General features: G+C 42.7%; 4 protein-coding genes across 7 annotated transcripts in view; 3 read left to right on the forward strand and 1 right to left on the reverse strand.

Moving 5' to 3' along the window:
• Nucleotides 1-2276: 2276 nt before the first annotated feature.
• On the reverse strand, nucleotides 2277-3292 carry MGC154312 (uncharacterized protein). Its single transcript, NM_001096830.1, is given in 1 exon segment — nucleotides 2277-3292. A coding segment is annotated over 1 exon segment (921 nt). The 5' UTR covers nucleotides 3260-3292; the 3' UTR covers nucleotides 2277-2338.
• A 1309-nt stretch (nucleotides 3293-4601) lies between these two features.
• Nucleotides 4602-28969, forward strand: fbrs.L (fibrosin L homeolog). Of its 2 annotated transcripts, none has more exons than XM_018236704.2 (19): nucleotides 4602-5382; nucleotides 5843-6013; nucleotides 11870-11944; nucleotides 13574-13609; nucleotides 13885-13914; nucleotides 14289-14337; nucleotides 14537-14783; nucleotides 14895-15115; nucleotides 15418-15599; nucleotides 16575-16619; nucleotides 17008-17103; nucleotides 17180-17245; nucleotides 18147-18170; nucleotides 18770-18841; nucleotides 19830-19950; nucleotides 22825-22893; nucleotides 26175-26258; nucleotides 27795-27978; nucleotides 28070-28969. In XM_018236704.2, exons 1-19 carry the CDS (start codon nucleotides 5125-5127, stop codon nucleotides 28704-28706), a joined length of 2667 nt encoding a protein of 888 aa, XP_018092193.1. In that variant the 5' UTR covers nucleotides 4602-5124; the 3' UTR covers nucleotides 28707-28969. The 2 variants fall into 2 exon arrangements, with proteins under 2 accessions (XP_018092193.1, XP_018092194.1); XM_018236705.2 differs by having other exon boundaries at nucleotides 15421-15599.
• Nucleotides 28970-53321: 24352 nt separating this feature from the next.
• srcap.L (Snf2-related CREBBP activator protein L homeolog) lies at nucleotides 53322-113918 on the forward strand. Of its 3 annotated transcripts, none has more exons than XM_018236707.2 (33): nucleotides 53322-53579; nucleotides 65090-65283; nucleotides 68441-68638; nucleotides 70196-70381; nucleotides 74749-74889; nucleotides 84876-85101; nucleotides 85885-86084; nucleotides 86970-87042; nucleotides 87489-87578; nucleotides 89097-89201; nucleotides 89348-89532; nucleotides 90743-90920; nucleotides 90994-91130; nucleotides 91297-91466; nucleotides 91576-91768; nucleotides 92975-93111; nucleotides 93342-93528; nucleotides 93756-93925; nucleotides 97591-97790; nucleotides 97893-98042; nucleotides 98162-98326; nucleotides 99799-100050; nucleotides 101404-101574; nucleotides 101659-104447; nucleotides 105176-105447; nucleotides 108643-108845; nucleotides 109078-109247; nucleotides 109558-109754; nucleotides 110546-110660; nucleotides 110783-110911; nucleotides 111052-111213; nucleotides 111297-111380; nucleotides 111520-113918. In XM_018236707.2, exons 2-33 carry the CDS (start codon nucleotides 65251-65253, stop codon nucleotides 113440-113442), a joined length of 9591 nt encoding a protein of 3196 aa, XP_018092196.1. In that variant the 5' UTR covers nucleotides 53322-53579; nucleotides 65090-65250; the 3' UTR covers nucleotides 113443-113918. The 3 variants fall into 3 exon arrangements, with proteins under 3 accessions (XP_018092196.1, XP_041433346.1, XP_018092197.1); XM_041577412.1 differs by having other exon boundaries at nucleotides 100003-100050; XM_018236708.2 differs by lacking the exon at nucleotides 99799-100050.
• Nucleotides 113919-140458: 26540 nt separating this feature from the next.
• Nucleotides 140459-144179, forward strand: part of phkg2.L (phosphorylase kinase, gamma 2 (testis) L homeolog) — a gene marked incomplete at its 5' end in the record, with an annotated part of 9880 nt that continues 6159 nt past the window's right edge. The window contains 1 exon segment of the mRNA NM_001095482.1: nucleotides 140459-140636. Within this exon segment, the coding sequence (NP_001088951.1) occupies nucleotides 140542-140636 (95 nt within the window).

Consider the following 144179-nt stretch of genomic DNA (forward strand, 5'->3'; position numbering starts at 1 on the left):
GCAAAATTTTCTGTATAACGGGTTTCCGGATAAAGGATCCCATTCCTGTACTTACAATAATAAGCTGGTGGACTGGTGAAGTAATTGGTGGCAGTGGACCTGCAAATACCAGTTCCATTGAAATGTCATCCCCTGTGCACCCCTGGGTGGCTAGTGTGTGACTGAGCCCAGTTCTGGGGTTGGTGCTCAGCTCTGTGACAGCGCTAGGTAAGTGCCAATCAGCTGTACCATACAGGGGTGCATAATCCCATGATCCTCAGGTGCTAGAATGGAGAGGAGTGGCTGTGCTAGGGGTGTTATGGAACTGTCTATATTATATTATGGCAGACTGTATCAATCAGTGGCCTGAATGTCACCGGCAATAACAGTGTAACAAAGTTATCAGAACAAACCTAATATCCAAGGAATGACCCAAGGCTGTGAATATAATCATCTTACTGTCTGAGCTGGTTAATATGAGCTGGATAATATTAACAATTCCTCAACCGGAATGTAACAATATGACCAGGGCAGACCCAACGGCCGACTCAGTGGGAGTCTCGACTGTAGAACAACTTCAACTCACATGCCCAGAATCGGATCATCTAGATAAAGGTTTTGGGGAATTAGGAGGCACCAAAACACTTGGTTGGATCACTCATCTTGCTAAGGGTTTTTGGTGAATAAAAGGACCTAAAACCAGTGGAAACTTGAGTTGAGTGGGCCATACATTGGCAATCTGTTAATTTTTAAAGGGATTCTGTCATGATTTTTATTTCTAAATTACACCGTAAATAATTCACTCTACAATATAAAATTTAATTCCTGAACCAGCAAGTGTATTTTTTAGTTGTAATATTGGTGTGTAGGTGCATCTCAGGTCATTTTGCCTGGTCATGTGCTTTCAGAAAGAGCCAGCACTTTAGGATGGAACTGCTTTCTGGCAGGCTGCTGTTTCTCCTACTCAATGTAACTGAATGTGTCTCAGTGGGACCTGGATTTTACTATTGAGTGCTGTTCTTAGATCTACCGGGCAGCTGTTATCTTGTGTTAGGGAGCTGTTATCTGATTACCTTCCCATTGTTCTGTTGTTAGGCTGCCGGGGGGTAGGGAGGGGGTGACATCACTCCAACTTGCAGTACAGCAGTAAAGAGTGATTGAATTTTATCACAGCACTGAGGGCAGCTTGGAAACTGACAATATGTCTAGCCCCATGTCAGATTTCAAAATTAAATATAAGTTCTTTTGAGAAAAGGATTTCAGTGCAGAATTCTGCTGGAGCAGCACTATTAACTGATGTGTTTTAGAAAAAAAACATTTTTTTCCCATGACAGGATCCCTTTAAGGTACCCAAATGTGGTCATCAAATTGGTGGGTCAGGAGAAACTGATCTCAAAAGTCAAGTCCTTGGGTCAAAGATCAGACCATGTAGACCTCTAACTGACACTATAGACGTCTGCCCATATCCAGGTGAGATGTGGGTGACAGAGGGGATCATCCCAGGCCCATAGATGTACCAGCAAAGGATGGTTAAATCAGCAGCCAATGACTGCCTGTGTATGGGCACCTTTACCTAGAGTAGGGGTATTGTGGCCTGATATTTAAAGGAGACATATAGGATAAATGAAAAAATCCTAATTGTGTAGGTAAAAATATATGTGTTGCTTTTACATGGTGCTAAAAATTATTATTACATTTAAAAATAGCCCCTTTATTAGAGCTCACTATAGATGTTCTCTGGTCCCTGTCTGTGTTTCAAATGAGGGGTGGGTGTGTCCTAAGGGTCCCTGCCAGAAGCACAGTAAGAGGGGGACAGCCAATCACAGCCCTGCAGTCACACAAGCACAGACAGGCTTCAGTTCCCTATCAGGTCCTGCTAGCTGCTGATTGGTTCCTGTCCTACAGTGCAGTGAGCTGAGTGCTGCTGGCTCCCCTGCACAGCCTGGGAATCCAGGGAGCGGGAAGTGGAAGAGAATGGAGGGATTATTAGGGTTTTTGCAGAAATATTCAATAAATCAGCCTGAAACACTACATTTTTAAGCACAATTCTTCTATATCTAAATGAGTAAAATGCACTGGTACATTCTTATTTTTTACACAAAATGTCTCCTTTAATACATTTTTTACAACAGAACGGTGGATGTATAGAGGCAAGAGTCGAGGTTCGATGATTCGGGATACTGGCAGGGTTTGGGTACTGAGTTTAGAAGATCACTGGGTACCTCATGCAGAGGGAAGGCACAAAAGGCAAAGTGCCCTCGTTATTCCTCAGTTAGGGCCACTGATAACAACAATAATTATGAATGCTCCTCTTTTTATTGACATTTTATTCGTTAACAAACACTTGTCTATTTCATGTCTATTCTTTGCTTTGCAAGGGCAGAATATGGGCAATCCAGTAATGGAAGAGAGAACAGATGGCGGATCTCTGATCAGCCGGCAGAGAGGAATTCTCTTTGAAGTTGGCCAAAGCTTCTTCTGACCCGTCGGTGTCCTGCAGAAGCAAGAGAGTCTTGATATGATGTAAGAGCGTTACATCTGAAGAAGGAAAGTCGCCAGTCTCCATGATGTCTAAAGTTTCCAGGATGACATGAATGGACGCAGAGGAATTTGTGCTTCTATCAGTGATATATATTTCTTGAGTCGCCTGGAGGAATTCCAGAAGCTCCTTGGCCTTCTCTCTTTGGTCTTCTTCTGAAGCTGTCCCACCGGGGGATTTTACTGTATCATCTCCTTTTGAATCGCTGATATTCGGGGGATCTGTATCACGACTGTCGGTTGTATCGGCCTTCTTGCGTTCTTTCTGGCGCTTTCTCTGCAGCTTTCTTTTCTTGCTTTTACTGATAGTGCTCTGGTCAGAGGCAGGTGTCTCGGCCTGGGTGGAATTCATCTCAGTTTCAGGATTTAATGAATTCGTAACTTTTCTGTTTTTCTTCCTTCTGCGCCGTTTACGTGCCGCGTGTCCCTCTCCCGTATCTTCATCGTCTCCGCTATGGTCTGAGGGCGCTGAACATTCGCACTCATGCCGAGAGCTTGGCACGTAGCCTTGTGGAGGTGGAAGTACAGTGTAAATCTTAGGAGCCGCTTCCTTTCCTTCGTCTGGTGGGAACACAACCTGAATTTGTTCAGTGTCTTCCTGACTGGACGTTGTCTCGGCCTTTTCCTCACAAGGCAGATTTGCACGGAGCAGCCTGGAAGTGGAATCCTCACAATCGGCCTCCTCAGGGTATAACCGTTTCAAGACATTGGATACAAAGACTTTTGTCCTGTTTGAGGACATTCCCACTCAGCAGCTCCCTCACAGCCCACAGACTCCTTACACAATGACTTCCTTTAAATCTGCCTCCCCCAGTCACGTGTTGCTTCAAGCTGAGGGGCCTCTGTCTTTTTCTCAGTCTTCTCCACTAAGTCATTATATAAAAAACTAAACTCGAGCTGGGCCTGAGGATACTGGGAGATGTAGTCCGGCCTCAATTTAAAGGAGAAAAACGCAATGAACAATAACAATTACATGCGCCCCGGGCTACAGGAGGGGGTTGGGTTTAAGATGGGAGGGACGTGAGTAGGCGCATTGGGTTGCTGACGTAAACATATGGCCGCGCCCCCTGCACAGTCACATGACGCTAACCCACTCACTGACTATGGAGAGGGAACTGCCCTTTACGTTCGACGCAGCACGTAGTTAGCCTGTCGTCATCGCGCTGCTCGGGCGTACGGAGGGCGGGGTCTGAGGAGAAAGGGAAAGACCGGAGACCGGGAACGAACCGGGAGAGGGGGGGAAACAAAGGGGAAAGGAGAGCGAGAGAGACAAAGGGAAGGAGGAAGGCGAGGGAACAATAGATGAACAAGGTCGTGTGGGGGGAGGCCAAGGGTAAGAGGCTAATGAGGGAGGGAGGAAGTGAAGGGGCCAGTGAGAGCCGAGAGAATATGGAGTGAGGGGCGAGGAGAGGGGGAGAAGGAAGGACACTGAGGAGCAGCGGCGGTTGGGGATGAGACACGGGGACTCACTGAGACAAGAACAAGAGGAGCCGCACACGGACCTATAGAGAACGGACAGGAGCAGCCGAACAGACGGGCACCCGACACACAGGACACAGCGAATCTCAACTGACGCTTCTACCGACACAAGGAGGGGCCACTGAGAGGCAGGGAGAGCCCCATAGATACGGGCAAACTGAGAGATCTCACACACACGAGCCTGAAAGGGAGGCCCTCGGGGCAGAGACAGACCAGAGGCCCGGGGCAGAGACAGACCAGAGGCCCAGGACAGAGACAGACCAGAGGCCCGGGGCAGAGACAGACCAGAGGCCCGGGGCAGAGACAGACCAGAGGTCCGGGGCAGAGACAGACCAGAGGTCCGGGGCAGAGACAGACCAGAGGCCCGGGGCAGAGACAGACCAGAGGCCCGGGGCAGAGACAGACCAGAGGCCCGGGGCAGAGACAGACCAGAGGTCCGGGGCAGAGACAGACCAGAGGCCCGGGGCAGAGACAGACCAGAGGTCCGGGGCAGAGACAGACCAGAGGCCCGGGGCAGAGCCAGTGCAGAGGCCCAGGACAGACATCTAGGGTGAAAAACATAGGCAAGAAAGCAAAGGACACTAAAAGAAAACTGAAAAGAGAGAATCTACAAGGAAGAGCAGAGAGTGGTGTGTGGCGAGAGGGAAAAGCCTCCCCAAACACACACACAGACATCCCAACTTTTGATTCCCACCACATAGATATTTCTTCTTTCTCCCACTTATTAGAGGTTGATTAATCCACTCAGTCCCACAGGGGGGCTCCTGCAGTTGCAGTCACAGACATCTCAGGGTTGCTTAATCTATCTGTGTGACTCTGCGCCCCCACATAGGGACACCCTTGCCTTTTTGGTGCTTATGCAAAGACTTGCTGTGTTTAGCATTCACCCCTAGTAATCATCAATTAATAGCTTCCTCAGGCATCTCTGGGTTCCTGGCCTTACTCTCAGGCATCCTCATAGCCAAGCTTTCTACAGTATTCATTTCCAAGTTTTATATAACTGACATTCTATACATTCGTTTTTACAGATAGAAGTTATTAGTAGAGCTTAGCCAGTCAGGTTGTAGTACAGGGGTTGTTGCTGGTTCGATATGCTGTACCCTGGTGGATAAACCTAAAAAGAGCCACATGGAGGCTCAGACCTATATATCTGGAGCTAGGCCTGGGCATCGGGTCCCAAGAAGGCGCTCCAAAGCTCAGCGAGACAGACAACGAGGATCTTCCCCTGCTAATTCTTCTTCTTCAACAAGCCCTGCCCCTGAGCTCTGGCCCCGCCCCCAGCGCAAGAGGAGGAAGAGAAGGGGCGCCGACAATGTAAATTTAAAAGAAGACGATTTGATTGATGGATTTTGTATCAGCAGCTATGGGAGCCTGGAGGCTATGCAGGTGAGCAGGAGATTTGGGTAGCAGGGCGTTTGGGAGTAGTAATGTAAAGGGAAAACACAACACTGTTTATCTAGTGTTGAAATCAGATGTCCTACACATAAAGGTGTGTTGGACGAATGAGTGATGTGTAATCACTGTAAAGTGTTGCTACGTATCTCAGCGCTACCTAAGTAAAGAATAATTACTGGGTGTTCCTTATATCAATCAGGGTGTAGGTCATGCAAGAAAGATGCAGGTCTAGGTAATTTAAGGGCCTGATTTAAAACCTGTATGGAAAATGAATGTTTGTTAGGGCAGCGACACACAAAATATTCTTCATGAGATGACTGGACCTGTACTAATAATTACAGCTGTAGAAAGGTACTGCAGCCATGGAAGTCTGGAGCTAGAACTGAAATAGAGATAATTAGGGCGTGCTGACAAAGAACCCTGTTTTCACTTATCATTGTGCGCATTTCAGAGGGATTTCTCCGCCAACTCTGCACGCCACGAGGAGTCGTACAGAAAACGACCTCCAGGGAAGAGAAAAAGAAGCGACGAGGCTAGCTCGGACGATCCAGGTGCCAGTGACCCCGAGAACAGAGTTTTGGCAAACAAGGGTCAAAGAGACTGCAAAGGCCATAAAGATCAGGTGTGTGGGGGGACTGAATTAACTGACATTCTGTATATTCGCTATGGTTGGCTACGGTTGGAATGCAAGCAAAGGAGCAATTAATGTTTTTAGCCCCATTACATAATTAGATGCTCAAGCTGGAGTTTTAGCCAGAAATTGTTATACACCCTATTTACTTCAACATAGAGTCTGCTACCAAATAGGGACACACCGAACCCGGCTTCACATGCTTCCACCCAATCTGAACCCTTCTTCTGCATCGAAACACGCTGGCTAGCAGATGGAAATGCCTGATGTGCACAAGAAGCATGCATGCCAGTTTTTCCAGTTATACAGAGTTCCGATTCGGTTCAGCCAGGCAATTTGAATCGGCCAGATCCAAATCCTGATATAAAAAAAAACCAAAAACTTGTATTCGGTGCATCCATATTATCAAAGTAATGGTGTATATTAAAATTGAACACTCTAGGGCTATGTTACTACAAATCCACTATTTGGGATTCGGTCGATCCCCCAAATCCCTCATGAAAGATTCAGACGAATCCTAATTTAATTTAATTCCTAAATTTAATTAGGAACGGGAAGGTAAAACGTGTAAAAAAAAATTTACTTCCTTGTTTTGTGACAAAAAGTTGCGTGATTTCCCTTCCTGCCACTAATTTGCATATGCAAAGTCGGATTCGGTTCAGACAGACACAAAGATTCGGGCGAATCCAAATCCTGCTGAAAAAGGTCAAATCCCAATCTGAATCCCAGCCGAATCCCCAACCAAATCCTGGCCCAATCCCCAACCAAATCCTGGCCCAATCCCCAACCAAATCCTGGCCCAATCCCCAACCAAATCCTGGCCCAATCCCCAACCAAACCCTGGCAGAATTCTGAGCCGAATCATTGAACCAAATCCTGACCGAATTCTGAGCCGAATCCTGAACCAAATCCTGGATTGGGTGCATCCCTAGTTACTACCAGAAGCTAAATTGCCCCTTGCAACCAATCATATTTATTCTTTTATTTGCTTTCAGTAGATGTTTGTTCAGTGTAGGCAACTGCATGGGTGCAATTCACACACACTTCATTACCCGAGTCCTTTCATGAATATCAATATATGTTGATTTGTATCTGTGCAATTGGCCAGTCCCAGAACAAGTTATGTTTGTTTCATACATCAGCAATGGTACATACAGCAACACTATGTAACTTCTCAGGGCCAGTCTCCATTGCTTTCACCATTTCATTTGGCTTCTGTCTTTCTCTGCACATCAGAGAAGTGACTGCAACATGTATGGACAGCCTTGTGCTAAAAGGGGTTGTTTACCTTCCAATCACTTTTTTTCAGTTCAATTGTTTTCAGGGAAAAATACTTTTTTTTTTTTTTGTTACTTTCCATTTTTTTCAAAATCCAAGCTAAATGTCCCTGTCTCTGGTGTTTGAGTCTGGCAGCTCAGTTATTCAGGTGCAGATTCTGAACTGTTACAAATTTACAACATTTAGTTGATACATTTCTCAGCAGCATCTCTGGAGTATCAGCAACTATTGTATCAATTCTAACAGCTGCCTGTAATGAAACCCAGAGATTCTGCTCAGCAGGGACAAAGATAAGAAATGTATCAACTAAATGTATCAATTTAGAACAATTTACAGGGTCGGCTACTTCCCCCCCCCCCAAGCTGCTTTAGAAGGTGAGATTTTTTTTACTTCAGTGGTAGGAAAACAGTTACACAGAAAATATAAAGTATTTGGAAAAAGTCTTTATTTCCGGTGAACAATCTGAAACCAACTGAATTGGAAAAAGTATTGGATTGGAAGGTGAACAACCCTTTTTAATGCCATTGGGGTTAGATGGTTATGGGATTCCATGGAATGGGAAAAATAGGCACCAGGAATTATGGGGAGTGGGTTATAACAGAATTACAGTTTGTCTGCTCTATGTGCACTGGGTGAAGTATGTGAATTGAAGGAATGGCAGGACCATTATTTGGAGCTTTATTTTCACAAGCTCCGAGCCCTCCTAGGAGTCTGTTGCTGCAGAACTGTGTTAGGACAGGGGAATACTTATGTTGGCAATGATTATGGGCTTGCTCTCTACGGGTTATGGAAAGGCCAAGGGAGTTTGCTGTTGTGTTAACACAACCATGCTCTTGTGATTATTACACAATAGGAGGGACAAGGGAAGAGATATGGAGCTTGTGACCAGCCAGAGATTGTTGCAGTCTTGTTGGGAGGCAAGTTGAGTTGTTAACACCCTAAGGCCAGGGCCAGATGGTGGTGGATCTGTGCCTGTGTTTTTCCCCACTGTACTTCCGCTCCTGGTCTGCCTGCAGATGTGGTGGATTTTGGCAACAAAATGAGGCCGCGTGCATTTTGCGCCACCAGCGGAGACTCCGCAATGTAATATATCGTCTGGTCCTATCCTTAAGACTATGGCCACACTAGGCTGATTGTAGGCCTATAGTAGTGATGTGCGACCCTAACCCACTCCATCCCCTCTATTTATAGCCCTGCTGTGGCATCTTGAAAAGGGAGGGGCAGGCACGAGTTTATAAATTCTGGGCTGGAAGCGTGTTCTCTGGGTTTTGGGCCAGCTACACATCACTAGCCTATGGGTAAACATAGGCCAAGCATCTGCCACTACACTTGAATTTGCATTCTGTGTTTGAACCTTGAACCACTGTGGTGATCCGGGTGCAGAAACACTAAGTGGATTATAGCCCTGAAATGCTCCCGGTGCCTGCACCCAGACCAACGCAGAGGCTCCAGGTGCAGACACAGAACACCACTGATTCCCTGCCTGCATTTTTCCATTGGCCGAGAATTAGGGATACACCGAATCCAGTATTCGGTTTTGGATTCTGCCTTTTTCAGCAGGACTCGGATTTGGTTGAATCCTTCTGCCTGGCCGAACTTAATCCGAATCCTAATTTGCATATCAAAATTAGGGGCGGGGGGGAAATCGCTTGACTTTTTGTCACAAAACAATGAAGTAAAAAAAATGTTTTCCCTCCCGCCCCTAATTTGGATATGCAAATTTGGTTCGGAATTCGGCCAAATCTTTCGCAAAGGATTCAGGGGTTCGGCCGAATCCAAAATAGTGGATACGGTGCATCCCTACTGAGAATCAGCCCAGCATGTCAATAGCCTAATTGATGCGAGGGGGGGGGGAAGAAAGAGAATTAATTGGACTAATTGCTTTGCTGATATATCATTAGATATTTTGTGTGTTGTGTATATAGTGGATGCACCAAATCCACTCTTTGGTTTTTGCATGAATCCCCAAATCCTTTGTGAAAGATCCCAAACTGAATCCTAATATGCATATTGAAATTAAGGGTGGGACGAAAAGTCACATGATCTCCCTTCCTGTACCTAATTTACATATGCAAATTAGGATTCAGGTCGACCAGGCAAAAGTCTGCTTAAAAAGGCCGAATCCTGGAATAGTTTCCGCTGACAACCCTGGAAATCATTGGCACTATTGTTTAATAAATGTGATTATATGAGGCTGTATCGGGTCTCTGGCTTATCCAGAATTCCAAGTGACTTGCTTTCCTGTCATCTTTACTAGAGAGGCAGGACTTTTTGTTAAATAATAGCCCTTTTTGACTTCTGTTGTGCAGCCATTTTGGACCAGTGTTTGAAATGTCTTCTAATGGGAGCCTGGCCCTTGTGGGCTCAACATCAGCGCTGCTTATCTTGGAAACCACTGTGAAACCGTATTTTTAAAAATTGGTGCATTTCTGAGCTGTTAAGATCCAGTTACATGTAAATATGGAATTTGATGTTTGCTAGCAGCAATAGAAAAGATGCCTGTGCCATTACCCTTAGCATTATTACTATGTGGTTTCTTTATGTGTCTCCGCACAATAGTCCCCTGAATGCTGAATGACTGGATTTGCTCTGAGTACCGTTCATAGAAGCTTTGGGCCTGAGGGCGTTTATTAGTTTTGCTCAAGGGACTGGAGGAAAAGCAAACATTAAGCTTTCAGTTAGACCTGCCTGACTGACCCTCAGTCGTTCTCTCAAGCGTATGCCCATTATCCACATAGCGTCCCCAATGTTTGCCAAAGAACTCGCCCGCTTTTAGCCTTCAACCACCTTATTAATGGCCCGTACAATTTTTCCGCTGCAGGAGATGGAGCACTAAACTGGAGGCAGAGAGCCTTGGCTGTTGTCAAACTGTCATGTCAGATGTGCTGACAGATAAAGAAAGAGTAAACGTTGAGTGGGAGAAATGAACGTTGTGAGTAGAGTAATTTGCCCGTATATATTGGAGCAAAGCAGTGGTAGAAAATTAAACTTTTACGACATTTTTCAATGCCACCATTAGTGTCTAATTCTATTTACATTCTTTAATTGTTCATGGATATATCTTGACTTCCTGTATTGCTTTAAAGGAGCAGGAAAGGCTAAAATTAAGTCAGAAAGGTCTATATAAATACACTAGTAAACCCTCAAAGTAATGCTGCTCTGAGTCCTCTGTCAAAAGAAACACAGCATTTCTTTCCTTCTATTGTGTACTCATGGGCTTCTGTATCAGACTTCCTGTTTTCAGCTTAAACCTCCAGGGCTAGGGCTTGAGCATGCTCAGTTTGCTCCTCTCCCCATCCTCCCCTCCCTGCTGTAATCTTAGCCCAGAGCTATGAGTGAGCAGGGAGAGACTCAGGCAGGAAGTGATGTCACACCAAGCTAATATGGCAGCTGCTATCCTAAACAAACAGAACTTCTAGAGCTGTTTACTCAGGAATGGTAAAGCATTCTGCAGTATTAATATAGTCTTATAGCTTGCACTATTGTGGCTAATCTATTGGCAATAAACTGCTACGGTAGCTTTTCTTCTCCTTTAAATAAAATCAGAATCAAGGTGAACAGGCTGTGCAGCACCGAGGAATACTAGAAAGTATGTGACTTGCTGAGATCTGGTCAGAGCAGAGGGAGCCAGGTGGGAAGGGAAAATGTCTTATTGGTTCTATGGGGGCATCAGATGGCTGTTTTTACGAAGGAGACCCAGACTGGTGAAGCTTGTATTACTTGCAACAGAAATGTAAGGCTAATGTCATACTGAGCGGATCCATCTGGACTCTTTATTTTTCCACTGGCAGAGCCAAAAGCTGCACCATGAGTTGCAGGGACAGTTGCCATAAAAGGGGTGCTTCACCTTTGCATTAACTTTTGCTATGCTATAGAATGGCCTATTCTTATCAACTTTTCAATTGGTCACTTGTAGAGTTTTTGAATATTTGCCTTCTTCCGACTCTTTCCAGCTTTCAAATGGGGGTCATTGACCCCATCTAAAAATACAGATGCTCTGGAAGGCTGCAAATGTATTGTTATTGTTACTTTTTATTATTTATCTTTCTATTCAGTCCCTCTCCAATTTAATTAGTCTTCATTTTTTTACAGTTTTTGAATTATTTGCCTTTTTCTTCGGACTCTTTCCAGCTTTCAAATGGGGGTCACTGACCCCATCTAAAAATATAGATTCTCTAAAAGGTTACAAATGTATTGTTATTGCAACTTTTTATTATTTATCTTTCTATTCAGGCCTCTCTTACTCATATTCCAGTCTCTTATTGGAATCAATGGGTGCTATGGTTATTTGGACCCTAGCAACCATACTGCCAACATTGCAAACTGGAGAGCTGCTGAATAAAGAGCTAAATAGCTTAAAAACCACAAATAATAAAAAATGAAAGCAAATGGTCTCAGAATATCCCTACATCATACTAAAAGTTCATTTAAAGGTGAACAACCCCTTTAGTAGTGAATTCTTTGCAAGATGTGCCATTAGCGTGCAGCCAAGTGATGCAGGGGAAAGACACCCATTCATGTCTAATGAAGAGCAATATATGAATAAAAGGCACATGTTTGTGTTTACAGAAGAGAAACTGGCCAGCACATGATGCTCAGGAAGGATGTGGGCCGCATATAGGACCCCCAGGGGTCATAAGCCAGGTGAGTCCAGATCTTTTATGCCTTTCTTTTTAGAATACTTAATTCGGAGATAATCACAACATGCCAATGTGCTCAGGTAGCTGATTTGCCTCTGAAAAATGTAGTGCCTTCCTCTCCTCTTCCTCTACATCCATAAATAACACAGGGTTGTACTGTATCATGGGTTCAGGGGACAAGTCATCGACAAATCGCCTCTTCTTTGGGCGACTAATCTCCCTGAAAAGCTTTCCCTCCAGGTCCAATCAAAATCACCAGCCGGATGGCACTCTGTTTTTTTTTTTTTTTTTTTTTTTAAAGAAAAAACACATCTGTTAATAGTGCTACTCCAGCAGACTTCTGCACTGAAATCCATTTCTCAAAAGAGCAAACAGATTTTTTTATATCTAATTTTGAAATCTGACATGGGGCTAGACATTTTGTCAATTTCCCAGCTGCCCCAAGTCATGTGACTTGTGCTCTGATAAACTTCAGTCACTCTTTACTGCTGTACTGCAATTTGGAGTGATATCACCCCCTCCCTTTTTCTCCCCAGCAGCCTAACAACAGAACAATGGGAAGGTATTAGGCTCCCTAACACAAGATAACAGTTCCCTGGTAGATCTAAGAACAACACTCCAAAAAAAAAAAATCCAGGTCCACTGAGAGACATTCAGTTACATTGAGTAGGAGAAACAACAGCCTGCCAGAAAGCAGTTCCATCCTAAAGTGCTGGCTCTTTCTGAAAGCACATGACCAGGCAAAATGACCTGAGATGCACCTACACACCAATATTACAACTCAAAAATATACTTGCTGGTTCAGGAATTAAATTGTATATTGTAGAGTGAATTATTTGCCATGTAAACAGTTTAACTTAGAAATAAAAAGCATGCAAGTATCTCTTTAAAGGAACAGTAACACCAAAAAAAGTGTTTTAAAGTAATGAAAATATAATGTAGCGTTGCACTACACTGTTTGCTTCAGATACGCTACAATAGTTTATATAAACAAGCTTCTGTGTATCCATGGGGGCAGCCATTCAAAGCTGAAAAAGGAGAAAAGGCACAGGATTCGTCATATACAGCTTATATACAGCTTTTTTATATAAACTATAGTAGTACTTATCTGTTATCTACTGTGTATAGTGTGCTTGAATGGCTTCTCCATGGCTACACAGCAGCTTGTTTATATAAACTATAGTAGTACTTATCTGTTATCTACTGTGTATCCTGTGCTTGAATGGCTGCCCCCATGGCTACACAGCAGCTTGTTTATATAAACTATAGTAGTACTTATCTGTTATCTACTGTGTATCCTGTGCTTGAATGGCTGCCCCCATGGCTACACAGCAGCTTGTTTATATAAACTATAGTAGTGTTTCTGAAGCAAACCCACCAATTTTACTAGTACAGGGTGACACTACATTATATTGTCATTCATTTAGAATGCTTTCATTTTTTGCTGTTACTGTTCCGTTAAATGATGTGATTAGGAATTCATTGTCGGGGCTTCCTACATGGAAATGGGGCTTCACAGCTGAGAAATGCATGCATTGTAGTAATTTTTTCCCACGGTGGATATTTTGGAAAAATATGTCCTATATGTTGCCATTTTGGGACGAGCTAATATTTATTATTTTCATTTGTGCAGGACTGTCTCCACTGCTGTCTGGATACAGGATATATTGTGAGTGCATCTCCATGTTTCTCTTACATTAGACCTTTTGTGTGTGTGCTTTTTCCTACACACCCCTAAATGATCCCCTAAATGTCAAAAAAAACAGCCACATTCTCTACTTTTCTTGCCTTATTTGATAACTACTCTTCCTTCTAGCATTGCTTAATTCAATTTCTTCCCCCCCCCCATCGTCCTGCTCGCTCCATGTAATCCCTGCTATTAATTCTGCACCCAAAATCTCTCTATTATGCCCTGTGCTAACTCTAATTTTTGTATTTTTCCAGTGTGATGCAGAGAGTAGCTGTGATGAGCAAGTAAGTGGATTACATGTTCACAGTATACGTTTAGTTAGATTAAAAGGCTATCATAAATACCGTTTTTTTAAAGGAAAAGGAAAGCATAAAACACATGGCGTTGCCTATTTGTGAGGAATCCCCCAGTAAGTCTGATTGCTATGCAAGTACCCCCTGTGATATCTAGTTCATGTGCCGGACAGTACTTGTGTTAAATTTACTAAACTGCTTATGAGCCTGCCCGTGTGGATAATGGGGTCCTATAGATCCAGGGCATCAAATAATGTATTCACCCCAAATATCACTATTACTGGACCCCTTAAGTTGCAGTTAGGCAAACCATGGGGCAGGGTGTCTTGACCTCTTTAGTTTAGTCTTTATTGTTTGTTTTGCAGGCTCCCAGTGATGATCTTGCTCTGTCCTTTACTATATCTACAAGCACAGGTACCAAATTCTCTCTGTCCAGCTCCGTTGATCCCAGTTTTCTCTCTGCTCTATTTGCCTCACTACCATTTATCTGTTTCTATGAAGTGTCTCTCTTCTTCCTTCCATATAGTAACTTAGCATTGTTTCATTTATCTGTTTCTATGAATTGTCTCTCTTCTTCCTTCCATATAGTAACTTAGCAATGTTTTTATTTCAGCTTCTGTGTGTCTCCCTGGGGTGCGTCCCAAACTGTCTGTTCTCTCTGAAATTTCTGGACTGGGCAGAAGTTGTGAAAAGAGCCAAGAACCGGAGTGTGAGCCTTTGCTACCCCCGCAGTGCACAACTCCTGCACTCCCACGTATGCCCATTGTCCCACTTAAACGCCCACCCAGTGCTTCCCCCAAAGCACAACCTGCACCTGTGTTGCCTCCACCCACTGCTGGTTTGGATCCAGTCCTAAACAGGTAAAGCAATGGGAGATTTAGCAGCTGTTCATGTTGTATATAGCAAAATGACTTTGTCTCCTCTTTGCCTTCTCATGGTCTCACACAGCAATAACGTCCCTTTTCTTTCAGTTCCAGCAGGTGCAGCTTTCCCAAACCAATGGCAGTTCCCCAGATGTCTCCGCGCCCCCCAACACCATCCCGTTCTCTACCGGGCCATTCTATCCCACAGAGTTTCTCCTCTGCTTTGCGCCCCCAGAGTCATCATCATTTAAGTTTATTTGCCCCTCCTGCCCAAGCCCTTCCTCCCCCACCTCCACTTCTGCAGGTTACTGGGCACCCAGCCTTATCTGGTGAGTATTTGAACAGGGGTATTTGGGGAGCAAGGAGCAATAGAAATACGAAGTTAACCATAGACACAGGACTAAAGCTGGCACTCGTATGAGCCTAAATCAGTTTGGCAGTCAGAAGGGAATCTGTTTGGAATTAAAATAGACATCTTTTAATTGACATAAGTTAGAAAAGCAGGCGATAGAGTTGGCTGTACAACAGTTGGGCAATTGTGGAGGGTACTACCAATGGTATAGAATGCTTTCACTGGTCTGTAATAGGAAACATAATTTCCCAGTGTGGTTACTTATCTATTTTCTCCCAGCAGAACATGATGTGATTGGTCAGGAAATGGGTTCCCGGTTTGTGGCTGCGCCTGGAGGTGGAGCTGAGCTGAGTGCAGCAGTCAGACCCATGTACCAGTTCCACCAGCACAACCACCAACATACGCACCAGCACACACACCAGCACTTCACTCCCTTCCCCCCTGCTGTGGCATCATCTACTGTAAGTTCTATAATCATACTATTCACTGGTGTACTATCTGTTTGTTTCATATAGTGGGCTGATAGTCCATCACTCCACACTCTGGAGGAATTCTTATCCTGCCTGTTGACCATGAACACCTATTGGACTGTCACATCTGGCCCTGTGACCCTCAATTTTTTTTTAAAGATTTTATTTAACAGTTGTCAGAGTAACGGATTTCACACTTTACATTTATCCGTTTTCAGTCTTCGCATGAGTAGGGATAGCTTTACATTTATCACATGTTATGTGCACAGGAATGATCAAATACATTCATATTACCATGGATATAGGGTGCACCTCAAGCCAGCTCTCCCCTATATTTTATCAAATTTAGTTGGGGTGCTTCGTATGTAAGTTTTATGAGTGGCAACATACAATTTATTAAATTCAGCCAATAAGTGAGTGATGGAAGTTTTGGTTGAAGCCAATATAAAATAATGGCTTTTTTAGCGTAGAATAGGAGAGTACGGTAAAGTATCATGACATGAGCATAGGGAAGTAGATTGACCGCTCCTAGCAAGCACACTTCGGGAGAGATGACTTGGGGCAAAGCCAGGTTATCACTGAGACAACTTTCCTCCAACCATTTTCAACTCGTGGATAAGACCATTATTACATGTAAAAAGTCAGCTGGGCAGTATTGACACCTGGGGTAGAAGGAAGGTTTATTTGGAAAGATCCTATATAATCTGTTGGGTGTAAAGTAGTAATGGTTGGAGGATCTTAAAATTTATTAGCCTGTCCTTAGTCGAGATAAGAAAGCTTTATATTGTGTCTGTGGAGCCCCATTTTTAAAGTCATGGTTTATACTCGTGTACCTTACCTGCACACTCCCCTTCCTTCCTTACCTCAATAGTAATTCTGCCTCCCATCTTGCACTACCTGTATAAAGCCATGGTAATGCCATTCTTCATTTAACCATTTGGCCCATCTCTCTCCCTCTCATTCCAGTTTGACAAGTATCCGGGTAAAATTGAAAGTCTGTACAGGCAGAATGTGAGTATTCGTGTTTGTTACCACCAGTTCTACTTTTTCCTCGCACTTCTTTCCTTTTGTCTATTTACATCAATTTGCCACTTGTGTCTTTACCCTGACTTGCATCAGCTTGTCAATCTTTGCCTGTAGCCTCTCTCAGCTACTTAATGCCCTTATTATGATTCTCCAAGCAAAACTGAGAGCTAGGGCAGCAGCTGTGAATGCTACTGGAGAGTTTACAGTAACACAAAATATCAGGGCTGCCTAACCTATGGGATTTTGCTGCTGTTGCACTACTGACATACGTTGGTTGTATATCATCACACAGTAACTCACATACACTCTGTCTCATGGCTACTTAGTTTTGTTCCCATTAACCATAACTTGTTTTTTTTCTTTTTCCCTCCAGTTTTTTCCCCCCTTTTCACCGGTTATCACTGCGCTTCCCCCTGTTCTACCTCCAAGCGTCTCCTTTGGCTCCCTGCAGGGGGCATTTCAGCCCAAGGTGAGTGTGTTCTAAAAAGAATTGCAATTTCTTGGCCCGTGCTTCCTGGTTCTTATATTTTTTCCTTTCCTTGCAGAGCACAAGTTCTGAGCTGGCCTCACGATGCTCTGTGCCTCCTGCTGTGTCTCATAAAGCTCCTCAGGTAAGCTCTCTGGGTAAATGTAGAGTTTTACAGGTTATGTAACTGCAGTTATCCTGATTTGTGCTTTAAAGGATAACTAAACCCCCCGCGATGTTAAGTCCCCACTGGCCCCCCTCCCTGCCTCCCCCTACACAGTCTTGCCCCAGAATTCTGTCCCCTCTCGAAATAGTGACCACACATGCAGAGTGAGCGCAGAAGAGCTCACGGGCGTCATCTTCTTCTCTTTGGAAATCTTAGTGTCTTCTCCCTCTCCTTCGGCAATTTCCGTCTCTTTCCAACTGGGCATGCACAATTACGCCGCTCACTTCATGAAGATTACTGTAGAGAAGAAGATGGCGCCCGTGAGCTCCTCTGCGCTCACTCTGCATGTGTGGTCACTATTTCAAGAGGGGGCAGAATTCTGGGGTAAGACTGTGTAGGGGGGAGGCAGGGAAGGGGGCCAGTGGGGACTTATCTATGATGACATCAGAAAATGTAAACCTTTATTCTGTTATAGAATGGCCAGTTCTAAGCAAATTTTCAATTGGTTATTATTTATCTTTTATAGTTATTTAATTCCGTGCCTTATTAGTCTGACTCTTTCCAGCATTTAAATGGCGATCACTGACCCCATCTAAAAAACAAATGCTCTGTAAGGCTACAGATTTATCGTTGCCGCTGCTTTTATATTACTCGTCTTTCTATACAGACCTTTCCTGTTCATATTCCAGTCTGTTCTTCAAATCAATGCATGGTTGCTAGGGTAATTTAAACACTAGCAACCAGATTGCTGAAATTGCAAACTGGAGAGCTTCTAAATAAAATGCTAAAGTGGTACATAGTTTATAAAATGGATGGGAAAACTGTCAGATTTTTATCTAATTTATGTTTCTCTTCTTTTTTTTTTTTTTTTTTTTTTAAGCTTGCAGATCAATTTAGGCCGAGGGTAAGTGTCAATGCTTTACTGCAGTCTGCAAAAGTTAAATCTTTGTAGCACTGAATAGTAGACATTCTACCTCCTGTGACGTCTGTTGTGATGTGCAAACTGTCCAGAAACCCATGGGTTCGGGCTGGCTCCTGCACAAAATCTTCAGGTCGTGGGCAGGTTGGGGTTAAGCTCTTTTCCTGCTCTCCCTGCCCTAACACTGCCAGCTTCTGGTCGCTAAATTTATAGAGGGGTCTATAAATAGAATGGGAACTGTGGGGTCCACTAGTGTAGTTTATGTATTTTAAGAACACCTCTTGATAGATGTTGGAGCCGTTTGTCTCAGTATGAGTATGAGTCAGATCCAACAAACAGGTTAGTAAAGGGACCTGTCATCCTAAGATAATTTCAAATTATTTTTTATCATGTTAGTTGAACAAAATAAAACTTACATATCAACCCCGCTGACACCCCCCCCCATGTCCTTGCAAAAAAATATATATTTTGCACCGGCCCCAATCCAAAAAAGGTTGGGGACCCCTGGCCTAATGCATGACTGTTTTTTTGTTTTTTTTTTCTATTACATTCTTTTCATATGTTTTTATGGTGCTTTGTTACAGAGGTCGGGGCGCTGGTGTGCAATGCATGTGCGTCTGGCTTACATGATCCTGCGGCACCAGGAGAGGATCAAGGTAACTGTATTTCTTACAGTCTCTCTCACAAACCGTTTGCTTAAAGGAAAACTATACCCCTCAAACAATGTATTTCTCTATGAAAAGATATTGCATGAAAACAGCTCATTTATAAAACCCTGCTTTATTTAAATAAACCATTTAAAATAATAATATACTTTTTTTAGTAGTATGTGCCATTGGGTAATCATAAATAGAAAACTGCCATTTTAAAAAATAAGGGCCGCCCCCTGGGATCATATGATTCACGGTGCACACAAACAAACCAAACATGTTAGGTCACATGAGCCAATGAACAGACAAAGTTCTGTTTTGCTTCCACACTTCTTCCTGTTACAGTTAGAGCTGCAGTATTTCTGTTCGGGTGATCTCTGAGGCAGCACACAGACCATCATAAAAATGTTAGTTCAAGACGAGATGTAAAAGGTCAATATCTGTTGCTTAATTATTCATTTTGGGTGGGTATCGTTTTCCTTTAAGGAACACTCTTCAAATGCTCCCTGTGTGTCCTGGATGGATTGCTCAGCTTTATAAGCACTTTAATTGTGTTTTGGACTTGCATCCTACTTGAATGAATTAGCGGGTACGATTCCCATTCCCACTCTATGAGCCTGAGCAGTCCAATCCGATGGCACCGGCGGGTGGTCAGACTAAAGTAGGCTGTGTGAACCGACTTCTAAATATCCTGCTCCTGAGATTGCAGTTCAGTTTTCATGTGTGTCATGTCTGTAATGTCTTTTAATTCATCAACGTGACTCCCTATCTCCCAGTATTTTGGGATCTGTATTACTTCACCCGACAGGCCCTGTTTTGACTGGAAGGTAGAGCGTGACCAAACCACCTCCTCTCCCGGTAGACGTTTGTGTAAAACAGTAACTATTCCCAAATGATGGAAAACAGTTTAACTTTCCTCTCTTTACCTACTCTTTTCACATCACTCTATTTCTGTTGTGAAATGGTTCCTCTTATCCTCCTCTTTCTCTCACAGATGGCACATGGCACTCCCCACAAGCAATCATTCCGGAATGATCTCCTGCCCTGCCTCCCTGCAGGGTTCACTTCTCTGCCATCCTCACATGAACTGGCACGAGCCTCTTCCCTCTTCACCGGTAATGGGGTTACTTGTGCACCGTTAGATATGTGTGTATATATATATATATATATATATATATATATATATAAATTAGGGATGCACCGAATCCAGGATTCAGTTCGGGATTTGGCCAGGATTCAGCCTTTTTCAGCAGGATCCGGATTCGGCTGAATCCTTCTGACGGCCTATATGAATCTGAATCCTAATTTGCAAATTAGGGACGGGGATATATGCAAATTAGGGACGGGGAGGGAAATCGCATGACTTTTTGTCACAAGGAAGTAAAAAAATTTTCCGCTTCCCACCCCTAATTTGCATATTCAAAATAGGATTTGGTTCGGTATTCGGCCAAATCTTTTGCAAAGGATTTGGGGTACAAAGCAAAATGGTCTCAGGGGAGCACCCCGGTGATACACTCAATGTGTATACTCAACATGTATAGCTGCTCCGGATAGCATCAAATTGAAAATTCATCTGTGTAGCATGGAGTAAAGTGTATAAAATCCAATACTTTATTCATCCATTAAAAGTCAGTACAAGAATTCGCCAATAGTGTACAGAACCATTACGCTTGACGTGTTTCGTAGCCCTCCAGCCATTTTCTCTAACGGTTCTTGTTAAACAAGGATTTTAAATCCCTAAAGGTTCCCTCCCATAAAATCATTAACTCATATCATTAGGGCTAGAATACAAAAGCACCTAAGTAATGCATATCAAGAAAGCATAAACACTGTAACAGTTGATTAAACACAAATATAGTCACAATGTTGCAGGGATTCGAATCAATCAGCCCAAATCAGCCAATCTTTCGCAAAGGATTCAGGGGTTTGGCCAAATCCAAAATAGTGGATTCGGTGCATCCCTGATATAGATATTTGCTCTGTGTTCATATGTGTCTGCATGCAGCTCTTCATTAGATCTGTATTTTTAGGTTAAATGACAAGTCAACCCCAAAATAAAATGTTGCCTAATACAAGAAAACATTATTCTAAGCAACTTTGCAATATACATTCATTTACAAATTTTCTATGGTTTTTAAGTTATTTGTATATGCATTGCTATTAAAAGTAGTGTTCATCTGTTGCTTTCTATTCTCTGGCCTGATGTTTTAAGCTGGCCTTACACTATAAGATCCGCTCGTTAGGCGTTTGGATGCACCGAATCCAGGATTCAGTTCGGGACTCAACCTTTTTCAGCAGGATTCAGATTCGGCCGAATCCTGCTGCCAGGCCGAACCAAATCCTAATTTGCATATGCAAATTAGGGGCAGGGATCGAAATCGGGTGACTGTTTGTCACAAAACAAGGAAGTAAAAAGGTTTTCGCCTTCCCACCCCTAATTTGCATATGCAAATAAGGATTTGGTTCCGTATTCGGCTGAATCTTTTGCCAAGGATTCGGGGGTTCTGCCAAATCCAAAATAGTGGATTTGGTGCATCCCTATTTGGCAACATCGACAAACGTGCAGATCTTTCCCCGATGTGTCCACCAACGGCAGGCTATATTGCGTAATTAATCTGAATGTTCGGACCTAGAGCCAAATTATCAGATTACGAGGAGCAATGGGCACTGACGGGTCGATCGCCTGAAAAATTAAACCTTCCCTATTGATATCGTGGCCAGATATCAATTGGGAAGACCCATCTGAAGCCCCCATACACAGAATAGGAACAATATCAGCCGCTTTAATTTCCCTGTGTATGGCCACCTTAAGACACAATGTTACATTGATACAATGTAAGACAAAGCTGATTAACAGACCTGTTTTTGCTGCTGGGGAACCAAGACTTTTGCAACATGGTTTAAAAAGTAACAACCAGGCATTAAAGGGGTTGTTCACCTTCAAACAACTAGTTGTTTTTAGATCAAACACCAGAAATAAAGACATTTCCCAATTACTTTCTATTTTCTATGTGTGACGGTTTTTCTATTATTGAAGTGTAAAGTTTTATTTTTCACCTTCTAAAGCAGCTCTGGGGGGTCGCCGACCCTGTAAACTGTTCTAAATTGATACATTTAGTTGATACATTTCTTATCTTTGTCCCTGCTGAGCAGAATCCCTGAGTTCCATTACAGGCAGCTGTTAGACTTGATACAATAGTTGCTAATACTACAGAGATGCTGCTGAGAAATGGATCAACTAAATGTTGCAAAATTGTAATAGTTCAGAATCTGCACCTGAATTACTGAGCTGCCAGACTCAAACACCAGAGACACCAACATTCAACTTTACACTTGGATTTTGGAAAGACAGTAAAAAATAACTAATAGAAAGTAATTGAAAAAAGTCTCTATTTCTGGGGAACGATCTGAAAACAATTAACCTGAAAAAAGTGTTTGGAAGATGAAAGGCAATTGCCTTTACAAATAACGTCAAAAGCACTAAAAATGTTTTAATTAATATATAATGGAAAGTTGCTTAGAATTATGTTTTCTTTTATTAGTCAGATTTTTATTTTGGGGTTGACTTTAACTCCTTTGTATGTTATCCCTCTTCATATTCCCTTTGTATGACTTCCCATTTCCCTTCAGTATCTGATCATCTTTCCTCTGTGTACACCCCTTGTTTTGTGTCCATGTCATCCCCTTTAAAGGAGAACAAAACCCTAAGCTCAGTAAGTGACAGCACCACAGAGCATGTGCAGTGAATCAGCAGAAAAGAAGATGGGGAGCTACTGGGGCATCTTTGGAGACACAGATCTTTACTGCTAAAGGGCTGTGGTTGTCTTTGGGCTGGTACAGAAGCACAAAATACAATGTACAATATTTCTATCTATTTCTTTAGTTAGGCTTTAGTTCTCCTTTATTTCATTCATACTCCTTTGCTCATCTTTTCCAAAACCCCAGTTTTTTTGTTTGTCAATACACCCTGTCTAATGCTTCTTTCTTAGGCTCCCCTGGACATTTTCAGGTCTCTCCTCCAGCTGCAGCAACTTTTCTTCCCCCCTCTGGACCTGTGGGTGAGTTTAAAATTGCACAACCTTGGTCTGATACTCCCAACGTGTTTTTGTTTTTCTCAACCCAGCTTAAAGGGGTGGTTCGCCTTTAAAGGAGAAGGAAAGATACAGAGGCATTCTATTGCCAATAGATTAGCTGTAATAGTGCAAGCTATAAGACTATATTTATTCTGCAGAATGTTTTACCATACCACAGTAAGCAGCTCTAGAAGTTCTGTTTATTTAGGATAGCAGCTGCCATATTAGCTTGGTGTGTCATCACTTCCTGCCTGAGTCTCTTCCTTCTCACTGATAGCTCTGGGCTCAGATTACAGCAGGGAGGTAAGGGGAAAGGGAGGGGAGAGAGGAGCAAACTGAGCATGCTCAAGCCCAAGCCCTGGAGGTTTAAGCTGAAAACATGAAGTCTGATACAGAAGCTCATGAGTACACAATAGAAGGAAAGAAATGTTGTGTTTCTTTTGACAGAGGACTCAGAGCATCATTACTTTGAGGGTTTACTGGTGTATTTATATAGACCTTTCTGATAAAGCTTACTTAGTTTTAACCTTTCCTTCTCCTTTAATCCACCAAGAAGAGGTAAATTGTAACTGTCTGAGCGTTTCTAGAAGGGCTGTTTCTTTCACACCTGGATCACTATCGAGTGGATATTCGGTTTTTGGAATTTGGAAATGGGCCTGTACATGTGTCACACACTGCTCAATACTTTAGCAAGAGTAGTTTATAGTTTGACTGTATTATGTGGATGGCTTTGCCCTGATATGGTCACCTGATCTCCAAGATGGAGAATAAAGGGACCTATTTATTAAACCTAGATTTTTTTATGGTTTATTTAAAGGGAAAAAAAACTTGATTATTTAGAGATTTATTATACCCCCAAATCTGCTAAAAACCAGAATCCGAAAATACTCCGGCTAAAACCTGCTCTGGTTTTCGGTTTGATAATCTTATAAATTCTAGTTGTCGCTGCGTCAAAAAAAAAAAGTTGCACAGTTTCACATTGACGAGCAATTTTACATTTACATCTACATTTTTTCACACCAACTTATTCGAGAAGAATTATTGGTAAATTAAGGGGATTTGGGAGTTTTGTTGAATTACTTTTATTAGAGTGATATTATATTGAGTTTTAGTAAATACCCCCCTAAGTGTCTCTTGTCTCTGTTTGTCAAAGTTTCATTTTAGAGCCCATAATAATTATAATAAGGGATTAAGGGCAGGATGTAGGATTCAATTTTACATCAGAATAACCTGGGCCAATAGAAATTTCCCATGCAAAGCTGTCAAGGCAGCAACTTTTCAAGGCTCTTGCTGCTCCTCAACAAATACAGCCTCACAATGAATCTTCCTTTTGGACCCAGAAGCATCGTTATCTAGCCAAATGATCTATACGGAGAAAGAAAGCCAAATTGGCAATCCTCTGCCGTTTATATCCATCTCCAAAAATGTCTTTATAAACACTGGGAGCCCCCAAAAGCCAAAAAGAACCCCTCCTTCTTTTCCCTGGCTTGTGAATGACACGCGTGGGATTTTGATCTTTAGACTACAAGGAATGCTCCGTGTAAGGGGTTAGAGTCTGATTGGGATAATAGTATTCAGAACAGGAACTATGGATTGCTCATAATTCAGGTGTTTTTAATGGGTTTGTCGTCTAAATCTCAGTGACCATAAGAAGAACAAAGGCCTCCGTTGAGACTTTCAGAGCCGACAGAAGGTTGCCCATGGGCTTGTCCTACTCTTTGTACTTTTTGTTCAACCTAGAAGGCTGTTGTTCATTGGCAAATAATCATCTTGAAGAAGTTTGAAACTGCAGCCTCTCGTTGCAACTCTTTCTGGCTCATTCTTCTGATGATGAAGACAAAAAGGAACACCAAGAGCCCCAATAGTGTAATATGTTTTTACAAGGAGTAATGGTAGATTAAACAAATTAATACTCACAAACCAGGGTTACCGATAGGCAACCACTGTATAGGCAGGTGGGGAGATTATCCTGACCACACTCAGGAATAAAACGTCGCTCTCTGTAGAAGAAGAAAACGGGGATGATACCCCTCCACTCGGGGTGGACTCGATATAGTAGTAAGACAAAACAGAGGCGCCAAAAGGATAAAAATAGCTAAAAGCACTTAAAAACCCAATGGGTAATTCAGAGGAGGTAGTAGTGGACTTACCTCCTCCAAGCAGACACCAACGAAAGTGGTAATTTTCAGTAATAGTTTTTTCACAAAACAGTATTGCAACGCGTTTCGCAGGCATTTCCTGCTTCATCAGGCAATGTGGAACGGGAGCAAAAACAACAGTGTCTTTGTATAAACATGCCAGGCGCCTCTGCGTGTTTATACAAAGACACTGTTGTTTTTGCTCCCGTTCCACATTGCCTTTTGAAGCAGGAAATGCCTGCGAAACGCGTTGCAATACTGTTTTGTGAATAAACTATTACTGAAAATTACCACTTTCGTTGGTGTCTGCTTGGAGGAGGTAAGTCCACTACTACCTCCTCTGAATTACCCATTGGGTTTTTAAGTGTTTTTAGCTCATTTTATCCTTTTGGCGCCTCTGTTTTGTCTTACTACTATTCTTCTGATGGTGGTGCCGAATAGTGACTAATTGATAATGCTTCATTTCCACCATAAGTCTACAAGGTCGGTGTCTACAAGCTACAAGTGCTGGGACAGTGGCCCCTGGAAGTCAGGTTCTGCTGTGGGCCCTAGGAGGCCCAGTCTGAAAAGCCTATTCTTCAAAGGGCAAATAAACCGAAAAAAACTCATTGGGGCAGGCACTCAATGAAGGCAAACTTCCACCAGGCAATAAGTTCAAAAGTGAAAAGAATTTATTGTGTCCACAGCCTTACGCGTTTCATGTCAGAAGCCTATGATTAAGTGTTTATGACACGAAATGCGTTAGGTTGTGAACACAATAAATAATTTTCACTTTTGAACTTATTGCCTGGTGGAAGTTTGCCTTCATTGAGTGCCTGCTCTAAAGGTTTTTTGGTTTGTCCACTCCCCGGGCTGAGGGCTCAGGATGGTGCACCTGGGCCTCTTCCCTTACGTGGTGAGTAATTATTTTCTACTTGGAGACCCTAAACTTCAGATTCATTATTGAAAAGGCAAATAAACTCTTCTTCATTTTGGCCTTACTCAGCCAGCTATGTAGGTATGTACCTACTCGTTAGTCACTGGGGGTGCTTAGTTGCCCCAGTTCGAGGAGATGTTCTCTATACCCTATAATGTGACCCCACATCCTGACCTCTGGGCCTCATACATTGTGCTCTGTCTCTTTTTCAGATCCATTCATAAGGGCGACTGGGTTTTCTCCTCTGGCTGCTTTTAATAATGGTGCATTTGGAGGACTAGGGAACCCGTCTTACAGTAAGTAACCTTTATACAAGAGGTATTGGTAGGTCTGCAAGTCTGAGGGCTGCAGTTCTCTTGTATTTTTCTTGGCCATTGGCTCTGACAATATGCAGTGCAACCTCAAGTTTTACATACTTATTTTTCCCTCGTTTTACACAGTTTTTGTGGTCCCACCGATTATGTATATTATATAAGTAAAGGGATACTGTCATGGGACAATGTTTTTTTCCAAAGCGCATCAGTTAATAGTGCTGCTCCAGCAGAATTCTGCACTGAAATCCATTTCTCAAAAGAACAAACACATTTTTTTATATTTAATTTTGAAATCTGACATGGGGCTAGACATATTGTCAGTTTTCCAGTTGCCCCCAGTCATGTGACTTGTGCTCTGATAAACTTCAGTCTTTACTGCTGTACTGCAAAGGTGGCCATAGACGTGCAGATTTACTGTCATATTGGACAAACGATCGTTCTGTGCCATCTCCCGACCTGCCACTATTCATATCAAATAAAGTAGTAAAAGAACAGATCAGACAATGTTCTCCCCCTTAACAGCAATCGTGCAAAAGTTATGTCTGACAAAAGCTGGTGACAGTCTCCCACTGATATCGTCAGATCAGTAACACATGCAGAGATATTGTCGGGAGCCAACAGAAATTTTCTAACCTGTCTAATCAACTAAATGACCGATCGACATCTCACGAAAAATGTCGGGACACCCCACACATGGCATGAAATCGTACACATCGGAGATTTGTACGATCAAACCTTTGCGTCGATGGCCAGCATAAATTTGAGTAATATCACCCCCCCCCCCCAGCAGCCTAACCATAGAACAGTGGGAAGGTAACCAGATAACAGCTCCCTAACACAAGAGGACAGCTCCCTGGTAGATCTAAGAACAGCACTCAATAGTAAAATCCAGGTCCCACTGAGACACATTCAGTTACATTGAGTAGGAGAAACAACAGCCTGCCAGAAAGCAGTTCCATCCTAAAGTGCTGGCTCTTTCTGAAAGCACATGACCAGGCAAAATGACCTGAGATGCACCTACACACCAATATTACAACAATGCAATTTAGAAATATAACGACATCATAAAAATTATGACAGAATCCCTTTAATCTACCTGATTTGACATTTTCTTGTATTTTACACAATTTTTTACTGGTTCCCTTAAAAATGTATAATAGGTTGGGATGCACCGAATCCCCGAATCCTTCGTAAAAGATTTGGCTGAATCCTAATTTACATATGTTATTAGGAAAACATTTTTACTTCCTTATTATGTGGAAAAAAATGCGATTTCCCTCCCCTAATTTGTATATGCAAATTAGGATTCGTTTCGGCCAAATCCTGCTGAAAAAGGCCGAATCCTGGATTCGGTGCATCCCTAATAATAGGTTCTACTGTATGTGAATGGCCAGACTGAACAATATCTTTAGGCCCATAAACCACTTATTACTAATTAGACTTAATCCAAAGGCTTGTCACCACTTTAAATCTCACCTGGTTTCCCCAGTGTAATTTTCTCCCTCTCTTCTTTCTCAGATCCCACCATAATGTTTAACCGGAAGGATAGCCCTGCAGTTCATAGCTTTCCCAGCCCCCATGACCCATGGAATCGGCTCCACCGCACGCCTCCATCTTTCCCGACGGCTCCTCCTCAGATTTGTGCCAAGCCTGATTTGGACGCGCACCATGTTGTGCCACTGATGAAGAATGAGAAGGAACGGTAAGGACATCTGTATATTAGTGTGTGTGTAATAAGTGTACTTGTCTGGAAAACATTGGCATCTTTTTTTTTTTTTTGCCTTCCCACACAGGGATCTTTTCATGCGCCTGGCACCGCATATGTCCCCTCTGACCTCCAGTCAGCGCCTCCCTGGGGGAGAGGAGCGGGGGCCATCCCGCACAGTCTCGCCATACGTAGGGGTAAGACACGGAAGCAGTTCTGACATCAAACCTCGCCTTACGCCGGATCACTCCTCCAAGGTGAAGGTGAAGGAGGAACCCGAAGTGCTGGCGTTTGAAGTGAGGCGCTCTCCTGTGCCTGGCTTACATTTGCCTCATCCATCATCCCCCTTTGAGAGGCTTCGGGGCCCCTTCCTGGCTGAGCAGTTTCCCCACACCATGGAGCCCTGGAGAGATGTCTACCGCAGAGTGGATCCCCAGCCCCTCCGTCTTCCTTCAGTGTCCCCCCGCCTTTATGAAAGAGAGGAGCGGGCGCATATCTTGCGAGAGGACTTTGAACGTGCCCACATGTATGGCTTGCCCCCTCATGCCGCCATGCAGCCTTCAGCAGCGTCCATGCTGGGTGCTCTCTACCCTCACCCCGCCTCTGGGCTGCTCAGCAAGACTCCTCCCATTAATTTGATGAGTGCCCCTCCCCCTCTCATCTCCACCTCGCAACCGGGGTCTCCCCTCCACAGGGACCTGTACAAAGAGAGAGACTCAAGATAGAACTGTCATTTTCATCTACGAGGGGGTGTCTTGTAAATATTTATATATTACACCCTGATGCCCTCCCGACCTTGACCTAGCCCCCACCTTAACCCTGGGCTTTTGTACATTTTTATGGTTATAATGTGATTTTAAGCACTGTGCTATCCCCTCCCCAGTGTGTGTGGGCCAGTTGCAGAGCCGAGTGACCTTGCACTGCATTGTGCTGTCAAAGTGCAGATCGCTCTGTCTGTTACATCAATAAAACCTCTCCATTCCCCCGACTGCCTCCTGGGTGTCAACCTAATATACTGTGCCAGGGCCTCTATAGCCTTGTGGAGCTCCATTATAGTGGGCGGGTCCAAATTATGACTCATGAAGGGGTGGGTCTTGTTGAAAAGTGGGTGGAGTTTGGGCTTAACAGGGTGTGGTCAGTTAGAACTCTGGGTGACTGTGGGAATCATGGGGTATGACTACATTCCTAAAGACTTCCGTATATATGCGAACGTGAACATTCTTTCCAAGTTTTCCAACTCCTAATAAATGAAGGCGTTGGTACTGGATCTGTGGAATTCCAGATGCAGGTTGATTGTAACTCCCGGCACCTTCCTGCAGCAGGAATTTAGTTAAAGCAAAGGACAACAGCCCTTATAACTTTGAGTATGATGTAGAGCAGTGCTGTCGATCTGTTTATATCGTACTGAGGGCCGGGATTTTTGTAATCTACATGGTGGAGGGCAGATAATGGAAGACAGTGTTAGCCACTCCCTGTTTTTAGACCACACCCACTTTAAACCACACCCATGTTACCGCAAGACCATGTCCACATTAATAGCGCACCAAAAAAACAGATGTTTGGTGCTCACTGCAGGGATCAGGGCCGGAACTAGGGGTAGGCAGAGTAGGCGGCTGTCTAGGACGCCATCATTGAGGGGCGCACTTTTAATGGGTTTTTTTTTTTTTTCAAGCGTTTATTTAAGAATTTGTTTCGGTAATCATGGTCACTCTGGTGGTTGCAATCTCCCTCCTTCACCTTCTCCCTCTTGCCAGCAATTAATAGTAATAATGGGGGAGAGCTGGCAGCCTGCTTGGTGCCATTTGGTGGGGAGATGTACCTAAAGGTGGCCATACACGGGGCGATAAAAGCTGCCGACAGACCAAGTCGGCAGCTTATTGGCCCGTGTATGGGGCTTCCCCGATCGAGATCTGGCCGAAAGTCTGCCAGATATAGATCTGATGGGACAAAAAATCCTGTTGGATCGCGGCCGCATCTGTTCGTTGATGTGGTCCCGTGATCCGACCGCCCGTTCCTGTTCGTTAGGATCCGATCATTGGGCCCTAGGTCGCACGATTGGATCAGCCTGATATTGCCCACCTCAAGTTGGGCATATCGGAGAGAGATCCGCACGTTTGGCGACATCGCCAAACGAGCGGATCTCTCCGTGTATGGCCACCTTCACTTATATACAAGGTAGGAACATGTAGGCTTTACTTGTCCTTTAAAGATAAACCACCCCTTTAATAGCAGTAAAGGGGCAGTACACCCCCTTGTTCAACATGAGTATGGCAGTATGATGGATGACTACTTGCACAGCTACAGGGAGCCTGTATTATGGATGGCTGCTGAGCTTGCTGGTACAGGGGGCAGTAATATAAATGAAAAAGTGTTGTACATTTTCTTGCTTTCTTTATTTAAAAACCATCATGGTAAAGAGGGAAATGGTAATGCAGGACAGGGGGCACTGAGTGAAGCTCTTGCCTAGGGAGCCAAACTGCCTTGTGCCTGCCCTGGCAGGGATGTCACTCATATGTGAAAAAGGTTAAGTCATATTAAGACATACTTTAAATCCTTATGCCTCCTCCTCCCCTGTGTATAATACAGTACCCCAGCATATGATTAAACACCTTAGGGGCCCCTAATAATAATTTTCAAATGTTAACAAACCCCCAGAACAAATACCAGGCTTATGTTCCATTGGGATCATGTCAGGCAGAGTATGACACACACACAGTGACACAGACATCGCCAAACGAGCGGATCTCTCCGTGTATGGCCACCGTCACTTATATACAAGGTAGGAAAATGTCGGCTTTACTTGTCCTTTAAAGGCGAACCACCCCTTTAATAGCAGTAAAGGGGCAGTACACCCCCTTGTTCAACATGAGTGCAATAAATAGGGCATGTACTGAACATACATTTTGGCTATTGTTTTAATTACATTTTTTTTTCTGTTATTTCATGAGCCAAACAGAGCAACTGAAGCTCCTCCATGTTTGCTCCTTGCTGGGTAGTTTATTAGTTAAAAGTAGATGCATTATTTGATTTCTGTTAGTCGATATAAATGGCTGCTGCTTGTTTGCTATAATTTTGAATTCCCAGACTGAAGGAAGCAAGATTCAAATCATTTATACATTGTAATTAAAGTTCATTTTGCTTGACTGACGTGATAAAATAGGATTTTGAATCATTTTTTTGATTGACGGGTCTCCTTTAAAAGTTAAATACCCCCTTTAAAGAAAATGTAAATCATCAAAACAAACGGTAGAGTAAAATTACCAAGAGAGCTCTTCTAAGCTATTTTGCTGCTTGTATTATTATTATTATTTATTTTTGTCTAATTTTCAAGATTTCAGTAGAATGACAGGAATGTGCAAGTCTGAAACTGTCAGTGGAGTCTACACCCCCCTCTATAAAGGCTCAGCGAAAAAAAAGTGATTAGACGTTTCCTTTATTAGACAATTACAATGGAAAAATGAAAGGTGGCAGTACAGGTATGGGACCTGTTATCCACAATTATTTGGGACATTGCTTTTTCCAGATAAGAGATCTTTTCATAATTTTGTCCTCTATACATTATGCGGCGGATTTATCAAGGGTCAAAAATTTTAATTTTTTATGGTCAAAACTGTCAAATTCGATTCAAGTTTTTGTTTTTTAAATTTAATTTTCGAGATTTATCATACTCTGTCCCTTTAAGACTCAATTTTGACTATTCGCCACCTAAAACCAGCCGAATTGCTGTTTAAGTCAATGGGAGACGTCCAGGGATCAATTCGGAGTTGTTTGTAGCCTTCCTGACATTAGAATCGAGTTTCTAAAATTCAAATTGAATTCAATTCAATTGGTCGATTCCATTCATCCGAGTTTAAAAAAATTAGATTTTAATAATTCATTTTGATTCCAATTTGAGAGTTTGGGGGAAGTTTTTAAAAACTCGCATGAATTCGAAATTTTGACCTTCGATAAATGTGCCTCTAAGTCTAGTAAAAACATTATTTAAACTTTAAATAAACCCCATGGGATTGTTTTGCCTCCAATAAGGATTAATTATATCTTAGCTGGGATCTGGTACCACCTACTGTTATTAAAAAAAATTAAAAAAAATCATTTTAAACGTGAATTATTTAATTAAAATGCAGTCTATAGGTGATGGCCTTCCCATAATTCTAAGATTTCTGGATAACAGATCCCATTCCTGAATAGTCATTGGAAGAAGGTTAGTAAGGTTCTTCAAGAGTCCTTTGCTGGGTTTAATAGGGTTGTTCACCTTTAAATTACCTTCAAGCATGATGCAGAGAGTGATAGTCTCAGAATTTGCAATTGTTTTAATGTTTTTTTTATTTGTGGTTATTTAGCTTTTTATTCCGCAGCTCTCCAGTTTGCAATTTCAGCAATCCCGTTACTAGTGTCCAAATTCCCCTAGCAACCAGGCACTGATTTGAAAAATAAACTGGAATGTGAATAGGAGAGCCCTGAACAGAAAGATGAGTAATAAAAAGTAACAATATATTTGTAGCCTTACAGAGCATTTGTTTTTTATATGGGGTCAGTGACCCCCAACTGAAAGCTGGAGAGATTTAAAGAAGGCAAATAATTCAAAAACTATAAAGAAAAATTGAAGACCAGTTGAATTAACCATTCTATAACATACTAAAATTCAAAGGGGTCATGGGAAAACATGTTTTTTTCAAAACACATCAGTTAATAGTGCTACTCCAGCAGAATTCTGCACTGAAATCCATTTCTCAAAAGAGCAAACAGATTTTTTTATATTCAATTTTGAAATCTGACATGGGACTAGACATTTTGTCAGTTTCCCAGCTGCCCCAGTCATGTGACTTGTGCCTGCACTTTATTAGAGAAATGCTTTCTGGCAGGCTGCTGTTTTTCCTTCTCAATGTAACTGAATGTGTCTCAGTGGGACATGGGTTTTTACTATTGAGTGCTATTCTTATATCTACCAGGCAGCTGTTATCTTGTGTTAGGGAGCTGCTATCTGGTTACCTTCCCATTGTTCTTTTGTTTGGCTGCTGGGGGGAAAAGGGAGGGGTTGATATCACTCCAACTTGCAGTGTCTGCGTCCCGTGGCCTGGCGGTTGGGGACCCCTGAGTTAGTAGGGATTGAAGATTTGTCCTTGGTGTTTCTTTTGATTGAAAGGGGATACTTTCTTTTTCTCTCTTCCATACAAACTTGAATATGCTGACATAAGTCAGATCCCTTTTTCAATCAGTCCAAAATATCTGGTGTTCGATCAAATTTCTTTTCAATCCAATGAACACAGCCCCTGTTATTCTCCACGTGTGCTGTGGCTCCTACAGAATTCTGGAAGAGACATTCCTTCCCATTGGTGTTCCCAGCACTGCGCCACAGTCTTAGCCAAAAACATCAGCACTTTTCAACTTTGTCATTAAAAAAAATAAATAAATACACGGGTTATGTCAGAAAATTGTTGAAGCGCCAAGTTGATGGATTGGAAGGGTGTTGTATTAAAATGTCAACACTGGGCCTTAAAGGGGAACTATTGTGAAAATGAAAAATTAATAGAAGCTTCATCATACTGAAATAAGAAACTTTCTATATACAATCAATTAAATATTCTGCATTGTTTCTGAAATAATCAAGTTTATATTCACTATTCCTCTCTCAGCATCTGTTTCTCTTCATTCTCTCTTCATGCAGCAGTTGGGTGTCAGATATTCATTGACAGTTAGATCCAATATATCTTATAGGGGGGCTCATTTTCTAGCAGATGTATAAGAGCTCACTCAAATAACTGATTCCAGTACAGGCATGGGACCTGTTATCCAGAATAATAGATGCAGAATAACGGATTCTAGTGCAAAGAAAATCTAACAAAATAACTGCCTTTTGCACAAATCCTGCATGTAGAGAGACATGGGGGCAAATTCACTAAGATGCGTAGTTGCGCCAGCGTCCGTTCGCCGCACTTCGCCAGACAAATTTTCGCCAGCGCTATGCAAATTCACTAAAATCCGAAGTTGCGTTCAGGCGAAGCGTAAGGTTGCGACGTTGCACTAGCATTAATTCGCCAAGCAAAATGAAGTTACGCTAGCGATGGTTAATTTGCATACGGCGCCAAATTGAAGTTACAATGGAGGAATATGTAGCATCACTACACAAGCCTGGGAAACCTTCAAAACAGCAAATAAAATTTTATTTTGCCCTACACATGTGCCCACTGTATAGTTAAGGTGCCATGAGTTAGGAAATGTAGGGGGGAAGGAGGGGAGCCCCAAAAATTTTTTCGATCTTTTCCAGCCTATCACCCATAAAAAAAGAAAAAACGCCAACGTTTTTTGGGACTTAGAAACATTTTTAACTTTTTTTGAAGCAATCCCTATCTACTCTATTGCACTTCACCTGATCTGAGGTGGCGAAGGAAGTCTGGTGTAAAATGTAGCATTCAGAATAATTCGCGCGTCAGTGAATTTGCGTAGTTACGTCCGTTGCGCAAATTCGCCAGGCGTAAGGGTGCAAAGTAACACTAGCGAATTTACGCCAGCGTCCGTTAGTGAATCGGCGAATTAACGAAAATGCGCTACGCTAGCGAGTTAACGCTAGCGTTAGGCGCTTCGTCGTTTAGTGAATTTGCCCCATGGTGTCTGGTGATCTAGGCAAAAGGAGCCCCCCTAATATATTGTGTTTAAATATTTTATTTGATTTTCACATTAAACAAATAAAATCAATAGACAGCAAATATTATGCAGAAGAAGACAATACATGACAGTCGACTCAATGGTATGTTATTATTAAAAAGTATACCATACAAGATAATTAACAAGAACTCACAAACATTAACTAAGCCAGCGAATGCAAATATAATAAAAGAAAGAAAAAGTCCATTATTCATCTGGAATGTCGGATAGATCTTTTTTACAACTGAAGAAACCGCATTATTTGATCACCAGTGTTAGAGTTGCATATTTCAAAATAAGGAGACCAGATCAGTCTTTAGAATTACTTCCTTGAGATTTAATTAATAAGGCTTCTTGCCAGCAAAGCTCATTCATAGAAGAAATGGTGTCCCATAGTGAGGGGGGTTCCTTTTGTAGCCAAAAATTAAGTAAAAGCTTTCCTGGAAGCAGCTAGAAAATAAGTAGTCAGTAATTCACTTTTCATGAGAGATAAACTTTGACTTAGAAGTTGAAGAAAGCATATTATTATCTAGATGCAGCAAAGCAAAACCCCGGAGATAATTTAATTTTTATCTTCAATCTAGAATTCAAAAAAACTAGCGACTTCCCTCCAAAATAAATTAATCTTTGGACAGGACCATAAGTAATGGAAAAGTGATACATTTGGGGCAATATGATATAGGAGTATTAGAGATACTTTTAGAAAACATTTTCCCATAGCCTAAATGGATAAGCTTAAAGGACAAGGAAAGTCTAAAACAGAATAAGGCTAGAAATGCTGTATTTTGTATACTAAACATAAACATGAACTTACTGCACCACAAGCCTAATCAAACAAATGATTTATGCTTTCAAAGTTGGCCACTGGGGGCTGTCATCTTGTAACTTTGTTAAACATATTCGCCTGACCCTGCACATGCTCAGTGTGGTCTGGGCTGCTTAGGGATCGTCATAAACAAAGCTGCTTGAGTTCTGTATGGCTGGTAAGTAAAGCGGGGGCTCCCCCTGCTGTTCATAAGTATGATTGTTTCACTGCTCAGCAGTTAGGAACCGTCTGACAATTCCTATCCACAGCAGTAAATGAAGGGAGAATTTCACTGCATACAGTCAGGTTTCTTATAAAAACGGTAGACATTTTTTAATTAAAGTATATTGGAGATAGGTTTCTTTTTCATTAAAAAAAGTAAAAATTGGATTTTATTTTTTTGCCTTTCCTTGTCCTTTACAATGCTGTATTCTCCAACTCTCTGCTAGAATTAATTTATTATAATTATAGCTAGATTTCACCAAGTCTAAGGGAGATACTTGAGTTTGCAAAAATTCAAACCATTTGATGGAAGATTTTGATAACGGGTGTGAGTCTGTACCATCAATATTCCAAAATCTTTTAGATAGAGAGCCAATAGAAATCGAACAGGGGAGTTCCAAAAATCCTGCCAATTCATCTGCTAGTTTGTGGTCAGCTAAAACCAGATTTTTGTTATCATGTAGCAGGGAAAGGCCTCATTGATAAGCTAAATAATAATATCTATCAGCATCATGAAGCTTATACTCTTCCTTGAGCTTTGACCAAGACATTAGGGATTTCGTGAGTTGATCAAAAATGTCTTTAAAGGGATCCTGTCATCGGAAAACATGTTTTTTTCAAAAAGCATCCGTAAATAGTGCTACTCCAGCAGAATTCTGCACTGAAATCCATTTCTCAAAAGAGCAAACAGATTTTTTTATATTCAATTTTGAAATTTGACATGGGGCTAGACATTTTGTCAATTTCCCAGTTGCTCCTGATAATGTGACTTGTGTCTGCACTTTAGGAGAGAAATGCTTTCTGGCAGGCTGCTGTTTTTCCTTCTCAATGTAACTGAATGTGTCTCAGTGAGACATGGGTTTTTACTATTGAGTGTTGTTCTTAGATCTACCAGGCAGCTGTTATCTTGTGTTAGGGAGCTGCTATCTGGTTACCTTCCCATTGTTCTTTTGTTTGGCTGCTGGGGGGAAAAAGGGAGGGGGTGATATCACTCTAACTTGCAGTACAGCAGTAAAGAGTGATTGAAGTTTATCAGAGCACAAGTCACATGACTTGGGGCAGCTGGGAAATTGACAATATGTCTAGCCCCATGTCAGATTTCAATATTGAATATAAAAAAAAAATCTGTTTGCTCTTTTGAGAAATGGATTTCAATGCAGAATTCTGCTGGAGCAGCACTATTAACTGATTCATTTTGAAAAAAAAATTTTTCCCCATGACAGTATCCCTTTAAGCATATCAGGAAAAGACCAAGAGACAAAGTTTCTGGGAGCAGGTGAAGTGGAGACCAGCAATGAAATTGGTGCATGGTCTGAAATATTAATATTTCCTACGGTTGATTCAATAGTTCTATTTATCAGATTATTGGAAATTAGAAAATAATCTATTCTTATACCTACGTGATGAGCAGATGAGAAAAAGTGAAATCTTTTTCAGCAGGGTGAAAAAGTCTCCAAACATCATTGAGGTTAGTATCTCTGCAAAAATGATGTAGGAGAATAGACTTCTTACAAGGATTATTCAATTTCCAATCAGATCTGTCTAAAGAACTAAGAAAGGACTCATTCAAGTCCCCTGCCAGAATAATATTAGTAGCAGGAAGTAGGGAAATTAGTTTTTTAAGCCAATTGAAAAAATCAGTTTTAGAACTATTTGGAGCATACACGGAACATACACAACATCATTAATGAGTACTTCGGTGTAAATAAATCTGCCAAGCTCATCCTCAATTGACTTTGTTATAGTAACATTTAATTTGCGGTGGAATAAAATAGCTACTCCACATTTTTTATTAACAGCAGGAGAAAAGGCTAGTTCACCAACCCAATCTTTTTTCAACCAGATATTCTCTGAACCATTAAGATGGGTTTCTTGTGAAAATGCTACGTCACATTTGGTTTTCTTTAAAGGGATACTGTCATGGGAAAAAAAATTTTTTTCAAAATGAATCAGTTAATAGTGCTGCTCCAGCAGAATTCTGCACTGAAATCCATTTCTCAAAAGAGCAAACAGATTTTTTTATATTCAATTTTGAAATCTGACATGGGGCTAGACATTTTGTCAATTTCCCAGCTGCCCCTGGTCATGTGACTTGTACCTGCACTTCAGGAGAGAAATGCTTTCTGGTAGGCTGCTGTTTTTCCTTCTCAATGTAACTGAATGTGTCTCAGTGAGACATGGGTTTTTACTATTGAGTGTTGTTCTTACGAGGCAGCTGTTATCTTGTGTTAGGGAGCTGTTATCTGGTTACCTTCCCATTGTTCTTTTGGTTTGGCTGCTGGGGGGGGGAGGGGGTGATATCACTCCAACTTGCAGTACAGCAGTAAAGAGTGATTAAAGTTTATCAGAGCACAAGTCACATGACTTGGGGCAGCTGGGAAATTTACAAAATGTCTAGCCCCATGTCAGATTTGCTCTTTTGAGAAATGGATTTGAGTGCAGAATTCTGCTGGAGCAGCACTATTAACTGATTCATTTTGAAAAAAAAATTTTTTCCCATGACAGGATCCCTTTAAAGTTCTGAGTATACTCTTTCTCTTAGAAAAATGATTCAATCCATTAACATTCTAGGAAACAAAGGACAAAGAATTTGATCTAGGTGAGAACGCCAACCTGAAAGATGAGCTTGGGCAGATTTAAATAAAATAATACATATTTAGTTGCATCCACTGGTATAAACAAAACAGAGCAAACAGCATTGATCAGTAACAACATATAGAACTGAAAAACTGTGACCTATAAATCCTAATAACAGATTAGGTGTTATAAAGTAATAGGGCACTTCATTTTTTCCCTAAGGATGGAAAGCTAACAACTCTCTCTCTATGAGATGAGTTAAAGGAAAACCATACCCCCAAAATGAACACTTAAGCAACAGATAGTTCATATCATATTAAGTGGCATATTAAAGAATCTTACCAAACTGGAATATATATTTAAGTAAATATTGCCCTTTTACATCTCTTGCCTTGAGCCACCATTTCGTGATGGTCTGTGTGTTGTCTCATAGATCACCTGACCAGAAATACTGCAGCTCTAACTGTAACAGGAAGAAGTGTGGAAGCAAAAGACACAACTCTGTCTGTTAATTGGCTCATGTGACCTTACATGTATAGTTTGTTTGTGTGCACCGTGAATCCTACGATCCCTGGGGGCGGCCCTTATTTTTTAAAATGGGAATTTTCTATTTATGATTACCCAATGGCACATACTACTAGAAAAATAGGATTTTTTGCTACTCACCATTAAATCCTTTTCTCTGTAGTCGAAAGGGGGACACAGGGACCGATGGGGTTAAGCTCCATCCTCCAGGAGGCAGGACACTTGGTAATATTAATTAAGGGGCGTGCCATACCTGGCTTAACCCCGCACACTGTGCTGAAGCTTCAGTTTGTTCCAAAGAAAAAATTAACAACTATGACAGAATGAAAGCCAGGGATTATCCTGGACACGACCGTCTGGTCAAAGGCTCGTCCTAGGGCGGGAAGCCCTGTGTCCCCCTTTCGACTACAGAGAAAAGGATTTAACGGTGAGTAGCAAAAAATCCTATTTTCTCTGTCGTCTAAGGGGGACACAGGGACCGATGGGGACTTAACAAAGCAGTCCCAGGACAACAGCAGGGTGGGACGAGCCAGATTGAACATTAATGCAAAACAGACTGCAACACCCTGCGGCCTAGAGAGGCCTCAGCTGAAGAAGTGGTGTCAAGTCTGTAAAATTTAGTAAAGGTATGAACTGAGGACCAGGTGGCTGCTCTACAGATCTGATCCATTGAGGCAGAGTTGCGCCAGGCCGCTGATGCACCCATGGCTCTTGTGGAGTGAGCCGTGATAGTCTCTGGTGGCGTCTTGCCTTTGGAAAGATAAGCTTGCCTGATGGCTTCTTTTATCCACCTAGCAATGGTAGTCTTGGAAGCAGGAAAACCCTTACGAGGACCGGCAGGAAGCACAAAAAGAGTCTGTGATTTCCGAAAAGTCTTTGTCCTATCAAGGTACCACCGAAGAGCTCGGACTACATCTAATTTGTGAAGACGTCGTTCCTTGTCATTTTTGGGATCCGGACATAGTGATGGTACTATGATTTCCTGATTAATGTGAAAGGGAGATACAACTTTAGGTAAAAATGATGGAACTGTTCGTAACACTGCCTTGTCTCTGTGGAACACCAGAAAGGCCGGATCCGAGGACAGAGCGCTCAGTTCGGACACCCTTCTGGTTGAGGAAATAGCAACTAGGAACACTGTCTTGTAGGTGATCCAACTGTCGGAAACAGAATGCAGTGGTTCGAATGGGGAATCCAGCAATGCTTCCAGCACCAAGTTAAGGTCCCAACCTGCAACTGGCTGCTGAAATGGCGGAACTACATGCGCCACACCTTGTAAGAAGGTACGTATGGTGTCTTCTGTTGCTAGTCGATGTTGAAACAAAATAGATAATGCCGAAACTTGGACTTTCAGAGAACTGAGCTTTAGGCCTAATTGTAGACCTTGCTGAAGAAATGATAGAAGTCTGGGTAAATTGAGTTCCAGGGCCGAGACATCTAGCTCCTGACACCAATTATAGTAGGAACGCCAAACCCTGTGGTACGACTTAGAAGAAGTGGGTTTACGAGCTTTAAGCATAGTGGCAATAACTTCTTCTGCTATCCCCTGTCTTCGCCAGATGGATGCTTCAATAGCCATGCCGTCAAAGCGAATAGTCCGGGATTGGGATGCGACACTGGGCCCTGGTTGAGCAGATCTGGTCTGCATTGTAGACGAACTGGTTGGTCTATTCGACAAATCCTGCAGATCGGAGAACCATGTTCGCCGAGGCCAATAAGGAGCTATTACAATCACTGTCAGTGTTGACTGCCTGATCTTCTTGAGCACTCGAGGCAACATCGGAAGCGGGGGGAACACATATGCCAGGTCGAATGTCCAGGTTTGTGTCATGGCGTCCACCCCCGCCGCTAGTGGGTCTCGAGCCCGTGCAAAGAATGTGCGTACCTTCCGGTTGGATTTGGATGCCATCAGATCTATCTGTGGTTGGCCCCAGAGACCCACGAGTTCCGCGAACACTTCCGGATGAAGTTCCCATTCGCCCGGTCGAACTTGGTTTCGACTGAGAAAGTCTGCCTTTATGTTGGACACTCCCGGAATGTGGATGGCCGACAATCTTACTCGGTTGACCTCTGCCCACTCCAGTATGAGCTGAACTTCCTTCAGTGCTGCTTTGCTGCGAGTTCCTCCCTGACGATTTATGTATGCCACTGTGGTGACATTGTCGCTTTGGATGCGAACTGGTTTTTGGTACAGGAGACATGACCATTGATGCAGCGCTAGTTTTATGGCCCGTAACTCTAGTATGTTGATGGGGAGTTTGGACTCCTCGTGAGACCATTGACCTTGTGCTGATAGATTGTTCCAGGTTGCACCCCAACCTTTTAGACTGGCGTCTGTGGAGATGACGTTCCATTCCGGAGTCGCCCAAGATTGCCCCGTGATTAGGTTGTCCATCCTCAACCACCACTGAAGGTTCTCCCTTGTTGTCTGGGAGAGATTGACCACTCGAGACAGAGGTCCTCCCTTCCAAGATGATAGTATGTTTGCTTGTAAGGCACGAAGGTGAATCTGAGCAAAGGGTACTGCTTCGATCGTTGAGACCATGAGACCCAGAACCTGCATTGCCATGTGTACAGTAGGATTCTGGTGTAATAGCAATGACCGCACTTGCGTCATGATCTTGTGTTGTTTCTCCTGTGGAAGGCATACCAACTGTGAGATTGTGTTGAACTCCAAGCCCAGAAACACCATCTGATGGCTTGGTTGAAGGTTGGATTTTGACCAATTGATGGTCCAGCCGAAGCTCTGCAACAGTCGGATCGACTTGTTTAGATCCTCCTTGGCCTTCACTTCTGATCTGGCTTTGAGGAGAAGATCGTCCAGATACGGAGTCACAGATACTCCCTGAAGCCGTAATGTTGCTGCTGTGACCGCCATTAACTTGGTGAACACTCGTGGGGCCGAGGACAGGCCGAACGGCAGTGCCACAAACTGAAAGTGTAGATTTGCAAATGCGAATCGGAGATATTTCTGATGAGGGGGCCAGATGGGGACATGGATCATGGCGTCCTTGATATCTAATGACATCATCAGCTGTCCCTGTTCCATTCCCCGTATCACAGAACGGAGAGTCTCCATCTTGAAATGAATGGAACGGATAAACTTGTTTAGCAGTTTGAGATCCAGCACCGGCCTGAAGGATCCGTCCTTCTTTGGCACTATGAACAGATTGGAGTAGAACCCTGAGAATCTCTCCTGTCTTGGTACTGGTATAATTACTCCGGTGCGCTCGAGATTGGCAATGCAGTGCAAGAAGGCCTGAGCCTTTCTGGGATGAGTTGGAACTTTGGACATGAAAAATTTCGTGGAGGCGATCTTGTGAAATCGAGGTGATAGCCTTCTGAGACTATTTCGTTGACCCATGCATCTGTTGAATGATGGATCCACACCTCCCGGAATCGCAGTAACTTGCCCCCTATTTGCTCTAGCGATTCCGGAGGGAGTGCCCCGTCAGGCTGGGGTAGACTTATCTCCTGCTGGTTTGTGGAATGTTTTGTTGGACTTCCATGGGGTACGACCTCTATCACTGGTCTTCCCTCGAAAGTGCGAACGTTGTGGTGGACTGCTTTTACGTGAATAACGGCCGCTTTGCCCACGAAAAAACCGTCCACGTCTGGTTGTTCCTGTAAACTTGCTCTTCGCCTGAGGGAGAAAGGTGCTCTTTCCCCCCGTAGCCTGTGAGATTATTTTCTCAAGTTCCTCTCCGAATAGTCTATGTCCTTTAAATGGTAATGAGGTTAGTGACTTCTTGGAACTCAGGTCAGCAGACCAGTTTTTAAGCCACAATGTTCTGCGTGCCGCAACGGACAGTGCTGAAGTTCGAGCTGTGATTTGCGAAACATCTAGAGTAGTGTCACACAAATAAGCGGATGCTTCCGCAAGCGTCTGTGCTGAAGACAATAGATCAGTTCTGGGGACTCCCTCTTGGATGTCCTTGACCAATGATTCTGACCATGCTTGAATAGCTCGGGAAACCCAGGCTGATGCCAAACTGGGTCTGAGAGTTGAACCAGAGGACGAGTAAATAGCCCTTAAAAATCCTTCCATACGCTTATCAGATGGATCCTTAAAAGCCGCTGCGTCATTAACTGGTAGCGCGGTGGATTTTGACAGTCTGGATACTGGGGCATCCACGACTGGGGGAATCATCCACTTGTCTACTATTTCTTTGGAAAACGGGTAGGACTTTGAAAACTTTTTAGTGGCTTGAAACTTGCGTTCTGGATTGTTCCATTCATCCTGCAACATGTCCATCAACTGTTCATGCGATGGAAAACATAAAGTGGATTTGTGTTGTCTCTTGAACAGCTTTGCTGAATCGGACTGTTTAGGTGTTTGTGAAATGTTAAGTACTTCAAGTACCCCCTTAATGATTTTATCAACGTCATGTTGGGAATCACGGTCTCTCTCAGCCTCTATATTCTCCTCTTCCTCATCAGAGGATTCATCTGAATAAGGTATCTCGCCCTCTGACTGAGATGATCCTTGTTCTACTGACGACTCGTCAGGAGATGTGTTAGATGGATTGTCGGCTTTAGCGCCATGTGTGCGCTTGCGCTTGCTGCCTTGCTTGTGGCCCAACTTTGCTAGTGCTTTGCCTAAATTATCAGCTATGGCTGGGAGCCCCTGCAGGGATGCTAAAGACTGTGACAATTGTACCGCCCAGAGGGGGGCTGGTAAATCTTGAGCTCTGCTGGTGCCGGGTTCTTGTGGTGTACCCTGATCATTTGTACCTTCAGATAGATTTACTACTGAATCTGAATTATGCCCACCAGCGGCAGGGGCCCCTTGCTCAGCAGAACAAGACCTGCAAAGTGGCTCACTCTGGCCCCCAGCAATTTTTGATTGACATTTGTTACAGGCAAAATAAATGACCTGTGTTGTGCTGGGTGCTCTCCCCCCTGCCCTAGAGAATAAGCCCACTGGCCTACCTTCTGCCATTGTTATTCACCTGAAGCCAAGCAAGTGTGCGTGAGTTAAACCCTGTAGGTCACTTTAACGCTGCTTGTAGTGGTGAGAAGGCTCTCCCCTCCTTTGCTGCCAGTCGCTCTGTGTGCGCCGAGCAGTTACTTCTGCTCCCTCTGTGCGGCGCGTGTCTGCCCGCTCAGTGTAGTGCGCAAGATGGCCGCTGGAACGCAATGCGTTCCACCGCGAACGTCATTTGAAAATGGCGTCGCGCACTGAATGGCGCCAAAAACGAGACGCGCTGTACGGAATAGGCTATAGCCGCAATCTTCAACGGCAAGATATGCGCAGCAGAGCAGAGGCAGCCTCCCTCTGGGTCCCCTTTGAAATGATAGCAATGACTCGAGTCTGGACCCAAAGAGTATGGCGACTGGCTGGTAGAGGGAGGAGGGGAGGGGAGGGGGGGGGCAACCGGTGCCACAGTAGCATATGGATACTGGGGGAGACCGGACAGCTTACCTCAGTAGCAGTTAACACCGGCCAGACCTTCTGTCAACCAAGTTTGGCGCAGGCATTGTCTGGGTGGTTGATATAGCCGCATGGCTAGAAGAAATACCCCGGTGACTGTTCCATGGCGGGGGCTAACCCTTAGGAAGCAGGTATCCCTGTTCCTGGTGTCACCCCGGGTGTCAGCCGATGCTGACCGAAGAAATCTTCCCCCAGAGGGGAAGTCCATCCTCCTGGTAGCAGGACACTTGAAAAACTGAAGCTTCAGCACAGTGTGCGGGGTTAAGCCAGGTATGGCACGCCCCTTAATTAATATTACCAAGTGTCCTGCCTCCTGGAGGATGGAGCTTAACCCCATCGGTCCCTGTGTCCCCCTTAGACGACAGAGAAAGTATATTATTATGAAAATTGTTTATTTACATGAAGCAGGGTTTTACATATGAGCTGTTTTATGCAATATCTTTTTATAGAGACCTACATTGTTTGGGGGGGGTATAGTTTTCCTTTAAACAGAGAACATAACACCCACTACAGGGTCACATTGAAGGAAAAGTTAGTTCCCTTTAAGAGTCAAGTATTGGAGATCATGTCTTCTTCACTGGAGTGTGGAAGACCGCCTGTTCTAGGAGGGAGTGGAGATCTCGATCTAGACCTAGATTTGGTCTGCGCTTGAGTAGGTTTTAAGTCATTTGAAAATTTAGATTGTCGAGGAATATCATATCTCTTCCATCTTTGATCTTTTGGGGGAGAGCCGCTGTTCAAGTTAGATGTCGTTACCGGAGCCAAATTTCCGATATTCTTCTTTTCCAGATGTGAAGTAAAAGTATGTGCCTCTCCAGGATCACTAAAAACTCAAGCACCAGAAGGCAGACCTTTAGTTTAGCAGGATACATCAAGGAGAAATTGACATGTAGATTAGCCAATGATTGGCAAGTTTTGGAAAATTCCTTTCGTTTTTGAGACAGAAGCAACGAGTAGTCTTGAAATATCAAAATTTTATTTCCTTCAACATCAAGGGGCAGATTTATCAAGGGTCGAAGTGAATTCAAGGGAATTTTTGAATACCAAGACCATCCAATAGGATACTACGACTTCGAATTTACTTCCACTTCGATTCGAAGTAAAAATCGGTCGACTATTCGATAATCGAAGTACCATCTCTTTAAAAAAACTTCGACTTCAATACTTCGCCAACTTAAACCTGCCGAAGTGCTATGTTAGCCTATGGGGACCTTCCAGAGCAATTTTCAAAGTTTTTTATATTCGAAAGAAAATCGTACCATAAAATCGGTCGAATCGTACGTTTCGAAGTACGATTGGAGTATTCCGATCGTACGATCGTACTCCGATCGGACTTCGAATCGTACGATTTTCCTTCGAATATGAATGAATAAAATCCTCCGACTTCCAATTTGAATGTCGGCGGATTTTATTCGATGGTTGAATTTCAAAGTATTTTCTACTTCGAAATTCGACCCTTGATAAATGTGCCCCCAAGTGTATTCAATTTTTTGTAAGCTTGAAATAGTCTATTTTTATCTGAATAGTCCAGGTATTTGACAATTACAGCTCTTGGTCTCATGGGTTGGAGATCCTTGGGTGGACCAATCCTGTGAAGTCTCTCTATTTTGAAACTTTGACATTCCCGAGGAAGACCAAGTTTGAGGGGAATCGTTTTAGAAACCAGTGTATTTAGTGAGTCGTTTTGGAAAGATTCAGCTATGTTTATCTAAATCTAAGATTGTTTCTCCTAGATCTATTTTCCAAGTCATCCAATTTCAATTTAAGTTCTTCGTTTTGTTTCTCTAACGAGTCCAACCTGGATAAAGAATCAATCATATCGTCTTGGAGTTGAGAAACCACATCTTCGATCTCGCCAAATCGATTATCATGTGTAGATAGTTTCTCTGAGATGTTGGTCATTTTAATCTGTAGTTTATCAATGGCTTTGAAGACTCTATGACCGGATTAATGAGTCTGGCTACTTCAGCCGCAATAAGAGAGTAGTCATCCAAAAAGGATGATCCGAGAGAAGCAGGTTTTTGAGATAACGAGGTATTGTTAGTATCTGAATCATGTTACTTTCCGTATTTCTTGTTAGCTTTTTCATACGTTCTGCCATTTGCTTTAGAAGATATTGTAAATGAGGGAGAAAATGTTTCCATATACAAGAAGTATTGAACAGCAAACCCAAAACTTCTATATAAAGTGAGATAAATGTAAGTATATTTAATTTCTCTTTTTTACTGTTTTTTCATATATTTTTATTTTTTTCTTTTCTTTTTTTATTATTATTTTTTGTTCGTTTTTTTATTTTATTTTTTTCTCTCCTCCTTGCCTTCTCTAACTCGAAAGCGAATCTCCTTAAACAGATGCCACACAAACTTTAGAGTCTAAAGAGAGTCAGTGGATAGCCAAAATAAGAGTCAATCCTACATTGTAAATGGCAGGTAACTTGTAGAAGCAGAAAAAACGTAGGTTTCCTGTTGAATGTGATAAATAATTGCCACTAAGGTGATGATAATATATAATCAGCAGATTCAGCCGAACACTTTATGCCTCAGTGTCCCAGCAGCTAATCCAAAGCCGCCATTTTGTTGATTTTTCCAAATTGAATTGAAATTCACTAAAAAGAAGGGGCTCCACACCAACAAAAGCACCTTGCGTTTAATATACCCCTGGGTGAATGAACCATTAGCAATTTCGATATAGTGGCCAGGGATATTAAGGGGCACATTTACTAAGGGTCGAATATCGAGGGTTAATTAACCCTCAAATTCGACCCTTAAAGTAAAATCCTTCGACTTCGAATATCGAAGTCGAAGGATTTACTGCAAATACTTCGATCGATCGATCAAAGTAAAAATTGCTCAATCGAACGATTAAATCCTTCGAATCTTTTTTTTCCATCAGGAAAAAGCTTAGAAAGCTTATGGGGAAGGTCCCCTTAGGCTAACATTGTAGCTCGATAGGTTTAAAGTGGCGAAGTATGCAGTCGAAGTTTTTTTTAAAGAGACAGTACTTCGACTATCGAATTGTCGAACAGTCGAACGATTTTTAGTTTGAATCTAAGTCGTAGTCGAAGGTCGAAGTAGCCTATTCGATGGTAAAAGTACCCAAAAAAAAACCTTCAAAATTCAAAGTTTTTTTAATTCGAATCCTTCACTCGAGCTTAGTAAATGTGCCCCTAAGTGTCATGTTACTTTAAGAAAAGTCCCGGAGGTTCAGCAACTGGAATGGTGGGTGCTGAGGTGATTAGTTTAAGTGTTGCATAAGAGCCAATATGGATGTGGGCAAATGTACCACCAGTCTGGTCCGATAAGAACCCACTTCAGGACAGGCACTAGCACGTTCGAGCCCAATGTCGGACTGGGATACCAGGGGCCCACCAGAAAACCTTAGGCTGAGGTTAAATACTATACTCTATTCTTCCATTATTAAAACTCTTTCTTCCCATAAAAAAATGGGGAATGACCATGAAATAGGCCAAATGGTTAGAAGCAAGAGGCCCACTGACACCTGGGCCCACCGGGAGTTTTCCTGGTATCCAGGTGGGCCAGTCCGACACTGTTCGAGCCACAGCCAACAAAACTTTGCGCAAAGAGCAGAGCCACAAGAATAGGACGCACAGCTTTGGTTGCTGAAATGGTGGCCGCTGAGGTGCCACGACCAGAAGCCACGGCAAAGTACTAAGGAGTCTGGGCAACAGTAAACCAGCCTCTCTTCACCCACAGAGACTTGCAACCAGTCTCAAAGTCCGGTAAGGACAAACTTCAGGGGGGGGGACAGATGTTATATGCTGATTTGACACCCCAATACACAGGAGCCTTATCTCCGTGCCTCCATCCCTGCGGGCACCGAACCGGAAGTCTCCCTTAATATATTGGATGTAACGGTCAATGAATATCTGACACCCAACTGCTGCATGAAGACAGAATGAAGAGAAACAGATGCGGAGAGAGAGATAGTGACCATAAACTTGATTATTTCAGAAACAATGTAGAATATTTAATTGATTGTATTTAGAAAGTTATTAAATTTTTATTTTTACGATAGTTCCCCTTTAGATAACTTTTATTATGTTATAGAACGGCCAATTCTAAGCAGCTTTTCAGTTTGTTTTAATTACTTATTTTTTTTATAGTTTTATAGTTATTTGCCTTTTTCTTCTGACTCTTTGCAGCTTTCAAATGGGCATTGCCGACTCCCTACTAAAAAACGAATGCTCTGTAAGGCTACAAATATATTGTTATTGTTACTTTTTATTACTGATCCTTCTATTCAGGCCTCTCCTATTCATATTCCAGTTTCTTATTAATATCAATGCCTGGTTGCTAGGGGAATTTGGACCCTAGTTACCAGATTGCCTAAGATTCAAAGCTGCTGACTAAAAAGCTAAATAACTCAAAAACCTTCAATTATAAAAGATGAAAACAAATTACAAATGGCCTCAAAATATCACTCTCTACATCATATTAAAAGTTGTCTCAACACTTTTTTTCAGTTCAGTTGTTTTCAGATTGTTCCCCAGAAATACAGACTTTTTCCAATTACTTTCTATTTTTTTTTTTTATTTGTTACTGTTTTTCCAAAATCTGAAATCTAAATGGACAAAGATAAGAAATGGATCAACTAAATGTGTATATTTATAACAGTTTACAGGGTCGGCGACCCCCCCTTCCCAGAGATGCTTTAGAAGGTGAGAAATTACACTTTATACTTCAACATTACAAAAACTGTCACACATAGAAAATAGAAAGTAATTGGAAAAAGTCTTTAATTTTGGTGAAATGTCTGAAACCAACTGAACTGGAAAAAAAGTGTTGGAAGGTGAACAACCCATTTAAAGGAGACATTTTGTGTGAAAAACAGGAATGTGTCAGCGCATGATATTGTTTTATATATAGAAGGATCATGTATAGAAATAATTATTATTATAAATAGAGCATTATATATATAGGAGTGTGCTTAAAAAAATGTGTTTTCAGGCTGTTTTATTGAAAATGTATCCAAAAACCCTACTAGTCATGACCTTCTGTTCTACTTCCGCTGCCTCCTTTCCCAGGCTGTACAGGGGAGGTGGGGACTCTCAGTTCACTGCACTGTAGGAAAGGAACCAATCTGACCTGATAGGGAACTGAAGCCTGTTTTTGCTTGTGTGACTACAGGGCTGTGATTGGCTGTCCCCCTCCTACTGTGCTAGGAACTGTTAGGACATGGCCACCCCTCATTTGAAACATGGACAGCGACTGTAGCAGATCTATAGGGAGCTCAAATAAAGGGGCCTTGTTTAAAGGTTATACTTTTTAGCCCCAAGTAACACCAGCACTATGTATTATCAGGGCTGGATTTGTGGCAAGTCCACAAAGGCCCGAGCCTAAGGCAGCAAGACTATAGGGGCAGCATGCCACTCTACAGCGCGGGCCAAGCCAGATCCGGTCTAGTTGTAGGCAGAAGACATACCTGCCCAGTGCCCCCCAATTGTTGTGCCCTAGGCAGCTGCCTCTTCTGCCTAACCCTAGTTCCGGCCCTCCCACATTCAAAGCTGCGGCCCAAGACGGAAATCCAGGCCTGTGTATCAATTTCGGGTGAGGTCTGCCTGGTGCCCTAGGCAACCTGGGCAGTCACGGAACAGACGTGTGCGAATGACTTGTGCATGAAAAAAAGGAAGTGCACTCATGCGTTCAAATAGGATCCCCAGCTTTGCACCCTAGTAAGTTTGCCAACTTTTAAAAAAATACTTACCGGCCAGTGTGGGGGCGGTGACCTAAAAGGGGCGTGGCAGTGTTACAAGGGGTGTGGTTATGATGTAGAGTGAGCGGGGCACTGCACACAACGGCCCGAGGATTGGTTATGGAGCGAACCTTGAAGAAAAAAGATAAGTGTCAGGTAGATTGGGGGTGGGCCAAGGTCTAATCTTAAAGGAATTGTTCAGGGTAAAAATAAAAACTGAGTAAATAGATAGGCTGTGCCAAATGATTTTTTTTTTCTAATATAGTTAGTTAGACAAAAATGTAATGTATAAAGGCTGGAGTGACTGGATGTCTAACATAATAGCCAGAACACTACTTCCTGCTTTTCAGCTCTCTTGCTTTCCACTGATTGGTTACCAGGCAGTAACCAATCAGTGACTTGAGGGGTCAAATGGGTCATAACTGTTGCTTCTGAATATGAGCTAAATGCTGAGGATCAATTGCAAACTCACTGAACAGTTATGTCCCACGTGGCCCCTCTTAAAGTCGCTGACTAACTCCGAGTTAGAGAGCTGAAAAGCAGGAAGTAGTGTTCTGGCTATTATGTTACACATCCAGTCACTCCAGCCTTTATACATTACATTTTTGCCTAACTAACTATATTAGAATCATTTTGCACAGCCTATCTATTCACCCAGCATTTATTTTTACACTGAAATGTTCCTTTAAGGGTATTACAAATTTACCGTTAACTTTTAGTATGTTATAGAACTGCAAATGGTCTCAGAATATCACTCTCTACATCTTACTAGAAAACTTCAAAAGAGGCGGGCACAAGCCTGGACCCACGAAGCAGTAGAACCGGATGTCAGATTGTAAAAGGTTTAAAAAGAATTACATTTTATTCTCCATAATAAAGAACCAAGGCCTGACACGTTTTGTGTCTACCAAGGACACTTACATAGTTACATAGTTAAATTGGGTTGAAAAAGACAAAGTCCATCAATTTCAACCCCTCCAAATGAAAACCCAGCATCCATACACACACCCCTCCCTACTTTTAATTAAATTCTATATACCCATATCTATACCAACTATAGAGCTTAGTATCACAATAGCCTTTGATATTATGTCTGTCCAAAAAGTCATCCAAGCCATTCTTAAAGGGGTGGTTCACCTTCAAACAACTAGTTGGTTTCAAATAGATCACCAAAAATAACAACTTTTTCCAATGACTTTCTATTTTCTATGTGTGACCGTTTTCCTAATATTGAAGTGTAAAGTTTCATTTTTTACCTTCTGAAGCAGCTCTGGGAGGGGGGGGGGTCGCCGACCCTGTAAACTGTTCTAAATGGATACATTTAGTTGATACATTTCTTATCTTTGTCCCTGCTGAGCAGAATCTCTGGGTTTCATTACAGGCAGCTGTTAGACTTGATACAATTGTTGCTAATACTCCAGAGAATCTGCTGAGAAATGGATCAACTCAATGTTGCAAAACTGTAACAGTTTAGAGTTTGCGCCTGAATTACTGAACTGCCAGACTCAAACACCAGAGACAGGAACATTCAACTTTAAACTTAGATTTTGGGAAAAAAACATAAAAAATAAAGAATGAAAAGTAATTGAAAAAAGTCTTTATTTCTGGGGAACAATCTAAAAACAACGGAATTGAAAAAAGTGTTTGGAAGGTGAACAGCCCCTTTAAAGGCATTAACTGAATCAGCATCACAACATCACCCGGCAGTGCATTCCACAACCTCACTGTCCTGACTGTGAAGAACCCCCTACGTTGCTTCAAATGAAAGTTCTTTTCTTCTAGTCTAAAGGGGAGGCCTCTGGTACGGTGATCCACTTTATGGGTAAAAAGGTCCCCTGCCATTTGTCTATAATGTCCTCTAATGTACTTGTAAAGTGTAATCATGTCCCCTCGCAAGCGCCTTTTTTCCAGAGAAAACAACCCCAACCTTGACAGTCTCCCCTCATAATTTAAGTCTTCCCTCCCTCTAACCAATTTAGTTGCACTTAGTCTCTGCACTCTCTCCAGCTCATTTATATCCCTCTTAAGGACTGGAGTCCAAAACCGCCCCCATACTCCAGATGAGGCCTCACCAGGGACCTATAAAGAGGCAGAATTATGTTTTCATCCCTTGAGTTAATGCCCTTTTTTATACAAGACAGAACTTTATTTGCTTTAGTAGCCACAGAATGACACTGCCCAGAATTAGACAACTTGTTATCTACAAAGACCCCTAGATCCTTCTCATTTAAGGAAACTCCCAACACACTGCCATTTAGTGTATAACTTGCATTTATATTATTTTTGCCAAAGTGCATAACCTGCATTTATCAACATTGAACCTCATTTTCCAGTTTGCTGCCCAGTTTTCCAACTTAGACAAATCACTTTGCAAAGTGGCAGCATCCTGCATGGAACCTATAGTTCTGCACAATTTAGTATCATCAGTAAAAATAGAAACAGTACTTTCAATGGCCACCTCCAGGTCATTAATAAACAAGTTGAAAAGCAAGGGACCTAGTACAGAGCCCTGTGGTACTCCACTAACAACACTGGTCCAATTAGAAAATGTCCCATTTACCACCACTCTTTGTAGTCTATCTTTTAGCCAGTTCTCTATCCGGGTACAAATACTATGTTCCAGTAGGCTGAACATTGAACAATACACACAGGATATTTCAAAGAAAATAAAAGTTTACTACTCCTCAGTCTATTCAGACCCCTCTCCTATTTCAATTCCAGTCGAATCAATGCATGGTTGCTGGAGTAATTTGGGCCCTAGCAACCAGATTGCTGAAATTGCAAACTGGAGAGCTGCTGAATAAAAGAAAAATAATACAAAATGAAAACCAATTGCAAATGGTCTCAGAATATCACTCTCTACGTCATACTAAACGTTAACTCAAAGGCCGACCACGACCAGCCCCTGTTGAAGCCTTTAGTAACACCGTCACAGTGGGGCGAAAGCGCCATTCAGATTTGGGAGACCTGGAGCAACTGGCATAAAATGAGTGGCCCAAACTGTCATTGTAATCTGTCAGGCGACGCTCCTCGCTGTGGTACCAGTAACAATGACCAGTAACAATGACCAGTAACAATGACCAGTCTGGCTTCTCTTTCATTAGGGAACTAAATGGCAGGTAAAAAGCTTTTGCTGTGATTGGTGCAGATTTCACTCAGCTCTAATAAAGGCAAAGTAAAGCCACACGTAGGGCATTTTGGTATAAATTATTGATATCCAATAAACATAACAATATGGATGAAAAATAATCTTTAATCAAACTGTACTGAATGGATATTTTTAATAACATGTTTAATGTATTGTTATTATAATGTTTTCCACGTTATGCTGCGCCGGTCTGTTACTTCACTCAGTACAATGTATCCCGTCATTCATATCGCTACGTGTCTCCGCCCAATTTTGATGCGACGCAACCCCGCCCCCTTGCTCTGCGCGCTTTCTCCGCCCCCGTCGCCATTTTGCGCAGTGAACGCCGGCTCCCGTCCCGCTATTTTCCTACAGAATTTTCCCGCCTTCCCGCTCGCTTGCCGGAGAATACTCACTGGATCTCTCCCTGACAGAGGCCTTGGAGCACGGAGCTACCGCGGGCAATTACTAGCGACTCGTGTGCACCGGATGGCTGCGGATTGTGTTTGGTGACAGCTCCCGGAGACCAGAGAGGAGGAGGAGCCGCCGCTCAGGTGAGTCCCAGACAAGATGGCGGCCGCGAGCTGACTGCCTATTGCCGGGTCACTTCCCCTCTCTACGCCGGGTCCTTTCTCTGTAATCCTACACGTGTCCTGCCTCCCCTCCCACCAGCCCGTGTGTATGTCGGCTGCTTTCCCTTCTCTCACTGCTTTCCCTTCCTACCTAATTGCTGAATCTCTTTCTCTCTCTCCCTAACTGACTGCCTGTTCCCTACCAACATGCCTCCCCCACTACTTACCTTCTATTTCACTCACTAGCTAAATGCCTCCCCTTTGCGTCTCCCTAACAACCTAAATACCGGCTTCCTCTGTCTAAATGCTCCACTCGCTTCTATTTCACTACTTATGTAAGTGCCACATTCCTGCCCTCCTAAATGCCACCTCTCTTGCATTACACTGCCCTCCTAAATGCCACCTCTCTTGCATTACACTGCTCACCTAAATGCCACCTCTCTTGCATTACACTTCCCTCCTAAATGCCACCTCTCTTGCATTACACTCCCCTCCTAAATGCCACCTCTCTTGCATTACACTGACCTCCTAAATGCCACCTCTCTTGCATTACACTTCCCTCCTAAATGCCACCTCTCTTGCATTACACTGCCCTCCTAAATGCCACCTCTCTTGCATTACACTGACCTCCTAAATGCCACCTCTCTTGCATTACACTGCCCTCCTAAATGCCACCTCTCTTGCATTACACTGCCCTCCTAAATGCCACCTCTCTTGCATTACACTGCCCTCCTAAATGCCACCTCTCTGCATTACACTGCCCTCCTAAATGCCACCTCTCTTGCATTACACTGCCCTCCTAAATGCCACCTCTCTGCATTACACTGCCCTCCTAAATGCCACCTCTCTTGCATTACACTTCCCTCCTAAATGCCACCTCTCTTGCATTACACTTCCCTCCTAAATGCCACCTCTCTTGCATTACACTGCCCTCCTAAATGCCACCTCTCTTGCATTACACTGCCCTCCTAAATGCCACCTCTCTTGCATTACACTGCCCTCCTAAATGCCACCTCTCTTGCATTACACTGCCCTCCTAAATGCCACCTCTCTTGCATTACACTGCCCTCCTAAATGCCACCTCTCTTGCATTACACTGCCCTCCTAAATGCCACCTCTCTTGCATTACACTGCCCTCCTAAATGCCACCTCTCTTGCATTACACTGCCCTCCTAAATGCCACCTCTCTTGCATTACACTGCCCTCCTAAATGCCACCTCTCTTGCATTACACTGCTCACCTAAATGCCACCTCTCTTGCATTACACTGCCCTCCTAAATGCCACCTCTCTTGCATTACACTTCCCTCCTAAATGCCACCTCTCTTGCATTACACTGCCCACCTAAATGCCACCTCTCTTGCATTACACTGCTCACCTAAATGCCACCTCTCTTGCATTACACTGCTCACCTAAATGCCACCTCTCTTGCATTGCACTGACCTCCTAAATGCCACCTCTCTTGCATTACACTGCCCACCTAAATGCCACCTCTCTTGCATTACACTGCCCTCCTAAATGCCACCTCTCTTGCATTACACTGCCCTCCTAAATGCCACCTCTCTTGCATTACACTGCCCTCCTAAATGCCACCTCTCTTGCATTACACTGCCCTCCTAAATGCCACCTCTCTTGCAGTACCCTGAAGTTGAGGCTGGGAGGGCTCAGTTGTATGATGTTGTCAGGGCCACTAATTACAGTTCCACATCATGTACTCACTGTCACGTCATTCATACAAGGGTCGGCCATTCCTCTGCACACACTGTTGCTTCTACTTTAATGGCAAATCCCTCTCTATAAATGTGAATAAATCACTTTCCCACAATGGAGTCACTCACAAAGCAACACTGGGGAACAGCGTTCAGCTCTCTGGCTTGAAAACCTTTACTTTACTGGACATGGCCAGGACTAGCTGAATGTTTATTTAAGTCTATGGGTTTATGTGGCCAAGCTGCTCTGAGTGGTCCCTTATCTGTTATTGTTTTCAAGCTCTTCTTGCCTGAAGCATGGACTGCTAGCCCTCTGTCTGTGCCGGCTTCTTATTATAATGTCACATGGTCCTTGTCTCTACCCTCCCCCCTTTATTATAATGTCACATGGTCTGTCTGTAGCCTCCCCCATTATTACAATGTGTCACATGGTCCTTGTCTGTAGCCTCCCCCCATTATTATAATGTCACATGGTCCTTGTCTGTAACTTCCCCTTTATTATAATTTATCACATGGTCCTTGTCTGTAGCCTCCCCCCATTATTATAATGTCACATGGTCCTTGTCTGTAGCCTCCCCCTTTATTATAATGTGTCACATGGTCCTTGTCTGTAGCCTCCCCCCTCTGTGAATGGAAGAGTCTTCTTTCCCTGTGTGCCAGCCATCTCTCCTACCTAAAACTGACCATACATATTGAGGTGGGCAATATTGGGCTGAAAGGGCCCAATGATCGGGTCACAACGAGGAGAAACTGGGCAGTCGGATCAAATGACTTTCCATCACAAAACAAGGAGATAAAAGCAATTATAGCAGCAGAGTTTTTTCCATTTTCTTCCCTAATTTGCAAATGCAAATTAGGGTTTAGTTTGGTATTTGGCCGAATCGTACACAAAGGGTCTGGCCAAATCCAAAATAGTGTGTTCGGTGTATATGGGGGCTGCCATATTTATTCAGCAGGAGTCCGTTAGCATTAGATTAGGCTGGTTGAAAAGGGACAGCCAGGTTGGCAAAACAGTCAGGTTTAGGAACGTCAAGTAACAATCACAAAAGGTGATGAAAATGATCAACATGACCTATAAGTAACTTTTGCTGTACATTAATATTCTGAAGAGTAGTTTTTGTAGTGTCCGGTTCACTTTAAGCTTAAATATTAGAAAAAATAGTAGAAAATAAAAAAGAAATTGGAAAAGGTATTTGTTTCAGGTACCCCATAACTCAATGACCCCATCTAAAAATAAATGTGTTTTTAATGCTCTTCTTTCTATTCAGTCCCTCTCCTATTCACATTCCAGTCTCATATTCAAATCAATGCATGGTTGCTAGGGTCATTTGAACTTTAGCAACCAGACTGCTGACATTGCAAACTGGAGAGCCGCTGGATAAAAAGCTAAATAACACAAAAACCACAAACAATAAAAAAATAAAAGCCAGTTGCAAATGGTCTCAGATTCATCACTCGCACATTATACTAAGTTAATTCACAGAAATAATAAGCTCAAGTTCAACCTATATTTTCTATAAGGCATTTAGCATATTTAGAGTTTTAGAGTTTTTATATTGTTATATTATTTATTTTCTTTAGAAAAAACAGCTAAAGGCCTTCATCCAGATATCGTGCTCGCCCTTTTTAGCCGATGACCTGGGTTTATATACCCCAGGTCCTACTCTCCTGGGTTCGCACAATCTTGACACAATTACTATAAACTTTGAAAAAGACAGCACTCGCCAAAGTAGACGAGTGGCCCAGGTGCATCGCCCCGACCCCGTAGCTGAAGGAGGTGTGCAATCAAAATCATATATGTTGGCCAGCATTCCGCAGTCCACTCATCGGGTAAAAACTTCAAGTTTATTTCAGTAGATTAAAAACAAATCAATCCTGACACGTTTCGTATCACAGATAGGTGACTATGTATCTGTGATACGAAACGCGTCATCCTAAGTTAACTCAAAGATGAACAACCCCTTTAAAAAAGACAAAACATGAAAAATGAAACATCAATAGAAAGTAACTGAAAAAAGTCCATATCTGGGGAATTATCTGAAACCAACTGAATTGAAAAAAACAATCCCTATAAAGCACTTTTTAGTGAAATTCTTTTCAACTGTTCTTTATTTATTTTTTTTAATTACTTGCCAGCTTTCAAAGGGGAGGGTCACTGACCCCAGCAGCCAAAAAACAATTTCTCTGTGAGTTTTTGCTAAACTTGTTAAGTTTTTTCCCCATTGTTTATTGAGGACTTCTCTTATTCATCTTCCTGACGTCTTTTCACCACCACAGGGGTTGTTAATCTTGCAACACTTTTTTTTCAATTCAGTTGGTTTCAGATAATTCCCCAGAAATAGACTTTTTTCAGTTACTTTCTATTGATGTTTCATTTTTCATGTTTTGTCTTTTTTAAACGGGTTTTTCCCTTTGAGTTAACTTAGTATGATGTGCGAGTGATGATCTGAGACAATTTGCAACTGGCTTTTATTTTTTAATGTTTGTGGTTTTTGAGTTATTAAGCTTTTTATTCAGCAGCTCTCCGGATTACTATTTAAATAATGTAGTTGATATGGTCTAATTTACCCTAGCAACCATGTATTGATTTGAATAAGAGACTGGAATATGAATAGGAGAGGGGCTGAATAGAAAGAAGAGCAATAAAAATGAGCAATAACAATACATTAATTTTTAGATGGGGTCAGTGAGTCAGAATAACTCAAAAATAATAAAAAAAAAATAAATCATGAAGGCCAGTTGAAAAGTTGTCTAGAATTGGTGATTGTAGAACATCCCTTTAAAACCACTCCGGTTGACTGGTGTTACGGACTCTGTAACTGATCTAAATTGATACATTTAGTTGATTGATACATTTCTTATCTTTGTCCCTGTTGAACAGAATCCCTGAGTTTCATTACAGGCAGCCGTTAGACTTGATACAATAGTTGCTGATACTCCAGAGAATCTGCTGAGAAATGGATCAACTACATGTTGCAAAATTGTAACCGTTCAGAATCTGCACCTGAGACTCAAACAACAGAGACACAAACATTAAAATAAACTTCAGTTTTGGAAAAACTGTAGAAAAAAAACACATGGAAAGCAATTGAAAAAAAGTCTGTTTCTGATGAACAGTCTGAACGAGACAGGAATGGAAAAAGTGTTTGGAAGGTGAACGACCCCTTTAAAGGAGAACTAAAGCTTAACTAAAGAAGTAGCCAGAAATGTTGTACATTATGTTTTATTCTGTACCAGCCCAAGGCAACCACAGCCCTTTAGCAGTAAAGATCTGTGTCTCCAAAGATGCCCCAGTAGCTCCCCATCTTCTTTTCTGCTGATTCACTGCACATGCTCTGTGCTGCTGTCACTTACTGAGCTTAGGGACCCACTCACAATATACAGTACACATAGAATAGAAATGTCACAATATAAGGCTGATTAGTAATTAATACACATAATTACTACATGGCAGCACAGAAACCAGTGCAATTAGCATCAGAATTTAATAATCAGCAAACCTGTAGCATCAGCTTATATTACAGGGGAAGCTCATTTTCTGCTGGATAATTAGTGACGAGCCCTAAGCTTAGCTTCTCAACAGCCAATCAGAGCCCACTGAGCATGTGAGTGTCACAGACACTTTCCAAGATGGTGACCCCCTGTGACAAGTTTGAAGTCCTGGATCATTGCTGCTATTGACAAGCTGAAACTTTAGGCTGGGGCAATAAGTTCAGTATATAAATATGGCATTTTTTGCCACATTCATTGGTTTGAATTGCTGGGCTACCTGGGGTTTGGGTCATAGTTTACTATTGTCTGTTTAAGGCCAAAGCCATTTAGTGTGAGGTTTAATAAGAAAGCTCATTGGCTGCCCGGGTTGCCCAGCCTGGTCACTACTCAGAGTTTAATCTATGGGTGTTTCTTATCTGCTCTTACATATTCTTTGCCTAATAACAATGTGTTCATGTGTAAGGGGGCCCTGGGAAAGGAGAGGGGTAATGCAAAGAGTCCAAGAACCACTGCTCTAAGTATGTTTAAAGGACCAGTAACAGCAATTTTTTTTTAAATTTGTTAGTATACAACGAAAAAAAAAAACTACAAACACACAAATTAAATTTTTAAATCGTTGAGTCTTTATTAAGAAATAACTTACCGAAACTCCGCTTGCGCTCCTCTTTAGAAAAGGTGATCGCGATCCATCGTGCGGTGCTCTTTTCTCCTCCCTGGCTATCTCCTATAAGGAAGGCAGGGAGGAGAAATCGATTGTTGCACGATGGATCGCCTGATCACTTTCTGAAGAGGAGCGCAAGCGGAATTTTGTGAAGTTATTTCTTAATAAAGACTTAGTGATTTCAAAGTTTAATTTGTCTTTGTGGTTTTTTTTTTGTTGTATCATAATGAATTAAAAAATAAAAAATTGTTACTGGTCCTTTAAAGGAAGAGTAGATTGTGTAAGAGGTTTTATTGGCCTTTTCTGTTGTTCCTCTGTTTTTAGCTTGCGTGGAGTAGTAATATAACCGGAATTCTTTCTTCTGATTATGAACGGCTGCATGTGATGTTGCACATTAGGGAGGCATATTGGCACGAGAAAGGAGGATAAAGTGATGCAACTATTGGAGACTGAAAAGTATTTACATGCACACTCAATCTAGTCCTATTTGCACTGGAACTGAGATCCTTGTTCATTGTACCTCTTGTGCAGGAGATTAAAGGGGACCTGTCACTCAAAAAAAAATTGTAAATCCTATTTTATTATATTAGTCAAGCAAAATGAACTTTTATTACACTATATAAATAATTTGAATCTCATTTCCATCAGTCTGGGAACTCATAATTATAACAAGCAGGCAGGAGCCATTTTGTGGACACTGTTATTAAGACAAGTCTTGTATCATCTCAGAATCTTGTTTGTGCACCAGAATGGGGGACCTGATGTCCATCCCCATGCACTGGCTACACCTTGAGGTGGGCAATATTGGGCTGATCCGATCGTAGGCCCTAGGGCCCAACGATCGGATCAGACGGGATTTTTAGTCCCATTCGATCGAGATCTGGCAGACTTTCTGGCAGATCTCGATTGGGGCAGCCCGTCAGGGGGGCCCCATACATGGGCCAATAAACTGCCAACTCGGTCTGTCGGCAGCTTTTATCGGCCCGTGTATGGCCACCTTAAGTCATAGAGGAGGGGCAGGCAATATTTGATTGACAGCAAAGATTTTTAAATGAATTTACAAAAGCTATGAATGCTTTCAAAATAAAAATAAGAATTTGAGTTTCATGTTTAATTTGAAAAGGACTTTATTATACAGCTTTTTATATCTGGGTGACAGGTCACTTTAAAGGAATTGTTCAGTGTAAAAATAAAAACTGGGTTAATAGATAGGCTGTGCAAAATAAAAAATGTTTCTAATATAGTTAGTTAGCCAAACGTGTAATGTATAAAGACTGGAGTGATTTGATGTATAACATGTCAGTCAGATCACTACTTCCTGCTTTTCAGCTCTCTTGATTTACACTGACTGGTTACCCTGGTTACCAGGCAGTAACCAATCAGAGACTTGAAGGGGGGGCACATGGGTCATATCTGTTGCTTTTGAATCTGAGCTGAATGCTGAGGATCAATTACAAACTCACTGAACAGAAATGTACCATGTGGGCCCCCTTATAGTCACTGACTAACTCAGAGTTATAGAGCTGAAAAGCAGGAAGTTGGATTCTGGCTGTTTTATTAGACATCTGTTCACTCCAGCCTTTATATATTACATTTTTGGCTAACTAACTATATTAGAAACATTTTTTATTTTGCACAGCCTATCCATTTACCCAGTTTTTATTTTTACACTGAACTGTTCCTTTAAGGCTTCCATCAGGGTTGTATAGGGAGTACTGCACACACAGATTGAAACATTTGAGTGACTTTTCTTTTTCCCTATTGGCCCCAGGCAGCCAGCAGGCTAATAATTGGGGCACTGTGGGGGTAGCCTGCTAACCAACTAATATGGGGCCCCATGATTACATGTGACTTTGCAATAGGGTGGTGGGTTCTTACATATGGAATAATCTGCTCCGGATTGCCTATGACTAAGTGATGGGTAAGCATGAAACGTGTTAGGCTCCATGAGGGGATATTTTAATATGATGGAATAAAAATTAAAATTTTAACCTTACACCATGCTTATGTTAAATTTTGTGTATGATATACCTCTGTTTGGTCAGTAGAGGTCATTAACATGCCATCAATTGATATTTACTACATATAATTCTCTATCCAAGGTTTCTTATATGTGTAATCTGTTTGGGTGCCTACGTCACACAGGAAGGTGTTATTTGATTTTTGTGAACTGTGGGGTGCATGTTGACATTCTACTGGGCCCAACCAATGGCACTGCAAAGCAGAGGTTTAAAGGAGACCTAAGATAACTAAGAAATCCCCAATCTTGTAGGCAACTATGAATAATATACAGTGCTGATCTTACATTGGACTAAAAACAGTTTATATTTGAGTATACTACACTGGTACATTTTTGTTTCTCCTTTAAGCATTATTTTGTAAAGTTCATAGTTCAAAGTAGTACCTGTATAAAGTAGCATGATGCAAAGAGACACAAGAAGAATAGTTGCCTGTGACAAATCTCCTCTACTGTGGGCAACTAATCTAAATATAAATGGCCTGTGGGTAATGTGAGCTCAGTCCCCTGGTGTTTCCTTGTGAGGCGACTTTTGGGAAAAATAATGCGACATACGGCAACATTTTGGGGGTTTAGAGGGACATGCTGACCACTAGTGGTTTTAGAGAAGAAATATAATTGTATGGCTATTCTGAAGCTTGCCATAGATGCAAAGATCTGTTCTTTTACTACTTTATTTGATCTGAATGGTTAGTGGCAGGTCGGGAGATGGGGAAGTCCGAATGATTGGATCTTTGCATCTATGGCAAGCTTAAGTCTTTGTTGATTGGCTCAATTTAACATTCAAGCAACATTTCTATGTGAATGAATGTGTAAAGCTCAGCTGTATCATGTAGTCTTCCTAGCAGCACATGAGGCCACTGCTGCAGTACATTAGATGTTTGTCTTTACAAGATTTGTTATCCCAATCCTCCCTGACCCCTGTTTTTTTTTTGCTGGCCTTTATTGCTCTTTACATGGGTTGTTCACCTTTACATAAGCGTTTAGTATGTATGATGTAGTGAGGGATATTCTGAGACAATTTGCAATTGGTTTCCATTTTTTATTATTTGTGGTTTTTGAGCTTTTTTATTCTGCAGCTCTCCAGCTTGAAATTTCAGCAATATGGTTGCTAGGGTCCTAATGATCCTAGCAACCATGCTTTGATTTGAGTAAGAGAATATAAATAGGAGGCGCCTGAATAGAAAGACGAGTAATAAAAAGGAGCAATAACAATAAGGGGCAGATTTATCAAAGGTTGAGGTGAATATTCAAATGAAAAAATGCGATATTCCTTCGATTTGTATGATTCGAATTTGGCCAAATACGGACCTATTCGATCAGACTAATTCGACCAAAAAAAAACTTACCGACTTAATTTTTGGTTTAGAATTACCAAAGGATGCGGTTTATATTTTTGTGCTTTGGCAGTGATTTTGTAATTTTGGCTTTTTTGTTGTGTAATTAACTTCATTCAATCAACATGGAAAATGCATTTAAAAATGTAGAAGTCTAAAAACAAAACAACTGAGAAGTCTGAGTCAAAGGATTAATTAGAAGTTTGATGTGCCATAAAATAGCTGTCCTCTGAGGGTTGGGGCAGAGAAGCAGACTCGGGGGGGGAGATTTCGTTGCCTGGCGACTAATCACCTCTTCTGCGTGGCAACAGTCTCCCCAAATTGCCTTCCCTCTGCTTGAATGAAGAATCGCCTATGCTAATACACTCATGGCGCAATCGATTTCTGAAGTCGCCTGAAGTTTCCTCGAGAGGCAACTTCGGGCGACTACGGAAAACGAAGTGCCGCGAGTGCATTAGCGCAGGCGATTCTTCATTCAAGCAGATGGAAGGCAGTTTGGACGACTAAATCTCCCCGAATCTGCTCGTTTGCCCCAACCCTGATTGCTACTCAATTAGTCTCTCTCCCTCTTAGATATATCACAGAATAAATAAATAAACTTATTTGGGAGCTGCCTTCTTGCCTAACTCATTAATTTTCCATTTAACTGATATACCCCCCACCCCTGAGGTTTTAAATAGCTTGACAAAAATATTGGGCTTTTTAAGGGCTCGACCCCCAACAAAGGCTACAAATCTGTGCATAAGAATTTGAAAATAAAGGATTTGCCATCATATTCAGCAGCTCTGTGCAGTAAACAGCATCCCAGCACTTTGGATTTGGAAATCCCCTTTAAACGGGTGAATTTTTAAGTTAAGCATTTTTTAAGTATGTGTTAGCCTTTCTTCTTTTTGCACCTTTTCAATTGGTCTTTTTTTAACTATGTTCTCATTTTCGTCCTCCTTTCCAGCTTTCATAATGGGGGTCACTGACCTGGGCAGACAAAAAACGATTGCTTTGTGCAGCTGCACTTTTTTTACTATTACTTTCTATCATGTCCTATACTTTCTGGATAACTGGTTTCCTGATAACTGATCCCATACCTATACTAGTAGTGATGGGCGAATTTATTCGCCAGGCATGGATTTGCCCGAATTTACGCACTTAATCACCTGCAGATATTTTTGTAAAACGGCTGCAAAAATTCGCTACGGAAAAATTCACTGTAAAAAAAAAATAAAAATTGTCACACGTAAAAAAAAAAGTCGTGCGAGTGTAAAAATTGTTATGCGCATTAAAATTGACGCGTGTCAAAATTATTTTGACACCCATTGACTTCAATGCGCTTCGCAATTTTTTGGCTGTTTCGCTAAGTTTTCGGCGAAGTGAAACGGGACAGATTCGCTCATGACTAATTACTAGTCCTTTTGGACATTTTCTCTTGATTTTGAGGCCAAGCCCAAAGGTCAGATATGATCACTGAGAATTGCTTGTTTGGCATCATCACAGAGCAAACATTCATTCACCTGCTTTGGACTAAATCAAACAAATAGGATTGTTCTGCTGAATTTGCTTGTACTGTACATTTACACTTCCCCATATTCATAAATGGTCGTCTGTAGGCTACATATTACACTGTCTATAATCTGCTTTTCTGAGTTTTAAAGGGATTCTGTCATGATTTTTATGATGTCGTTTTTATTTCTAAATTACACTGTTTACACTGTAAAATTTCATTCCTGAACCAGCAAGTGTATTTTTAGTTGTAATATTGGTGTGTAGGTGCATCTCAGGTCATTTTGCCTGGTCATGTGCTTTCAGAAAGAGCCAGCACTTGAGGATGGAACTGCTTTCTGGCAGGCTGTTGTTTCTCCTACTCAATGTAACTGAATGTGTCTCAGTGGGACCTGGATTTTACTATTGAGTGCTGTTCTTAGATCTACCAGGCAGCTGTTATCTTGTGTTAGGGAGCTGTTATCTGGTTACCTTTCCATTGTTCTGTTGTTTGGCTGCCGGGGGGAAAGGGTGGGGGTTGATACCACTCCAACTTGCAGTACAGCAGTAAAGAGTGACTGAAGTTTATCAGAGCACAAGTCACATGATTGGGGGCAGCTGGGAAACTGACAATATGTCTAGCCCCATGTCAGATTTCAAAATTATATATAACAATTTGTTTGCTGAATGGATTTCAGTGCGGAATTCTGCTGGAACAGCACTATTAACTGATGCATTTTGAAAAAACTATTTTTTTCCCCTATGACATACCCTTTAACTGTGATTGAATTTCTTTCCCTGACAGTGAGAAGTTAAAGCTACAGTGAGTGTGAGTTGGGTGGCGCTCTGGACTGGAGACTGGACGGCCTGGCTCAGAATGAGGCAGCATCCCAGCATGCACTTGAACAAGCCACAATCTCTACGGCCTCACAGGACAACAGCGCGGAGTCACCTGCAAGTGTTGCTATGCAGTCCTGTCCTGCCCCACACCAGCTGCAGGTATGCAAAGCTTCACTCAGCACAGCCTCACAGAAACTCTTTCTATAGGATGAGCCAGTTCATTTACTGCCCCCTTTCCCCTGGCTGTGGATATCAAAAAGTGCACCCTTGAGTGGCCACACGCACACATTTATGCACAAGTTCTAAGCACCGTATGTGGGCAATTCAGCAGTTAAAGGAACAGTTACACCAAAAAATAAGTGTATTAAAAGAGAAGGAAAGCTACCGAAGCAGTTTATTGCCAATAGATTAGCCACAATAATGCAAGCTATAAAACTATATTTATTATGCAGAATGCTTACCTGAGTAACCAGCTCTAGAAGCTCTCTCTGTTTAGGATAGCAGCTGCCATATTAGCTTGATTGTGACATCAATTCCTGCCTGAGTGGTAGGGGGAGAGTGAGAGAGAGGAGCAAACTGAGCATGCTCAAGCCCTAGCCCTGGAGGTTTATGCTGAAAACTGGAATTCTGATACAGAAGCCCATGAGTACACAATAGACAGAAAAAAAATGCATATTTTCAGTTTCCCGGTAGCCCCCAGTCATGTGACTTGTGCTCTGATAAACTTCAGTCACTCTTTACTGCTGTACTGCAAGTTGGAGTGATATCACCCCCTCGCTCCCCCCCCCCCAGCAGCCTAATTACAGAACAATGGGAAGGTAACCAGATAGCAGCTCCCTAACACAAGATAACAGCTGCCTGGTAGATCTAAGAACAACACTCAATAGTAAAATCCAGGTCCCACTGAGACACATTCAGTTACATTGAGTAGGAGAAACAACAGCCTGCCAGAAAGCAGTTCCATCCTAAAGTGCTGGCTCTTTCTGAAAGCACATGACCAGGCAAAATGACCTGAGATGCACCTACACACCAATATTACAACTAAAAACAATACACTTGTTGTTGAGGAATGAAATTTTTTATTGTAGAGTGAATTATTTGCAGTGTAAACAGTGTCATTTAGAAATAAAAACTACATCATAAAAATCATGACCGAATCCCTTTAAAATATAATGCAGTGTTGCACTGCACTAGTAAAACTGGTGTCTGCTTCAGAAACACTACTATAGTTCATATAAACAAGTTGCTTTGTAGCTGTGGGACAGCCATTAAAAGCTCCTGTTACATAGCAGATAACAGATAAGCCCTGTAATGGAATAAAAGGGGATTCTACACAGTGCATCTGTTAACTGCTAAGTATCCTGTGCCTTTTCTCCTTTTTCAGCTTGAATGGCTGCCCCCATAGCTACAAAGCAGCCTAATTATATAAACTCTAGTAGTTTTTATGAAGCAAGCACATAACTTTTACCAATGTGGAGCAATAGTACATTATATTTAAAGTGGACCTGTCACCCAGACACAAAAATCTGTATAATAAAAGTCCTTTTCAAATTAAACATGAAATCCAAATTCTGGGCATAGAGCAGACAATTACTATCACTTTCCATTCAGCACTTCTTAGATGTTACTGCTCTCAACACATTCCCCCTGTTCTTTTAACCATTTAATTGTGTAGCCAGGACATGGGGATGGACATCAGGTCCCCCATTCTGGTGCACAAACAAGATTCTGAGATGATACAAGGCTTTACTTATTAACAGTGTCCACAAAATGGCTCCTGCCTGCTTGTTATAATTATGAATTCCGACTGAAGGAAGCAAGATTCAAATAATTTATATAGTGTAATTAAAGTTCATTTTGCTTGACTAATGTGATAAAATAGGATTTTGAATAATTTTTTTGGGTGACGGGTCCCCTTTAATTGCTTTAAAATGATTTTCTTTTTTGTGTTACTGTTCCTTTAAGGGACAACTTTTTAGAGCTGCCTATTTGCTGTCCTGGATAGATCCTCAGATACCAGCAAGGTCACTATAAAGATATTTTTAGTTACATGTTTTTATTATAATTATGCGTGCTCAGAGACTCCTCACTTTTAAACGGTTATTTTCCTGCTTGTAGAGATACAGGTATTGGACCCATAATACAGAGAGCTCTGAATTACGGAAAGGCCATCTCCCATAGACTCCATTGCAATCATTTCAATTTACATTTTTTAAAATAATTCAATTTTTTTAAATAAAAAAGTAACTTATAATTGATCCCAACTAAGAAATAATTAATCCTTTTTGTTGGCAAAACAATCCTAATGGGGTTATTCCATGTTAAAATTATTTTCTAGTAGACTTTAAAGGTTTTTTTTTTGTTTTTTTTTTACGGAACGCCTAAACTCCCATGCCTGATTTTAGCCTATTTATTAATAAAATAATACTCAAACCTGAATTGCTCTACTTTTTCGGGCTTTTTTCCCAAGTTTCTAAAATATATCCCGATTTTTCCCGAATTGCTTGAATGTTTCTGGCTTTTCCCCCGAATTGCAGATTTTTTTTTTGTGTGTTTTTTCCCAGATTGCAAAAATTTGAACTTTTTCCAGATTTCTCAAATTTTTCAACTTTTTCCCCCTAATTGCTCACATTTTTTGGGCTTTTTTCCAAATTGCTTGCATTTTTCTTGGTCTCTTTTTTTTTTTTTTTTTTTTGGAATTGCTCAAATTTTACAAGGCTTTTTCCTGAATTGCTCAAAATTTTAGGACTTTTTCTCAAATTGCATACATTTTTTGGGCTTTTTTTCCCAGAATCGCTCACATTTTTCAAATTTTTACTGAATTGCTAAATTTTTTTGGCTTTTTCCGAATTGCTCACGGTTTTCTGGCTTTTTTCCGAATTGCTCAAATTTTTTTGTATTTTTATCCCAAATTGCTCATAATTCTCAGGCTTTTTATCCCGAATAGCTCAAAATCTTCAGGCTTTTTTCCCCCAAAAACCACGAAAAAGTCAGATTTTCAGGCTAAGCCCAGCTCAGACCACGAAAACTTCAGAATTGGTATAGGTGCCTCTCCCATTGACTTTTACAGGACCATGGCAGGTCTTAGATGGCTTGTTTTTGGATTGTGGCTTTTTGCAGCGTTGTGGTTCAATAAATCTCAAAAAATTCGAGATTTTTTTGTCCCTCAAAAATTTTTTTCTAGTGAAAAGAAATATAATTTTTCGAGATTTTAATATTTGGATTTTAATAACCACTTAAGTATGGAGATCCAGATTATCTGGATAGTAGATGCCATACCTGTAGTTTATTTGTTTCTTCTTCCTTTCTTTTTCAGGCATCAGACAAAATGACGGGCAGTAACCCAGTGTCTCCCGGCTCCAGTGCAGAGCTGTCCCCCTTTGACCTCTCTGGTGAAATGGGGGACACGGCTTGTGGCTCCCCCACTTACGATGGGATGGATGGTTCCCAACAGGATAATAGTGGGGGGCAAAAATGGGACGGCCAATCAGAGATTGCTGAACAAGCCAAACATGTAAGTGTGTTTCTTATAGAAGCAGTGTGCAAATCTTGTTTTATTTCATTAAGAGCTGTACATGGCTCAACTTGTCATTTTATCCTTCCTTGGCTAGTCTGGCATACTGTCCTCAAGCTAGAGTCCTTTGACCGAAAGTGCCGTCACTCTGGTGCTGATTTTTCCCAAAAATATTTAAAAATTTAAAGAAACACAATGGTGGGAGGGATGAAGCCTGCACCTTTGTTGGTTACCCAGCTGGGTTACCCACGGACTGCCCTTAGGCCAAGGAATTGGGACTTTTTGGCTGAAACCCAACCACTTTGTGGGTATTCCTGTGGGTACCTGACTCGATGCAGGACTCCTCAAGCTTCTTTATCACCTCCCATAGTGCTATTCTTGTTTTTATAAAACCATTATAAGCTTGATGTGGATGTGACCCAGCAATACAAAGTATGACTGTAAGGGGCATGGCCAGCCAAAAAGTCCTCTAAATGGCACTTTACTTAGCAGTGACTCTCTTAGCTTTTTTTTTAACCTGTAATTATATATTTTATGTAATTATGGCAGCATATGCATTCCCTTGTACTACGTGCAATTCTGCTGAAAAATGTGTGGGGTTAGTAGTATAATGTTTATGTGGAATGAAGAAGTTGTTTCCATTTCCTATGGAAGAGCTTATATTCTGTGTGTCTCACAGCAGCGACACTATTCAGGGGTTCTGCTGACCAGAGAAACTTTATTAGGTTGAGTAGACTTGGAACAAGATTGCTTTTTTCTTTTAGAACTATTTCTCACAGGTGTTTGCAACAGTGCAGCCGAATTCAGAATTTAGATTTTTAAGGTTTTACCATTGGGGGGCTTATTTTCTGTAGATCAGTGGATGGCTTTACATGTTGAACCTTAAAGGAACTGTTCAGTTTAAGAATAAAAACTGGGTAAATAAATATGCTGTGCAAAATAAAAAATGTTAGCCAAAAAATATAATGAATAAAGGTTGGAGTGACTGGATTTCTAACAGAACAGAACACTACTTCCTGCTTTTCAGCTCTCTAACTCTGAGTTAGTCAGCGACTGTAAGGGGGGCCGCATGGGACATAACTGCTCAGTGAGTTTGCAATTGATCCTCCACATTCAGCTCAGCAACAGTTATGACCCATGTGGCCCACCCTCAAGTCCCTGATTGGTTACTGCCTGGTAACCAATCAGTGGAAACCAAAAGAGCTGCAAAGCAGGAAGTAGTGTTCTGGCTATTATGTTACACATCCAGTCACTCCAGCCTTTATACATTACATTTTTGCCTAACTATATTAGATACATTTTTTATTTAGCAAATCCTATCCATTTACCCATTTTTTTATTTTTATACTGAACAATTCCTTTAAAGTCGCTGCTTCTCAGAGTTAGCGAGCTGCAAAGCAGGAAGTAGTGTTCTGTCAGTCACTCCAGCCTTTATCTACCCTAGTTTTATTTTTACACTGAACTGTTCCTTTAAGTATAAGGAAAAACCCTTCTGTAATAAATATTATGTGACTGTGAGTCGAGATTTCATACTTGAGACCAAATGTCTCTCATCAGGAAGCCGAAATAGAGAACCGCATTGCTGAGCTGCGCAAGGAGGGGTTTTGGACTCCACGTCGTCTCTCCAAGGTTCCTGAGCCAACCCGTCCCAAAGTGCTGTGGGATTACCTGTGTGAAGAGATGCAGTGGCTTTCTGCAGATTTTGCACAGGAACGTCGCTGGAAGAGGGGAGTTGCTAGAAAGGTGAGGAGCTTCAAAATGAAGCATTGCTGTGTTATTAAACTGCTGGGCATTACAGTTATAGGGGTGGTTCACAGTTTTAGTATGTTACAGAATGGCTAATTTGAAGCAACTTCTCAATTGGGCTTCATTTGTTCTTTTTTTTTATAGTTTTTTAATTATTTGCCTTCTTCTACTGTCTGTTTCCAGCTTTCAAACAGGGGTCACTGACCCCATCTAGAAAACAAATGCCCTGTAAAGCTAAACATTAATAATATTACATAAGTAAAGTATTGTTATTGCTACTTTTTATTGCTCCTCTTTCTCTTCAGGCCTCTCTTATTCATATTCCAGTCTCTTATTAAAAACATTGCATGGTTGCTGGGTTAATTTGGGCCCTAGCAACCAGATTGCTGACATCGCAGACAGTAGAGCTGCTGAATAAAAAGCTAAATAACTCAGAAACCACAAATAATAAAAAATGAAAACCAATTGCAACTTGTCTCCGAATATCCCTCTCTACATCATACTAAAAGTTCATTTTAAGGTGCAGTGACCTGTAGCACTGAATTTCGAATTGATGTGAGGTTTTTTTTAAACGGTTGGTTCACCTTTAAGGTAACCTTTAGTATGTTATAGAATGGCCAATTCTAACAACTTTTCCATTGGTCTTCATTATTTATTTTTTATAGTTATTTGCTTTTTTCTTCTGACTCTTTGCAGCTTTCAAATGGGGTTCGCTGACTCCCTTCTAAAAACAAATGCTCTGTAAGGCTACAAATATATTGTTACTTTTTATTACTGATCCTTCTATTCAGGCCTCTCCTATTCATATTTGAGTCTCAAATTCAAATCCGTGCATGGTTGCTAAGGTAATTTGAACCCTAGTTACCAGATTGCCTAAGATTCAAAGCTACTGAATAAAAAGCTAAATAACACAAAAACCTTCAATAATAAAAAATTAAAACCAATTGCAAATTGTCTCAATATCACTCTCTACATCATAGTAAAAGTTATCTCAATGGTGAACAATCCCTTTACCTCTATTAAATTCAAATATACTCGTAATTCTATTGGGGGTTTATGTATTAAAAAAATCGAATATCTAAAACTTGCACATTTTACCAAATCGAATTGAATTCGACTAACTCAATTTGCTTTTTCTCTGGAAAAAAAAACTTGAATGTCAGGAAAGCATGTAACATGTCCAAATTGATCCCTGGACCTCTCTCGGCAGGTTTTATGGGGCGATTAGTCAAATTTGAATTTTTAAAGGGCCAAAGTTTGAGTAATTACGACATTTGAATTAAAACTCAAATCGAGTTTGGATAATTCACAATTTGGATTTGAGTCTTGACCATAAAAAAAAATTGCAAAATTAGAATTTTTAATTCGACCTGCAGGTAAAAATAAAAAAAAAGTTTGTTTAAAGATTAAGGGGGAAGTTCACCTTCCAAAAGTTTTTTTCCATTTTCGTTGTTTTCAGTTAGTTCTTTAATCTCTTACCATTTTCTCAAAATGAAAGTTTACTGTTAAAGTGTCTCTGGTGTTGCAGTCTGGCAGCTCAGTGATTCGGTTGCAGATTCTGAATTCACAACATGCCTCATTAGTCGATATATTTCTCAGTAGCATTTGTGGAATATCGGAAACTATTGTATCAATTCTAACAGCTGCCTTTAATGAAACTCTAGGATTCCACCCAGAAGGCAAATATAAGTCATGTAGGGATGCACCGTATCCAGGATGTGGTTCGGGATTTGGCCAGAATTCGGCCTTTTTCAGCAGGATTCGGGTTTGGCCGAACCGAATCTGGGGACGGGGAGGGAAATCTCGTGACTTTTTGTCACAAAACAAGGAAGTAAAATTTTTTTTCCCCTTTCCGCCCCTAATTTGCATATGGCTGAATGTTTCGCTAAGGATTCAGAGGTTTGGCTGAATACAAAATAGTGGATCCGGTGCATCCCTTAAGTAATATATCAACTAATGTATCAATTTAGGACGGTTTATTTAGAAAGTTGCCCTGCTTCTCCCTAGGGATGCACCGAATCCACTATTTTGGATTCGGCTGAACCCCCGAATCCTTTGTGAAAGATTCGGCCAAATACTGTTCATAATCTTAATTTGCATATACAAATTAGGGGTGGGAAGGGGAAAACATTTATTACTTCACAAAAAGTCACACGACTTCCCTCTCCATCCTAATTTGCCGAATCCTGGATTTGTGCATCACTACTTCTCCCCTTGTTTTCTGATCTGCGGGTGGATTTGGGGCCTAACAAGCAGCAGAGGAGTGGATTCTATACCTGTGGATGAGATCCGCAGTTGTCTGGCCCTAGCCTACACATTAATATACGAAAAGCTGCCACATATAGACAATATAAAATAATTGAAAAAAAATTCTTATTTCTGGTGAACTGAAAACAACAGAACTTTGGTGTTGGTAGGTGAACAACCCCATTAAAGGAGTTGTTCATCTTTCAATTAACTGTTACTGTGATGTAGAGAGTAATATTCTGAGACCATTTGCAATTGGTTTTCTTTTTTTATTATTTGTGGTTTTTGAGTTATTTAGCTGTTTATTCAGCGGCTCTCCAGTTTGCAATTTTCAGCAATCTGGATGCTATGGTCCTTTTTACCCTAGCAACCATGCATTGATTTGAATAAGAGACTGGAATATAATTGGGGAGGATCTGAATAGCAATATCGTAATAAAAAGTCACGCTAAAAATACATTTGTAACCTTACAGAGCATGTGGGGGTGGATCAGTCTGTCTAAATGTGAGCTCTACTTGTAGTGATGATGTCCCATTATGTCTACATCCATAAAAGCATTGTTAGCTTTCTGTTTTATGGAAAATATTACTTAATTATATTGATTTATGAAAGAATTTATATTTCTATGTTTAACAACTATGTAACCTTAGAATAAAAATATCTGAATGAAAATCATGAAACAGGAGGGTGATTTAGACAAGCAGTTTGTTTCTTGAGTTCTTTGTGTCTTGAGATCAGATCACCAGCTAAAAGTCTACTGGTAGATCCCAATCTATCTATTGGGCAGCCCTGAACTAAATGAAGCCTTCAGTAGTGGCTCAGTAGTGACCTTATATGTCTCAGCTATGTCACAATATTAAACAGTTTATTTGTGTTTGTGTGTATGAATATACTGTATATATTTTAAGATGGAACTGTACGCACTCTAAACAAGTCCCTGCCTGTGTCTATAGGCTTAGATTTGGTAGCTGGTGCTAAAGCATATTCCTTCTGTCACACTGACTGCCATCTTTTGCTGTTACGTTAACACAGAAGGACACACAAGGTACAGGTATGGGACCTGTTATCCAGAATGCTCGGGACTTGGCTGTTTCCTTATAACGGATCTTTCCTTAATTTGGATATTCATACCTTAAAGGGATCCTGTCATCGGAAAGCATGTTTTTTTCAAAACACATCAGTTAATAGTGCTACTCCAGCAGAATTCTACACTGAAATCCATTTCTCAAAAGAACAAACAGATCTTTTTATATTCTATTTTGAAATCAGACATGGGGCTAGACATTTTGTCAATTTCCCAGCTGTCCCCAGTCATGTGACTTGTGCCTGCACTTTAGGAGAGAAATGCTTTCTGGCAGGCTGCTGTTTTTCCTTCTCAATGTAACTGAATGTGTCTCAGTGGGACATGGGTTTTTACTATTGAGTGTTGTTCTTAGATCTACCAGGCAGCTGTTATCTTGTGTTAGGGAGCTGTTATCTGGTTGCCTTCTCATTGTTCTTTTGTTTGGCTGCTGGGGGAGGGGAAAGGGAGGGGGGTGGTATCACACCAACTTGCAGTACAGCAGTAAAGAGTGATTGAAGTTTATCAGAGCACAAGTCACATGACTTGGGGCAGCTGGGAAATTGACAATATGTCTAGCCCCATGTCAGATTTCAAAATTGAATATAAAAAAAACTGTTTGCTCTTTTGAGAAATGGATTTCAGTGCAGAATTCTGCTGGAGCAGCACTATTAACTGATTCATTTTGGATTTTTTTTTCCCCCATGACAGTATCCCTTTAAGTCTTTTAGAAAATCATGTAAACATTAAATAAACCCAACAGGCTGGTTTTGCTTCCAATAAGGATTAATTATATTAGTCGGGATCAAGTACAAGCTACTGTTTCATTATTACAGAGAAAAAGGAAACCATGTTTAAAAATTTGAATTATTTGGATAAAATGGAGTCTATGGGAGACGGTCATTCCGTAATTCAGGGCTTTCTGGATACCTGGTTTCTGGATAACAGATCCTGTACCGCATTAATTGTGGTGAGGCATACTGTGTTGACCTGAAGCATTTATATTAGTACATGATGTACTTGCTGAACTACGTCTGTTATTTTTGTGCCCATGCAGCTGGTACGGATGGTTGTTCGTCACCACGAGGAGCTGAAGCAGAAAGAAGAAAGAGCCCGTCGGGAAGAGCAAGCCAAGCTCAGGCGTATTGCTACCACCATCGCTAAGGAAGTGCGTCAGTTCTGGAGTAATGTCGAGAAGGTAAGTTATTATGGAATACCTGAATATACTCAAGGAGAATAGTCTGCAGCTGTTCATTTATACTTTGCTTGTGACTGGAGATATTAACTATGTTCCTTAATGATGTCTTTATTTGCACATGGCTGTTTATCAGTCTAAGTTATGTATTGTGAGTTTACCTATATCTGCACTAGATGAAGCATTCAGCACTGACTTGTGATTTTATTATGTCATGTATAGAGTTCAGAGTGCACATAATAGGCGCTTGTGTATCTCTGTGTGTGTGTACAGGTATGGGACCTGTTATCCAGAATGCTTGGGACCTGGGGTTTTCCCGATAATGGATCTTTCTGTAATTTGGATCTTTATACCTTAAGTCTACTAGAAAATCATGTAAACATGAAATAAACCCAATAGGCTGCTTTTGCTTCCAATAAGGATTAATTATATCTTAGTTGGGATCAAGTACAAGCTATTGTTTTATTATTATTATTATTATTATTATTATTATTATTATTATTATTATTATTATTATTATTATTATAGAGAAAATAATTTTTTAAAATTTGGATAAAATGGAGTCTATGGGAGACCGGCTTTTCTGTAATTTGGAGCTTTCTGGATAACGGATGGGTGTATGTGTGGGTGCACAGTTATTTTATGTATATCCAAGAATATCAGGAACCGGCACACCCATGTGAAAAAAATGTCACCTTTATTTACATCATATAAGGTCCAACGTTTCGGTCCTAATGTGTATGTATATGTGTGTGTATATGTATATATGTGTTATCATTGGCTATTTAAACTGAATGAATTGTGGGGTGGTGTGGTTGCCTTGAGAAAGGTAATATATAGTCATATAATATATAATCTTTATCTTTTTTGCACAAAGTGCTGATCTTCGTTGAAAGGACTGAATAGAAAGATGAGTAATAAAAAGTAGCGATAACAATAAATTTGTAGCCTTACAGAGCATTTGTTTTCTAGATCGGGTCAGTGACCCCCTTTTAAAATCTGGAATGTGTCAGAATAAAAAATAATGAATCATGAAGACCAATTGAAAAGTTGTTTAGAATTGGCCATTCTATAATGAACTAAAAGTTAACTTGAAGGTGAACCACCCCTTTAAGTATGCGCACTCTAAACAAGTCCCTGCCTGATCTGTAGGTTTGGATTTGGTAGCTGGTGCTACAGCATAAGTCTCTTTATGACAATGACTGCATCTGTTGCTATGTCACGTCATACAGAGAGACACACAAACAATAATCTGGCAATTAAAAAGCAAATTTTTTATTTTTTTGTTTGAATGTTTTATGGGGCACAGAAATCAATAGGGGTTGTCACTTTCCTAACACTTTATTCAGTTATTTTCATATTGCTCACCAGAATTTTGTCAATTGCCTTCTAGGTTTTTTGTTTTTTACCATTTTCCCCAGAATTTAAGTTTAATGTTCGTGTCTCTGGTCCAGTTTCAAGTCTGGTAATTCAGGTGCAGAATCTGAACGGTTACAATTTGCAACATTTAGTTGATACATTTCTCAACTGCATCTCTGGAGTATCAGCAACTATTGTATCAATTCTAACAGCTGCCTGTAATGAAACCCAGAGATTCTGCTCAGCAGGGACAAAGATAAGAAATGTATCAACTAAATGTATCAATTTAGATCAGTTTACAGGGTCGGCGACCCCCCCTCCCAGAGCTGCTTTAGTAGGGGAAAAATTACACTTTACGCTTCAATATTAGAAAAATGGTGACACATAGAAAATAGAAAGTATTTGCAAAAGCTGTTTTTTTTTGGTGATCTATCTGAAAACAACTAGTTGTTTGAAGGTGAACAACCCCTTTAATGAAACTCAGGCATTCGGCTCAGCAGGGCCAAAGGTAAGAAATGTATCAATTAATGTATTATTTAAAACGTGCTGGTTTTACTTTGGAATGAAAATGATCATTAACTTTAAAATTGGCCCCTTTGTTGAAGCTCCCTATAGATCTGCTACAATCACTCTCCACTTTTCAATTGAGGGGTGAACATGTCATAATGGTCCCTGCCAATCACAGCCCTGCACTCTCCCCAGCAAAGACGGGCTTCAGTTTCCTATCAGGTCAGCCTAGCTGCTTGGTTCCTATCCTAATGAGGAAAAGGAGGAAACAGGAAGTGGAACACATGGGCGGGACTAGTAGGGTTTTTTGCTATATTTTCATTAAATCAACCAAAAAACAATAACTTTTTTTTAAGCATGTTCCTTCTATATTATGGAGAGTATAATGCACTGGTACATTCATGTATTTCACATAATATGTCTCCTTTAACCCTTTAAGTGCCACAGAACGTAGAATCTACGTTCTGTGGATCAAAGGACCAAAGTGCCACAGATCGTAGATTCTACGTTCTGCAGCACTTCCGGGTTTGCGAGCGGAGGAGCGGCTGTTAGAGCCGCTCGCTCCGCTCCTTCACGATCCCCTGCCCCTAGACAACGAGCAGAGCAGGGGATCGTGTGGCCCCTGGGGCGCGATCGCCCAGGGGCCCCAAAGCAGCAGCAGGGACGCGTTTCCTATGCGTCCTGCTGCTGCCTGCGCCGCACTTCCGCCCAGCTCCGCCCCCACATGGCTGATGATCGTTGGAGCTGGAGATCTGCTGCGTGGGACCCTTTCTGATCGATCTGCAGCATCTACCCCAGGTAAGTGTAACATTTACACACACAAAAACACACAAACACACCAACACACACTTATTACAGTAATATACACTTACATTCACACTTACACACACTCACACATAGATTTTTGGGGATTGGGGGGGTCACACACACTCACAGCACCCATGTACACTTGCACACGCGCACATGCGCAAATAACATGCAATTTACCCGTTGTGCACACGCATATGTACATATATGGCTTTGTGGCTTTTTTTTTTTTTTTTCTTATCGCATCGTCTCTTTTTGGGCTAAAAAAAATGTTTTATTGCCGTTCCGAATAGCGTATTCGCTAACCGTACTGTGCAATAGCTTTTGTATGTTATTTTGGTGGTTATATTGCAATTTTGGGTATTTTGGTGCATTTTTAGCCATTTTATTGAATTTTTAGCCATTTTATTGCATTTTCAGCTCTGCATTTGTGTTGTTCACTTGTTTCTGCCCGTATAATCGATTTGGCCCAGCTAAAATATTCAAACGGTAATTCTGGTGGCCGATTACACTAGTGTGAAAAAAAAAAGCATTGATTTTTGTGGTTTTATTAGTTTTTGGTGATTTATTTGCATTTCACACTGTTCTGTGTTATTTTGTTTTGCCTATGTAAATTTTATCTACTATATATCCATTTGGGGGTCTCTGTGCGCCACATAGTTTGGTATATCTATGCATATTGGGCATCAAAGTGTTCAGTAGACCCCTGTCATTCATATTTAGGATGTTTTATGCTGATACGTTACGAAATGTGGGGCACATAATGGGGTAAAATTCAAGCTTTGTGACGATTTTCAGAAATTTGATAAAAACCGTTATGTTCAGCATTGCTTTGCAGTTTGGCAGTTTGCTGTAGAAACACTTATTTACCCATTTTGGATTCGTCAGAATGTGTACTTTCTGAAAATATATGGTTTTCTGGGGTCTCTGTACTGTTAGGGGGGTCTAATGTCGCATAATACACACACCAGGTGCTTATATTGCAGCAGCCAGCGCGTCAGCTGTGAAAATGTCTATACATATTGTCATTTGGGGGTCTCTGTGCGCAACATAGTTTGGTATATCTATGCATATTGGGCATCAAAGTGTTCAGTAGACCCCTGGCGCTCATATTTAGGATGTTTTATGCTGATAAGCTACGAAATGTGGGGCATATAATGGGGTAGAATTCAAGCTTTGTGACGATTTTCAGAAATTTGATAAAAACCGTTATGTTCAGCATTGCTTTGCAGTTTGGCAGTTTGCAGTAGAAACACTTATTTACCCATATTGGATTCGTCAAAATGTGTACTTTCTGAAAATATATGGTTTTCTGGGGTCTCTGTGCTGTTAGGTGGTCTAATGTCGCATAATACACACACTGGGTGGTTATATTGCAGCAGCCAGCGCGTCAGCCGTGAAAATGTCTATACATATTGTCATTTGGGGGTCTCTGTGCGCCACATAGTTTGGTATATCTATGCATATTGGGCATCAAAGTGTTCAGTAGACCCCATGCGCTCATATTTAGGATGTTTTATGCTGATAAGTTACGAAATGTGGGGCATATAATGGGGTAAAATTCAAGCTTTGTGACGATGTTCAGAAATTTGATAAAAACCGTTACGTTCAGCATTGCTTTGCAGTTTGACAGTTTGCAGTAGGAACACATATTTACCCATATTGGATTCGTCAAAATGTGTACTTTCTGAAAATATATGGTTTTCTGGGGTCTCTGTACTGTTAGGGGGGTCTAATGTCGCATATTACACACACCAGGTGCTTGTATTGCAGCAGCCAGCGCGCATCAGCCGTGAAAATGTATACACTATTGTCATTTGGGGGTCTCTGTGCGCCACATAGTTTGGTATATCTATGCATATTGGGCATCAAAGTGTTTAGTAGACCCCTGGCGTTCATATTCAGGATGTTTTATGCTGATAAGTTACGAAATGTGGGGCATATAATGGGGTAAAATTCAAGCTTTGTGACGATTTTCAGAAATTTGATAAAAACCGTTACGTTCAGCATTGCTTTGCAGTTTGACAGTATGCAGTAGGAACACATATTTACCCATATTGGATTCGTCAGAATGTGTACTTTCCGAAAATATATGGTTTTCTGGGGTCTCTGTACTGTTAGGGGGGTCTAATGTCGCATATTAGACACACCGGGTGCTTATATTGCAGCAGCCAGCGCGCGTCAGCCGTGAAAATGTATACACTATTGTCATTTGGGGGTCTCTGTGCGCCACATAGTTTGGTATATCTATGCATATTGGGCATCAAAGTGTTCAGTAGATCCCTGGCGTTCATATTCAGGATGTTTTATGCTGATAAGTTACGAAATGTGGGGCATATAATGGGGTAAAATTCAAGCTTTGTGACGATTTTCAGAAATTTGATAAAAACCGTTATGTTCAGCATTGCTTTGCAGTTTGGCAGTTTGCAGTAGAAACACTTATTTACCCATATTGGATTCGTCAGAATGTGTACTTTCTGAAAATATATGGTTTTCTGGGGTCTCTGTACTGTTAGGTGGTCTAATGTCGCATAATACACACACACCGGGTGGTTATATTGCTGCAGCCAGCGTGTCAGCCGTGAAAATGTCTATACATATTGTCATTTGTGGGTCTCTGTGCGCCACATAGTTTGGTATATCTATGCATTTTGGGCATCAAAGTGTTCAGTAGACCCCTGGCGCTCATATTTAGGATGTTTTATGCTGATAAGTTACGAAATGTGGGGCATATAATGGGATAAATTTCAAGCTTTGTGACGATTTTCAGAAATTTGATAAAAACTGTTACGTTCAGCATTGCTTTGCAGTTTGACAGTTTGCAGTAGGAACACATATTTACCCATTTTGGATTCGTCAGAATGTGTACTTTCTGAAAATATATGGTTTTCTGGGGTCTCTGTACTGTTAGGGGGGTCTAATGTCGCATATTACACACACCGGGTGCTTATATTGCAGCAGCCAGCGTGCGTCAGCCGTGAAAATGTATATACACTATTGTCATTTGGGGGTCTCTGTGCGCCACATAGTTTGGTATATCTATGCATATTGGGCATCAAAGTGTTCAGTAGACCCCTGGCGTTCATATTCAGGATGTTTTATGCTGATAAGTTACGAAATGTGGGGCATATAATGGGGTAAAATTCAAGCTTTGTGACGATTTTCAGAAATTTGATAAAAACCGTTACGTTCAGCATTGCTTTGCAGTTTGACAGTTTGCAGTAGGAACACATATTTACCCATATTGGATTCGTCAGAATGTGTACTTTCTGAAAATATATGGTTTTCTGGGGTCTCTGTACTGTTAGGTGGTCTAATGTCGCATAATACACACACCGGGTGGTTATATTGCAGCAGCCAGCGCGTCAGCCGTGAAAATGTCTATACATATTGTCATTTGGGGGTCTCTGTGCCCCACATAGTTTGGTATATCTATGCACATTGGGCATCAAACTGTTTAGTAGACCCCTATGTTTATATTTAGGATGCTTTATGCTGGTAATGATACATGGACAATACGATGCTGGAAAGTTGAAGCTTTGAGGCAATTTTCAGAATATTTTACCAAAACCGCCAAATTTGGCAAAGCCTTGCGACTCAGTAGTTTGGGGCAGAAAGGCATGGGTACCCATTTTAGATTCTGTATAATGTGTACTTTCCAAAAATATATGGGTTTGGGGGGTAAACATATATTTCTGTGTTTTTACCCCACAAAAATGCAGTCAATGTGTTGATTTTTCATTAGCTGAAGTTACCCACAGGACTATTTGTATGCGCTAACTTCATTTTGGGGCCTCTAACTGCCATATACTTTGGTAAACCTATGCACAGTGGGCACCAAACTGTTTGGAAGACCCCTGGCAATCATATTTAGGGTGTTTTTTTTTGGTGCGTAACGATACGTGGGTGATATGGTGCTGAGAAGTTGAAGCTTTGAGGCAATTTTCAGATATTTCACCAAAACCGACAATTGTGGGAAAGCCTTGCGACTCAGTAGTTTGGAGCAGAAAGGCATGGGTACCCATTTTAGATTCGGTAGAATGTGTACTTTCCAAAAATATATGGGTTTGGGGGGTAAACATATATTTCTGTGTTTTTACCCCACAAAAATGCAGTCAATGTGTTGATTTTTCATTAGCTGAAGTTACCCACAGGACTATTTGTATGCGCTAACTTCATTTTGGGGCCTCTAACTGCCATATACTTTGGTAAACCTATGCACAGTGGGCACCAAACTGTTTGGAGGACCCCTGGCAATCATATTTAGGGTGTTTTTTTTTGGTGCGTAACGATACATGGGTGATATGGTGCTGAGAAGTTGAAGCTTTGAGGCAATTTTCAGATATTTCACCAAAACCGACAATTGTGGGAAAGCCTTGCGACTCAGTAGTTTGGAGCAGAAAGGCATGGGTACCCATTTTAGATTCGGTAGAATGTGTACTTTCCAAAAATATATGGGTTTGGGGGGTAAACATATATTTCTGTGTTTTTACCCCACAAAAATGCAGTCAATGTGTTGATTTTTCATTAGCTGAAGTTACCCACAGGACTATTTGTATGCGCTAACTTCATTTTGGGGCCTCTAACTGCCATATACTTTGGTAAACCTATGCACAGTGGGCACCAAACTGTTTGGAGGACCCCTGGCAATCATATTTAGGGTGTTTTTTTTTTGGTGCGTAACGATACATGGGTGATATGGTGCTGAGAAGTTGAAGCTTTGAGGCAATTTTCAGATATTTCACCAAAACCGACAATTGTGGGAAAGCCTTGCGACTCAGTAGTTTGGAGCAGAAAGGCATGGGTACCCATTTTAGATTCGGTAGAATGTGTACTTTCCAAAAATATATGGGTTTGGGGGGTAAACATATATTTCTGTGTTTTTACCCCACAAAAATGCAGTCAATGTGTTGATTTTTCATTAGCTGAAGTTACCCACAGGACTATTTGTATGCGCTAACTTCATTTTGGGGCCTCTAACTGCCATATACTTTGGTAAACCTATGCACAGTGGGCACCAAACTGTTTGGAGGACCCCTGGCAATCATATTTAGGGTGTTTTTTTTTGGTGCGTAACGATACATGGGTGATATGGTGCTGAGAAGTTGAAGCTTTGAGGAAATTTTCAGATATTTCACCAAAACCGACAATTGTGGGAAAGCCTTGCGACTCAGTAGTTTGGAACAGAAAGGCATGGGTACCCATTTTAGATTCTGTAGAATGTGAACTTTCCAAAAATATATGGGTTTTGGGGGGTAAACATATATTTCTGTGTTTTTACCCCACAAAAATGCAGTCAATGTGTTGATTTTTCATTAGCTGAAGTTACCCACGGGACTGTTTGTATGCGCTAACTTCATTTTGGGGCCTCTAAATGCCAGATACTTTGGTAAACTTATGAACAATGGCCACCAAAATGTTCAGAGGAACCCTGGCAATCATATTTAGGGTGCTTTTTCTTAGTACGTAATGATACATGGGTGATATGGTGCTGAGAAGTTGAAGCTTTGAGGCAATTTTCAGATATTTCACCAAAACCGACAATTGTGGGAAGGCCTTGCGACTCAGTAGTTTGGAGCAGAAAGGCATGGGTACCCATTTTAGATTCTGTAGAATGTGTACTTTCCAAAAATATATGGGTTTTGGGGGGTAAACATATATTTCTGTGTTTTTACCCCACAAAAATGCAGTCAATGTGTTGATTTCTCATTAGATGAAGTTACTCACGGGACTGTTTGTATGCGCTAACTTCATTTTGGGGCCTCTAAATGCCAGATACTTTGGTAAACTTATGAACAATGGCCACCAAAATGTTCAGAGGAACCCTGGCAATCATATTTAGGGTGCTTTTTCTTAGTACGTAATGATACATGGGTGATATGGTGCTGGGAAGTTGAAGTTTTGAGGCAATTTTCAGATATTTCACCAAAACCGACAATTTTGGGAAAGCCTTGCGACTCAGTAGTTTGGAGCAGAAAGGCATGGGTACCCATTTTAGATTCTGTAGAATGTGTTCTTTCCAAAAATATATGGGTTTGGGGGGTAAACATATATTTCTGTGTTTTTACCCCACAAAAAATGCAGTCAATGTGTTGATTTCTCAGTAGCTGAAGTAAAGTCCTGAACAATTTGGATGCGCTAACTTCATATTTGTGTCTCTAAATGCCAGATACTTTGGTAAACCTATGCATAATGGATATCAAACTGTTCAGTGGACCCCTGGCAATCATATTTCAGGTGCTTTTTCTTGGTACGTAATATAGTTTGGGATATGCGGAGCAGCAAAATAAAACCTTTGAAATGATTTTTCAAAATTTTGAATTTTATTTTGAAAAACCGCTATGTTCAGACAAGCTTTTCTGTTTGGTAGTTGGGAGTAGAGAGACATAGTTACCCATTTTGTAATCGGCAGAATGTGTACTTTTCAAAAATGTATGGTTTTCTGGGGTAAACCTATGGTTTCAGGATTTTTTGCCTTGGAATCTAAAGCATGCCGTTTTCTGCCTTAGTGCTTTCAAAATTCAGTAATATACTGCCGGGAGTTTTTGCTGTACAGAAATCCTAAATCTCCCTAAAACTATACATATCTGGTATTGGCACGTTCGAGAGACATAAGGCTTTCCAAATCAGTTGGATTTTCATCTGTAAAATGAAATATTTTTCTGGTATAAATTGATATACAATGAAAAATGGTAATTTTTCATTTTTTTTTGTTATTTAGCACTATAAATTTTTTTGCACAGGTGGAAATACATGAAAACTCAGGCAGATTTAGAAAGCTCAGTTTCTACCGAAAAAAACAATGTATAGTTTTCCTAGGTAAACTATAGGTTTCCCCTCAGAAAATGCCCCTAAAGTGAGAGAGCACAAAATGCTTAAAAACGGCTGGCATTTCGCGTAACCAAAATGTGAAATTCTGCTGGCACTTAAAGGGTTAAGTCTCAATGTTAGAAAAATATCTGAACTGAAAAAAGTGTTGAAAGGGGATTAATCTCTTCTAAAGCAGGCGCCTAATATCCTCAGAATTTCTTAATTGGAATAATGTAAATAATACGAGTAAACGTATGAGTTGCTTTGGCTTCCTGAAGTTGCCCAAAGTTGCAAGGATGGTTCAGGTAACTTTGTGATGTTTTTAATCTGGCAGCAACCCTCAAAGGTTGTGTTTACACCTGATTACGTTCTCCTCCTCTACTAGTGTGAAGCAGCTATTGAGGACCTTTTTTATTTTGCATGTGTTTCCCAATGATTTGGGCCAATGGACTCTCCATGGTAGATAAAATAGCACATTTTGAACAAACAAATGATCTTTCTCTCAGGTTGTTCAGTTTAAGCAACAATCTCGACTAGAGGAGAAGCGGAAAAAAGCACTTGACCTGCAGCTGGATTTCATCGTGGGTCAGACAGAAAAATATTCCGACCTTCTCAGCCAGAGTTTAAATGAGACGTTGCTCCCTGTCAGCAAGTCGAGCTCCTCCTGCATTGGATCTTCCCAGGGAGGTTCTTTAAGGACCAGCCCCACTCCATCTGTCCACCATAATTATGGTATGTGTATCATTGTGCAAGAACCTGGTACTGTGTATAATCCGTTCAGACTTTTGGGGTTGTTGCTTAATTGACTTTAAGATCCACTAACTTTTGACGGTGCATTCGATGGGATATCGGTCATGAGAAGCCAAGAGAGCTGAAAAGCAGGAAGTAGTGTTCTGGCTATTATGTTAGACATCCAGTCACTCCAGCCTTTATACATTACATTTTTGGCTAACTAACTATTTTAGACACATTTTTTTATTTTGCACAGCCTAGATTTAAATAAGAGTCTGGAGTATGAATAGGAGAGGGATTGAATATAAAGATGAGTAATAAAAAGTAGCAATAACAATACATTTGTAGCCTTACAGAGCGTTTGTCTTCTAGATCGGGTCAGTGACCCCCCCCCGTTTAAAAGCTGGAAAGAGTCAGAATAAAAAATAATGAATAATGAAGACCAATTGAAAAGTTATTTAGAATTGGCCATTCTATAATGAACTAAAAGTTAACTTGAAGGTGAACCACCCCTTTAAGTATGCGCACTCTAAACAAGTCCCTGCCTGATCTGTAGGTTTGGATTTGGTAGCTGGTGCTACAACATAAGTCTCTTTATGACAATGACTGCATCTGTTGCTATGTCACGTCATACAGAGAGACACACAAACAATAATCTGGCAATTAATAAGCATATTGTACTTATGTCGCAGTTGGCCTTTCAGTCACTTAACAGGTGTGCAGCAGTATTTATATTTATTTGAGTTAAGAGGAACAAAACCCATTTGATTACTGTATCGGCAGATGGGGATTTCCTGCCCCACGATGAGGAAGACGATGAAGAGACCATAGAGATAGAGGAGCGTCAGGATGGAAATGATGCAGAGAGCCAGAGGCTGGAGATAGAGCTTCTGAAAAAGGAGAGCGAACTTCCTTTGGAGGAATTGCTCGAGAGTTTGGGGCCCAATTTTCTCCAAGATGTAGATCCAGATCAGGACATGCAGGTATTTACCCTTTTGAATATGTGTTTTTTTTTATAAATTTTTTAATTTTATGTTGAATAAGCACTGCGTATCTTGACAGCGCTATATAAATAAATGATGATCATGATGAATGTCCCATTATACAGGCAGTGAGAAACCTGCCACTCATCTATTTGTCTACCGAGATGGGAACATGTAATACCCATAGAAAATCAGGACAGTTTAATGGACAAAGTACTAGGGTTCCCTCTCTAGTAGGGAGTCCGGTCGCATAGACACAGGGAGATTTTCATGTTCCTGGGCTGTTTTTTTTTAAAGGAGACATAGGATAAATGAAAACCCCTAATTTTGTAGGCAATTATGAGTAATATATGGTGTTGTTTTTACATGGTGCTAAAATTATTATCTTAAAAAATAGCCCCTTTATTGGAGCTCCCTATAGATGTTCTCTGGTCCCTGTCTGGGTTTAAAATGAGGGGTGGGTGTGTCCTAACAGTCCCTGCCAGAAGCACAGTAGGAGGTGTGCAGCCAATCACAGTCCTGCAGTCACACAAGCAAAGACAGGCTTCAGTTCCCAGTCAGGTCCTGCTAGCTGCTGATTGGTTCCTGTCCTACATTACATTAAGCTGAGAGCCGCCGGCTCCCCTGCACAGTCTGGGAAAGGAGGAAGTAGAACCGATGGGCGGGACTAGTAGGTGTGCAGAAATTTTCAATAAATCGGCTTGAAACACTTTTTTTAAGCACAATTCTTCTATATCTAAATGAGTAAAATGGTACTTTCTTATTTTTTTACACACGTCTCCTTTAATTTGTATATTTTTGTGCAATATATTTGTTGTTACTGACTAAAATCTGTTTTTGTATATTGCTCTGCCTGGTGTCTCTAATCTCATCCTAATGGTAAAGGAATCCGATTCCCCTCTATTGCCCCAAGTCTTTGAGGAGGAAGATGGCGAGTTCACCGTTAACGAGGAAGAAGGTGATTTAACTTCCCATTTGGTTGAACTTGTTCGCTCTAATGTTTCTAATTTGAAATTCATTTAACATTTCAGTGGTTTGTAAAATTATTTATCTGATGTAATTCACATAGAAATATTGTTTATCTATTTCTCTTCTGTCATATCAATTATCCCCAAAATCAGGACGCACACACAATGCTTATACAGTAGAACCCCATTTTACGTTTTTCAAAACAAAATGGTGTAAAATCCAGGTAATGTATTAATCATAATACATAGTTGGGGCCACAAAACAACAATGCAAAATGAGGGAAGACTTAAAATCGGGATGTAAAATTGAGGTTCCACTGTAGTAGCAAATACATTTACAAATAACTTTAACAAGCAATCTGAAGATCTTTAAACCTCGGTGTTGTAGCAGCTCGAGAATTTAGCAATATCTAATGTTATACATTTTTGACTGTAGGTGAAGATGAGGAGGAGACAATCGAGGCTGAAGAAGCGCTAGAGGGCCAGCAAGATCATGCAGAGGAACTGTCTGAGCTTGCCAAAGAAGGTAAGAACATTTGAAGTGACCTACAATCCAGCATAGCTGCCTTTTTTTTAGTTGGGCAGCCATATATTAACCTTTTCAGAAATAGGAGCGACTGTTAGCAAGCTATCAAAGAGTTTGCCATAGGTCTGCACTAAATAACAGATTTCTGCCTGACCCCATAGGCTGAAATTTGGTAGCTGGTGCTATAGAGAGTTCTCTGTACAACGACACTGTATCATTTCTTGTGCTGCTGTGTCACAGCCAGAGAGACACTTTTGTCAAGGATTTTGTCAATTAAAGTTTCATGGGCGCTTTCAGAAGAGGGCTGGAGGCCATAGTTAATTCTGGAGTTAAGGTCAGCCCTGGTTTTAACTTTAAATTGCATCCTCTGTCATTTAAATTGTAGAAATCTGAAGTGCAACAGCAGATTTCTCTCCTTGTCTTGGTACTTAAAGGGGTTTTTCATCTTCCAAACACTTTTTTCAGTTCAATTCTTTTCTGATTGTTCCCCAGAAATAGACTTTTTTTCAGTTACTTTCTGTTTTATTTTTTTTACCATTTTTTTTACCATTTTTTTTGTTCCAAAATCTTTTAAAGGAGACATATAGTGAAAAAACCCTTATTTTGTAGGCAATTGTGAGTAATATATGGTGTTTCTTTTACATGGTGCTAAAAATTAATATCATTAAAAATAGCCGCTTTATTGGAGCTCCCTATAGATGTTCTCTGGTCCCTGTCTGTGTTTCAAATGAGGGATGGGCGTGTCCCTGCCAGAAGCACAGTAGGAGAGGGACAGCCAATCACAGCCCTGCAGTCACACAAGCACAGACAGGCTTCAGTTCCCTATCAGGTCCTGCTAGCTGCTGATTGGTTCCTGTCCTACAGTGCAGTGAGCTGAGAGCCGCTGTGTCCCCTGCACAGCCTGGGAATTCAGGGAGCAGGAAGTGGAAGGGAGGGATTGTTAGGGTTTTTGCAGAAATATTCAATAAATCAGCCTGAAGCACTACTTTTTTACATTCTTCGATATCTAAATGAGTATAAGCACTTGTGCTTAATTTTTACATAAAATGTCTCCTTTAAATTTAATGTCCCTATCTCTGATGTTTCAGTCTGACAGCTCAGTAATTCAGGTGCAGATTCTAAACCTGTAGAATTTTGCAACATTTAGTTGATCCATTTCTCAGCAGCATCGCTGGAGTATTAGCAACTATTGTATCAATTCTAACAGCTGCCTGTAATGAAACCCAGGGATTCTGCTCAGCAGGGACAAAGATAAGAAATGTATCAACTAAATGTGTCAATTTAGGTCAGTTTACAGGATCAGGAAGGTGAAAAATGAAACTTTACACTTCAGTAGTAGAAAAATGGTCACACATAGAAAATAGAAAGTAATTAGAAAAAGTCTTTATTTCTGGTGATCTATCTGAAACGAACGGATCTGGGAAAAAGTGTTGGAAGTTGAACAACCCCTTTAAGGGACGTCTTACTGATAATTCACCTTTTGAACTGGCTGTATGTAAATGTTTGCTGTTCCAACAGGAGAACTGTCTTTAGAGGAACTCCTGCAGAAATACTCAATGGTAAAGACAGATGAGGAGATATTTGATCCAAGTGAAGAAAGTCAGCAATCTGACCAATTGTCTGGTATGGGAATTCTTTTACTTTTTTGTTTCTCTGCCTGGTGTGTTCAGCGCTAGATTGCATCTTGTTAAGCTACTGTGCATAGAGTTTTTTAACTCCTCTGCTTTGATAGTAGGATGGAGCTTTATCATGTTATTATTCCCCCCTAGATTCTTCTCATTGTGAGAATTCTGACTCTGATTCTGAAGGGGTTGAATTTCTTGTGAAGCCAGAAGACCGCTCCAATGAAGATTCGTTGCTTCAGGAGATACCTGAGCCTAAAAAAGAAATTACTGATATTGCAGCAACTGCAGAGTCCTTTCAACCCAAAGGATACACGCTGGCGACTACTCAGGTATGAAGAGTGTATAAATATTAACCTAATAAGATCAATTCTTGTTTTTTTGCACACTGTATGCAAGACTGCATGGGTTTTATACTGTTTTTCAATGTTCTATAAGCCCACCCAAAATCCTAAATAGCTTTTGGTAGTCATGTTTAATATCCTTGCTCTTTATTTGTAAGCTTTTGTTTGTGTGTATGCTGTAAATTGCATTCAATGTCCACCTCCTGTTGAATTCAGCTATGTGTAATTCATATGCAAATCCAATTTATTTTTGGGTTATCTAGGAGGCAAACCGTTTTTGAACCTGATAAAGGGAGACCGTAGCCCCCAAAACATTGTGCATGCCACATGGCTGTTTTTTTTTTTGTGTAATAACATATTTAATAGAAGGGATGTAATTCCCCACAGAGATGTCTGTGTAATTGTATTTCCTGCATAGGAGACTGGCACCATGGGGGATAAAGAGCTTGCAACTGGAGAATAGGCACTAGATGGTTGAAAGTGACTCATGCTCTTTCCTTTATTCCCTAGCCTACAGCTACACCCGTTAGGTCTTAAAGGGGAACTGTCACAAAAATGAAAATGTAATATAAGCTTTAGCATACTGAAATAATAAACTTTCTCAATACAATCAAATAATAATTCTGTACGGTTTCTGAAATAATTAAGTTTATCTTCACTATCCCTCTCTCAGCATCTGTTTCTCTTCATTCTGTCTTCATGCAGCAGTTGGTGTCAGATAATCATTGACAGATCCAATATATCTTAGGGGAGCTCCTTTTGCCTAGAAAATGTATTAGAGCTACCGCTATTAAAATCACCAGACATCATGTCTCTCTACATGCAGGATTTGTGCAAAAGGCAGTTATTTGTTAGATTTTGTTTTTACTGGAATCCCTTATTTGAGTGAGCTCTAATTCATCTGCTAGGAAAGGAGCCCCCCTATAAGATATATTGGATCTAACTGTCAATGACTATCTGACACCCAACTGCTGCAGGAAGACAGAATAAACAGATGAAGAATAGTGAATATAAACTTGATTGTTTCAGAAATGCTGCAGAATATTTAACGGATTGTATTTGCAAAGTTTCTTATTTCAGTATGCTGAAGCTTATTTTAAATTTTTATTTTCTTGGTAGTTCCCGTTTAAGTTATCACTAGCCAATAGTTTATTTATCTTGTTTTTGTAACATGAAGCCTTTCATTTTCCCATTTTAGGTGAAGACGCCAGTCCCATTCCTCCTTCGAGGGGAGTTAAGAGAGTATCAGCACATTGGGCTGGAGTGGCTAGTTACCATGTATGAAAAAAAACTAAATGGGATCCTGGCAGACGAAATGGGTTTGGGAAAAACCATTCAGACTATATCCTTGCTGGCCCACCTGGCATGTGACAAAGGTTCGTGATTTTATCTGGAGTAAGTAAAGGAAAGGAAGGGAACTGTTTAATCACATGAACCCTGTATCCGCAGGTAACTGGGGACCTCACCTGATCATTGTACCAACAAGTGTTATCCTTAACTGGGAAATGGAATTCAAACGGTGGTGTCCCAGCTTTAAGATCCTCACCTATTACGGCTCCCAAAAAGAACGCAAGCTTAAAAGACAGGTGAGGAAACGGTAGGCAGCATCATCATTTGATACACACAGTGGAACCTCAAAAATGTAAAATGGGGGTTCTACTGTATATTTGTGTACATATGCCCTGGACCTGCTCTTTCTAGAAGAGTCACATTTTGGGATATCGAGAGCTTGACAGGTCTGTTAACCCTCAGGGCTGGACCAAATTCAACGCTTTCCACGTGTGCATCACATCTTATCAGTTGGTGCTGCAAGATCACCAGGCCTTCCGCAGAAAAAACTGGATATACCTCATCCTGGATGAGGCTCAGAACATCAAGAATTTCAAGTCCCAGCGCTGGCAAAGCTTGCTAAATTTTAACAGGTTAGGCAGTGACTGTGTTTGATAATGCTCTGTCATATATAATCCACCTCATTTGACTATGTCGGCATGCATTATTAATTAAATGTACTGAGTCCCATCTCCCTCCTAGTCAGAGGCGACTTCTACTCACTGGGACTCCACTGCAGAATTCTCTTATGGAGCTTTGGTCACTCATGCACTTCCTGATGCCTCACGTCTTCCAGTCTCACCGTGAGTTTAAGGAATGGTTCTCGAACCCCTTGACTGGCATGATTGAAGGAAGCCAGGAGTACAACGAGGGCCTGGTGCGCAGGCTGCACAAGGTGAGAAAGAAAACTGTGCTAGGTTAAAGGGATTCTGTCATGATTTTTATGATTTAGTTTTAATTTCTAAATTACACGGTTTAAACTGCAAATAATTCACTCTACAATATAAAATTGTATTCCTGAACCAGCAAGTGTATTTTTTTAGTTGTAATATTGGTGTGTAGGTGCATCTCAGGTCATTTTGCCTGGTCATGTGCTTTCAGAAAGAGCCAGCACTTTAGGACGGAACTGCTTTCTGGCAGGCTGTTGTTTCTCCTACTCAATGTAACTGAAGGAATCTCAGTGGGACCTGGATTTTTACTATTGAGTGCTGTTCTTATATCTACCAGGCAGTTGTTATCTTGTGTTAGGGAGCCGCTATCTGGTTACCTTCCCATTGTTCTGTTGTTAGGCTGCTGGGGGAGTGGGGTGATATCACTCCACTTTGCAGTAAAGGGTGACTGAAGTTTATCAGAGCACAAATCACATGACTGGGGGCAGCTGGGAAACTGACAATATGTCTAGCTCCGTGTCAGATTTCAAAATGAAATTTAAAAAAAATCTGTCTGCTCTTTTAAAAGTATTTCGGTGCAGAATTCTGCTGGAACAGCACTATTAACTAATGCGTTTTGGGGGAAAACATTTTTTCCCATGATCGTATCCCTTTAAGGGCTAGTCCACACGAGGAGATTAGGGGAGATTTTGTCACCTGGCGACTAATCGCCTCGTCTTTTGAGCGACTATCTCTCCGAACTGCCTCCGCGTTTTTCCCCATAGCCTACAGTGAAACGTCACCTGCACTAATGCACACGCGGCAATGCGCTTTCAATAGTCGCCCAAAGTTGCCTCAGTGAGGCAATTAGCGCAGGCGACTTTTTATTGTAGCCTATGGGGGAAAACGCTGAGGCAGTTCGGGGTGATATTCACTCAAAAGTCGAGGCGATTAGTCGCCAGGCGACAATCTCCCTGAATCTTCTCGTGTGGCCTTACCCTAAGAGATATACAGATACAATGTTTGTGACTTGGGGAGGAAGGACTAATTGGAAACCAAATATATGTATACAGTTTTACTTATCCTTTCTATCATTGGTTAAATGGCAGATGGTCTGCATTTGTTTTGCTCAGCTTTCTTTTATAGCTCTGTCATTCATGTTATAATCTGCTCAGAAGGTGTGGCCTCTGGATGCCATGAATTAGAAATTAATATTTTTTTCTCTTTTTTAGGTATTGCGTCCATTCCTTTTGCGCAGGATTAAGCTGGACGTGGAAAAACAGATGCCTAAAAAGTATGAGCATGTTATCTACTGCCGTTTATCCAAGCGCCAACGATTTCTCTACGATGACTTCATGTCCCAAGCAGCGTGAGTATGGGGCGGATAGAATTTGCTTTGTTTTTTTTCTGCTGCAACCTGCAGTTCACTCGCATACACTTTTTCCATGGCCTATGTTGTCCTGCAGCAGAATCAAGTGGCCCTTCTTTCTTATGCACAACTCTTCAGTATTCATTTAGTCTAGGTGCCCTAAAAAAGGATAAATGGTTCTGTATGCAGCATATTTCCATATCTGACAATTTTGAACAACTTTCTTTCAGCACTAAAGAGACCCTGGCTAGTGGACATTTCATGAGTGTGATCAACATCCTAATGCAACTGCGCAAAGTATGCAATCATCCCAACTTGTTTGATCCACGCCCAATCCACTCTCCTTTTATTACAAGGACCATTTGCTACACTGTACCATCCCTGGTTCTGCAAGCTCTGCATCGTCACCCGCTCCAGGCAGGTACAGGGCCCGGGGCTTTTAGAGTTCTGACAGGTGTTAGACCTCCAGTTGTGTTGCAAAAATTGGGGGGAAACTGGCTGCATGACTTTGGGTTGATGGGCTTTTGGTTACCATTTGAACAGGAATGGGGGGTGGTAAAGGTTATAGTTTGACAAGGCAGTCTTGTGTGTGTTGTCTGGGGGTACAGGTGAAGCTGTTGTCCTCATTCTACTCTTCCTCCCAGCACGTGGACATGTCCATGTTCGACCTGATTAACATGGAGGGACGAGTGTGCCGCTATGGGAGTGAAGCCGCTCTGCCGCAGTATAAACCTTCACGTGTGCTAATCCAAGAGATTGCAGATTCTCCTGAACCCCCTCCACGTCTCCGCCCCCTTCGTATGAAGGTTAACAGGTATGCATTTTTATTCCATTCTAAATAGTGTGGGGGTTATTATACAAAACAATATTCACCTCGTTCAAAGCCCCTCGGCTTCTTGTGCCCCCTTGATGGTTTGTGTAGGCCACCGCTCGGGAATTCTCCCGACTGGATCTTTATGGCCTTCCCCCGACAGGTGCCGTTGCCAGTGGAGTAGTCCCAGATGCATTGCCCGGATCTCTTAACAGGTTGATTCGGAGGAGGCTTTCCTCTGGGGACCACCCTCCCTGTGCTGAGTGTCCTTTTAGTACCGCTCCCCATCCAGAAAGGCTTGCGTCCATTGTTAGTAGACGCCACTGGGGTTTCCCCAGTGGTTTTCCCGTGGAAAGGAGGGGTGTCTTTAACCACCAGAGAAAGGGAGCTTCTGGTCTTGGGTGACAGGCTGATCTCTTGAAGTAGAGATGTTCGTCTCCAGGACTTGAGTATGTTCCACTGAAGTACCCTGAGATGTTGCTGATCAAAGGGAGCTGCTTCTATCGTCGAGACCATGACTCCCAGCACTTTCATACAGTTTCTAACTTGAGTGCTTTGGTTTGAAATGTTTGGCATCCTTGAGACAAAGTATCTTTATTGGCAAGTCGTAAAGGTAAAGGGGTTATGGATATCCCTCTGTTTTGAATTTCCGATGTGGCAATGGCCATGATCTTTGTGAAGACTTGTGGGGCCGATGTTAGGTCGAACGGGAGTGTGGTGAACTGGAAATGTTGATTGTGGAAGGCGAACCCTAGGTATCTCTGATGGGGTGGGAATATGGGCACATGCAGGTACACGTCTTTGACATCCAATGAGGCTAGGAATTGACCTGGTTCCATTGCTGCAATGATCTATCTGAGGGGCTCCATTTTGAACTTTCTTGGGCGGATGAACTTGTTGAGTCCCTTTAGGTCTAGTACTGGATGTGTAGACCTGCCCTTTTTGGGTGCCATGAAAAGATCTGAATAATAGCTCTTGAAGCATTCTCAAGCAGGAACTGGGGTAATTACCTCCATGTGCAGGAGGTTGGTGACGACTTCTCAGAAGGCTTTTTGCTTGGTTTTTCCTGGGGCAGTCTGGACGTGAAAGAGTGTGGGCGGGGGCAGAGAAGAAAATTCCAAATAACTCTGTGTTACGTCCTCATGCACCCAGGAGTCGTTTTTGATTGTGAGCCAGATGTCTGCAAATTGAAGTAGTCTTCTCCTAGAGGGGCCAGGTCTGACAGTGGGGGTACCACGTCATGCAGATGTTGACTTATTCGCCGGTTTGGAGGATGGCTTACGGCTTTGCTAGGTGTATCTGGGCTTGGCCCCGAAGCCGGAGAAAGGTTGGCGTGGAAGCTATGATCTGGTCGTTTTGCTCTGGTGTGAAAAAACTTGCCCCTATGAAAGGAGGAGCGAGCCTGAGGTTGTGTGTTGAGTATAATCTTGCCACCTGTAGCTTGGCTAATGATCTTATCCAGGTCGGGACAGAAGAGTAGTTTTCCTTTGAATGGGAGAGAGGTTAAGGACCTTTTTGATGAAAGGACTGCTGTCCAGAGTTTCATGCATAGGAACCTGGGTGCCGATACGGATAAGGCTGATGTTGTGCTAATCCCCTGTGCTGCATCTAGGGACGCTTCGGAAATATATTTGCGTCTTTGATTTGCGAGGCCCATTGTAAGAGCTGATGACGCACGGTTCCTGAAAGGATTGCCTGAAGGAGTGAATCAGACCAAGTTACAGACCGAGGCTGTGGCCAAAATGGGACGTAGGGAGGTACCCAAAGCTGAAAATACTGATAGAAGAAGTCCCTCCAATTTTTTTGTCCCATGTATTCCTTGAATGAGGAGGCATGAGGCACCAGGAGGGCTGTATTCTTGGAAAGCCGGGAGACTGTTGCATCCACTGATTGCGGTGAGGACCACTTGGCAGTAAGATCTGCCGAGAAGGGATAGAGGTTTAGAGTTTTCAGGCGGTTGGCCTGGAAACGCCTCTTCGGCTTGTCCCATTCCTGTTGTTCTGCTAGAGTTGAGCTTGCGATGGGAATGTGAGAAAGGACCTACTATTGTGCTAAATAGAGCTTTGGAAGTTTCAGTTGTCCCGTGTCTTGAAGATCAAGTGTATTTAACACTGAGAGAATCCGTGAGTCTACTGCCTCTGAAGAGAATTTTGAGGATGACTCCTCCTGTAAGTCAGAGCTGTTTGAGAGTTCACCCTCAGACATATGATGATCATCCTCTAAATCTGCTGGTGGTGGAGTAGAGTTTCTAGAATTACCTTCACTCTTCTCATCCGAGGAGTGAGCTCTACGTTTTGATGGTCTGGATCTTGGATTATCCAGACGAGCAATGAGTTAGTCTAAATATACGGCTAACTTCGGTATGCCAGTTGCCAATTGGGCTGCCCATTCAGGGGTGGCTAGTGCCTGTGATGCCGTTGGGTCTCCCTGAGAAGAGGATTTCTCCTGTGGGTCCTGGTCCACCTGAGGGAGAGCAGGACCTTTGGGTCAGGGCTCTGATCAATTGGTTAGCATCTAGAAGAAAGGGGATCCTTGTGTCCAGATGGTAGTCTTTTGCAGCACTTGGCAGAGACAAGAAACTTGACTGAAGTGGATGTCACCCCCCCCCCATAGAAAAAAGACTGTCGCTACTTCCCTCAGACATGGTGTATCCGTATTGGTAGAACCAGGCCTCAATATAGATTTACAGTAGTTGAGGATGTGGAAGTTCTATTTTTATTTACTGGGCTGGTAGGAGCGCAGGAGAAAACTCTTCCCCCAGGTGTGTAAAATGAGACCAAAGGTGCGGGAGCCCTGCAGGAATATCCAGGCTCTGTTTCTCTTGTCTGCATCTCCGTATGCCTATACGGCTAGCCGGAAGATCGGTGACATACCTTTGTGTCGCGCAAAGTGTAGTCTGCATAATGTGTTGCACATAAAACGACGTGAAAAGGAAAAAATGGGTGCCAATTTTGATTCGGGCTGCCCGTAGTGCCGGTCACGTCCCGTTAGGATTGGAGCACTAATCTCCTGCATCTCCCCTTTTCGCCTGTGAGCTGGCAAGTAAGCTGTTGCCCCTGTGAGAGAGGGCAAGTATATGGCGGGAAGCAACTCTCCCGGCTGGGAGATGGACCCGCAAGTGGGAACTTGGTGCAGGGAAGCGCCCAAGCTGTTGAGAAGGAGCTTTCCTGGGGTGGCAGAGAGAGAGCTCAACTACTCACCAACCTCAGTCCTGGTCCCTCTGTTTTCTCCCGGCAGTCGACTCTCCTGCAAGGGAATGGAGAGTGTGTTGAGGCTGAATTGTCAGTGCTGGTAGCAACTAAAGACTCCAGGGACAGGGGGGAACACTCTACTCAGTGTGGGTGGTGCGACTGTCTCCGTGTTTCTAATATTTACAGAATAAGTCAGGAATAACAATAAATAAATCCGTCCTCCTGAGGACACAACAAAAACTGATTAGTGCTCTGCCTACTGCTGGGTGTATAGCCAGTGGAGGAGGAGCTAACTTTTTACTTCTAGTTGTGTCCTGCCTCCTAGTGGTACCTGCTATACCCAACTGTCTGTGTCCCCCAAGCAGACAATGGAGAAATTGTATATGGTAGAGTGAATTCGCAGTGTAATTTAGAAATAAAAACAACATCATAAAAATCATGACAGAATCCCTTTAACCCCTGATTTTAATTCCTTAGAATGATTCAGCCTGTTCCTAAAACGGACCCCAGGAATATTGTCGTTGTGAACAGTTCGCGGCCAACACAGAAACCTTTGGATCTGCCACCCTGCACTGCTCACCCACATTTGCCTTCTGCTCTGCATACAACACCTACTCCCAGCTCGTCTTCATTGACTGGAGCCATAGAACCATCTATACCGGCAACACCTGCACAGGGTAAGCAGGTCATGGATTGTTTTTATTCATTTCCAAACCTATTTCATTATCCTTACTCTCTTTCACATATTTGCACTTGTCTGTTTTCTTTATTTCCTACAGCAACCCCTCCGTTGGTTCAGTTCCCTGCAGGACCAATGGCTGCAATTGCTCCTGGTACAATAAGGCCTCCATCTGTTCAGAGCTCCCAGCCTGGAATTGGTGCCCAGCAAAGGTTAATCTTAACACCTGACATGCAGGCCAGGCTACCTTGTAAGTTATTTCTGGGAGCTGCCATAGAAACAGTTTGTGGCTAGTTGCTCTGATAATGCAAAGCTAGACTTATATCTGGAATGCAGTATTGCCTAACAAGAACCTAATTGTCTTTGTAGCAGGGGAAGTGATTAGCCTGTCTCAGCTTGCATCAGTGAGTTCACGTCCTCTGCAAGCTCCTGCGGTCACTAAAGCTTTAACTCTGCAGCTGCAAGGTGCCAAGTTCACTCTGAGTGGTGCTCAAGTTCGACAGTTGGGTATGGGCCAGCCCCGCCCATTGCAAGGTGAGTAGAGCTTTCTCTGTAGCGTGACCCCTGCTGCTTGCGGACTTATTTACCCTCCATTCATTACCGTTGCTTGATTATGTTTGGCTGTAACGAGATTTCTCTGTCTCCATTTAGCCGTGTGATCTTATTCGCTGCAATCATTGTTTATGTTCAGCCAACCTACCAGCAGCATCTTCAGTCTGTCTTTTTTTTTACCGTTTCTTTTGTTTTCTCTTACCGCTCAGTCACTGATAGATTTCTCTAAATGCTTTTGGGGTCGTGGATGGTGGTTATGCTTAAAACTTTTTGCAGGGCATGTTATAGGTATTATAAAAATGATCAAGTGATGTCACTGCGTAACCTTTAGGGTCAGGGCACACAATCAGATTCAGCCCAGCGACAAATCTCCCCGAACTACCTCCCGTCGGCTAGAATGTAAATCGGGATGGCACTTGGAGCGATTCGTTTTCCGAAATTGCCCAAAGTTTCCTCATGAGGCAACTTCGGAAAACTAAACGCTCTGGAAAATTACATTCTGGCCAGCGGAAGGCAGTTCGGGGAGATTAGTCGCTCGAAGAAGAGGAGATTTGTCGCCGGGCGACTAATCTCTCCGAATCTGAGCGTGTGCCCTGACCCTTAGGGCTGTGTCGTGTACTGTTTTTTTTTTTTTTTTTTGTCTTTTGTATTTACAATACAGAAACAATAAACAACATTTACAATTGCCATTTGCCATATCAGAGTGCTTTGGTTATTTAGTCAGTGTCAGTCTGTGGGGGAAGGAGTTGTCAGATGAATAACTTCCATCAATTATTAGTACATAACCCATACAGGGAACATTATCTGTTGCATATGCTATCTACCTGTCTTACTACCTTGTCTATCATGTAGAGAGGGGAACGTTCAACCAGTTACTCACCCTGGTCATCGAAGGCTATTCATTTCACCCAGATCACTTCAAATTTACTTGGGCAGTTCCTAGAAACATAAACCACTTTGATATGAGTTAAGTTGATGTTGACAATATGTTTTCCATGCCCCAATTGAGGGAACCTGCGTAACTTTCCAGTGGAGCACAATTAATTTCTTGGCAAAAAACAACAGCTGTAGTAGTAGTAGTCTGTCTTGTGTATTAAGGGGTAGTTCCTCTGGAATCCCTAACAGACTTAGATTTGGTGTGGCGATGTGTGGGAGGCCCAGGTGAGTGTCACGTGTTCTGCTAAAAGCTGACCCCCTTGTAACGAATTCTAGGCTAGACCTAAGCCGATGAGTGACTTAGCCCTTGATCAGCTCTAAGATGGCTTGTAGCCCTTACCCATAGCAAAGCTTCTTCAGTGCAATTTGTTTTTGTTCTTTCATTTCATCCATTCTTTCTAATCAACATTTCTCCTGTGCTTTAACTGTCCATATGAAGGTGTCTGTAGTCCATTGCTCTATCATCCTGTCTGCTGCTTACTATTCCTGATTCTCTCTCTGACTTGTGTCTGTCACAGGAAATGTCCTTCACTTGGTGTCTTCTGGTGGGCAGCACCACTTGCTAAGCCAGCCCGCCCAGCTTGCTCTCATCCAGGCTTTGGCTCAGCAAACCGCAGCCACTGCTCCCTCTGCTTCTCCACAGTTTATGCAGGGAGCAGGTACCGCTCAGCTTGGGGTTCAGACGGTCTCCCTGCAATCTCTTCCTCATTCTCTAATCACAGGTGCCAACCTTCCTGTACCCCCTCCGCCTGGCACTCCATCTGGGCAGGGTAAGTTTGTCTTCATAGACTCCTGCCCCTCCATTTTTATTTTTTTTACTGCACCTGGAAACCTTGTACATATATGAACCACAATTAGACATTCTATGTACCTTGCTGTATTTGCTGCTTCTAGCCATTAGCTCTGTGCAAAAACTCTTAATAAAACAAACAGGTGCTAGTCTGACTTTAGATTCCTGCAGAGGAATCTGCATTTCGTGCACATAACTTAATCCTACCCAGTCATGTTTCTATATTGTGCTGTATCTAATGGGAAACCCTGTATGTGCAAGAAAGCTGGGGTTATTTTCTCTTTGGAGCAAGTGCAAACAAATATTTCAATACATCTAAATTGCCTAGTTCGTATTTTGATCCACACTTAAAGGGATACTGTCATGGGAATTTTTTATTCCTAAAACACATCATTCCCAGCTGCCCCCAGTCATGTGACTTGTGAGCTGATAAACTTCAGTCACTCTTTTTACTGCTGTACTGCAAGTTGGAGTGATATCACCCCCCCCCCAGCAGCCTAACAACAAAACAATGGGAAGGTAACCAGATAGCAGTTCCCTAACACAAGATAACAGCTGCCTTGTAGATTTAAGGGCTTTAGCTCACGGGCAGATTCGGGAAAATTTGGTCGCCTGGCGACTAATCGCCTCTTCTGCAGCGAGACGATCTCCCCGAACTGTCTTCCACCTGCTATAATGAGAAAATGCCAATGCACTTGCGGCGCTTCGATTTCCGAAGTTTCATTGTGAGGCAACTTTGGAAATCGAAGAGCCGCAAGTGCATTGGCGCTGGCATTTTCTCATTATAGCAGGGGGAATGCAGTTCGGGGAGATTGTCGCCCCACAGAAGAGGTGATTAGTCACCAGGCAATTAAATCTCCCTTAATCTGCCCGTGTGCTAGCTCCCTAAGAACAGCAGTCAGTAGTAAAACCCAGGTCCCACTGAGACACATTCAGTTACATTGAGTAGGAGAAACAACAGCCTGCCTGAAAGCAGTTCCATCCTAAAGTGCTGGCTCTTTCTGAAAGCACATGACCAGGCAAAATGACCTGAGATGCAGCTACACACCAATATTACAACTAAATACACTTGCTGGTTCAGGAATGAAATTTTATATTGTAGAGTGAATTATTTGCAGTGTAAACAGTGTCATTTAGAAATAAACATAATGACTAAATCTCTTTAAGCAGAAGTGGTGATGGCTCAGTTTCCACCTTTGAATTTGTCTTAATCTCTGATCCCAAGATGGAGTTGCCCCTTTCTGACGATCGCTCTATCCCATCCCCCTTGCTGTATTTACTGACTTTAAAGCCCCTTGTTTTAATTGTTTACATTTTATTTCTATTCCATTAGGTGTGGTGAAAATTGTGGTCAGGCAAGCGACGCGTGATGTTCCTGCAGCTGCTCCTCGTCCAGCTCAACCTGTGCGTTTGCCACAAACTACTTCTCATCCTTTTCTGAGGGTTTTACCAGGGGGAGTCCCTGAGCCTGCAAGCGCACGATTAGTTGCTAGTGAAAAAACAGGTGCAGTCATTTTTAATGTATAAAGAATGAATAAAAGGCGTACTTTGCAACATTCTATCTATAAACTTTTATTTCTCTTTGCAGCACCTGTGGTTGCATCTTCTGCTCTCACACTGGCTACCAGCCCTCTGCTTATGGTCTCCAGTCCTGCTGTGGCTTCAAGACTTCCATCTCCAGTTCCAAACCCCCTGCCACCTATCCATAACCATTCTATGACCCCCAGTACAGAGGGTTCCATGACCCCAGCTGCTCCTCAAGGTGTGGCCCTGCGCTTACTCACCACAGGGACGTCTGCTGCACTTCAGCTCACAAACCATCGCTCTTCCCCACCAAGTCACACACCCAGCCCTGCACTACCCAACTGTCCACTACAAAACACTCGCCTCCCACCCAGTTCCCCGTGTCAAGCAGTAATTCCTGACTCTAACCTGTGTCCAGTCTTACAGAAAATTCCAAGCGCTGATATAAACGCTGTCTTGGGAATAGCGTCTAATGATGTTCAGGCTTCTCAGTCTTTTGCTAATGGAAATGTGATTGGCTCTAACACAGTTGTCCTTCCTCAAAGTCCAGTAACAAAAGAGCCTACAGATTCTGCTGCTTGTCAGACACCATCTCCCCTGCTGCCGACTCTCTGCATGCCTGGCACAAGCTCGGATCCTGGATTTTGTGTCAGCCCTCTGCTTAACAACATGTCTCTCAACCCTCCTTCCCCACCTGTAATGTCTAGTCTCAATCACAACCTCAATACTCCTAAACTGGTACCTCCAACATACAATTTCAGCTTGGTTCCTGCACTTCTTACCAACTCTGTCTCTTCCACCGCTTCCAACTTTAATCCTGTGCCTACACGTTTCATAAGTAGCCCAGTCTCTCTCCTGGCATTATCAGCGCTGCCCTCTGCTAATAGCAGTGCAACTCCTATCCTGTACCCTCATCCCACTGCTAGTCCTGTACCCTCTCTTTCTTCCTCTTCGTTTGTTCCACAGATACAAGCCAACCCTTCTCCTGCTTCAGCATCAAACACTCTTCCTACTCCTCTTCCCTCTGTAACTGTCAACACCACTAATGCTTCTGCTCCACTGCCCATGCTCAATGCATCTCTATCCCTCCCCATTTCAACATTATCCTCCAATGTGCCTGTCCCACTTTCTCCATTGGTCCAATCTGCCTCTGGCAATCTTTCTTTGATTGCTGCAACTTCTGTTTCCTCACCTTTGTTTTCTCTTACTTCCTCTGCTCCCTTGTCATTGCCACTAGCTTTTGCAAATACCCCCTTGCCTGCAGTTGAGTCATCTACTCAACTGCCTGCTCAGGCCCCCGTGGCCGCAACAGCGGCTGCTGCCCAGGCCCCCTTTGCAGCCCCAGTGGTTGCTGCTGTGGCCTCCCCAGTGGCTACTACCCAGGCCTCCTTGGCTGGCCAGTCAGTTGCTGCCCAGGCCCCCTTGGCTGCTGCCCAGACCCAAGTGGCCACCCCAGCGGCTGCTGCCCTAGCCCCAGTGGCCTGCCCGCCCCCCTTGACGCCACCAGCAACTATCCAGACCCCCATACCTTTGGCAGCTCCTTCCCAGACCCCTCTAACTGCCCCGACTCCTGTCCTAGTCTCCACAGCCCAGTCACCAGGTCCCCTGGCTAATCCAGCTGCAGACCACTGCTCTCTGGCTTTGCTGTCCCAGGTCCCAGTTTCTTTGGCTGCCCCAGCTCCTGCCCAGGCTACATTGACTCCCCAGGGCACACTTCCTCTGGGCACCTCAACTTCTGTACAGGCCACTCCAGCTATTGCATCTCTGGCTGCCCAACTCACCACTGCTGCTCCTCCCCAGGCTTTTGTTACTTTAACTCCTGTAGCTTCTGCCCAGGTTCCAGTCGCTGCCCAGTCCCAGGTTCCAGTCGCTGCCCAGTCCCAGGTTCCAGTCGCTGCCCAGTCCCAGGTTCCAGTTTCATTGGCCGCTCCTGCTGAGGTTCCTCTTGCTTCCCCAACCCAGGTTGCCTTCCCATTAACTGCTCCAGCTGTTGTGGCTTCCCCAGTCCAGGTACCAGTTACTTTGACCTCCTCTTCACTGCCCCCCAGTCTTTCACCGCTGTGTTCCTTGCCAACATCTTCCTCTGCACCATTAATGAAAACATCAGCCCCCGTGTCTCCATTGGTAGCGTCCGCTTCCCTTCTAATGGCAGCCTCTGACTCCCCTCCCACAGTCACAGTCAGTTCCCCTGTCCCCTCATTTGCAACTTCCATTCCTGCACTTGGAGCATCTGTCCAGTTACCTTTGCAGTTATCTGCTGTACCTGCCCACATACCTTCAGCACCTGCCCACATGCCTTTACTGGCTGCCTCGGCACCAACACCTATTCCATCACTAGCCTCACGTGCCTCTGCTCCCCTTACCCCTTTGGCAGCTTATGCCAGCGTTCCTCTGCCCACCTTATCAGCTAATGTATCCGCTCCTCTTGCTTCTCCCCTGCCATCTTCATCCTCCACTATATACACCACACAGTCTTTTTCTGCCCCTACTGCACATTTGTCCTCTAACTCTGTTTTCACAGTTATCACCACATCATCGTTGACTTTAGGCACCTCTGCTTCATCTTCTACCTCCTTTCCACTTACTTCTTGTGTTTCAGACCCAGGGCCATCATTAGTTTCCCCCTTTTCTGTTCCTTTAACTCCCAGTGCTCCCTCACCTGTAACTGCCCCAGATCCTCCTTTATCCCTGTCCATTGATGGCCCTTCATCATTTAGTGTAACTCTCGGCACTGCTTCAGAAGCTGATTTAATGCTAGATGGAGATGCTCCCCATCCTACCAATGCCCTACTTCTACATGCCTCAAGACTACGCCGGCAGCTGCCTCCACCACCTCGGTCACCTTTCTATCTGGTGAGTTAAATGGAAACCATAGTCACGGAATGCTTCAGTTATGTTGCTATTTGATAGACTTTTTAAAGGGATTCGTTCACGGGAAAAAAATGTTTTTTCCAAAACGCATCAGTTAATAGTGCTGCTCCAGCAGAATTTCATTTCTCAAAAGAGCAAACCGATTTTTTTTTAATTTTGAAATCGAACATGGGCTAGACATATTGTCAGTTTCCCAGCTGCCCCCAGTCATGTGACTTGTGCTCTGATTAAATTCAGTCACCCTTTAGTGATGTGCTACAAGTTGGAGTGATATCACCCTCCCTCCCCCCAGTAGCCTAACAGCAGAACAATGGGAAGGTAACCAGATAACAGCTCCCTAACACAAGATAACAGCTGCCTGGTAGATCTAAGAACAGCACTCAATAGTAAAATCCAGGTCCCACTGAGACACATTCAGTTACATTGAGTAGGAGAAACAACAGTCTGCCAGAAAGCAGTTCCATCCTAAAGTGCTGGCTCTTTCTGAAAGCACATGACCAGGCAAAATGACCTGAGATGCACCTACACACCAATATTACAACTAAATACACTTGCTGGTTCAGGAATGAAATGTTATATTGTAGAGTTTATTATTTGCAGTGTAAACAGTTTCATTTAGAAATAAAAACAACACCATAAAAATCATGACAGAATCCCTTTAAGGTAAAATAATGAACTAGTGGTACATGACTTCTTACTATGTCCTCCAGGAGCCACTGGAAAATCGTCGGCGCAGACACAAATTGGAAAGACTGGATAGAATCTTCCATTTGAATGAAAGGCGCTGTAAACTGACTCCCGTTTATGGCACCGAAGTCCTTCATTTCTGCACTCTACGCAATACTGACTGGCGGTTGGGCTTCCCTAATGAATTCCCCAGTCCCCAGAATCTGCACAATTACTGGCTACAAAGCGATGCCTTGAACAAGTTTATTCTCACTCCCGCGCAACGCCTGGGGCAACTTGGCCCCATCATAGAAAGGTAAGAGAACTGCATAGCTACTGGTAAATAGCTACTTTAAATGCTTTGTAGGTAAAGCGTAGATAGTAAATAGTATGTAGCCATAGGAGAAATGGCTGAGAAATTAAGCTAATATCCCCCTCCCTCCATGTTGTTGTGCTGATTATGTGTTACCGTTGCTTTACCTTTGTTTCTATGTCATCTCAGGGGGACACAGGGAATCGTAGGGGTTAAGCTCCATCTTCCAGGAGGCAGGACACTTAAATTATTCAAGCAGCATATCTGGTGATACAGCTGAACCCCAAACACAGTACTTATTCTAACGAGTTTGTGTCCTGCTCCCGGGGGGATGGACAATGCTCCTAGAGGGTTAGTCCCCTACTCGTGACTAACTATATAGGCCATAACAGACTAAATGGGCCCCTCAGACAAGCCTGTCTCCTTGGAACAGATGGTCTGATCGGTGGTGGAGATGGATGAGAAGGAGGGGGTCATCTCCACACTCACTGCAGCAGACAGGTATGATGGAGGATGCCTTCTTTCCCCTCCTTGCTGCCAGAGGACTCCGTGATGGCAGAGCTGCTATCTCCCCCTCTCTCTCTTCCTTCCCTCGCCTCAAGAAAACCAGAGTTCGACCCTACACCGCCCATAGAACAACGCCGAGCACCAGATCCTGCGTACGTAGTGGCTCCCTTCAGTCCCAGAATAGCACAGAAGCCTTGCGCATTCGGGGTCACCGGAGGGAGTTAATGGTGCCTCGGGCAAAGGGCGCGTCCCGGGACGCTATTTTGGTTGTGAGCGTGCAATGTAGGCGCCATCTTGGAAGGACGCGGTGGTTGGAATGACACAGAACCCTGCCTCCTCCGTGTCAGAGCGCCATTTTTAGCAGCCACCTCCAGTGATTGGTTAATTAGAGCATGTCAGCCTACTGCAAAAGGGGGGTGGCAGCAGAATTATTAACTCTGGTTGAAGCAGCTTGCCTCCGCACGCCCACTCCTCCACTGGGTACCTTACTGCACAAAGCTAAGGCAGGGGGTTTATTCCTTAGGGTGGGGGAAAAAGCCCCAGCAGCCGCGCAGGTAACTTAATTTGCCTGCACTAAATGACAGTCAGTTTACTGGGTGCCAGGGTAAGCCTCTGTGAACAGCCTGCTCGGGGGGGACAGGGAACACCCTATTGGGGGCAAGTTACTGTGATTCCGAGAGGTGTGGACCCACCACTCTTTGGACCCATTGTTCAAAGAAATCGTTTCTGAGGGTCATTACATAGATTTTTTTTCTCTTCTACCCCCCCCCCCCCAACAAATTCATGTCCCGTGTTCCCTCCAATACTACCAAGGCGCAGGCCTTCCTAGACTGCATCACCAATATGTAGGATTTGGGAGTAATAGTGCAGGTCCCCTCACACGATAGATTCCCTGGGTTCTACTCAAATCTCTTTATTAGTCCCGAAGACTCAATCGTTCAGACCCATACTGGATCTCAAATTTCTAAACAAATTAGTCTGATCAGTCCCATTCAAGATGGAAACCCTATGATCCGTGATCAGGGGAATGGATCTGGGACAACTATTGATGTCACTGGACATAAAGGACGCAAATCTCCATCTCCCGATCTGGCCACCACATCACCGCTTCCTTTGATTGGCATTTGCAAACAGACATTACCAGTTTGTAGCCCTACCGTTCGGGTTATTGGCAGCCCCCCGAGTTCTCACCAAATTGATGGTGTTATTGGCGGCAACTCTGTGATTACAGGGGATATCGATCACACCCTACCTGGACGACTTACTCATAAAAGCCAGATCGCTGAAGAGAGCAACAGAAGATCTCCGTCTAGAAATATCACTCCTTCAGAGCTTCGCTTGGACCATGAACTGGTCCAAATCCAATCTACATCCCAGTCACCAGATGACCTTTCTGGGAATGGAATTCAACACGACCACTCAATTTGTATGTCTCCCATTAGAAAAGCAGAGAAGACTGCGAGATCAGGTCAGTCCACACTCCGAAAACTATGATTCATGTGGCAATGAGATTAGGGGTGTCGGTCTCAGTCATCAAGGCAAATACCATTCACACAGATGCACTTACGTCCCCTGTAGGTGAACATACTTTCAGTTTGGAAAGGGGGACACCTATCTTGAACCCTCTCTCTGTCCCAATTGACAAGGGAGTCTCTTCTCTGGTAGTTGAAACCCAACAACCTAAACACGGGACAATCCTTGGCGAGGAAGGTAGGAACTTGTAGCAAAGTGGCCTTAGCATAGGCTCCGCAAATCCTAGGTTGGGCGGAAGTCAACAACGTGAGACGACCTCAGTCGAAATCAATTGGATGCGGGAGAATGGGAGAATTAACTCTGCCTCAATGCAGCACATTTGCAGAGTGACTACCTGGTCCTCGGTACACACATTCACAAAATTTTACAAGCTTGACAACCCACCCATTGTTCTGCTTTAAGTCCCCTATGGTTCCTGTGTCCCCCTGAGACGACAGAAAACAAGATTTTTGATACTCGCCGTTAAATATGTTTCTCTGTAGTTAATAGGGGGACGCAGTAGTGATGTGCGGGTCGAAATTTCCCCGACCCTAACCCGCCCTACCTTGGCCTTTGCCTGCCCTCATCTGACTTCCGGGTTGCTTATATAGACCCACGCCTCCCCGCCAATGACATCACGAAAGGGGCGGGGAGAGCAGGCGCAGCATCTATAAAAGACGAAGCCGGCATTTGTCGTTGGAGGCGGGAGAGCAGGAGAAGAGCTCAACCTGCACCCACCCACAAAGAAGAGTGTGAATCGGCCTGAAAACACCCCCCCCCCCCCGACCCGCATGTTCCACGGGTATTGGCCCGGCCCACTCATCACTAGGACACGGCTTCCCCCCCCCATGAGGAATTGTTGACCATGTTGGTCTAAACTGGGAATATTCCCTCTGTTTATTGTTCTGCCATTTCTGGTTACCATTTTTTTGAGTTAATTATAGCAATATCTTTAGTACAAACTGATTGGAAAAAGTACAGTGTGTGTGGTTAAGCTGGATCACCAGACACACCCCTTGAATAATTTAATAAGTGTCCTGGAGGATGCAGCTTAACCCCTATGGTTCCCTGTGTCCCCCTATCGACTACAAAGAAACAGATTTAATGGTCAGTATCAAAAATCATATTTTTTTTTGGCATTGCCTCTTACAGACTCCTGTCTGTGTCCCTTGTTTTCAGGTTTATTGTCGCTATGCCTCCCGTGGAGGCTCCACAAATAACCCTGCACACTTCACACCCGCCGCCGTCGATGCTGCTTCAGGAGTCCATTTTCAGGGAGTCGCTGCGCAGAGAATTGACTCCTCATTCCCGCTGTTTACACCGCATTGTGTCGAACATGAGGTCCCAGTTTCCAGATTTACGGCTCATTCAGTATGATTGCGGTAAGCTGATGTACCTTTTTTCGGGGTTTGCTGCCTTGGCCAGACCATTTTCAGTTACTAATGTCTACAGTGCCACCTCCAGGTTAGTTAACATTAAGGGGGAGGTGGCAGTCGGCTATCCATCTCTTTAAGTTCAGATGAGTGATATTGGACATGAGGCACAGGAAGTCTGGGCTAGTGATATCTCTGCATATAAGAATACATAGGGAATTCTCTTTTCTTCCACCTTTAGGGAAGCTCCAAACACTTGATCGCTTGCTGCGTCAGTTAAAGACGGGAGGACACCGGGTCCTGTTGTTTACGCAGATGACACGGATGTTGGATGTTTTAGAGCAGTTCCTTAATTACCACGGGCACATTTATCTGCGACTTGATGGGTCAACACGTGTTGAACAAAGACAGGTAAGTGGAGGATGAAGAGGCAAGACGTTTTTTTCCTCTTGCTCCTTCACTGGCACCTCTGGGAAAGCCGTTTATTTCTTATTACCTACTAATTGCCTTGTAATCAAATTCCCTGAGTTATTGTGTGGCTAGCCTGGATGGACTAAATTAGTAGTAGCAGCAGCAGCACCTCTCTTTATGGAAGATGCTACCACCAACTCCTGCCTTGCTTTGGTACCTGGCTACACAAATGTATTTACATGAGGGAGGTCATCTAGTAATTGGAATATATTTCCAAATTTTTCCCCATCGTGCCTGTGCTCATTTGCAGGTATTGATGGAGCGATTTAACATGGATCGTCGGATCTTCTGTTTCATCCTGTCGACTCGCAGCGGGGGAGTTGGAGTCAATCTGACGGGTGCCGATACGGTCATCTTCTATGACAGCGACTGGAATCCGACTATGGATGCCCAGGCACAGGACCGGTGTCACCGTATCGGTCAGACTCGTGATGTGCACATATACAGGTGAGGCTCTCAAGGGAGAAATAATTATATTAGTGGTAGCTTCCTATAGTACATGACATTTATACATTTTCCATTATCCAGACCAATACCTTTCACAGCTTCTGTTTTTTGTGCTGAAGCCAAGTGATTGGTCTCAGAGGAAGAATCTCTCGGGATGCTGTCGCAGGCTTCCATCTTGTGTTATAGCCTTTCAGAGAGAAAACATTCAATCACCTCATTCCACACCCATGTCATATTTAATATTTTTATTTGGCTTCGCTTGGCTTTTTCCTGTTTGTCTGGTTGTGTCATCCTCTAACATTTAGCCTACTCGCACTTATCATACTTGCTTAGCTTCCTTAATTATTTCACACAATCAGGTCAAACATCCAAATCGGTTCATGGCTTAAAGAAATATATTATTTTTCCTCTCTGAATTTTATTATTTGTAAAATAAAGAGGTTTAAAATAGTAATCAGATGTATATTGTGCCATGGTTCTGCCTGTAATTGGTCAATTGCAAATAGTCTGCCCTTTATACAGTCCTGCACCAATCACTTATTGCTTAAGGTTGTGTATGTGACTGGAAAAACGTAAAATGGGGGTTCTACTGTATTCATCCACCCACAGCAAAAGCCCAGGTTTTAGGTTCAACTAGTCCGTTGCCTGTTTTTTTTTTTTTGTTTGTTTTTTTTTTTCATGCTTGGCTCAGTCGCCTCTCTTCCTTCTTTCCATCACCATAATCTTCCCTCCCCTCTTTCTGTTCCCACTCCCCATCGACTGGCCCTGCTCTAACTCTCTCCTTGTTTTAGATTGGTCAGCGAGCGAACTGTGGAGGAGAACATCCTGAAGAAAGCTCAGCAGAAGCGAATGTTGGGTGATATGGCCATCGAAGGAGGAAACTTTACCACAGCCTACTTCAAACAGGTACTTTACGCCACTGAGTGGTATTTCCTTTAGATAAATATAAAGGAAACTTGAAGGTACTGTGTCCCTTTTCATTCACTCTTTCACATCTTTATTAACGGAGTTTGTCCTGCTGTTTCCAGCAAACCATCAGGGAGCTGTTTGATATGGAAGAGCCCCCACGAAAGGAGGTGGAAGCCAGAGCTGCATCTCCAGAGGATGGCACGGTGGAAGATGGAAGCACGGCACAAAATGCAAACATTCTAGAACAGGTACACTGCACGTGTCATTGCCTTCAAGAATACTGAACTATCAACCATATCAACTGTGACTATTGGCAATGGAAAAATCCGTGTAAAATTTCATCCACTTGTTGAATCATTCCATGCAACATTTTTGCAATCTTCCGCAGGCCCTCTGCAGAGCCGAGGATGAGGAGGACACCTTAGCCGCCTCGCTGGTTCGTGCTGAGCAGGTTGCGGACCTTGCAGAGTTTAATGAGAATGCTCCTTTAGAAGCAGAGGAGGAAGAACAGAGTAGGGCTGAGCAAGAAATAAATGCCTTGGTTGAGCAGGTAATGGCTAAGGGGCCAGTGTTTTTATTATAGCTTCTCTGTGCAGGCAGTCTCATCTTAACAGTCTTTTTCTTTTTTCATAGCTCACTCCCATTGAAAGATATGCCATGTACTTTCTGGAAGCCTCACTGGAAGACATAAGCCGGGAGGAGCTGAAACAAGCCGAGGTAATGAGTTTATCTGCTTCAGTTCCCCGTTTCATTTTCCTTCTGTTACGGGGACCTCAACTGTTGTTTTTTCTTTATTTTCTTATTGTTTGTCTCAATTACTGAATACTTCTAATGCCCTGCACTATTGTACTTTTAGGAGCAAGTAGAAGCTGCACGGAAAGACCTTTTCCTGGCTAAAGAAGACCTTGGTCCTTCTCTCGACGACACGTGGGAGGAAGAGAGTAGAAAGAACCGCAAGGTACGGGCCCCGCCTTCAAGCAAAGCACCTGGAGAGAGAGTTGGGGTCCGCATGAGTGAGCGATTGCGTGGGGCCAGGACAGCAGATGGTGCAGACCTGACAGACGGTCCAGTTATGCTTGAAACCTCATCTCTTGACCAAGAAACCTTGGAAGACAATGCATCAATAATCTCACAGACAGAGAACACAGTCCCAGAGCTGAACGATTCTCTTAATTACAAGGAGGCCTCCAGCAGTCCATCATCAAACCAGCAGTGTCCTTCAACCCCATTAGCACCCACCACTTCTCCACCAACAGAGACCTCTCCGCAGTTGTCCTGTTCTGTGAAGGAAGAGCATACAGAAGAGTCTGCTCTGTCTGACAGTGAAAGACAGCTTGTGCCAAAATCTGACCCCAGTCCTTCCAGCGCAGTTCCCCAGGACATGGAGAGCAGCACTCCCCGTACACCACGCAGGAAAGTTACTGCCGACTGTGAAATTCTAATGGCCGGTGCAGGGGACACTTCCCCAACTGAAAAAGTCCTGAGGCGGCTGCCTGGTCGTCTGGTGACTGTAGTGCAGGAGCGGCCCCCTGTTTCACGCCGACACAATCGTGGTAAAGGAAGTTGTCCTTCAGCTGATCCCCAAAGCCCCCCTCCTTCCCAACTGTCAGACGATACCTCGGAGGCTGGCAGTCCCCCGCCGAAGAGGAAAAGGGGCAGACCACCAAAGTCAAAAGCAGAAATGTCTCCAACAGAGGCCGTGTCTGATATTTCGCCTTTAGAAAGTTCTGCAGTGGAAGAGGCTTCTGATTTGGAGGCTTCTCTTTTGGAAAAACATAGTTACAAAGGCCTTTCGCCCCCGGGATCTAGTTCAGAAGTGGCCGTATCCACTAAGCCTGTCCATGTACCTGGCAGCCCTGCGTCATGTGCAAAACTCAACTTTGATATCGAAAATAGTTCCTCTGTTGAAAAGAGGAAAAGGGGAAGGCCCCCCAAAAGGAGAGAAGGGGTAGCAACTTCTCCAATTGCCCCTTCGTCTTCTGCTGAACCTGCACTGGAGCTGCTTTCTCCCACTGACGACCCAGGCGCAAGTACCACTTCTGTAACGAAATCCAGCACGAATGAACCCACTTCTCATCCCATCATTCCTATGGCTTCTTCCAACATTCCTGAGGCAGGGGTGGTTGTCGAGGGCACAAGCAGCAGCGGAGGTGATGGACCGATAACCCCTCCTAAACGGAAACGGGGCCGCCCCCCCAAGTCACAGGCTCACGCGCTCTCAAGTCCAAACTTGCACAATGAAAAAAGGGACAGCTCTCCTGACAGGTCACCCAGCCTCCACCACACAAAGCCTCCTTTGGGGAGGAAGAAGAAAGCAGCCTCGCCTTCTCCCAAGAAGGACGAGGAGCACACAGCTTCCGCTGATACTGATAACTCCTCGGATGAAGAGGAGGAGACTGTAAGGACTCCACTCACCCGCAGCGCCAGGACACGTTTGCAGCCCAACCAGGTGCCACTTGTAACCACTCCAAACCCAAATTCTGCCGGTAAATCCCTCAGAGGACGTTCACCCTGTTCTCCCCACCTCCAAGGGAGACCTGACAAAAGGCGTAAACCTCCCAAAATAAGCTCCCCGAGTCCCCCGTCCTCATCACCCCACGGCAGTTCTAGTGAAAGACATTCTAATGGTGGGAGAAAGCGCCACTGCCCACCCGCAGAACAACGTATTCTGCGCAGCTCAATCGCAGCCCCTCCTTCCAGTAACACTCGCTCCTCCCGCCCCCCTCCCTCACTTCCCAACTCTCCCAGCAGCCACAGAGGCAGGAAAGCCAAGACGTGAGTGTTTCTCCCAGGACATTTGGCTGCGTTTTACCCCAGGTGAGGAGCCTCCCCTTGCACAGACTGGAGGGTCAGGGGAGAGACTTCTATCTGCCCGAGAGCACTAAAAAAAAAAAAAAAAAAAAAGACTGCCCCAAATGTGCTGCAACACAGAGTAACTTCCCCGGAGAGAACTCTGCACAGCCCCATCACTGACAAATAACCAAAATCTATGCAAAGAGGCTCGAGAGGCCGTGAAGAGAAGCTGGAGTCCGATTTGTTATAAAGTGGTTTCACATGTTGAGTTATCGTTGGGAATTGCTGGGATTTTGGGGGTGTTGGGCCCTGTAAGTATTGGACAGACAGACAGCCTCCGGTTTCTGGAGCTTTGTCTGTCTCTGGGTCCTGGACCTGTGGGCCCCCGGGGGCTGGATGTTTGGGCATGTTTCTACACAAGTCCCTGTACTTTCATGAAAATAAAGTGTTGAGTAAAATGTGTGCAATTTATTTTTCTTTCATTAGTTAAAGTTGGGGTTTCCACAAAGTCCTCTTGTTTCCCTTTGCTGCTAAAAAGAGGCCACTGTGATTCCAGGTGGCAGTTGTTTTTTGTTTTGCTTTAGTGCCAATGATCCCAGGCACAAAGGAACCCAGGACATGTCCTCTGCCCAAACCATTCCCTTGAGATCATTGAGCCCATTGTACAATGTATTGCCTGACAGTTGCCCAGCCCTCCTCTACTGCCTGACAGTTGCCCTGTATGATGTAGTGACTGGCAGTCACCCAGCCTCATGCAGTGCCTGCCACTCTCCCAGCCCCCCGTGTATTACCTGACAGTCGCCCAGCACACTGCCTGATCCAATATCAGAGGATTAAGCAGCCACTGCTCAGTCTGTTCTGTGAAGGGATTGCTCTGACCATCTTCCCTTTAAGAATGAACCCCCCCCATACTGCATGGCTTGTTGGCAATCTGCAGCAGACTGCATTGGTTTCTGTGCAGTGATGATTTTATAGTCATGCAGCGTATGGATTTTATCTGTCATGTTAAAGGGACAAGACATGTCAATCCTCACCGACAATGAAGGTCTCCTTACTGAAAGCCTAATGGCCCCCCATGTGGGACATGTTCCTCCCAACCTGTATTTCCAGTTTTGTTCTGGTCAATGGGAGTCAAAGAAGGGCTCTTGCCCCCTAGCGCTGATACTTGGGGGGGGGGGTGTTGACCCTAATGGCAGCCCTGTGCTTCCCTGATTCAGTATTGGGCCATGATTTACTGGGACAGCGACACCCCTGCACAATTCATCTATTCCCACCCCCTGCCATTCACTAATGGTTCTGTCCCACCTTTACTCCCTACTGGCCTGGCTCCTCCCCCAGAAAGTACAGTGTTTGCTGCAACTCACCCCCATCACTTTCAGTTCTCTCTCTGTTCCTGCCGGGAGCTGCCATGTAAGTTTTCTCTCTTTCACTGCTTGTCTGTATCTTGTGGGATGGGGAGTCTGAGTACTTCACTTTGGGGAGTGTTAAAGGAGCCGTGTGTCTGTATAATCATTCCCGGGTACCTAATGTTTCATTTACTTGCTCACAAGTGTTTATTGCATACGTGTAGCTGGCGTGTTTGGTGCATATGTGTAGCTGGCGCGTTTATTCCATATGTGTAGCTGGCGTGTTTGGTGCATACGTGTAGCTGGTGTGTTTGGTGCATACGTGTAGCTGGTGTGTTTGGTGCATACGTGTAGTAGGCGTGTTTGACGCATATGTGTAGATGGTGTGTTTGGTGCATACGTGTATTAGGCGTGTTTGACGCATATGTGTAGATGGTGTGTTTGGTTCATACGTGTAGTATGCGTGTTTGACGCATATGTGTAGCTGGTGTGTTTGGTGCATACGTGTAGTAGGCGTGTTTGACGCATATGTGTAGCTGGTGTGTTTGATGCATATGTGTAGCTGGTGTGTTTGATGCATATGTGTAGCTGGTGTGTTTGGTGCATACGTGTAGTAGGCGTGTTTGACGCATATGTGTAGCTGGTGTGTTTGACGCATACGTGTAGCTGGTGTGTTTGGTGCATACGTGTAGCTGGTGTTTGGTGCATACGTGTAGCTGGTGTGTTTGGTGCATACGTGTAGTAGGCGTGTTTGACGCATATGTGTAGCTGGTGTGTTTGGTGCATACGTGTAGCTGGTGTGTTTGGTGCATACGTGTAGCTGGTGTGTTTGGTGCATACGTGTAGCTGGTGCGTTTGGTGCATACGTGTAGCTGGTGCGTTTGGTGCATACGTGTAGCTGGTGCGTTTGGTGCATACGTGTAGCTGGGGTGTTTGGTGCATATGTGTAGCTGGGGTGTTTGGTGCATACGTGTAGCTGGGGTGTTTGGTGCATACGTGTAGCTGGGGTGTTTGGTGCATACGTGTAGCTGGGGTGTTTGGGGCTTGCCATCAGGTGCCCACGCTGTACTGTGGTGCTGTCAAATAACCGTGCAGAGAAAATCTCCAACCATTGATTCTCTGTGTGTTTGTTCTGATAGATTGAGTTGCACTGAACTCACTGAAGAAGGGGCATAAGCCCAAACACTGCCGGGCACCTGTAGGCGGCTCTGCTGATTCTGGCCGTACAAGCAGATTGTGATTATTGCTATGCAGGCTGTGGGTGAGGAGTAGACCTTGATGGAATGGCTAAATCTAACCCGCCTGATGGATAACTGGGAGATTTTTGGGCAGATATTGGTTGGGCCGGCACCATACACTGGCCAATAAGCTGCCACCTTGGTACTTTGCTAACTGGGTGCAGTAGATGCGTGTAGCTGTTGGGTGCAACTATAAGTGGCAGTTTGCTACATGTGCTACTTATTGCTGAAGCTGTAGGTGGCGCTGGTTTGGGTGCAACTTAGACACGCAGCTAAGCAAGGCGCAGTGCTACTATGGGTGCAGCCGATCATAGTGTTTCAGTCCACTGCTGTGTAAATAATCTCTTATACAGATAGTTAGAATCTCAATGCTCGGTTATCAGCGCCGATCCTGGGGCTGTGGCCGCCCCCCTCCTCTCCCGATCCGTGCTTAAAAATTAGCGTTGGAGCGGGTCTAAGGGATCAGTATCGCTAGTGCATTAAGCACAATGGCGCTCTCTGCACTAGCGGAGCCAAATTTCCAGGTTAAAACCTGGAAGTTCGGCTCTCAAATTTACAAGAGGCGGCTTTTTGCCGGCCATTGTAACTGGCCGCTCGCTGCTGCCTGAGGCAAGTGTTTCACCTCGTCTCATGACAGAAGCGGCCCTGTCTGTTATACAGATAGCTAGAATCTCAGCTGCCATAAAGCAGGACAGGACTGCTGCTTACAATGGGGATCAGATAGGATCTGTGCAGCCACTGGGACAGAATGTTCTGTTATACAGATAGCTAGAATCTCAGCTGCCATAAAGCAGGACAGGACTGCTGCTTACAATAGGCATCAGATAGGATCTGTGCAGCCACTGGGACAGAATGCTCTGTTATACAGATAGCTAGAATCTCTGCCATAAAGCAGGACAGAACTGCTGCTTACAATGGGGATCAGATAGGATCTGTGCAGCCACTGGGACAGAATGTTCTGTTATACAGATAGCTAGAATCTCAGCTGCCATAAAACATATAGGATCTATTATACAGATACAGTAACTACAACCAGCTGGGATGTAGAATAAATGTATCTAGGAGAGGTGCTTGATAGAGGTGAATATTTTCTTACATAAGGCATAACAGAAGTTTGCATGGAGTTTCCCTTTAATGGGTGTGGGTTGGGGAGTCGGTTGTGACAGTGCAGTGTTGCTATTGTGCCAGTTAATGGGAAATCACCTGCGTTCCACTGAACCAGTTCATGAGTCAGACTTGGCATAATAAACAATGCGAGAGGTTTCTATACCAGTGGCTGATGGGACAAAATGCTGAGAGAGACAGTTCAGTCACATATTGGGCATCACATTCACAGAAATGTTGTGGTTTTGCTGGATGGGGTGGATCCAAGCGAAGGTGGGGGTGCCACGTACAGAGATTTCTTCTGATGCTGCTAAAGCCGCACTGCCCTTCCCCCATACTAACGTCAAACTGATCCGCCTGCTCGATAATGCGCTGAGGATCCTGGGAGATGTAGTTCCCAACAGCTAAAGGGCTTCATATTTCACATTCCTGCCCCAGTGTATCGTGTTCAGCACTCCCAGCCCAACAATGTGCATTTCCACCCACACTTTTCTCTTCTTCCTCGTTTGCAAATACCTGTTAAGTCTCAAGCAAGTTCAGACGATTCAATAACTCATTAGTGGCCTGCGCTACTGCTAGTCTCCAGTCTCTTTAAATTACTATATATACCAACAAAATATGGGACTTCACCTCCAAATATATTAAATAACAAGTTGTGCCCAGGGATCGGTGTGTAAGAGCGGAGCCGGTGTGGGAATTGAAAACGTTCTCAGCAATAAAGGTTATACTGTGCTGTATGGGCATTCGGTATGACTCGGTTTCCTTAATGGGTTAATGCATCCGGTAGCCGACTTGGCGACTCAACAGTCGCAATGTTACAATCGATGCTGCCGCTACTGTAACCAGCATGTAATTCTGCTTTCCCAGGAGTAGCCCCAAGTCCAACAGCGACCTGCCCCAAAATGTACAGATTTATACCGACCGTGACTGATAGCGTCCCACACCAGGTAGCTCAACGCTCGATGATTGGATCCGGAGCACTGCACCTTAAATGGTTTAAATTACGTATGGCATTGGTGGTGAATAAATATTGTCTTTTATTCTAATTACATTGTATGGCTATTTGTTATTTAATATTGTTGGGCCAATACTTGGAGGTTAAGTCCCATATTTTGTTTGTATATATTCTTCCTTATTTGGTTTTCACTTCCTTGTCTCTTGTACAGAGAGATCCCATAAAACTATGGCAGCATAGGTATTCCCTGTACTAAGCACAATTCAGCAGGAACAGCCCCTAAGTTTGCTCATAGTCTGTACAGAGAGATCCCATAAAACTATGGCAGCATAGGCATTTCCCTGTACTAAGCACAATTCAGCAGGAACAGTCCCCTAAGTTTGCTCATAGTCTGTACAGAGAGATCCCATGGCAGCATAGGTATTCCCCTGTACTAAGCACAATTCAGCAGGAACAGTCCCCTAAGTTTGCTCATAGTCTGTACAGAGAGATCCAATAAAACTATGGCAGCATAGGTATTCCCCTGTACTAAGCACAATTCAGCAGGAACAGTCCCCTAAGTTTGCTCATAGCCTGTACAGAGAGATCCAATAAAACTATGGCAGCATAGGTATTCCCCTGTACTAAGCACAATTCAGCAGGAACAGTCCCCTAAGTTTGCTCATAGTCTGTACAGAGAGATCCCATAAAACTATGGCAGCATAGGTATTCCCCTGTACTAAGCACAATTCAGCAGGAACAGTCCCCTAAGTTTGCTCATAGCCTGTACAGAGAGATCCCATAAAACTAATGCAGCATAGGTATTCCCCTGTACTAAGCACAATTCTGCAGGAACAGCCCCCTAAGTTTGCTCATAGTCTGTACAGAGATATACCATAAAACTATGGCAGTATAGGTATTCCCCTGTACTAAGCACAATTCAGCAGGAACAGTCCCCTAAGTTTGCTCATAGTCTGTACAGAGAGATCCCATAAAACTATGGCAGCATAGGTATTCCCCTGTACTAAGCACAATTCAGCAGGAACAGTCCCCTAAGTTTGCTCTTAGCCTGTACAGAGAGATCCCATAAAACTAATGCAGCATAGGTATTCCCCTGTACTAAGCACAATTCTGCAGGAACAGCCCCCTAAGTTTGCTCATAGTCTGTACAGAGATATACCATAAAACTATGGCAGCATAGGTATTCCCCTGTACTAAGCACAATTCTGCAGGAACAGCCCCTAAGTTTGCTCATAGTCTGTACAGAGAGATCCCATAAACTATGGCAGCATAGGTATTCCCCTGTACTAAGCACAATTCTGCAGGAACAGTCCCCTAAATTTGCTCATAGTCTGTACAGAGAGAAGCTATATCCGTGCTCGGGGGATTATTTGCACCTCAAATATATTTAAAAACCTTTTCACTCTGGGGGTATAAACTAGTTTGGTGGGTCGGGCTAATGTGCCTGTGGCAGTAGGAATGTACAATGTGGCTGCAGCTGGACGGGTGCCCATTAATGGCTGAAGCACCAACAAATGACTGCGCCCAAATACTTGATGGTGCCAATGGTCACTGCAGTGATTGTGTCAGGCTTTTCTATTGCCTCCCCTACACTTGCCCCGAGCTGTTCTTATCTGCATTCAGTAGCTCTCTGAGTGTGGCCTTCAATATCTGAGCTGCACTTATCTGCTTCACTATCTCCTATCTGCTCTGGGATCAAACTGGGGTGGGAAGATTTACACAGCCGCAACCATAAAGATAAAGCTGAGGGAGTGCGTGATCCTCCCTTCCTTATCATGTATGCACACTGTATTTGGATCATGGAGAACATCTTGGCTGCAGAGTCGATCACACGCTCTTTGCTAATGATTCATTTCTGGCAAGTGTTGATGATTGTTATAGGGGAGGAGGGAAGCCCATGTCTCCAAAGTTGTCTACTGAACGCCAATATCTTCATGAAGTCTTTCTCAAGCCCCCTACTCCGAGGGTGATGTGCAGAGATCTCCTAGAACAACCCGTAACACACTGAGCATGTGCAGTGCCTCTGACTCTAGGGAAAAGTCTGACAAGGCTTAGATTTATATATATTTGTGGTGAACATGTATTTACTAACCCAGACATTGTTGGATCTGTAGCTGAAAGGCTGATTCCCCAATATCTGTAGCCGTGTTATGGGTCAAGAGTGTGGGGGGGGGGTCTGACTAAAGGTTGGAGAGCTTGAACCAAAATAGGTCCAACAACCACCACCAAACGGAGCTCTAAGTCAACATGTTGCTTTTCACAAGCCTCAAGACACATCGTTGGTTCTTCTTCAGTTGTAGGTCCATCATGGTAGGGCTCTCTACCATTTTCATTTACAAACTGATGAAAATGCTGCCAAGATCCCTCTGAAACAGTGAGTAACAATAGCTGTAGGGGTGATATGGCTGGTTCCAAAATCCTGATCCCACGCTGGTCGCCAAGAGCTGCTGTATCTATAGCACCCCATCTCCCGACACCACTGAAGGTGCTCATTCTGGAAGTGAAAGGCCTGAATAAATAACTAAAGTTAATCAGGTCTGCCTCTGTGATTACTAAACCACTAGGTAGTCTTACATTACATAACTCCCCCATCTGACTGCCCCTTTTTTAATTGTGTTGCTAATCCCTGTAGTCATTCAGATCCCTTTCCTGATACAGGGATTAGTTACTGGAACTCTGCGCTCCATCGCCCCAGGAGAAAATTCCCAGAGTTCCGCTTCTGTCAGCATAATTTATTAATGACTTTTGTTCCCTGGTCCAATCCCGTCATCAGAGCTGGGATATATATATATATATATATATATAGATCTAATTATACAATCAGTTGGGTAGACAAGGGCTGTTCTTGAATAAAATACACATAGTATTGTCATTCCAAGCATACCAAGTCAAAAATAATTCCTACTCCTACTTAACACACCTAATGACGGCATTCCATTCCAGCCTGGCTAGGTCACCGAGATGAAACCTCTGTACAGAGTGAAACTCCACCTCCACTTAGGGGAGGACTTACCTTCTTTCTACTGTCAGAGCTGTGGGGCCGCACCTTTTTGCACTAAGCCAGAAGAAGAGTGAGAATTGGAATGCAGTCACTTGTGGAGGAAAAATGACAGACATGCAGGAGCCACAGGTAATGGGGGAAAAAGAGGATGAAAGGGGACAACCTCATGGGACATATGTAATATATTAGCCTCATAGGACGGTGGTTGGTAGTAGCCTCGGTGCTGGAGATAAAGTGGGGCACCAAACTTTTAAAACAGAATGACGATGAACAGATGGGGACCTTCTGATACTCCTTGTAGGAGGAGGAGGTCTATCAACCCAAAGACATGAGTGGTATTGTCAAGAGAGACATATAAAAGGGTTCCAGATCGTAATGAGGAGAAGCCTACTCCAGGGAGGGGAGGAACTATATGAAATATTAAGATATAATACAGGGCTTATACAATATAGGGAAACGTGTTCTAAGGTCAGAAGGAAGGAAGACTAGATCACGGTCTTTAAAAGAAACAGTGGCTTTTTCAATTTTTGGTTCATTCTTCACCTTTGAGGTCCAACGTTTGACCAGACCCCCTTTCCCTTACCTCACGACGAGGTTTCAGATATGTGAGACAAGGCTGTATCAGACATCCAGCCATGATTCCAAGAAAATCAAGGCTGCCAATTCAGAGTTCAACCCAAGGCTCACTTTAATTGACTTTCAAGCTGACTGTTCAGGAGCCTGGTACGTGCCTACTCCAAGTCTGAACTCCTCTCTCCTCACCACCCCTGTTGGCAAAACAAGTGCGTTTGTTCATTTGTTTGACTAGGTGTGTGATTTGGGTAAGGTCTGTGTGGGTGATTTGGCTAAGGTCCCTGTGGGTGATTTGACTAAGGTCCCGTTGGGTGATTTGGCTGAGGTCCCGGTGGGTGATTTGGTTGGCCAGTTTGCCTAGGATGACCGACTGTTTGGCCTGGCACTGTCTCCCAATCTCCTCCTAATTGGTCTTCAGGCTGGACCTTCCCAACCAAGATCAAGACATTGAGTCTCCTCCTGGGAGGGGGGGTCCACACAGTTTGGAAAATGGACAAACTGGAAAGTCTCATGACAGAGTAGAAGTGTCCTCCCCTGCGAAAAAGGCTAAAATGTGGCCTATTAGGGAGGGGGCTGAAAGGCAATGAGAAGCTGTACAAGTTTGTGAGACCACCATGTTGCACAACTGGCTTGGGAGGAAGACATACACCCCACTGACTGATGCAAGTATTATGGGGCCTCCATGAGCTTGGGGTGACAATGTGGAGGCTCTGATTGTGACCATAAAGAAGATCTGAGACTTCTTTCTCTTTTTCTATCTTCAGTGATCATCTGCTAAATCTGCTGTCTTTAGAAATCGTTGAATCTCTTTGTTTAAATTATGATATTAAGCGTTCTAGCAGCCTAAAAAAGTCATTGGTTATATGACAAATGACAGATTACTTAGAGTATTAAGTGCTATTTCTGGTACTACATATTATTGTTTGATAAAAGGACGGGTTTGTCACATGTTCAATATGCACTATTTGTATGTTATTATACTGTTCTCTCTGTCTCTCTATTATAATACTCTAATGGTATATAATAATATATTATATTGTACTAGATGTTATTATACTGTTCTCTCTGCCTTTCTATTATAATACTCTCATGGTATATAATAATATATTATAGTGTACTAGATGTTATTATACTGTACTCTCACTCTCTATAATAATATAATATATTGTACTAGATGTTATTATACTGTTCTCTCTGCCTCTCTATTATAATACTCTCATGGTATATAGTAATATATTATATTGTACTAGATGTTATTATACTGTACTCTCACTCTCTATAATAATATAATATATTGTACTAGATGTTATTATACTGTTCTCTCTGCCTCTCTATTATAATACTCTCATGGTATATAGTAATATATTATATTGTACTAGATGTTATTATACTGTACTCTCACTCTCTATAATAATATATTATATTGTACTAGATGTTATTATACTGTTCTCTCACTCTCTATAATAATATATTATATTGTACTAGATGTTATACTGTTCTCTCTGTCTCTCTATAATAATTGTACTAGATGTTATAATATTGTCCAGATGTCTGCAGCATAAAGGTGCATGAATATGTTTGCCATTCGGATTTTTTACCTTTATTGCTTAGGGTAAATGTTACTTCCCTTTTAAATCGATTCCTTGTTAGTGATTTAGATCTCTGAACTTAAAGGAACAGTTGGCGCTTATATGATACCCCAGGCTGTGACACATAGGGATTTATTTATTAAAGTCTGAATGCCAAAAATTAGTTTTTTTTACTATAAAATTCGAAATTTTAGTGGGAAAAAAAAAATGGACTTTTTTCTGGGTTTATTAAACCCTGAGGCTGAAAAAATCCGGCATCTCAGACCTGCCGAGGTTGTATATAAGTCAATGGGAGAGGTCCTGATCCTATTTGGAAGTTTTTGCGGTCTGCGCTGGAATTAACCCGAAAATCCAACAATTTCAGACTTCAAATGTCTTTTTCCCGAAAAATTGAGTGATTCGTAAATAAAATCAGAAAAATAGCACCATTCGGATTTTAAGTCATTTTTTTTTTTTTTGAGTTTGTCCCCTATTTGATTAAATCATGATTTTTTAAATAATAAATAAGGTCACATTGTAGATTCTAGTTTGGTCAGACTTTTTTCATTTAAAAAGTCAGATAAATTCGGACTTTGATAAATAAAGCCCATAGGGACGAATATCTAGGCGCTCCCATTGGTCACTATACCAGAAGACATTTGGAACTATCAGTACATTTTTATCAGACCGGGGAAAGGAAGTTGTCCCCAGAGGCTTAAGTTTCATTCAAAAAAGACATTTTAAAGACAAAAAAGTTAGTTTTGAAGCAGTGGAAAATGTGTCTGAGAACAAAGGCAAAGCTCGACTGTGTGACAATGATCACTAAGATCACTTCCAACGAGTACAATGAATATAAAGGGTCAGAGGCGCTGGAGCAAATATAATAAGCGCAGGGAACTGGATCTCCTCCAGCTGCTAAACATGGAACCAACTCAAGCGCTGGATCTTTTGTTCTGCTCTCCCCTGGAAGCTCTTACGGAAACTTCTCTGAAAGTCACATTGAGACTTGCTAAACATAGCTTTACTGTTCCTTTAAAGGCATACTAGCCTCCCTTTATTTCCTAAATATGTTTTATTTTTATTTTTTTCACTTTCTGCCCTTTAGTTTCATTAGAAAATCCAAAACATGGTTTCCTAGATTTTGTATTGTTTTAAAGCAGTGATGGAGAATTGTTTGGCTTTCACCCTTAGAAATAATGATCTCTGTATAAACAAGCCGCTCCTGACGCCCTTTGTTGTGACTGTTTTGGCTTACAGATAAGAAATCTGTTATGCTGGGGAGGGGGTTCATGTGTGCACTGGTAATTGTGAAAGAATCAGGACATTACAACCTTCAGTTTTAGTTTCAGGTTCCGTTTGTCCAGTTTAGTTGAAGAACCATAGACCTTGGACCTCTGATAAAAAGGCCGCAAGAATTTCAGCCTTAGGGCCTGTGTCACATGGGCATTTTGACTGCGGATAGAAAGCAGCCGCTAACATAATGCTTTTGAGACAACAGCACCACCTGCTGTACATTTTGGCCAACTGGAAACAGTCGGTAGAAAATAAAGTTAGTTAGAACGGAAATGTATTGTGATTTTGCTCATCTTAGAACTACCAGAGAAATATCCGTTGGCTTTTTACTGCTCACTAACTTTATTCTCTCAGCAAAGACTTTCCTTTTCTCACTAACATCATTTTCTACCAACTGGATAGCAGGTGGTGCTGTAGTTTCAAGTTCATTATATTATCATGTATTATGCTGTACACTTTGCTATATTTTGGTGTTGTCCTAAACCGTTCACCCCGTGCCAAATGTTGACAGTTTGAACTGTTGGATTTTGCAGACCTCATTGCTCTTGGGTGAGCAGCACTTGGCCAACGGATCAGCGAGTAATGATGTGCGTGTTTCCATGGTGGATGGGCACCAACTCAATCACAAAAACTCAGGGACCTCCTCTTCAAAATGCCCCAATCGCAACCCCTCAACTTTCTCCTGCACCCCGCGCCGCCTGGCTATCATGAGCACCGTGTGCGGTTACTCCTGTGTGGGCATCAAAGCGTTACTCGTGGCTCTCAAGGTAAGTCCACACGTTTACTTTTCTGTCTTTCTTTCCATGGGCTGCTCTGTTTGGCCCACTCAGCTTCTCATTGAGTATCCTGGGATACTGGTCTGAATTTGACCCAAAATGGCCAATATAGTGCCCCAATGTTCTGGGATTAAAGAGGTTCTGATTGTTGGATCCACCATGGAGTGATCTGGACAGCTGGTTGCCTATTAAAAGACTAGACCTTTCTTCTCATGCAAAACCTTCTCAAGTGGTCCATCACCACCTCCAGAACCAACGGGCCTGTGTTTAGGGAATAGATGTGGAGTTCCAATTCTTGACCTGTTGCCTTGTCCTCCATTTTTTCAGGCAGAACGTGAAGAGGACCAGGAGGAGTCCAGAAAACTCTCTAGAAGATCTCGATGCCTGTCTGGACTCAGTATTGGCCTGTGTGTGGGAACCCTGGTGTTTTTGCCTCTTCTGCTCATCCTGTTGTCCTACATATTGGCCGTGGCTGAATGACCCACTGACGGGCTGCCTATTTATTAACGTCATATCTATTTAAATATTGCTTGAGTGTATACATTGATATGTGTCTATCAGGAGGGTAACTATGTACTTGACAGAACCACACATTTCTAGCCTGCTCATTATTTTTGACACGCCTGTCCGTTTTCAAAAATTTGGCCTCCCAGCATCCTCCATGTTTGGGGGCACGGTGGGAAAATGGCAGTATGTTGCAATTTGTAGCACTTATGTATGTTACCAGTTTTCTGGCTTTAAAATATGTCATATGCTGAGGTGTATGTGTAAGCAATAGTTGATGTCACAATGGAGTGAATGTGAATGTATATAATGGTGTATATAACTATGTACATATCATTTGTAAAAAAAAATTTTTTTTTTATACATTTGGGGGTTTCTATGAGTATATTTTTCAATGACGGTTTGTAAGTAGAAGGGTACCCTTCAGCTCCATTTAAATTACAGTTCCCATCATGCTCTGTGATGGGAATTGTAGTTTAATAAGGAGAATGTAGGACGACCTGGCATTATTTGCCATTTTGGATTCAGTCACGTGCACTATTTTTAGACTTTGCACTAAATTCTTGGTCTTGGTTTAATTCAAATTGGCCGTCGTCTCTCAAGTTTAAGCACTTGGGGGTAATTTAATCATGAGTGCAAAGTCAGGTCTAGTAACCCATAGCAACCAATCAGAGGAAAGCATTTACAGCATACATCTGATAGGTTGCTATGGGTTACTAGACCCAGATGAAACTTTGCTCCTGTAACTTTGCCCCTCGCCCAAACGGATTGTCTATGCCCGTAAGTGTCTGCATTTATAATAAGTTTCATTTGCACCTCAATCTGTTTGGCGTGTTTGTTCCGGAGCGTTTCACCCTCTGCTCAAAACGGCTAAAGACATAGTTTTTTTTATCATTGTTCTCATTTGTCAGAACGTTTCATTGCCCGTGTTCCGACAATCACGTAATCGCCGTTGTTGCTTTTGTCTAAACGTACGTTTTTGGGAATTGTTTGCTTAAGTGTATTTTCAAGGTACATTTTTATGATAAAAAAAGAAAAAAAATCACAGTGTGTTGTTTTTTTTTATTTAAATAACCTCATACTCATAACCTACATATACTGTTTTGCCTGTATATAAATAATAGAAATGTACATTTTAATATACAACAATATACAAAAATTCTATTTTGTGCATTTCACTGGGGTGTGAGAGCCTGCGGTAACCCAACCTGTAACCCAGAGGTCCCCAACCTTTTTTATCCCTGAGCCACATTCAGATGTAAAAAGAGTTGGGGAGCAACACAAGCATGAATAATGTTCCTGGGGTGCAGAATAAGGGCTGTGATTGGCTATTTGGTAGCCCCTATGTGGACTGGCAGACTACAGGAGACTGTTTGGCAACTAAACTTACCTCCAAGCCTGGAATTCAAAAATAATCACCTGCTTTGAGGCCACTGGGAGCAACATCCAAGAGATTGGAGAGTAACATGTTGCTCATGAGCCACTGGTTGGGGATTAGTGCTGTAACCAGTAGGACCCTCGTGTGGCTAACCACCATATGACAGGACATGGCTTAACAAACACATAGCCAATCAGAATGTAAACTACCCAACCACCTTTGTTGCAGCGAGTGCATGAGAACTTTTGAGTGGCTAACCCAACATACAGTCAATCTGAACCTTCGCATGGCAAACTATCAGGTAGTCAACTAGAGCACCAGAATAGTCACATGGCTAAATCATCATATTAGTGATATCCGAGCAGGCCACCGATATAATCTTCAGGTCCTTCCCTGCCGCTCTCCTCACTGTGACCCAGTGTTAGACTGGCCAGGCGGGACACCGAGAAAAAACCCAGTGGGCCCTGACCCTCATGGGCTCCTGCCGGCCCAGCCATACTCCCCCGACTGGGCTCCCCTTAAAAAAAACGTATGCTTTTGCGCCTCCATGCGTTCGCGCAGTTGCACACCACACTAGTATTTGCACAGGCACGCCCCAAACCGGCGTTCATTGAGTCGCGCAGAGGGGAGCTAGGAGGAGGTCCCAGTGACTGCCTAGAGGGGCCTTCAAGTGGCAGTCCTGGTGGGCCCCGAGTACTCCAGTCTGACCCTGCTGTCACCTCACACTGCCGGCTTCTGGCCTGTTCATTTATAGACTTTCCGTGACGTCACTGTGCACTTGCTCAGGTTGGGTGCAGGTCTATACACAGAGGGGACAGGGGGTCGGGCCATCTAGAGCACCAGAATATTCACATGACTAGGCCAAGCTTGCCCACTCAAAACCTTCACTTCTGCAGCCAATTGTGTAGCCAGATAGAACAAGGAAAGATTCACATGGCTAAACCAACCTGAACCTTCAAGGAGCCAACCAGCAGGTAGCCAAATAAAGAACCAGAATAATCACACGGCTAAACCAACATAGAGCCAGTCAGTCAGTTCACATGAGGCCAGATGGCATTCTATTTGTGAGGGTGTGCGCCTTCTCTCCTAATTCTATAGATATTTCTAATATTGAAGTCAAGTTTTATATTTCACCTTCTAAAGCAGCTCTGGGGGGGGGGGTCGCCGACCCTGTAAACTGTTCTAAATGGATACATTTCTTATCTTTGTCCCTGCTGAGCAGAATCTCTGGGTTTCATTACAGGCAGCTGTTAGACTTGATACAATAGTTGCTGATACTCCAGAGATGCAGCTGAGAAATGTATCAACTAAATGTTGTAAAACTGTAACAGTTCAGAGTCTGCACCTGAATTACTGAGCTGCCAGACTCAAACACCAGAGACACCAACATTCAACTTTACACTTAGATTTTGGAAAGACAGTAAAAAATAACTAATAGAAAGTAATTGCAAAAAGTCTTTATTTCTGGGGAACAACCTGAAAACAACTCAACTGATAAAAGTGTTACGAAGGTGAACAATCCCTTTTAATAACCTTATTCTTATGTGGATTTATTTGTGGTATAGAGGTTTGTAACAAATGATTTTCCTGCCAAGCTCACTTTGACATCTAAATTATTGACTTTAAATGGACCGACGTCCATTGTGAATTTTATTGTTTCATGCAATGTATCGAGGTAAAGGAAGAACTCCCTTAAAGGAGAACTAAAGCTTAACTAAAGAAGTAGCTAGAAATGTTGTACATGATGTTTTGTGCTTCTGTACCAGCCCAAGGCAACCACAGCCCTTTAGCAGTAAAGATCTGTGTCTCCAAAGATGCCCCAGTAGCTCCCCATCTTCTTTTCTGCTGATTCACTGCAAATGCTCTGTGCTGCTGTCACTTACTGAGCTTAGGGACCCACTCACAATATACAGTACACATAGAATAGAAATGTCACAATATAAGGCTGATTAGTAATTAATACAGATAATTACTACATGGCAGCACAGAAACCAGTGCAATTAGCATCAGAATGTAATAATCAGCAAACCTGTAGCCAGGGGCGATCCTTGCCCCTCTGCCGCCTGAGGCAGCAGCAGTTGCTGCTGCCCCCCTCCCCCGGAAATTCGCTGTTAAAGTACCAGGAGAAGCATTTTTGCTGCCCCTGGTACCTACTGGGGCGCTGCCGCCTGAGGCGACAGCCTCAATTCGCCTCATTGGCGAAGCACCCCTGCCTGTAGCATCAGCTTATATTACAGGGGAAGCTCATTTTCTGCTGGATAATTAGTGACGAGCCCTAAGCTTAGCTTCTCAACAGCCAATCAGAGCCCACTGAGCATGTGAGTGTCACAGACACTTTCCAAGATGGTGACCCCCTGTGACAAGTTTGAAGTCCTGGATCATTGCTGTTATTGACAAGCTGAAACTTTAGCCTCGTGCAATCAGTTCACTATATAAAATATGACATTTTAAACCAGATTTATTTTTAGGGTTTAGTTCTCCTTTAATTCTTCCTCAGTGCCCTTCCAAATTACAAACATGTCCTCCGCATACCTTTTCCAGGTTATGGTTTTCTAGGCAAATACAGGGTGTCCCCGTTTCAAATTTACGCAAATAAGTCGGTGCCATATTTGCCCCCAGACTTGTCCCTTGAAAAACTTCTCATTGAAGCTGAAGTAACTTTTGGTGAGTACAATATCTAGGCAGTCACATACAAACATCATTTCGTGTGAGGCCATTGTTAGTTTTGTTAGATACTCCCTTACACTTTCAGTTCCCTCTTTGTGCAGTACTGATAAGGTCCTTGACATGAGCAAAGTATAACCGTCTCATTTTCAGGCAGCAGAATATTCACATGGCTAAACTTGTCCACTCAAAACCGCCACTTCTGCAGTCAATTGTGCAACCAGTTAGAACAAGACAATATTCACATGGCTAAACCAACACATAACCAATTTGAACCTGTTTCGGGAAACATATATATTTTTGAAAACACATCAGTTAATAGAGCTGGTCCAGCAGAATTCTGCACTGAAATCCATTTCTCAAAAGAGCAAACAGTTTTTTTTTTATATTTAATTTTGAAATCTGACATGGGGCTAGACATATTGTCAGTTTCCCAGCTGCCCCCAGTCATGTGACTTGTGCAAACACAGCCAAACAAAAGAACAATGGGAAGGTAACCAGATAACAGCTCCCTAACACAAGATAACAGCTGCCCGGTAGATCTAAGAACAACACTCAATAGTAAAATCTGGGCTGTGGTCCAGGGACAGTCCTAAACTGGGCCACCGTGCCTAACCCGCAATTAACGGCAGCACGCTGAAATGGGTGCCAGAGCTCCCAAATTGGATACACAGTTGCCGCTGACCCTCCTGACCCCCCAACCCCCTCACAATCCCCCCTACTGACCCCCGACCCCTCCTAATCCCCCTGAACAGTCCTTGCAAAAAACTTTTCCTTTACTGGTCCCTGGGCCAAAAAAGGTTGGGGAGTGCTGTTATAAAGGGAATATTATAATAATAATTGGATGTTGGACACCTGTAAAATACAATCCCCAACTCCCATTACCCTTCCCCCCTCTCTTCTTTTTTCCCCAATAACAAAACGAAAATTGTCAGTTTGGAAAGTAACGTTATTGATGTTATTTACACATTAAAGGGGGTTTTCACCTTTAAATTAACTGTTAGTGTGATATTTGGAGACAATTTGAACCTACACACCAATATTACAACCAGTAACGTAACTAGAGGGGGCGGGCCCTGACGGGGGACGCGCAACCGGGCCCTCGTCCCCCTCCGTATGCTATTTTCGGCCGGAATCCAGTGGCGCGCGAGCTGCAGGGGGGCCCAGACCCAATTGCAACCCCTGCTCCCCCGGTATTTACACCACTGATTACAACTAAAAAAAATACACTTGCTGGTTCAGGAATTAAATTTTATATTGTAGAGTGAATTATTTGCAGTGAAAACAGTGTCATTTAGAAATAAAAAACGACATCATAAAAATCATGACAGAAACCCTTTAAAAAAGCCAACCAGAACCAGAATATCCACATGGCGAAACCAACAAATATCCAATAAAAACTTTCACAACTGGTTCTCCGGAGCATTCAGAAGGCTACACCAACACATAACCACCAATTTGAAGCATCACACGGGTAACCAGAAACATTCACAGAACGAAACCAACAGCTAAACATGGGTTCCCATGTCTAAGCCGATCATCAGCCAATCATAACATTAGAAATATAAGCAGCCTATAGAGAACATTGCTCCATTTTGCAGCTCGCCATGCCCTGCATTATTGGGAATTATCCCAGACACACCCGAACTTCACAGCCAGATCCATTTCATGAGCCAGACAGATGCTGCCGCTGAATGTTTTCATGAGATGTTGTGCCACTATTTATTGCCCTGAGTTTTAGCACCGGGGCAACAGAATGCAAACGAAAACAATTGGCTGGTTAGTGCGAGTCGAACGAGAAAAACTCTGGCACTCAAGGCAAGTGAAATGCAGGGTTCCCCCTTGCTTTTATTTCTTGTGCAGACGTGCACGTCTGCACAAGAAATAATAAAAAAAAAGGGGGAACCCTGCATTTCACTTGCCTTGAGTGCCAGAGTTTTTCTCGTTCGATTATACATTGGGGGCTGCCGTACCTCTAACCTGTGCACCAGGCGTTCTCTGTGAAGTTATTAGAGTGTGCTCTGCTTCACCTTGTTCCTGGTTAGTGCGAGTCACATGTTACAGAACAGAACTTCGTGCTTGAAATCTTGTGCAACAAAATAATGTCCTTTGTATGTAGAGATGTGTCTCTTGGATTAAACACAGGGGGGGGGAAGAGGAGCAAAGAGCAGAGGGTGAGAATAGAGAGAATGGCAGATTTAGGGTGTGATCATAGCAAGGCCCATGTTCTCATCATCACATGCCAATGGCTCATCAACAAATAATATAGTGGTTAGTATTTATTATATGTCCCCAATAATCAGACAGAACCCGCCAACTGCACTTAATCAGTTACTCTGCCTTAAAGGAGAAGGAAAGGTTAAAACTAAGTAAGCCTTATCAGAAAGGTCTATATAAATATACCAGTAATCCCTCAAAGTAATGCTGCTCTGTGTCCTCCTTCAAAAGAAACACCACATTTCTTTCCTTCTATTGTGTACTCATGGGCTTCTGTATCAGACTTCCTGTTTTCAGCTTCAACCTCCTTGCCCCAGGCTTGAGCATGCTCAGTTTGCTCCTCTCTCCCGTTTCTCCCCCTCCCTGAGTAAAAAGCTTCTAGAGCTTTTAACTCAGGTATGGTAAAACATTCTACAGAATAAATATAGCATTCTAGCTTGCACTATTGCAGCTAATCTATTGGTAATAAAATGCCTCTGTAGCTTTCCTTCACCCTTAAGGGCAGAGGCACACGTGGAGATTGCCTCTTCTTCAGGCGACTAATCTCCCGAACTGCCTTTCCGCCGACTCAAATCTAAATCGCTGGCGGGACGGCACTTGTTTTGCCTCACGAGGAAACTTCTCAAAACGAAGTGCTCCAAGAGCCATCCTGCTGAAGATTTAGATTCTAGCCGGCGGAAAGGCAGTTTGGGAGATTAGTCGCCCGAAGAAGAAGCAATTTGTCGCAGAGCGACTAATCTCCCCGAATCTCCACGTGTGTCTCTGTCCTAAAGGTACAGCACACTCCAGGGACCCCATGGGCCCCAATTAATGGCAGCTGGAAGAGCTACAAGCAGTCATGGCTAGTTGGCCACATGGTGTGTGACTCCTCCCCTCTTGCCTTCTCTTGCCTTCCCCACTGGCTGAATGGAAGAGACTGCAATCTGACTAACGTCACCCAAAACTTTTACTGCTTAATGAAAGAAAATGTCATTCCCATTTTGATTTGGATTATGATTTTGATGTTGATTTCGATTTTCACGTAGGTTCTGAATTACAAAGATTCACTACTGGAAAAGTTGATAAATCATTATGTTATAAAGCAGGCTCCCCAACTGCCGGGGCACGGGCCAGACAGTCCTGAACTGGGCCGCTGAGCCAATTAACACCGGCACGCTGAATTGGACACTGGCGTGCCTGAATTCGACGCGCAGTTGCCGTTGTCCCTCCCGACCCCCCAAGCCTGCACCTGACCCCCCTCCCAAACCCCCCAACCCCTCCCGACCCCCTCCCCGTCCCTGCAAAAAAAGTTTCCTTTACTGGTCCCTGGGCCAAAAAAAGTTGGGGACTGCTGTTATAAAGGGAATACAACAGCATAATTGGATGTTGGACGCCTGTAAAATACAATCCCCGACTCCAGTTACCCTTCCCTTCCATCCCCCCTCTCTTCCTTTTTCACCCCAATAACAAAACGAAAATTGTCTATTTGGAAAGTATCTTTATTGATGTTATTTCCACATTAAAGGAGGTGTTCACCTTTAAATTAACTTTTAGTATGATGAAGCGGGTGATATTCTGAGACAACTTGCAATTGGTTTTCATTTTTTATTATTTGTGGTATTCTAATTATTTAGCTTTTTATTCAGCAACTCTCCAGTTTGCAATTTCCGTCATCTGGTTGCTGAGGTCCAAATTCCCCTAGCAACCATGCACTGATTTGAATAAGAGACTGGAATATGAATAGGAGAGGCCTGAATAGAAAGATGAGTAATAAAAAGTAACATTAACAATACTTTTGTAGCCTTACAGAGCGTTTATTTTTTAGATAGGGTCAGTGACCCCCATTCGAAAGCTGGAAAGAGTCAGAAGAAATAGGCAAATAACTCAAAAAATATTATAAATAAATAATGAAGACCAATTGAATAGTCATACTGAAAGTTGACTTAAAGGTGAACTACCCCTTTAACTTGTTATATAAGCATCCATATGAAATACCTCTGTTATGTAGTAACTATTTTCAATTAAAAGTTAAAAATAAATAAAATAAATGTTATTCTAAGCAGCTTTCCAATATATATTCATTAAATAAGGTATTTAATAAGGCTGCTTGCAGGTAAGTCACTATGTGCAACTGCCTGACATGACGTCAACATACCTCCCAACTGTCCTGTTTTTCGCGGGGCAGTCCCAATTTTGACAGCTCAACCCGCAGTCCCGGCTTGTTACTGAAATCTCCCGACTTTCTCTTTTTCTTGCACTTTACAGCCAGAAAAAGATACACAGTCTCTAAAACTTAATTGGCTTTTGGCAGAGGTTCCAGAATTCCAGAAGGTTCCAGAATATGTGGCAGGTGCACTTAGATACTTTTGTAACAATTTAAGATAAATAAATAAGCAATTTGCACTTCAGGTCTCTTGAGGCAAATGTGACTTGCAGCTTAAAGGGCAACTCACCTTCATTAGCAAAACTGTAATAACACATAAAACCGGACCCTAAAACCACAGAAATGTGTTTAAACATTCCATAACCTGCCAAATTTTGTAAACTGGACAAGGTAATTAGGGGGTGTGGCCATAAAATAGGCGTAATCAAAAAATTTCTACCATGTTACGCACAGCAAATCTTTTTGTCCCCCTTTCTATTTTCAAAATGTTGGGAGGTTTGGGAAGAGTGGGTTTGATCAATCGAATACGCTAAAAATCCTTCGATTTTCGAAGTCGAAGGATTTTAATTCGAGGGTCAAATTTCAACCCTTAGTAAAATCTTAGTAAATGTGTCCCTTAGTGTGTGCTCTCCAGTTCAAGGGATTCAAGGGATGATTTTTATGGTGTCATTTTCATTTCTAAATGACACTGTTTACACTGCAAATAATTCACTCTACAATATAAAATTTCATTCCTGAAGTGTATTTTTTTTACCTGTAATATTGGTGTGTAGGCAGTGGCGGAACTACCGGGGGAGCAGGGGGTGCGAGTGGGCCAGGGCCCGCACCCCCTCAATTCAGGCCACTAAAATCCCTGCAATTCGGGCCGTACGGAGGGGGGCGGGGGCACAGGCTGCGCGTCACGCACCAGGGCCCGTCCCCCTCTAGTTACGGTACTGTGTGTAGGTGCATCTCAGGACATTATCAGAAAAAGCCAGGCAGAACTGCTTTCAGATAAGCTATTGTTTCTCCTACTCAATGTAACTGAATGCGTCTCAGTGGGACCTGGATTTTACTATTGAGTGCTGTTCTTAGATCTACCAGGCAGCTGTTATCTTGTGTTAGGGACCTGCTATCTCGGGTTCAGTTCAGGATTTGGCCAGGATTCGGCCTTTTTCAGCTGGATTCGGCCGAATCTTTCTGCCTGGCCGAACTGAATCCAAATTCTAACTTGCATATACAAATTAGGGGCCAGAAGGAAATTGCGTGACTTTTATCACAAAACAAGGAAGTAAAAAATGTTTTCCCCTTTCCATAATTATGCAAATTAGGATTACGATTCGGTTTGATATTTGGCTGAATCTGTTCCGAAGGATTCGCCCGAATCAAAAATAGTGGATTCGGTGCATCCCTAGTTGTTAGGCTGCTGGGGGGGGGGGGAAGGAAGGGGGGGATATCACTCCCAACTTGCAGTCACATGACTGGGGGCACCTGGGAAACTGACAATATGTCTAGCCCCATGTCAGATTTCAAAATTAAATATCGAAAATTTTCCTTTTCTTTAGTCCGAAAAGGCAGCACATCACAATCGGGTAATAGATTCCATTCCCCCTGATGGGACAGAATAACAAACAAGCTTAATTAACCCCTATAAGAGTCACCTCCTCCCTCCAGGCATCAGTGTTCATTTTCTAGCTTCTTTAATTAAAACACACCACAACTTTAAATTGATTGGGAGGGATTATTGTGCTGCCTTTCGGACTAAAGAAAAGGACAATTTCAGGTAAGACTAAATTTTTGATTTTCTTTACGTCCTACAGGCAGCACATCACAATTGGGATATAGCAAGTTAAACACAGGGAGGGATCATTATTTCTCTGCCAAGGCCGATACACAAGCTTGTAGAACTTTGCACAACTACGTACATTACTCCAAGATCGCCTCGTTTTCCGAAAGAGGAAACTGCGGGCGACTTCGGAAAACGAATCGACGCGTGTGATTAGCGCCGGTGTTTTTTCATTTTAGCCGGCGCAGAGTGAGGGAAGGCATTTGGGGAGATTGGTCGCCGCAAAGACGAGGCGATTAGTCAGGAGGCGACCAAATCTCCCCAAAACGCCCAGTGTGGCCTGACCCTTAGGTGGCTCCTCCCAGGGTGCCTCTTTAGCATCTATAAGAAACATCAATTAGAATCTTTTTATTAATTTGTCTTTTCCATCTGAAATAAAACTGTTCCTTAGATTTGTGTTGTATTAATGAGGAAGAATCACTATCAGCAACTGAATCAAGATTCTGAACTAGATTACAAATCTCTAGAATGTCAGCAGGCGACAGACTTGTATTAATATTGGATCCGACTTCATCAAAATATTTGGACAACAGTTTCTTGAACCAGCGAAACTGTTCCCGGGTTATTTACTGGGTCCCCACTTGAAATACACGATTCACAATTTGACTGAGAATAATCTTCAGGCAATGGCTGATCATCCTGAACAAATATCATGTCTGGATTTTCTCTTTCTTTTCCTGGAAGATCTTTCTAAAATATATGAAAAGTGAACATAAGTACACAAATGACATTTGTAAATGGGACCCCAGTAAATCTGCAACACATAGGGGCAGATTTACATATAGTGCAATATCGAGGGTTAATTAACCCTCGATATTCGACTGCCGAATGTAAATCCTTCGACTTCGAATATCGAAGGATTTACCGCAAATAGTTTGATCAAACGATGGAATGAAAAATCGTTCGATCGAACGATTAAATCCTTTGAAACGAAGGATTCGAAGGATTTTAATCAATCGGTCGAACGAACGATTATTCTACGACCAAAAAAAACTTAGAAAGGCTATGGGGACCTTCCCCATAGGCTAACATTGAGCTTTGGTAGGTTTTAGGTGGCGAAGTTGGGGGTCGAAGTTTTTTTTTTAAAGAGACAGTACATCAACTATCGAATGGTCAAATATTCTAACGATTTTTAGTTCGAATTGTTCATTTCGAAGTCGTAGTCGAAGGTCGAAGTAGCCAATTCGATGGTCGAAGTAGCCAAAAAAAAAATTCAACGTTTTTTTTATTCTATTCCTTTACTCGAGCAAAGTAAATGGGCCCCATAGTACCTTTATCGGCCTAATCACAGTCTAGCAGCTTCCACTACAGGAACTCACACACAAATGGCAGAGGCAATCAAAGGCTGCAAAATACCTGCTTAAGGTAAACCGCATAGATATTAAAAAGTAGGACTACATTTGATGCTCCGCCTTACGCGTTTCGTACCCAACGGCACTAGCCTATGAATAAGTGCCGGTGGGTACGAAATGCGTAAAGGTGGAGCATCAATTGGTCTGTATGTCTACTTTTTAATATTTATGCTAAATAAAGAATCATTTTTTTAAACGTTGAAAGAATGTTTTGGAAAATATTTTTGGACTTGATATATGTGCCCTTTTGAGCTGGGGGCTATATTACATACCTCCCAACATTTTGGAAGTAAAAAGAGGGACAAAAAATTTTTTCCCGCATGTAGCGCAGCAAATTTTTTGGCCACACCCCTTTCTGTGGCCACACCCCCTAATTACATGTTCGTTTTACAACATTTGGCAGGTTATGAAAGTTTGAAAATATTTCTCCTTATCTAAACTGTTTTTTTGTGTCTCAAAATTGTTACAAAGTATCTTATTTGCACCTGTTAGCTGTTCTGGGCTCTCTGCTAAAAGCCAATTAAGTGAGAAACTTTGTTTCTTTTTCTGGCTGTTCAGTGCAGAGAAAAGAGGGACTTTCCAGTACAAATAAGGGACTGCGGGTTGAGCTGTCAAAAGAGGGACTGTCCCTCCGAAAAAGGGACAGTTGGGAGGTATGATATTCCAATGTTTTTGGCCTTTTTTGACAGGCCCTTATAGACTGCAGCAGATGGTCAGTAATAAAGGTAAACCGCACCCTTAGTTTCCTGGAAATATCTTAAACTCCTCATACTCACCATATTTTGCATGATCCTCCCTAACCAGTACCAGTTTTATACTGGTAAAGATAATAGAATGCAGGACAGCCTGGGAGTTGTAACCCCAATGATAATTTGCAATCATTGGAATATCACATCATAGGGGCAGATTTATCAAGGTTCGAATTTCGAAGTACAAAAAAACTTCGAACTTGGACCATCGAATTAAAAAACTTTGAATTCGAAGTTTTTTCAGCAAATTTGGCAATCCTGTGATCAAATAAAAATCGTTCGATCGAACGATTAAATTGTTTGAATCGAACGATTTTAGCATACCAATGAAGGATTTTTATTAGATGTGTAAAGACTTCGAAAAATGTTGTAGAAGGTCCCCATAGACTAACATAGCACTTCGGCAGGTTTAATTTGGCAAAGTATCGAAGTCAAAGTTTTTTTAAAGAGACAGTACTTTGATTATAGAATGGTCGAATATTCGAACGATTTTTACTTTGAATCGAAGTCGAAGTAAATTCAAAGTCGTAGAGTCCTATTTGATGGTCGAAGTATCCAAAAAATTACTTCGAATTTCGAATTTTTTTACTTCGAAAATTTCCTCGAATTAACTTCAACCATTAGTTAATCTGCCCCTTAGCTATAGTCAAGATAACCTACAGAGTACACCGTAGGATAGAAACACGGAAAAGGCCACAAACACAGTAAAATTACTTCAGAAATTGGGATTTGATAGTCGCTGGATTAACCTAGAGAGATACTAAGTAGTTGTAGAAGGAAATAAAAAGACCTGAAGCACCATGTTAATATGTTGCATAAACCATAAAATTCAGAATATCCATCATGAAACTATTTGCACCGCTGTAATGCCATAGCAATGAACTGCCGAAAACGTTTACTTTGTTATTCTGTCCTATCAGGGGGAATGGAATGTATTACCCAATTGTGATGTGCTGCCTGTAGGACGTAAAGAAAATAAAAAATGTATTTCAGTGTAGAATTATCCTTTAACTGATGTGCTTTGAGAAAAGGAGGCCATAAAGAGGTGGGAGATATCAGCCTCTCAATAATGGGAATACAGGAGGTCGGCGCAAGGTCTGCATCAAAGAGCTGATTTGCTCCTCGCTCCGGCGGCATTTATAAAGCTGTCTGATTGATCGATCGGGGAAGGGCCCCATACAACTGCTGACATTGTCCGTCTGCAGCTTTTGTAGGGTTGCCACCTTATCTGGAAAAAAATACTGGCCTTCCTATATATTTATCTTTTTCCCCTATTAATAAGATTGGGGTCAACCATCATTTTTACAAGGTGGCAACCCTACCTGGCCGGTATTTTAGCGGCCTGGCCGGTAAAAATGATGAAGTAAAAATGATGAAGTAAAAATGATGGCTGATCCCAATGTCACGCCTATGACTAAGCGCCGGAGGGTGCGAAACGCGTAAGGTGGGATATGTGGGGTGGTATGTACTGAATACTTTTTAAATGTGAATATCAATAAATTATTTTTGTTTTTACTCTAAGAGGCCTTGGGACATATATCTTTTTTGATATAATCCTTTTTGCACTTTGACTGCCTTTGGAACTGGGGCTGGTCCCTTCGGCCATGTTGAATAGTTATATGGACTCCCGATCTTTCAATTGATACCTGGCAGAGTCTGTCCAATGTCACTCACAAGTCTGCCCAAATCTGAGGTAACTGTGGTGGCTGTTAGGTCAATAGCTGAGTAAAAATGAATTTAAGGGCACACAATAGGGAGTGGGTTCAGGCCAAGAGTGAATAAAATAGGGAAACTGACAGATTTGTATGAGGTGACACTTTGGACATGATTGAGGTACATTTACCATATCCGGCCCTCAGCCTGCAAATGGCACCACAGACTGGGACATAGGGAATGACAGCTAATTGGCTCACTACATGGGGAAGACTAACATGGCTGCTTTATTAGCAGGGACAGCCTTCTTCCCTTTCTTTGCAACTAGACTGGATATTACAGCCTCAACCTTCCTTCTAGGAATCCCCACAGACACCAGAGTAGAGTGTAATATTATATAACAGCTGCCATGATGAATTATTACACGGGACACCTTCCACTATAACTGCAATGGCAACACGCCCACAACTGTCATGGCACCTGTAATTCCTTGGTGGATTCGGTAGCCCCACCCCTCCCATCTGACTGGCCAGTAGGAGCGGGACGAGCGAGTTACTTGGCAACACGGGGGCACGTCTCACGTGCCCTAGCCTGACCCTTCGCAAATCTAGAGTGGGCGGAGATGAAATTTCGCGTCACTTCCGGTTATTGCAGTACAGCGGTGGGATGTGATTGTCGGTACAGTTGTTATTGATCTCGCACAGAGACACAGCGGAGAGAGTGTCCGGTGATAACGGCAGCGTAACATGACACGGGACGCCGAGGCACGGGATGAACTCCCTGACTGGGCCGGTGCCAAGGAATTCTACCAGAAATATGATCCCAAGGAAATCATCGGCAGGTAATGAGAGGCGGGGGCAGAGGTCACGTCTTGTTATTGTCACCCTTGTACTCTAGGGACCACTACGTGACTGGCCGGGCGTCTCTCTCTCTCTCTTACCCTATCTCTCTTTCTCTCTCTTACACTCTCTTTCTCTCTTGCACTCTCTTACTGTCTCTCTCTTACACTCTCTTTCTCTCTTGCACTCTCTTACTCTCTCTCAAACTCTCTCTCTCTCTTACTCTATCTATCTCTCACTCTAACTCTCTTACACTCTCTCTCTCTCTTACACTATCTTTCTCTATTACTCCACTCTCTCTCTCTTACACACTCTCTCTTACACTCTCTTTCTCTCTTACTCTCTTACTCTAACTCTCTCACTTACACTCTCTTTCTCTCTTTTTCTATCTCTCTCTTACACTATCTCTCTCTCTTACTCTCTCTCTCTCTTCCTTTCTTACATTCTCTCTCTTTTACACTCTGTCTCTCTTACACTCTCTCTCTTTCTCTCTCTTACACACACACTCTCTCTTACTCTATCTCTCTCTTACACTCTCTCTCTCTCTCTTACGCTATCTCTCTTCCGTTCTTACATTCTCTATCTCTCTCTTTTACACTCTCTCGCTTACACACGCTCTCTTTCACTCTCTCTTACACACTCCCTCTTTCTCTCCCTCTTTCTCTCCCTCTTTCTCTCCCTCTTTCTCTCCCTCTTACTCTCCCTCTTACTCTCCCTCTTACTCTCCCTCTTACACTTGCTCTCTTACACTTGCTCTCTTACACTTGCTCTCTTACACTCTATCTCTCTTACACTCTCTCGCTCTTACACTCTCTCGCTCTTACACTCTCTCGCTCTTACACTCTCTCGCTCTTACACTCTCTCGCTCTTACACTCTCTCGCTCTTACACTCTCTCCATCTCTTTCTCTCTTACACTCTCTCTCTTATAGTGGCGCTATGTCTCCACCCTGCATTCTGCTGCTGCACCCCGACTTACATACACTGCTCTCAGCTGTCACACAGGGACCCCCCATCATCTGAAACAATAGGGGCCCCTCTATAAAATGTAATTTGCAGCGCTGATTGGATATTTATTTACTGAGCACTAATAGGCATCTGCTCTAACTCTACTAGGCCCCCCTACTATACCTTTCTCTTTGGGGCCCATTATTCACCCCCATCCCTACAGCAATCAGTTCCTGCTTCTTCCCCACAGGGGGCCCCTCTGTACCTTTCCCTTTAATGCCCCCCCATCCCTACAGCAATCAGTGTCTGCTCATTTCCTATAGGAGCCCCTTCTATACCTTTCCCATTAGTGCCCCCCCCCCCATTCCTACAGGAATTAGTGCTTCTTCCTCCCATTCCTTTAAAGTCCATTACTGGACCCCATCCCCCAGGAATCAGTGGCAGTACATGTCTTATAGGGCCCCCTCTATACCATTGCCTTTAGACTCTGACTCGGCTACCGACTCCACTTCTAAGACTTTCCCATTTGAGTCTATTCGTTCCCTCATCACCACAAAGTCACCTTCCTATGACTTTCCCTTTAGATACATTGCTGGCACCATTCCCGCCTTCTGGGACTTTCCTTTCAGAGATATTACTGGCCCCATTACTGCCGGGACCCCATCACTTGAATGGGACTATTTGGGGTTCTCTTCCATGCTCCATTATAGCGTTAGCCTTTAAATGGAATCCCCCCCAAAATAATTTAATAATTTAAATTAAATTCTAAGCAACTCTGCAATATACATGCATTTAATTATGTGTATATGTATTTCTATTGATAGCAGCATCTGTCCTTTTCTATTCTCTGCACTGCTGGTTCTGACTGTTGATACAATGTAAGACAATGCAGCTGATTAACAGACCTGACTTTGCTGGGGAACTAAGACTTTTGCAACATTGTTTTAAAAGTAACAACCAGGAGTGAATTAGTGATTAGCGGGTCAAAAAATTCTCAACCCGACCATAACCCGCCCCCTCCCAAACTGCACCCGGATGCCCTCTATTTATAGACTCGCGCCTGCCCGCAGTGACGTCACAAAAGGGGCGGGTGGAAGTCTAAAATTCTGGCGCCAGAAGCCGGGTACCGGGTCGGCCCGCACATCACTAAAGTGAATGCTGCTTTCAATAGCAATTGTTTTTACAAATAACTGAAAAAAATTAATATAGTGAATAAAGTACCCCCTTGTAAAATATAAGGATATTATAAGTTACCTATGCCAAGTGTTTTTCTACAGGTCAAGGAATTCCAAGGTGACTTCTAATATCCTCATATTTTGCATCAGGAGGTGCTTTATTTATTATGATACACAAGTTTCAGGGAGTCATGTGATAGAATGACATCACTAAGCTCCGATTATAACCAATGAAATCATGGCTCTTGTGTATTATAAATGCGTATTGCTAAAATGCTTGGAATTCTATTTTCTTTTATTAGGCAGATTTTTATTTTGGGGTTGTCTTGCTCTTTAAATGCAAAATGCTGTTAACTTGTCCCTATAAATCATTTGCTTGAGAAGCTCCTCTGTTATTTCTATAATGAGCCTCTTGATTGAAGTGCTGTCAGGGCTATAGGGCCCACTTTAGACATCAGATAATCTGTTAGAATACAATGGCTGTATGTACTGACAGTATATACCTTTATATTCCTTTGTTCATGAGCAAAACAAAAAGCTCTGAATCAACAAGTCTCACTGGGCATGTGCAGAAACTGCTGTTATGTTAGGATTCCGCTGCATGGGAATAATGCAGTTTATTTGCTTTATCACTGGTGGAAAATGACACCCAGAAAGTCCTGCTGCTGAAGTTGGTCACACACTTGAGGTCTGCTCTATGGCAAAGTCAACAAACAAGCACAACCATGTGCTGAGCCAATTGTTTGGCCCTGTCTAACGATCACATGGTACCTCTTTGCTTCATGTCCAATGGTTTCTTCTGACTGGCTCCTACACCAGCCTATAAACTGCCAGCTTTAGAATGTGTTTCCCCTCCTCTCTGACATTCTTTAGGTGCCCTTCATTGGGTGCTAAGTCCCGGCTCTCAGTCATTCACCCAAACATAGCTCAGCAGCTCAGCGGCCAATCCATTTATAGTTATGTAAGTCCAGTTACGACTGAGGATTTTTTCCTCGCAACACATTGTTCTGCACTGGGAAACTAAATCTTTCATCTCTTGGGAAATAATGTGCAGTCTTAAGATGGCCATACACGGGCCCATAAAGCTGCCGATATCAGTCCTATCTTATTTATCTGCCTGCGTATGGGGGCTTCCGACAAGTCTTCCTGATCGATATCTGGCCACGATATCAATCAGGAAGGTTTAATTTTTCCTGCGACTGACCCGTTGGAGCCCATTGCTCCTCGTTGTAATCCGATCGTTCGGCCCTAGGGCCGAATGTTCGGATTACCCCAAAAAGCCCTGCGTTGGTGGGCATATCAGGGAAAGATCTGCTCGTTTGGCGATGTCTCTAGACAAGCGGATCTCTTAGTGTATGGCCAGTTTAAAGGAAAACTATACCCCCAAAATGAACACTTAAGCAACAGTTTGCATCATATTAAAG

Source organism: Xenopus laevis, chromosome 9_10L (assembly GCF_017654675.1).
Source record: "Xenopus laevis strain J_2021 chromosome 9_10L, Xenopus_laevis_v10.1, whole genome shotgun sequence".
NCBI lineage: Eukaryota > Metazoa > Chordata > Amphibia > Anura > Pipidae > Xenopus > Xenopus laevis.

Coding starts and splice junctions, on each gene's coding strand:
- fbrs.L (XM_018236704.2), top strand. CDS start 5,125: ATGGAGGCTCAGACCTATATATCTGGAGCTAGGCCTGGGCATCGGGTC. Junction 13,610..13,884: donor GTCTGGATACAGGATATATT/GTGAGTGCATCT, acceptor GTATTTTTCCAG/TGTGATGCAGAGAGTAGCTG. Junction 17,104..17,179: donor AGGGGGCATTTCAGCCCAAG/GTGAGTGTGTTC, acceptor CTTTCCTTGCAG/AGCACAAGTTCTGAGCTGGC.
- srcap.L (XM_018236707.2), top strand. CDS start 65,251: ATGCAGTCCTGTCCTGCCCCACACCAGCTGCAG. Junction 97,791..97,892: donor ACCGGCAACACCTGCACAGG/GTAAGCAGGTCA, acceptor TATTTCCTACAG/CAACCCCTCCGTTGGTTCAG. Junction 98,043..98,161: donor CATGCAGGCCAGGCTACCTT/GTAAGTTATTTC, acceptor TTGTCTTTGTAG/CAGGGGAAGTGATTAGCCTG.